General features: G+C 45.1%; 1 protein-coding gene and 1 pseudogene across 1 annotated transcript; one reads left to right on the forward strand and one right to left on the reverse strand.

Annotated features, from left to right (window-relative positions):
• Window positions 1–5,947: 5,947 nt before the first annotated feature.
• Window positions 5,948–74,760, reverse strand: LOC121575166 (arf-GAP with GTPase, ANK repeat and PH domain-containing protein 1-like). The gene is given in 20 exon segments (XM_041888076.2): window positions 5,948–6,567; window positions 6,569–6,715; window positions 8,998–9,349; window positions 9,656–9,878; window positions 14,180–14,270; window positions 14,436–14,587; window positions 16,185–16,253; window positions 16,646–16,783; window positions 16,988–17,107; window positions 26,259–26,424; window positions 27,682–27,786; window positions 28,029–28,115; window positions 28,395–28,559; window positions 28,814–28,935; window positions 29,133–29,267; window positions 29,567–29,708; window positions 29,918–30,003; window positions 33,289–33,376; window positions 33,803–33,861; window positions 72,006–74,760. Coding segments are annotated over 20 exon segments (3,714 nt in total). The 5' UTR covers window positions 73,186–74,760; the 3' UTR covers window positions 5,948–6,480.
• Window positions 74,761–126,169: 51,409 nt separating this feature from the next.
• Window positions 126,170–140,018, forward strand: LOC121576027 (annotated as a pseudogene).
• The last annotated feature ends 4,161 nt before the right edge of the window (window positions 140,019–144,179 follow it).

The following is a 144,179-nucleotide window of genomic DNA, read 5'->3' on the forward strand; positions in this document are numbered from 1 at the left end:
ATTTGCTCATTTACCACACACCGACACACACACACACACACACACACAACCTTGCATAGCAAAAAAACAATACATGTACAGAGACAGATCCATGCCGCAGCTTTATATATCCCTTCATGTCAATTCATTCAAATGACAAAATACCCAGAAAACAACATTTTTATTCTGTTGCTTTGTATGCTGTTTTCCCTTTTCTTACTTTTTTAAGCAGATAAAAGTTGCACATTAAAATATGAAATACTCCCAAATATATAAATAAAACCACAGGTTGGACAGTAATTGTATTGACAGCTAACTTGAATGAGCGATGAATCATATACATGAGTAGAAAAACACTGCAAAACAAAAGAGAAGCATACACAATTTACAGACAGTCATTGGAGATGTTCATTTTCAGTTAAAAAAAAGGTATGATCATACTACAGTAGATTTGTAAGTCCCAATATTCAAGCAACATGGTACTTGTGGTGTTATGATAATGGTCTCTAATGTGTCCACTGGCTAACTTTTCATTCTCAATACAAGGCCATTCATTTCCCTTACTAATAATCCTTTTGTACAGTTGGAATAATAATCGAGAACGACGCCTGAGTTTTGGTTTTGAACCCCTTTTTCTTTTGTGGGTGTGGCAGTGCACCAAAACATTCCCAATATTTGCAATACATTCAATCAAACTGAAGGCATTTAATTTGTTTCACATTACAATGGTGTTTGGCAGTAACACTGTTCAGCTAAAAAGGACATAGAGCAACTGCCCTAGTGGGTGGGTCTCTCTCTCTCTCATTTCTGCAACACGCATTATGCACACACATTACAAGTCTCCATCTTGTATCTGAAAGTGATGAAGTCTCCATCTTGAATCTCAAATAGATAGCTAGATAGCTGACTGCCAAATAAAATAAATCACGAAATCTGTAACTCCTGTGTGTATTACAAACAAGAACCTACCATACAAACTTCAGAACATACAATAACATTATTGAACATGAAGTACTTCTCAATATTGATAACTATCACAATTATAGTAATAATATCAATTTCATGTCTTTCTATACAATTATTATTTGTACCTAAATTCTTAAAATACAAATCCTATATCTGTTGGACAGTATTTCTTTAGAATTTGACCTCAGCTGAGCATTGTTCAGTAACTGACCATTTTGTTTGACCGTGGTACAGCGATACGGTTTAAAAGTGGTAATTATCGTTCCAACACTGGCCATTGCTGTTGGTCTTGACTCCACTGTTAAGTTTCTGTATGAGTAAGTACAATGTCATTCAGAGGATTCAATGAGCCCCCACATACTCCTTTTATCATCATATTGAAGCATCTTTATAGATTTATCTGCATTTTAAGTTAAGCTGCTCCACTTCACGTCAACCTAACCATCAAAGCACAGGAGAAATGTTCATAATGAATTTTAAACTGACATTCTCCGCTGTAGAGAGCGGAAACCATCTTCCCGTCTTCATATATAAGTCTTATCATGGGATTCCAAGCACCCAGAGGTACAGAAGGGCGAGAAAGACAAACCCATTGTCTCACACTGGTAATTCAATTATTGCAGTTCTGTACCTCTGGTTCGTTTTCTTCTCCCAACCATGTGGTTTGAGAGATGTGATTAGGCATGAACCCAAGTCAGCATACAGGACAGGCCATCAATTTGGCCCAAGTGCTTGGCATTACATTATCCCACTGTCTGTCTTTCTGTCTGTCTGTCTGTGTGTTAGTGAGGCTCAGGGTACGGGGTGGTGGTGAAGCAGTAGCACACCTTTTGGCAGGGGAAAGTTCCAACAGAGCAGTGGTGAGGTGAGCCTGGAAGAGTATATATCATCAGCTCATAGTGGGGACGAGATACCCCAGTCCCTCTCTCTCAAACGCACATGCACACACACAGAGCCAAGTTAGAGGGAGTTCTGCCTCCTGGCTTTACTGTGGTTAGTGATGCGTGGGTTGACTCATAACCCGCAGTCCCTGCGGTTTAGGGCAATTAAATATTGTGTGGATGGTTGGCGGTTGGGTTGAATAAAAAGAGAACAATGCATTAAAAATCCATAAATGTATAATTCTTGTGCAATTCATATCTGTAGGTTACATTTCGTTTTTAGTTATTTATTTTTTTATATGGCGCTAGTGTGTAGCCTAAGCTTTAGGGCCTAACTGTACTCTCTCTGAATACATGCCAATTGCCCAATGCTTTTGCAAACCTCTAAGGCAGTGCTAGCTGTGCCACTAGAGATCCTGATTTGAATCCAGGCTCTGTCGTAGCCGGCCGCGACCGGGAGACCCACGGGGCGGCGCACAATTCGTCCAGGGTAGGGGAGGAAATGACCAGCAGGGATGTAGCTCAGTTGGTAGAGCATGGCGTTTGCAACGCCAGGGTTGTGGGTTCGATTCCCACGGGGGGTATGAAAAAAAAAATAGACAAAAATGTAAATGTATAATGCCCTTTTAGTGTAAGAGCTGTTTGAAAAGACAGCTTGAAATTTCAGCCTGTTTTGGTGGGAGGGAGTTTTGGCCTTCAATGGTGACATAACCATGTGGTTAATTAGTTCATAAACCAATAAGAGAGTTCCAAACCTCTCTGCCAATAACAGCAAATGTTCTGTTTTCACCTCCCCACTCAAAACACTCACTCCCCACTCAAAACAAAAATTGTTCTTTGCTAAATTTTGTTTCTTTTTGACCATTTTAATTTAAAACAATCACAGTAAGGTACTTAATTGTGTGACACTCTGGCTCTATGGACTTTTATTTTGAGCCAGGGTTGTTATGTTTCTGTTGGGTGTATTTCTATGTTTGCTTTTCTGTTGGGTTGGTTTCTATGTTTGGTCATTGACTCCCAATCGGAGGTAACGAGTGTCAGCTGTCGGCTCGTTATCTCTGATTGGGAGCCATATTTAAACTGTTGTGTTTCACTGTGTGTTTGTGGGTTTTTGTTCCATGTTTCTGTCAGTGTTACAGAGGACTTCACTATCGTCATTTGTTGTTTTTCGTGGTTGCTTTAATAAATAAAGTCATCATGTTCACTCCACGCGCTGCGTATTGGTCCGCTTCTTCAGACGATCGTGACAGAAAAACCCACCATCAAAGGACCAAGCGGCGTGTCAAGCGGCAACAGTATCCACCTGTAAAGGATTCATGGACATGGGAGGAGATACTGGCTGGAGAGGGTCCTTGGGCACAACCGGGAGAATATCGCCGCCCTCGTGAAGAGCTGGAGGCAGCCAAAGCCGAGAGGAGGTGGTATGAGGAGGCAGCACGGAGGCGAGGCTGGAAGCCCGTGGACGAGAGGCAACCCCAAGAAATTTTTTGGGGGGCACATGACTTGGGCGGCTGGGCAGCAGGAGGCTGCCACAGGTAGACGTGGAGAGAAGGCTACCGGAGTACGGGAGCCATTGGCGAGTAGAGGGAGGGAAGTTGTTGTGGCACGGCGTGAGAGGCTGAAGTGTGTTACCAGTCCGGTCCGGCCCGTTCCTGAGCCCCGGTTAAGGCCAGTGGTGTGTGTTCCCAGTACGGACCGGCCTGTGTCTACTCCACGCGTCAAGCCCACGGTATGCGTCGCCAGCCCAGCCCGGCCTGTTCCTGCGCCACGTACGAAGCCTACGGTGTGCGTCGCCAGCCCAGCCCGGCCTGTCCCTGCGCCACGTAGGAAGCCTACGGTGTGCGTCGCCAGCCCAGCCCGGCCTGTTCCTGCGCCACGCACGAAGCCTACGGTGTGCGTCGCCAGCCCAGCCCGGCCTGTCCCTGCGTCACGTACGGAGCCTACGGTGTGCGTCGCCAGCCCGGCCCGGCCTGTTCCTGCCACTCGCACCAAACCAGGGGTGCGAGTCGCCAGCCTGGTCCAGCCCGTTCCGGCTATTCGCACCAAGCCTCCTGTGTGTCCCCAGAGTCCTGTGCGTCCTGTTGCTGCTCTCCGCACTAGGCTTAATGTGAGTCCCCAGGGTCCAGCATGCCCTGTTCCGGCTCTCCGCACTAGCCCTTATGTGCGTTCCCAGGGTCCAGCATGCCCTGTTGCTTCTCCCCGCACTAGCCCTGAGATGCGTGTCCTCAGCCCGGTACCTCCAGTTCCGGCACCACGCATCAGGCCTACGGTGCGTCCCCAGGGCCAAGCATGCCCTGTTGCTGCTTCCCGCACTAGCCCTGAGATGCGTGTCCTCAGCCCGGTACCTCCAGTTCCGGCACCACGCATCAGGCCAATGGTGCGTCCCCAGGGCCAAGCATGCCCTGTTGCTTCTCCCCGCACTAGCCCTGAGATGCGTGTCCTCAGCCCGGTACCTCCAGTTCCGGCACCACGCACCAGGCCTACGGTGCGCCTCAGACGGCCAGAGTCTGCCGTCTGCCCAACGGGGCCTGAACTGTCCGTCTGCCCAACGCCGTCTGAACTGCCCGTCTGCCCAACGGCGCCTGAACTGTCCGTCTGCCCAACGCCGTCTGAACTGCCCGTCTGCCCAACGGCGCCTGAACTGCCCGTCTGCCCAACGCCGTCTGAACTGTCCGTCTGCCCAACGCCGTCTGAACTGCCCGTCTGTACTGAGCCTGCAAAGCCGCCCGTCTGCCATGAGCCTTCAGAGCCGTCCGCCAGACCGGAGCCGCTAGAGCTCTCCGCCGGACAGGATCAGCCAGAGCCTTCCGCCAGACAGGATCAGCCAGAGCCTCCCGCCAGACAGGATCAGCCAGAGCCTTCCGCCAGACAGGAGCCAGAGCCGTCCGCCAGACAGGATCAGCCAGAGCCTTCCACCAGACAGGATCAGCCAGAGCCTTCCGCCAGACAGGATCAGCCAGAGCCTTCCGCCAGCCAGGATCCGCCAGAGCCGTCCAGCCGGGATCCGCCAGCCAGCCAGGATCCGCCAGAGCCAGCCAGCCAGGATCCGCCATTTAGTCCGGTACTGCCCCTTAGCCCGGTGCTGTCCCTTATCCTGGTGCTGCCCCTTATCCTGGTGCTGTCCCTTATCCTGGTGCTGCCCCTTAGTCCGGTGCTGCCCCTTAGTCCGGTGCTGCCCCTTAGTCCGGTGCTGCCCCTGAGTCCGGTACTGCCCCTTAGCCCGGTGCTGCCCCTTAGTCCGGTGCTGCCCCTGAGTCCGGTGCTGCCTCTTAGTCCAGTGCTGCCCCTTAATCCTGTGGGGTTTAGTTGGGGGGTGGTCATTTGGAGGAGGCTACGTAAGCAGGTAGTGACTATGGTGGGGTGGGGACCACGACCAGTGCCAGAGCCGCCACCATGGACAGACGCCCACCCAGACCCTCCCCTAGACTGTCTGCTGGTGCGCCCGGAGTTCGCACCTTTAGGGGGGGGTACTGTGACACTCTGGCTCTATGGACTTTTATTTTGAGCCAGGGTTGTTATGTTTCTGTTGGGTGTATTTCTATGTTTGCTTTTCTGTTGGGTTGGTTTCTATGTTTGGTCATTGACTCCCAATCGGAGGTAACGAGTGTCAGCTGTCGGCTCGTTATCTCTGATTGGGAGCCATATTTAAACTGTTGTGTTTCACTGTGTGTTTGTGGGTTTTTGTTCCATGTTTCTGTCAGTGTTACAGAGGACTTCACTATCGTCATTTGTTGTTTTTCGTGGTTGCTTTAATAAATAAAGTCATCATGTTCACTCCACGCGCTGCGTATTGGTCCGCTTCTTCAGACGATCGTGACAAATTGTTACCCAGAAATGATTTGAAATACAGATAAAAATGTCTGCACATAAAATATGCATCCAAGCTGAACTGAAATCTTATCAGAAACATGTTGGGTAGTTTTCACAGCTTTTAATTTCCTTAAAACCATTTTTTCCCCTGTACCCAAACGTCTTTACTGCGCGATTACGCGAGAGATGCAGAGATGAAAGAGAGAACTTTACCGATGTCAACTAGATTGAAGCGTCCAGCCTATCGATTTATGACATTATTCTGGTGAGAAAGGGTTTATTTAGTATTCTAGGGTAACAAGTAATGACAGAAAATAAGCTGCATGTATCTAATTATAGATGAGTTGACTAACAAATAACCTACCAAAATGTCAGAAATTATAAGCATAAGCATATGCCTATATAGCACATTTTCTATATTTGCGGGTTAGGCTCGGGCCTCAGATTTTCACTTTATCACAGATAGTCGGGCGGTTGCGGATGGGTTATTTACCAATTGTGGTCGGGTGTGGGTGAACAAACAGCTGACCTGTGCACCACTAAGGGTGGTGACAGTGTTAGCTGCTTGTCCATTCAGTCCTTCTGGTCTGTGACTACGTCCTGGTGTGACTTTATGGGTTCCTTTTAGAGGACACTGTGATGACACAGCCTCCCCCTTCAACTAGAGCTAACCTGGCATGCATATGGTTACAAACACACATGCACCACCCACACAACCTCACACACACACACACACACATCATTATTCTAACAAACACACACACACATCCACCCGACCACACATACCCACCCTCTTACACGTACACACACATGCACACTTACACTTTCACACAGAGTTCTCACATTAAGACACTGCTCTTCTGGAGCTGATGCTGCGGCTGAGGCTGGCGGCGCTGCTCTTGCGGGAAAGGCTGGGTGTCGTGGCGACAGAGGCTGGGCGTCGTGGCAACCGAGGGGGCCGGCTCGTTGGGGCAGCCGTACTGCAGGAGGATGTCGGCACACTCCTGACTGCCAGCGTAACGCGCCCACGTGAGGGCTGTCTGCCCCTGGGCGTCCCGACACCTCACATCACTGCCATACTGCGACCAGGGAGAGAGAGGGGGAGAATGAAAGAGGGCAATAAGATTCAGTTGAAATTCTTTGTGGATAAAAAAACACATGTGCAGCTATTTTTTGTAAAGTGTCACTTCTGTACGATTCCCACCACACTACTGCACCCAAGTTATAGACTGTTCGCTCTGCTATCGCACAGCAAGCGGTACCGATGCACCAAGTCTGGAACCAACTGGATCCTGAACAGCTTCTACCCCCAAGCCATAAGACTGCTAAATAGTTCGTCCGGGTAGCTATTGGTTAACTATTTAACTATCTGCATTGACTCTTTTTGCACTAACTCTTTTGACTCATCAAATACGCTGCTGTTACTGTTTTATCTATCCTGTTGCCTAGTCACGTTATCCTTACATACAGTGCATTCGGAAATGATTCAAACCCCTTCAATTTTTCCACATTTTGTTACATTATTCTAAAATGGATTAAATAAAACATTTTCTTCATCAATCTATACACAATACCCCATAATGACAAAGCGAAAACAGGTTTGTATAAATTTGTGCAAAATTACATAAGTATTCAGACCCTTTAATATGAGACTCGAAATTGAGCACAGGTGCATCCTGTTTCCATTGATCATCCTTGAGATGTTTCTAAAACTTAATTGGAGTCCACCTGTGGTAAATTCAATTGATGTGACATGGTTTGGAAAGGCACACACATGTCTATATTAGGTCCCACAGTTGACAGTGCATGTCAGAGCAAAAACCAAGCCATGAGGTAAAAGTAATTGTCTGTAGAGCTCCGAGACAGGATTGTGTGGAGGCACAGATCTGGGGAAGGGTCCCAAAAAATGTCTGCAGCATTCAAGGTCCCCAAGAATACAGTGGCCTCCATCATTCTTAAATGCAAGAAGTTTGGAACCACCAAGACTCTTTCTAGAGCTGGCCGCCGGGCCAAACTGAGCAATCGGGGGAGAAGGGCCTTGGTCAGGGAGGTGACTCTGACAGAGCTCCAGAGTTCCTCTGTGGAGTTGGGAGAACCTTCCAGAAGGACAACCATCTCTGCAGCACTCCACCAAAGGCCTTTATGGTAGAGTGGTCAGACGGAAGCCACTCCTCAGTAAAAGGCACATGACAGCCCACTTGGAGGTTGCCTAAAAGGCACCTAAAGGACTCTCAGATCATGAGAAACAAGATTCTCTGGTCTGATGAATCCAAGATTGAACTCTTTGGCCTGAATGCCAAGCGTCACGTCTGGAGGAAACCTGGCACCATCCCTACGGTGAAGCATGGTGTTGGCAGCATCATGCTGTGGGGATGTTTTTCAGCGGCAGGGACTGGGAGACTAGTCAGGATAGAGGGAAAGATGAACAGAGCAAAGTACAGAGAGATCCTTGATGAAAACCTGCTCCAGAGTGCTCAGGACCTCAGACTGGGGCAAAGGTTCACCTTCCAACAGGACAACGACCCTAAGCACACAGCCAAGACAACACAGAAGTGGCTTCGGGACAAGTCTCTGAATGTCGTTGAGTGGCCCATCCAGAGCCCGGACTTGAACCCGATCGAACATCTCTGGAGAGACCTGACAATAGCTGTGCAGCGACGCTCCCCATCCAACCTGACAGAGCTTGAGTGGATCAGCAGAGAAGAATGGGGAAAAACTCCCCAAATACAGGTGTGCCAAGCTTGTAGCGTCATACCCAAGAAGATTAGAGGCTGTAATCGCTGCCAAAGGTGCTTCAACAAAGTACTAAGTAAACGGTCTGAATACTTATGTAAATGTTATATTTCAGTTGAATTGTTTTCATACATTTGCTAACATTTCTAAAAGACTGTTTTTGCTTTGTCATTATGGGGTATTGTGTGTAGATTGATGAGGCTGTAATGTAACAAAATGTGGAAAAAGTCAAGGGGTCTGAATACTTTCCGAATACATTGTATATGAACATATATACCTCAACTACCTTGTACCCCTGCACATAGACTCGGTACTGGTACCTCGTGTATATAGCCAAGTTATCATTATTCATTGTGTATTTATTCTTTGTGTTATTATTTTTCTATGATTTCCCTATTGTATTTATTATAATAAATTGGTTTCTATTTTTATTTTTTTTAATCTCTGCATTCTTGGGAGGGGCTTGTAAGTAAGCATTTCACTGCTACACCTGTTGTTTACAAAGCAAGTAACAAATACAATTTCATTTGATATTTCTGCCATTCTTTGGCTGTAGTGTCATGAGTGGATGAAAGACAAAAAAATGGAAAAGCAGGATGAAGAGACTAGAGGAGGGACGTTCTCTCACCCAGACCAGCAGCTGGGTCATGATCACGTCGGCGAGCTGGCAGGCGGCGTGGAGCGCTGAGTGGGGCAGCAGTGGGGATCCCCCCATGGGAGAGCTGGGGGACGCAGCAGGGGGGTGAGGAGAGAGGTGACCCCCTGGGCGGAGGGGGGCGTTAATGTCGTCCTTGGTGCTGTGGGCTAGGAGGAGGAGCAGGCGGGGGAGGTCCCTCTCCATCACGGCCACCAGCAGACGGGCCGACAGCGTGTTGACTTCTGACCCCTGGCTGTGGGACATGGAGGGGGAGGGCGGGACCAGCGGAGCCACAAACAGCCTCTGCTCATACTTGGCCCGGATCCACGACTCCCGCTCCTCTCTGGGACCAGTCAGACACAGTTACAGACACACACACACACACACTATTACCAAGGGAACAAAGTGTGTGAACAGGCAGGTGTATGTAGTCAGACACCTTCACATCTCCTATTTCTACTACTACTAGCTCTAACATTTTTATCAATGCAACTGCCTTCTCTTCTACAACAACAACAACTAATACTGCAACTGCAGTCCAGCAAGCTTGCCACTTATTCACACTTTATTAAGTGTCCCTTTCCCCTGTCCTCTCTGCTCTGTTTCCCAGTGTCTCTCCCATGTCATCCAGTATCCCTAGTCCTCCTACCGGGTGGCGTCGGGTGTGGGTTTCCGGCGGCCCAGCGTGCGTCCCTCCCAGATGCTGTTGGCCAGGTGGTTGCCAATGGCACCCAGCACCAGGGTGAGTTCTCTGGGCAGGTCGTCCAGGTCCAGAGAGCGGACACGGGACAGGTGGGTGCCCAGGTTCCTGTGGATCCCTGAACACTCAATGCAGATCAGAGCCCCCAGGTTCAGACTGGCCCACGTTGGGTCTGAGAGAGGAGACACAGCAGGTCTGGGATCAGACTAAATAATAGACTAAAACGTGTACAGTTTTAGTCCGGCCTGAAATTGCATGCATAGGAAAAACAGAAAGGAAATACAGAGATGGGGTTAGAGTACCGGTATTCCAATAGATTTATATTCTGGGTTGCAACTACATGAGTAGGACTTACATGGGCGAAAGAGTGGAAGGATATGGTGAACAGGATTGGGGTCAATTCCATTTAAATTCCAGTCAATTCAAAAAGTGAACCAAACAGTAATTACAATTTCAATTGTTCCTAATTGAAAAGCATTGATGAGAATTGTAATGGATTGACTGGAATTGAAACGGAATTGACCCCAACCCTGATGAAGAACGGAGGTTCCACCCACACTGAAAACCAAGATCAATGAGATCACCCAGCTAGCACATTTGATTCCTTGGAAGTTGTGGGAATGTATGTTTTTGGTTTCACATTGGTTGTGGGAACAAAGCCATACGTTTCCTGACCAGTAAAACTGAAAGATTTTTAAACGTTCTGAGAACAGAAGTGAGAATTACGCCTGTTTTGGGAACATTTACTTTCAGGTTGCAGGGATGTTCTGAGAACGTTTTACTCTGGTTCCTTGAAAGTTTTCCTGGAAGGATTTATTAACCCCCTGAGAACTGAAATTATAGGTTATTTTGAGGTTTTTGAATAACTTCCTTAAAAATTAAACTGAATGTTTCAATAAGACTTTTAATAACACTGCTAGCTTATTTTGGGTTAACTTTTTTGAACTCCAAGCACAGATAGGACACATGGAAATTCATTTCCTTAGACATTAATAATGCAAACACATTTCTTTTTTATTGTGACACGGCATAATCTTCTGTTCTCTATCCACTGAATTAGTCCACAGCGTCACCAGGGTGGAGCTAGCATGCCATGTTGTTTTATGCATACAAAGCTGTGAATTTTAGTCTATTCAAACAGACCCCATTTAAAAAGAAACAAGCACCCATTAAGATCAAGTGTGGCCTATTAGTGGGCGCTTCCAACACACCTGAACACACTTAACAAGATAGAGGATAGAGTTTTGTTGATGCTAAGGATGGAATGTATATGCTTTTAAATAACATTCTTAGAAGGTTCTCTGAATGTTACTAAAGTTTTCTTGTGGTTTTTATGGAAAGTTTGCTTAACGTTCTTTGAACAATTTGAGAACATGACTAAATAGAACCAAGAGGAAACCTGTAGGAAACGTTATGCTGAAGTACTGAAATTCCCACAGAAGAATGTTGTTTCTAAACGTTCTTGGAACAATTTGAGAACATGACTAAATAAAACCAAGAGGAAACCTGTAGGAAATGTTATGCTGAAGTACTGAAATTTGAGAAAATTCCCAATGCCAAACCAGTTGGAGAACGTTCCTAGAACATTACCAAAATGTAAATTAAATGTAACCATGTGTCACACCCTGACTCAGGGGACACTTATATGTTGAGTCAGGGTGTGTATATTCCTTGTTGTGCTTGTTCTATGTTATAGGATCTAGTAGTTCTAGATCTATGTTGGCCGGTGTGGTTCCCAATCAGAGGCAGCTGTCGCTCGTTGTCTCTGATTGGGGACCATACATAGGCAGCCTATTGGGAACTCAATCGTACTCCTGAGTGGCGCAGTGGTCTAAGGCACTGCATCGCAGTGCTAACTGTGCCACTAGAGATCCTGGTTCGAATCCAGGCTCTGTCGCCGCCGGCCGCGACCGGGAGACTCATGGGCGGCGCACAATTGGCCCAGCGTCGTCCAGGGTAGGGGAGGGAATGGCCGGCAGGGATGTAGCTCAGTTGATAGAGCATGGCGTTTGCAACGCCAGGGTTGTGGGTTCGATTCCCACGGGGGGCCAGTATAAAAAAAATATGTATTCACTAACTGTAAGTCGCTCTGGATAAGAGCGTCTGCTAAATGACTAAAATGTAATGTAAATGTATTGGCACTAGTTAAGGTGTGGGATCTTGTTCCGTATAAGGTATGTTGTTTGTGTCTACCGTGGACTTCACGTTTCGTTTTGTCGAGTGTTTATTAAGTTTAAGTAAACATGTATGCATATCACGCTGCGCCTGGGTCCGTCCCGTCTATGAACGAACGACGACAGAAGATCCCACCAAACAAGGACCAAGCAGCGTGCCCAGAAGGAGCAAACGCCGGGGATTCAACGGGAGGTAACTTTAGTAGACGTCCTCCTCGGTTGGGGGAGAATTACTGAGGAGGAGGCCGTCCGTTATCGGGAGGCGATGAAGGTTGATGCCCAGGTAGGAGAGGAGAAACGGCGCCAACCGTGCCGACGACGGAGACCCGAGAGCCAACCCCAATAAAAAAATTTGGGGGGCACACGGGGTGGATGACGAGGCAGCAGGAGGCCGTGGAAGGGCGAATCTGCAGGTTAGGAGAGGAGGCCACCATGTTACGGGGGCTATTGGTTCAGAAGGAGCAGGAGTTATTCGGTCAGAGGGAGGCGCTACAGGAGGCTAAAAGGGAGAAGGAAAGTGTAGAGGCACGGCGAGAGGAGCTGGTTAGGCAGCAGAAGGAGCGGGGTTTAATAAAGGAACCCAGTCCCGCTCCTCGCACCAAGCAAGTGGTGCGTGTCGCCAGTCCGGTCCGGCCCGTTCCTGCTCCCCGCACTAAGCCAGTGGTGCGTGTTCCCAGTACGGCCTGACCCGTTCCTGCTCCTCACACCAAGCCAGTGGTGCGCGTCGCCAGCCCGGTCCGGCCTGTTCCTGCTCCTCGCACCCAGCCAGTGGTGCGCGTCGCCAGTCCGGCCCGGCCTGTTCCTGCACCTCGCACCAAGCCAGTGGTGCGCGTCGCCAGCCCGGCCCGGCCTGTTCCTGCACCTCGCACCAAGCCAGTGGTGCGCGTCGCCAGCCCGGCCCGGCCTGTTCCTGCTCCTCGCACCAAGCCAGTGGTGCGGGTCGCCAGCCCGGCCCGGCCTGTTCCTGCTCCTCGCACCAAACCAGTGATGCGCGTCGCCAGTCCGGTCCGGCCCGTACCTGCTCCTCGCACCAGACCAGTGGTGCGTTTGTCCAGTCCGGCACGGCCCGTGCCCGTTCCACCGGTGCCTGGTCCGGCACCGGTCAGCTGCTCCACTCCGGAGCCAGAGCAGTCCGCTCCACCGGTGCCTGATCCAGTTCCGGTCAGCTGTTCTACTCCGGAGCCAGAGCAGTCCGCTCCGCCGGTGCCTGATCCAGCTCCGGTCAGCTGCTCCACTCCGGAGCCAGAGCAGTCCGCTCCACCGGTGCCTGATCCAGCTCCGGTCAGCGGCTCCACTCCGGAGCCAGAGCAGTCCGCTCCACCGGTGTCTAGTCCAGCTCCGGTCAGCGGCTCCAGTCCAGACCATGGCGTCAGCCCCTCTCCAGGTTCGGGGTCTCCCACACCAGGGTCCAGACTGGGCCTGGCGTATCGTGGGAGGAAGGAGAGGGGAAGCAACGCGCCGAGGTCTAGACCAGACCAGGGGCGCAACAGGGAGGCGAAGAGTGAGAGGTCGTCACGCCCTGAGCCGGATCCGCCTCCGAGGCGGAATGCCCACCCGGCCCCTACCCTGTTATGTTGTGCGGTCGGAGTCCGCACCTTTGGGGGGGGGGGGGAGGGGTACTGTCACGCCCTGACTCAGGGGACGCTAATATGTTGAGTCAGGGTGTGTATATTCCTTGTTGTGCTTGTTCTATGTTATAGGATCTAGTAGTTCTAGATCTATGTTGGCCGGTGTGGTTCCCAATCAGAGGCAGCTGTCGCTCGTTGTCTCTGATTGGGGACCATACTTAGGCAGCCTATTGGCACTAGTTAAGGTGTGGGATCTTGTTCCGTTTAAGGTATGTTGTTTGTGTCTACCGTGGACTTCACGTTTTGTTTATTGTTTTGTCGAGTGTTTATTAAGTTTAAATAAACATGTATGCATATCACGCTGCGCCTTGGTCCGTCCCGTCTATGAACGAACGTGACACCATGTTTGAACTTTTAGGAAAAGTAATGAAAATAATGTTTTTTTTGTCAAGTTCCTTAAATGCGCTGAGACCGTTCCAAAGCCAAGCAACTATCCTGCACCATTCCCAGAAAATTGTGGGAAGGTTTTATGCAAAATAACCATTGGACAACCACCCTCTCGCCAAGCTCTAAGAAACATATGGTTTTCAGAACGTTATGTGCTAGCTGGGCAGTAAGATGGATGAGAAAGCAGAAAAAGCAGTAGAGCACGAAAGGAAAGAGAAATTGAATAAAGATAAAGAGAGCAGCAAAGAGAGATAAAACCAACAGTAATGAATGAGTTGACTAACTAGGTGCTTCACAGTCCACACAGAGGCTGTTGCCCTTGGCATTACGGATAGCCTGCAGCGCCACAGCTTCACTCTGGCTGTTCTTACGAGCCTGTGGAACACACAAACACACAATTAGTCTCTCCTTAGTAATAGCTGGTTTCCAAGACAAACACTTTGCCAGATGCAGATATTTTCTTGTAATGTGTGTGTGGGTATGTGTGCATGTGTGTGTGTGTCTGTGTGTACGTGTGTGTGTGTACGTCTGCATCCTTGCCTTATTCTTGCTGCTCTCACACAGCTGCAGGCTGGCCAGGATCTGGCTCTCGATGGCAGTCACCCAGGCGTCCCTTTCCTCCACACTCTGGGCCTCGAAGTGCCACGTCTGGCCCGTGCTCGACACGATAAGGAAGTCAAAGTTATCCTCGTCTGATAACAGAACATATACAATATATAGGCTTGTATTAGAGACAGGCAACACATGATAAATAGGGCCCTGAGTTGACTATATGACCTAGTCCAATTAGGCCTGAGGTCACATGGCCAGGTTAAACTCATGGCCCTAATGACAAAGTACCATACAGTGGGTTCAGAGGGTTTCTTACTCCATCACAATGATGATTGGTGGTGGATCGCCAAACAGCACTTATCTGTTAAGTAGACATCGGCATGCATTATTGCATTGCTGTGATGGTGGACAAATTAAGATGTATGAAGTATATGGAGAGAAGACTAGTACTGAATGCTTTATCTTAGAGACACTCAAGAGCAGTGTTAATTTCGTCAACAACTATGATGAAAAATACTAATCAACAGCCTATTTTTCCTGACTAAACTATGACGATAACGAGATGAGATGCCCTGTGAAAAAAACGATAACTATTACAAATTACTTTTGTAAAGACGAGAATTCCACCTGAGACTAATATACATTTAATTTGACATGAATCTCCTTTTCATCTGGTTTGTCCAATGCTACGCATGCATAATATTTAATGCAATCCTCTCATTGGCAGAATTGTCATCTTTCAGTTGTGCGGTCTGATTGAGCTAATCTGTCTGGCACTCCCACACAGCTCCCAGGCAGTCACTTCAATCACTCGGCAATCTTTTGAATTAATGCGAAGCCAGGACACTTGACTTGTAACTGACCTCCACTAGAAACAATGTTTACCCTCTCTCTTACATTCATGTAGGCTCTATTTTCCCATGTGCGCTGTTATTCATTCATCTGTGTTGCCGTTCTCGCGCCGCGGTCCGCAAATGCGAGTTGTGTTTGCTTTTTTCCTATGGGAAAAAAACGAATGCTATTTGTTGAATATTAGGAATCCAGTAATACTTCTGACATTTTTGTAAAGCACAAATTATTTTATTTTCAAGGAAACCACTGTTATTTACCCCCTTGACGGTTATGATGGGGAGAAAATCAGAGCTGTAGATTGTTTAACCTGTAGCCAAGGCTATATAGCCTGTATGGTTAATCATAGCTGTCATGGGTTACAATCTGCCACAATATCAGTGTTGCCAGGTATACGAGGGGATAGTAGGCCTAGTTGGACAAGGCTATCTGAATGGGCACATGATGGAAGTTAGAGGTAGCCTAAATATTGAGTATTTATTAGGAAAAAAATGCACTGACTATTATGTGACTAAAATGGCTGTGACTAAAACCAAACTAAAATTGTCCAGAGTTTTAGTCGACTGATAATAACTAAAACTAACGAATGATGAAATTACTAAAATGTGACTAAGACTAAAAGCTATTTTAAGACTAAAACTAAGACAAACTAAATCTAAAATAGCTGCCAAAATTAACACTGCTCAAAAGAGAACTCAATATGGTGGTAGTAGTATAGCATAAGATGCAGTAGCACTTAAAAGCAGAAACAGTGACAGACAAATTGACAAACAGAAAAGCGGACAGGCAGCAGGACAGACATACAAGATGGATGGACAGACAGACGGAAGGACAGACAGACAGGCAGACAGGATGAAAAGCAGGGCTGACAGACAGACAGAAACATACCCTCATTACCTGTCTTGTTTATGTTTCTTAAACTACCAAAACTTTTTAGTTTCCACATTTTGCGCTTTGCTACAGGGTAAGAGATTAGCAGATCAGACGTCCCAGGAAAGCAGAGAAGAGAGAGAATAAAGGAGCACAGGAGAAAAGGAGAAGGAGAGAGGAGAGAAAAGTGATAACGGCAGATATTTTGGAGAAAATAAGTAGATGAGACAAAGGTTTTTCTTTAGATGTCTGTTCAGTATTGACCTATTCCTGATTCACTCTCAAATTTAGTTTCAAGTTTATCCTCAAACAAAGTCTACACAAAGTCTAAAACTCCTCAATGTTCAGATAGAAATGTAATGTGTAGACAGATATGATTCATCTCACATACATTCTATTGAATCTCATACAGTTCTATCTGCAATGTTCTGAATGTTTCACCTAACTAAACCCTGAATACACTGCTGTTGGAAGCTTACGATCTGATTGGCCAATTGTTGTGTCTCCTTTCTGGTTCATGCTCTTCTTCCTGCGATGCTTCTTCCTGTCAACCATCGGGGAGGCGGGGCCTGTGTCTTTAGAGGAAGAGGGGCTGGACACACCCTCGATGGCAGTGTCTGCCACAGTCACACAAGCACAGGAAATACGTTTGTGTCATATGGTATAGCAGTACAAAAAACTCTCACGGGACATGTGAATCTAGTGGAGAATCATATCCACAACAACTCAAATAAGAGTACACAAGAGGAGCAAGCAAATTCAAAAGTGACAAAATAAATAAACATTATCAAGTCCACAGAGGACCAGGGGGGTGTACGTACCCACACTTTGGGCCTTGTAGGAGACAGTAGAGGGGCAGCGCTGCACCCCTCTGCACCCCTCTGACAACCCTCCTCCTGCCCCCTCCTCTACCGGCAGGAGGTTACTGCCACTACCAGGGACTATGGGGGAGAGAGAAATACATTTCAAAGAGATAATGCCTTTTACATAAAGACACTCATGACAATTCTGTGATTAAAGCAAAGAATGTAGATCACTCAATCACTATGGTATTTTTTATTAGTAAATGTACAAACATATATTATGATAAATAGATTTGAAACTTGTATCTCATTATGGTAAGTGGTGAAATAAGTATAGCCAGTTATAATTGTAATGTAATGGAAATATACTCCTCCCATGGGCAAAGAAACTCAAAAGGGGTGTTGATATTAATTAACAGTAATTTCGATCCGAATGTGCAAATTGTCCAAACAGATCCGCAAGGTAGATGGATGATTTTAAATATGTTATTGGACCATAAACAGATATGGCTCATTAAACTTTACGGACCAAATAATGATGATCCACACTTCTTTGACAATATATATAATACATTATCAACCCTGCAAGCAATACAAGACTCTATTATTATGGTGGGAGATTATAATACTGTTTTAAATAGCTAAATGGACCGTAAAGGAAATCACACTACAAACTATCACCCTCATGCTCTTAAGGAAATCATGAATGTCATGGATACATTAGAACTAGTAGATATATGGAGGCTTAAATATTCTGACCTAGTGAGATATTCATGGCGGAGACTCAATCAAGCTAGTCGTCTTGACTTCTTTCTTATGTCATTCTCGTTGGCACCAAATGTTTAAAAAGTGTTGATAGGGGACAGAATGCGGTCGAACCATCATATAATTGGCATATACATTACTCTTACTGAATTTCCACGTGGGCGAGGATATTGGAAATTTTATCAAAGCCTATTGGATGATAACTTGTTTTTAACTAGGACAGAGGAATTTATAACTGATCTTTTCCCGACATAACATAGGTATAGCAAATCCTCTTATTGTATGGGACACTTTTAAATGTGCCTTTAGAGGCCATGCAATTCAGTACTCATCTCGAAATCAAAAGCAATTTAGGTCAAAAGAGTCCATACTAACAAAGGAAATAGAAGGTCTAACAGAACAGATAGATAGCAATAAAAACTGTAACATAGAGGCTCAGAATAAATTAGAGGAAAAACAAAAAGAAATGGAGAAACTTATTCAAGAAATATCAAGTGTAATGTATTATAAAAAAATAAAGCAAACTGGATGGAATATGGGGAAAAATGCACCAAATTATTTTTAAATCTTCAACATAGAAATGCTACCAAAAAGGATTTACTGAAACTGGTTACAAATGACGGAGTCACCCATGATTCACCAAATTATATTTTGAAGGAGGAAGCAAAGTACTTTAAGCATATGTTTTTGTTTCAGTCGCCTCTAACTGAAGCTAATTGTAGGGATTTGTTTTCTATTGATAATGTAAAATTAACAGCCATACAGAAAGACTCATGTGAAGGTGAAATTACAGAGGAGGAACTTCTGGATGCAATTAAAGACTTTAATTCCGGGAAAACTCTAGGGTTGGATGGCATATCAGTCGAGGTACACCAAACCTTTTTTGATATACTCAGAGGACCGTTATTAGCATGTTTTAAATTATAGATTATCAGACACTCAAGAAGAAGGTCTGATTTAATTATTACTGAAACAGGATACAAGTGGAAATATAAAGATCCAGTCCATTAAAAAAATTGGAGGCCCCTTACACTTCAGTGTTGTGATGCAAAAATTCTAGCAAAATGTATAGCGCATAGAATTAAAAAGGTATTGTCGGACATTATTCATTCTATCAGACAGGTTTTTTACATGGACGATACATTGGAGATAATATAAGACAAGTACTGGAAACAATAGAACACTATGAAAAATCTGGAAAACCAGGCCTGCTATTCATAGCATACTTTGAAAAGGCATCTGATAAAGTACGACTGGAGTTTATATATAAATGCCTGGAGCATTTCAATTTTGGAGAATCTCTAATAAAATGGGTTACAATCATGTATAGTAACCCTAGGTGTAAAATAGTAAATATTGGCTATTTCTCCGAAAGTTTTAAACTGTCAAGAGGAGTAAAACAAGGTTGTTAACTATCGGCATATCTATTTATTATGGCTATCGAAATGTTAGCTATTAAAATCAGATGCAACAATAATATCAAGGGATTAGAAATCCAGGGCTTAAAAACAAAGGTGTCATTGTACGCTGATGATTAATGTTTTCTTTTAAATCCACAACTTGAATCCCTCCACAGCCTCATAGAGGATCTAGATACATTTTCTAACCTCTCTGGATTACAACCAAATTATGATAAATGTACTATATTACGTATTGGATCACTAAAAAATACAATTTTTACATTACCATGTAGTTTACCAATAAAATGGTCTGATGGTGATGTGGATATACTCAGAATACATATCCCAAATGAAATAAATGATCTCACTCCAATACATTTTAATAGAAAGTTAGCAAAAATAGATAAGATCTTGCTACCATGGAAAGGTAAATACCTGTCTATTTGTGGAAAAATCACCCTGATTAACTCTTTAGTATTATCCCAGTTTACCTATTTGCTTATGGTCTTGTCTACGCCTAGAGAACAGTTTTTAAAATTATGAGAAAAAAATATTCAATTTTATTTGGAACGGCAAGCTAGACAAAATTAAACGGGCCTATTTATATAATGTATATGAATTCGGAGGACAGAAATTATTAAATATTAAAGCATTAGACCTATCACTAAAAGCTTCAGTCATACAAAAGTTATACTTAAACCCGAACTGGTTCTCTAGCAAATTAGTAAGATTGTCTCATCCCATGTTCAAGAATGGCCCTTTATTCAGATTACAACCTCTCACTTTCAGTTATTTGAAAAGGAAATCATCTCCCAAATGTCACTATTTCTAAAACAAGCCATAGAAAGTTGGTTGCAAGTTTCAATTTAATCCTCCACAAACGACAGAACAAATAATGCAACAAATATTGTGGTTAAACTCAAATATGCTAATTGATAATAGAAAAACATTATTTTTTGAAAAAATATTTTAAAAAGGTATAATCTTCGTAAATGGATAGGACTGGTGGAGTTATGTCGCACATGCAGCTAACAAAAACATATGGAAATGTCTGCTCTACCCAAAATTACAACCAAATAATTGCAGCATTACCGCAAATATAGAAGAGGAAAGTGTACCAGTTTCATTTAAGGATCAAAGGATTGACAGCCGTCCCATATAGATTGTAAAATAGTTGGGAAGAAACTTTTGACGTACCGATTCCATGACATAGTGTTTATGAACTGATAAGCAAAACGACAGCGGATTAAAAACCTAGAATTGTTCAATTAAAATTATTATACAAAATTCTTACTACCAATAGAATGTTATTTATATGGGGGATACAATCTTCCCAGCTCTGCAGAATTTGCTGCGAAGAGACAAAATCATTAGATCATTTGTTTTGGTACTGTCGATGGCTGAAGGATTGCAATATTTACCTGGAGCTAACCCTGCAGATAGAACTACTGGGTGATCTGAAAAGTCATAGTCAAATCGATCAATAATATAATAATACTTTTAGCGAAAATGTTTATTTTCAATTTACAATCTGTAGAAACAATGGGATTTTGGCCCACTCCTCCATACAGACCTTCTCCAGATCCTTCAGGTTTCGGGGCTGTCGCTGGGCAATACAGACTTTCAGCTCCCTCCAAAGATTTTCTATTGGATTCAGTTCTGGAGACTGGCTAGGCCACTCCAGAACCTTGAGATGCTTCTTACGGAGCCACTCCTTAGTTGCCCTGGCTGTGTGTTTCGGGTCGTTGTCTTGCTGGAAGACCCAGCCACGATCCATCTTCAATGCTCTTACTGAGGGAAGGTTGTTGGCCAAGATCTCGCAATACATGGCCCCATCCATCCTCCCCTCAATACGGTGCAGTCGTCCTGTCCCCTTTGCAGAAAAGCATCCCCAAAGAATGATGTTTCCACCTCCAAGCTTCACGTTGGGATGGTGTTCTTGGGGTTGTATTCATCCTTCTTCTTCCTCCAAACACGGCGAGTGGAGTTTAGACCAAAAAGCTCTATTTTTGTCTCATCAGACCACATGATCTTCTCCCATTGCTCCTCTGGATCATCCAGATGGTCATTGGCAAACTTCAGACGGGCCTGGACATGCACTGGCTTGAGCAGGGGGACCTTGCGTGCGCTGCAGGATTTTAATCCATGACGGCGTAGTGTGTTACTAATGGTTTTCTTTGAGACTGTGGTCCCAGCTCTCTTCAGGTCATTGACCAGGTCCTGCCGTGAAGTTCTGGGCTGATCCCTCACCTTCCTCATGATCATTGATGCCCCACGAGGTAAGATATTGCATGAAGCCCCAGACCGAGGGTGATTGACCGTCATCTTGATCTTCTTCCATTTTCTAATAATTGCGCCAACAGTTGTTGCCTTCTCACCAAGCTGCTTGCCTATTGTCCTGTAGCCCAGCCTTGTGCAGGTCTACAATTTTATCCCTGATGTCCTTACACAGCTCTCTGGTCTTGGCCATGATTGATTCCGTCTCTCACAGTTGAAGTGTACCTATGATAAAAATTACAGACCTCTACATGCTTTGTAAGTAGGAAAACCTGCAAAATCGGCAGAGTATCAAATACTTGTTCTCCCCACTGTATATGTATGTATATGTATTTATATGTATGTATTTGTATATGTATGTGTATGTTTGTATACAGTGGGGAAAAAAGTATTTAGTCAGCCACCAATTGTGCAAGTTCTCCCACTTAAAAAGATGAGAGAGGCCTGTAATTTTCATCATAGGTACACGTCAACTAGACAGACAAATTGAGGGGAAAAAATCCAGAAGATCCCATTGTAGGATTTTTAATGAATTTATTTGCAAATTATGGTGGAAAATAACTATTTGGTCATCTACAAACAAGCAAGATTTCTGGCTCTCACAGACCTGTAACTTCTTCTTTAAGAGGCTCCTCTGTCCTCCACTCATTACCTGTATTAATGGCACCTGTTTGAACTTGTTATCAGTATAAAAGACACCTGTCCACAACCTCAAACAGTCACACTCCAAACTCCACTATGGCCAAGACCAAAGAGCTGTCAAAGGACACCAGAAACAAAATTGTAGACCTGCACCAGGCTGGGAAGACTGAATCTGCAATAGGTAAGCAGCTTGGTTTGAAGAAATCAACTGTGGGAGCAATTATTAGGAAATGGAAGACATACAAGACCACTGATAATCTCCCTCGATCTGGGGCTCCACGCAAGATCTCACCCCGTGGGGTCAAAATGATCACAAGAACGGTGAGCAGAAATCCCAGAACCACACGGGGGGACCTAGTGAATGACCTGCAGAGAGCTGGGACCAAAGTAACAAAGCCTACCATCAGTAACACACTACGCCGCCAGGGACTCAAATCCTGCAGTGCAAGACGTGTTCCCCTGCTTAAGCCAGTACATGTCCAAGCCCGTCTGAAGTTTGCTAGAGTGCATTTGGATGATCCAGAAGAGGATTGGGAGAATGTCATATGGTCAGATGAAACCAAAATAGAACTTTTTGGTAAAAACTAAACTCGTCATGTTTGGAGGACAAAGAATGTTGAGTTGCATCCAAAGAACACCATACCTACTGTGAATCATGGAGGTGGAAACATCATGCTTTGGGGCTGTTTTTCTGCAAAGGGACCAGGACGACTGATCTGTGTAAAGAAAAGAATGAATGGGGCCATGTATCGTGAGATTTTTAGTGAAAACCTCCTTCCATCAGCAAGGGCATTGAAGATGAAACGTGGCTGGGTCTTTCAGCATGACAACGATCCCAAACACACCGCCCGGGCAACGAAGGAGTGGCTTCGTAAGAAGCATTTCAAGGTCCTGGAGTGGCCTAGCCAGTCTCCAGATCTCAACCCCATAGAAAATCTTTGGAGGGAGTTGAAAGTCCATGTTGCCCAGCGACAGCCCCAAAACATCACTGCTTTAGAGGAGATCTGCATGGAGGAATGGGCCAAAATACCAGCAACAGTGTGTGAAAACCTTGTGAAGACTTACAGAAAACGTTTGACCTGTGTCATTGCCAACAAAGGGTATATAACAATGTATTGAGAAACTTTTGTTATTGACCAAATACTTATTTTCCACCATAATTTTCAAATAAATTCATTAAAAATCCTACAATGTTATTTTCTGGATTTTTTTTCCTCATTTTGTCTGTCATTGTTGACGTGTACCTATGATGAAAATTACAGGCCTCTCTCATCTTTTTAAGTGGGAGAACTTGCACAATTGGTGGCTGACTAAATACTTTTTTTCCCCACTGTATGTATATATGTATATATACAGTTGAAGTCGGAAGTTTACATACACCTTAGCCAAATACATGTAAACTCAGTTTTTCACAATTCCTGACATTTAATCCTAATAAAAATTCCATGTTTTAGGTCAGTTAGGATCACCACTTTATTTTAAGAATGTGAAATGTCAGAATAAGAGTAGAGAGAATTATTTATTTCAGCTTTTATTTCTTTCATCACATTCCCAGTGGGACAGAAGTTTACATACACTCAATTAGTATTTGGTAGCATTGCCTTTAAATTGTTTAACTTGGGTTAAATGTTTCGGGTAGCCTTCCACAAGCTTCCCACAATAAGTTGGGTGAATTTTGGCCCATTCCTCCTGACAGAGCTGGTGTAACTGAGTCAGGTTTGTAGGCGTCCTTGCTCGCACACGCTTTTTCAGTTCTGCCCACAAATTTTCTATAGGATTGAGGTCAGGGCTTTGTGATGGCCACTCCAATACCTTGACTTTTTTGTTCGTAAGCCATTTTGCCACAACTTTGGAAGTATACTTGGGGTCATTGTCCATTTGGAAGACCCATTTGCGACTAAGGTTTAATTTCCTGACTGATGTCTTGAGATGTTGCTTCAATATATCCACATAAAAAGTGAAATAATCTGTCTGTAAACAATTGTTGGAAAAATTACTTGTGTCATGCACAAAGTAGATGTCCTAACCGACTTGCCAAAACTATAGTTTGTTAACAAGAAATTTGTGGAGTGGTTGAAAAACGAGATTAAACTTCTGACTTCCACTGTCTATATACAGTTGGGAGAACAAGTATTTGATACACTGCCGATTTTGCAGGTTTTCCTACTTACAAAGCATGTAGAGGTCTGTAATTTTTATCATAGGTACACTTCAACTGTGAGAGACGGAACCTAAAACAAAAATCCAGAAAATCACATTGTATGATTTTTAAGTAATTAACTTGCATTTTATTGCATGACATAAGTATTTGATCACCTACCAACCAGTAAGAATTCTGGCTCTCACAGACCTGTTAGTTTTTCTTTAAGAAGCCCTCCTGTTCTCCATTCATTACCTGTATTAACTGCACCTGTTTGAACTCGTTACCTGTATAAAAGACACCTGTCCACACACTCAATCAAACAGACTCCAACCTCTCCACAATGGCCAAGACCAGAGAGCTGTGTAAGGACATCAGGGATAAAATTGTAGACCTGCACAAGGCTGGGATGGGCTACAGGACAATAGGCAAGCTCAAGATGTCGGTCAATCACCCTCGGTCTGGGGCTCCATGCAAGATCTCACCTCGTGGGGCATCAATGATCATGAGGAAGGTGAGGGATCAGCCCAGAACTACACGGCAGGACCTGGTCAATGACCTGAAGAGAGCTGGGACCACAGTCTCAAAGAAAACCATTAGTAACACACTACGCCGTCATGGATTAAAATCCTGCAGCGCACGCAAGGTCCCCCTGCTCAAGCCAGCGCATGTCCAGGCCCGTCTGAAGTTTGCCAATGACCATCTGGATGATCCAGAGGAGGAATTGGAGAAGATCATGTGGTCTGATGAGACAAAAATAGAGCTTTTTGGTCTAAACTCCACTCGCCGTGTTTGGAGGAAGAAGAAGGATGAATACAACCCCAAGAACACCATCCCAACGTGAAGCTTGGAGGTGGAAACATCATTCTTTGGGGATGCTTTTCTGCAAAGGGGACAGGACGACTGCACCGTATTGAGGGGAGGATGGATGGGGCCATGTATTGCGAGATCTTGGCCAACAACCTTCCCTCAGTAAGAGCATTGAAGATGGATCGTGGCTGGGTCTTCCAGCAAGACAACGACCCGAAACACACAGCCAGGGCAACTAAGGAGTGGCTCCGTAAGAAGCATCTCAAGGTTCTGGAGTGGCCTAGCCAGTCTCCAGAACTGAACCCAATAGAAAATCTTTGGAGGGAGCTGAAAGTCTGTATTGCCCAGCGACAGCCCCGAAACCTGAAGGATCTGGAGAAGGTCTGTATGGAGGAGTGGGCCAAAATCCCTGCTGCAGTGTGTGCAGGAAACGTATGATCTCTGTAATTGCAAACAAAGGTTTCTGTACCAAATATTAAGTTCTGCTTTTCTGATGTATCAAATACTTATGTCATGCAATAAAATGCAAATTAATTACTTAAAAACCATACAATGTGATTTTCTGGATTTTTGTTTTAGATTCCGTCTCTCACAGTTGAAGTGTACCTATGATAAAAATTACAGACCTCTACATGCTTTGTAAGTATGAAAACCTGCCAAATTGGCAGTGTATCAAATACTTGTTCTCCCCACTGTATATATATATATATATATATATTTGCGAGAAAATAAAACATATGGGGGATTGGAAGTGATGCAGTCAATTAAATTGATGGAAGTTACAATCTATCTGCAATATTAAAGCTGATCTACCCCTTTAAAAAAAAGAAGGAAAAAAGTTGTCAAGTGCTTATTTCTGTTCTATTACATAAGTGCAATGTTTTTTTACATCCCAAATTTGGTGAGAGAGATGGATGAAAGAAAGGTCTGAAGAAGAGTAAGTTACAGGGAGAATGATGGCAAAACAGTGAGACACATTTACATTTTAGTCATTTAGCAGACGCTCTTATCCAGAGCGACTTACAGTTAGTGAGCGCATACATTATTATTATTATTATTTATTTTTTTCATACTGGCCCCCCGTGGGAATCGAACCCACCACCCTGGCGTTGCAAACACCAAGATGGATAGAGAGAATATGCTCTAGATTAGGTTCAGAGAGAATATGCTCTAGATTAGGTTCAGCGAGAAGGAGAATGAAAGGGGAGAGAGAGTGATAGAGAGTGAGTGGCTGTCCTTTTGGGGCCCCTTTTACCTGCACTGGCCCCCTCAGGCCCCTGGACATCTTTGACCAGGCCGTTGAGGCCGGGCGGAGGGCCACAGGAAGGGACGGCACCAGCACGGGGCGGGCGTTTCCCTGGCACCTTCACCGTCACCCGCAGCATGTCCATTTCCTTCCCATGGGCATTCTGCATGTAGTCCTGCCAGGTCAGGGGGAAAGGTCGACCATTACAGAAGATATATAGGGGTATTGTAGCATGGTCCAATCCGTTCTGAGATTCAATAGTGTTCAGCAGGTTATACAAGGGTCGTTCCACCAATTGGCTGCCTTCTGAGCAGTGTAATTTGGTGGGGGGAAAAAAACACATTTTCTTTCACCTAATTTTAATATTCTGTCATAAAGAGCACATGTTCAACTTAATAAAAAAATATAAAAACATCTCAAGATGTTACATTTAAAAAATGAACTATATTAAGTGCCTATTAAGTGCAAAGTAAAGTTACAGGGTTGACCGTAACACGTTTGACGATTTCATCTTAAATCAGCCATAAATCCCCTTGTGACAAGGGGAATGAAAGCTTGCTGTGTGCAACAGGGACGGGCAATTGAATGCAAGCTTTAAAAAAATAAATTGTTAAAACATTTCTAGCCTGTCTATCTATGGGTAACAGGGTTGACGTGTTAAGCTCGACCCGCTCAGTTTTCCTCCACAAAACACCAGAAAATTGCCAAAAAGAGCAGAACCAGCTCACCTGTTTTTACACTAGGGTTTGACTATAAGTTGTTCAATGTTTATTTTGAAAAAGATTATAATAAAGGAATAGTTTGACCATATTAAAACGAGAGTTCAGTTCACCTAACATGGTTGACCTTAAAATGAAGGGGGGTTTACCTTAAAAATTAATCACTAATCACATTAAATAAATAATAATCGCCAGAAATGACTATGAAAGCAACATAATAACTAGGGCTTTACAATGATGGTAAAAACTTGGGGACATTTTGGGGTTAAGTGGGTTAACATCTTCCTAGAAGTCACAGAGGGTGCACATAGAGACATGTCAAAATGCTGTCTTTATTCATATAAAGAATCTGATTTATTGAATTTGACATGTGGTCTATATTAAATGGCAATTAATTTAATATAAAAGGCTTTTTAAATGAAATATTTGTACTTAAAATATCAATGGCACTCATTTAGTGGAACGACCCACAAACTATACCACTGTAGCCAACTGTGGGATTCAATATCCAACCATACTCCAAAGTCCCTGTCATAGAGCCCAGAGTTTTTCCTGTCAGGTCATGTGGTCAAATAGACAAACTCAATTTCTCAGTCTAGGAAGCTCTATCATAAATGCGTGTCCCTAATCAGCTATATGTGAGGTTATTAGGGATATGTCCATACAAACAGCTAGACTATAGTGTAGCACTGTGTGTCAGTGCATTGACTCACATTGACGCTTGAGTGATAGGAGAGCATGCCGTTGTTGGACAGCGTGACATATTTCTTCTTCCATTCCTTGTTGAGGGAGTTGCCACTGCGCTTCAGTAGGATACTCTGGTGGAGGGAGAGAGGGATGGAGAAGAGGAGACAAGGATAAGACACACATTCTTTATCTGTTCTTTGTTATCTTTCATCACCCTTATGCCAAAAGAGCCTAGCAGGAGCCTAGAAATTCTCAAAGGTAAGTTGAATCCCTCTCCTAGCTCCATGACGTGAGTTCATTGTCTGTGGTGAGCTCCTAAAGACTGCTGTGATTTCCTCTCTACACAGCTCCTACAGGATATACTGTCACCCACCTGTTTAATGGGGATGGAGCGTCCACTGCCCAGGTCTCCTATCTTACTGTCCGTACTCCTCCTCTCTGAGTCACTGCCCCTTCGGCCCTGCAGACAGGGCACAGGACAAACGACAACAATAAACAGGAGAAAACAGAGGGAGAGAGAGAGAGAGAGAGAGAGAAAAATACAGACAGAGAGTGAAGGAAAAGGCACAGGAGAGGGACTATAATCCATGAACAGAGCTAAAAAGAGTACATTTCAAAGAAAGCACAGGGCCCCTGAGAGGGTTATGGATGGGTCGATGAGGAAACTAAAGTCAGTAAATGTGAAAGTGTGTGTGTGGGTGGGCGCCTGCGTGTGTATACATGTTGGAGAGTATGTTACCGTGAAGCGGGAGCCAGTGCGTCGCCGGGGGGCGCTGCGGACAGACCCTGGGGTGGCACTGCCCAGCCTCTCCCCCCCTGCTGCCCCACCGATCTCCTTATGACTGATCACTGGGGTGGAGGGCAGGGAGGACGAGTAGTCACTGCTCTGACCACCGTTACTGGCCTGAGAGAGAGAGAGAGAGAGACAGAGAGAGAGACAGAAAGAGTGACAGACAGTAAACATTTGAAAAGAGAGAGAGAGAGATAACAGAGAATGATGTCTGAATATCTGAAAAAATATGGAAACAAAATCTTTATACAGTATCTGATTGGGCACTGATCTGGACAATACCAGTCCAACATTATTAACATCCTATTGATTTGGGCCAGTGCCTCATCTCCAGTATGGAGGACTAGAGGCCAGAGTTGCTGCTGTACCTGTCCAGGAAAGACTCCTGACACTGGGGTAGAGCCTCCAGAGTGACTGGGAGAGTTGGGCAGGGATTTACAGGAGGCCAGTAGAGCTGCCTGCTTCTTCACTGCCATGATCTTGTGGGCAGCTATGATAGGTAGAGAGAGAGGACAAATACAAACATTACTCTTGTCAGACAGTCATCTTTCTAGATGCTGCTTATATATGAATTTGAAATTAATTGAATTGGTTGATTCATTCAAATTCCCAGCTAAGCAGCAACATTGTACTGAAATAACTGAAAAGGAGCAGTGTGTGTGTGTGTGTGTGCGCGCGTGTCCTCACCCTCGGTGAAGACGCGGTTAACGTTGAGGCCGTAGGTAGCGCAGGTCTCGTAGTAGGTACAGCGCCTCACGTCTGAACACAGCTGTCTGGCCCTGGCGTCCTCTATCACCCGAGGGTTGGTGCTATTGATTTTATCTGGAGGAAGGAGGAACTACCTCAACACTACATTCCAACTTACATCAACACTACACCCCATTGGGAAACTACATCAACACTACACCCCATTGGGAAACTACATCAACACTACATCTCATTGGGAAACTCCAGCAACACTACATCTCATTGGGAAACTACATCAACACTACATCTAATTGGGAAACTACATAAACACTATCTCATTGGAAACCTTCATAAACCTTTATAAACCCATATAGACTCCACATGATGTTATCTTTAGAATAACATGGGTTGTTTGGGTATGGGTGGGGTCTTACCTTGGGTGCCCACGACTATGAAGGGGATCTCAGCGATGTTGCGGTGAGTGCCCAGCTCGCTGTAGTTCCTGTACACTTCCTGGAAACTGGCCTCGTTCTCCAGACTGAAGACCAGGATGACCCCGTCCACCCAGCTAGCCATCTGGAGGGGAGGGGGTGAGACGGCAGGGGAGGATAGGAGAGGGGAAAAGAGGTAAACAAATGGGGAGAGAAGGTGTGAGAGAACGTAAAGAGAACAGGTGAGAAGAGTAAAACAGTCCAACGTATTGGTTCATATCACTCTGTCAACTCCATGTGTTTTAAAGGAGACTCACTACTCATCAGTCTGTAGTCAGTAAAGCCTCCACCTACCTGTGCATCTGGGGGTCCTGTCTCCTCCCTGATCAGCAACATGTGACTGTTACCATCAACCAGCACCTCCTTCTTATACCTGCCCTCTGAGAGAGAGCGCGCGCAAGAGAGAGAGAGAGAGAGAGAGAGAGAGAGAGAGAGATGTTTCAAAATCACAGTCTACTTGAACAGAGCAATACTCAATCATAAGGCATCAAAGCCAAAGGAACTGAATAATATTAAGAAATGCTATAGATGGAAGGAACGTAGTTTCGAAACCTACCAAAAAACATTAGGCAACAACAAATTCAATCCATTCTAGACAACTTCCTGGACAAAACGTTCCACTGTAATAGTGAAGGTGTAAACTTGGCATTAGAAAACCTAAACAGTATATTTGACCTCAGCTTCCTTATCAAATCTAGAAATCTCTAACAGAAAACTGAAGAAAAGTAACAACAGTGATAAATGGTTTGATAAAGAATGCAAAAACCTAAGAAAGAAATTGAGAAACCTATCCAACCAAAAACATAGAGACCCAGAAAACCTGAGCCTACGCCTTCACTATGGTGAATCACTAAAACAATACAGAAATACACTACGGAAAAAGAAGGAACAGCATGTCAGAAATCAGCTCAATGTAATTGAAGAATTCATAGACTAACCACTTCTGGGAAAATTGGAAAACACTAAACAAACAACAACACGAAGAGCTATCTATCCAAAACGGAGATGTATGGGTAAACCACTTCTCCAATCTTTTTGGCCCTATAACAGAGAACAAACAGCAAAAAAATATACATGATCAAATGCAAATCTTAGAATCAACTATTAAAGACTACCAGAACCCACTGGATTCTCCAATTACATTGAATGAACTACAGGACAAAATACAAACCCTCCAACCCAAAAAGGCCTGTGGTGTTGATGGTATCCTCAATTAAATGATAAAATATACAGACCACAAATTCCAATTAGCTATACTTAAACTCGTTAACATCATCCTTAGCTCTGGCATCTTCCCCAATATTTGGAACCAAGGACTTATCACCCCAATCCACAAAAGTGGAGACAAATTTGACCCCAATAACTACCGTGGGATATGTGTCAACAGCAACCTTGGGAAAATCCTCTGCATTATCATTAACAGCAGACTAGTTCATTTCCTCAGTGAATACAATGTACTGAGCAAATGTCAAATTGGCTTTTTACCAAATTACCGTACAACAGACCACGTATTCACCCTGCACACCCTAATTGACAAACAAACAAACCAAAACAAAGGCAAAGTCTTCTCATGCTTTGTTGATTTCAAAAAAGCTTTTGACTCAATTTGGCATGAGGGTCTGCTATAGAAGTTGATGGAAAGTGGGGTTGGGGGAAAAACATACAACATTATAAAATCCATGTAGACAAACAACAAGTGTGCGGTTAAAATTGGCAAAAAACACACACATTTCTTTCCACAGGGCCGTGGGGTGAGACAGGGAGGCAGTTTAAGCCCCACCCTATTCAACATATATATCAACGAATTGGCGAGGGCACTAGAACAGTCTGCAGCACCCGGCCTCACCCTACTAGAATCTGAAGTCAAATGTCTACGGTTTGCTGATGATCTGGTGCTTCTGTCACCAACCAAGGAGCAGCAGCACCTAGATCTTCTGCACAGATTCTGTCAGACATGGGCCCTGACAATAAATCTCAGTAAGACAAAAATAATGGTGTTCCAAAAAAGGTCCAGTTGCCAGGACCACAAATACAAATTCCATCTAGACACCGTTGCCCTAGAGCACACAAAAAACTATACATACCTCGGCCTAAACGTCAGCGCCACAGGTAACTTCCACAAAGCTGTGAACGATCTGAGAGACATGGTAAGAAGGGCCTTCTATGCCATCAAAAGGAACATAAAATTTGACATACCAATTAGGATCTGGCTAAAAATACTTGAATCAGTTATAGAACCCATTGCCCTTTATGGTTGTGAGGTCTGGAGTTCGCTCACCAACCAAGAATTCACAAAATGGGACAAACACCAAAAATATCCTCAGTGTACAACGAAAAACACCAAATAATACATGCAGAGCAGAATTAGGCCAATACCCGCTAATTATTAAAATCCAGAAAAGAGACGTTAAATTCTATAACCACTTAAAAGGAAGCGATTCACAAACCTTCCATAACAAAGCCATCACCTACAGAGAGATGAACTTGGAGAAGAGTCCCCTAAGTAAGCTGGTCCTGGGGCTCTGTTCACAAACACAAACAGACCCCACAGAGCCCCAGGACAACAACAACAACAACAACAACAACAACAACAACAACACAATTAGACCCAACCAAATCATGAGAAAACAAAAAGAGAATTACTTGACACATTGGAAAGAACAAACAAAAAAACAGAGCAAACTAGAATGCTATTTGGCTCTAAACAGAGAATACACAGTGGCAGAATACCTGACCACTGTGACTGACCCAAACTTAAGGAAAGCTTTGACTATGTACAGACTCAGTGAGCATAGCCTTGCTATTGAGAAAGGCCGCCGTAGGCAGACCTGGCTCTCAAGAGAAGACAGGCTATGTGCACACTGCCCACAAAATGAGGTGGAAACTGAGCTGCACTTCCTAACCTCCTGCCAAATGTATGACCATATTAGAGACACATATTTCCCTCAGATTACAGAGATCCACAAAGAATTAGAAAACAAACCCAATTTTGATAAACTCCCTTATCTACTGGGTGAAAAACCACAGTGTGCCATCACAGCTGCAAGATTTGTGACCTGTTGCCACAAGAAAAGGGCAACCAGTGAAGAACAAACACCATTGTAAATACAACCCATATTTATGTTTATTTATTTTCCCATTTGTACTTTAACTATTTGCACATTGTTACAACACTGTATATATACACATAATATGACATTTGAAATGTCTTTATTCTTTTGGAACTTCTGAGTGTAATGTTTACTGTTAATATTTATTGTTTATTTCACTTTTGTTTACTATCTACTTCACTTGCTTTGGCAATGTTAACATACGTTTCCCATGCCAATAAAGCCCTTAAATTGAATTGAATTGAATTGAGAGAGAGCGAGCGAGAGAGAGAGCGAGAGAGCGAGAGAGAGGGAGAGACGGAGAGAGAGTGAGAGTGAGAGCGAGAGCGAGAGGGCAAGATCATTACAAGAAGCCCTTTGTGTTAGTAGTATTGTCAATACAGGAATCCATAGCTCTGTCTATGAATTTGAGAGTGGTTAAAGTTTTCCAAACCCATCCCTCAGCTATTTACCAAAACACTGGTGGGGTGACCGATTTGTTGTTGTTTGAACTGCCGATTGCCCCCTTTAAGCACACAGCACAGTATGTCTGTGTGGAGATGATGTCAAACTCACCATCTGGGTTCTCCAGGGGGAGGTAGCTCCCAGTCATGTGTCTGTGGACCAAGGCTGACTTTCCACTGCAGAGAGCTCCCAACACCCCCTGTGTACACACACACACACACACACATAAATACACAGAAGGATATGTTTACCCCACTCTCTCTATTAGAGTGACATGTTTACCCTACTCTTCTACAACTACTACAATTTACTACTATTATCATCAACATAGTATACAGTACATTATAATACACTGTTACTGTCGCTGTCTCTGTTGAAGCCAAGACTACACTTATTACTTATTCTACTGCAGGGTTCTTCAATTCCGGTCCTGGAGGGCCGAAACACCTCTGTTTTTCATCCTCTCCTTCTAATCAGGGGCTAATTCAGACCTGGGACACCAGGTGAGTGCAATTAACTACCAGGTAGAAATAAAAAACAGAAGTGTTTCGGCCCTCCAGGACCGGAATTGAAGAACCCTGTTCTACTGGAATGACTACAATAATGATAACAACACCGCTCTCACCAAACGGAGCTCTTGGACGGTTGGACTGAAGGTCCATTCTTGACTGTTAGTGCACGCCGCTGTATACAGAAAAAGAGAGAGAGAGAGAGAGAGAGAGAGAGAGAGAGAGAGAGAGAGAGAGAGAGAGACTGATTAATACATCATACGGTCAATGTCGTGATCACGTGTTCCCTCTCCCTGTTTGCCTCCTGCCTAAAGCCTGCATAGAGGAGGGGAAACTTTCAAAGTCACCGGCCGTCGCACATCACAGCACTCTGAAGCTGTGAGGCGTGCCACGCCGTTCCGAGTGGCCACTGCCGCCACTGCAGTGTGTGTGCCCCCATATGTGCCCTGTCGCAGGTCCAGATGGCACAGAATATAGAGTTAGGGGAGGAATGGAAGACGAAGAGAGGGAGCGAGAGAATGAGCTAGAGCTGCGAAGGAGGAGTGCAAATTAATTGCACAAGCTCAGTGGGGCTGCAGTGGTGAGGCTCAAGTTCATTAGCAGCTATTGTGGATGGAACCCAGAGCTAGCGTGCCTGTGTGTGTGTGTGTGTGTGTGTGTGGTGTGGTGTGGTGTGGTGTGTGTGTATGTGTGTGCCTGAGCGTGTATGCGAGATGATTAACAAACAACCTCCTTGTATTTTATTCATCCAAAATTCCAATTCAAGCCTCAGTTTTCACCTTAATTTTGATGCTGCGCAGAAAGCCAAAAAAATTGGGTGTACTGTAAAATGAAAACAAGGATCTCCCCCAAGCATCCTAATTACTGGGTACCTGTTATTTCACTGCATCACCCAGAGGTGTACAATAATACATGAGAAGCACAGACAGGGGTCTTCACAACAGGTGACTGCCAATGAGTAGATGATGGTAGTCAGTTATCTTTTCCTTTATAGACTTTTATCAAAGTCACATAATCTTCTATTTGTACACTACTGCAAAAGCCCTCGCACAGAAAAGAGTGAGATGGAGATCCATGGTGGACACCCTTTGTTACCAAAGGGTCCAAGAGGATTAAGTCAAGTCACACTACTGCATAGCAGAGAGGAAGAGGACTAGTAGGTACTGTCACATCCTTAAAGTAGCTGCCAATTTCATTCCTCATAGTGACATAGTCAATCAATAAGAGTGCATTTGTTCAGATGTGGACTTGAAGACTAATGGACATGCAGTAGAGTAGACATGTAGAATTAATGTGACAATCTTTTACATGGATTTGTGTGCATCTCAAATGGCACCCCTATTCCCTATGTAGTACACACATTTTAAAGCAGGACCCATAGGGTATAGGGAGCCAGTTGGGACGCAGACAAGGTTTTGAGATGGGTTGAGTGTCGTACATGTACCAGCGTACTCCAGGACGAGACTAGCTGCCTTTGTGCACTAGACACCCCAAGGCCAGACTGTCTACCAGAGTCCCAGGCTGCTTCCCAAATGGCACCCTGTTCAAAAGTAGTGCACTATACAGGGAATAGGGTGCCATTTGGGACGCAGCCCCACACAACACAGGCACTTAAACCAATGTATATATACAAAAGACTGGAGTGATGGATGGGAAATAAAAACATTAACAAGCATATTCTGCAGTGCACACACACACCATATATAACAGTCCCTCTATCCAGAAGACAGATTCCTGATTTGGGCAACAGGCAGCATCACACACACACACACACACACATCTACATATGGCCACACAAATGATGACACCGACTCAATCAAAAGGGTCTTTGGAGGTCTGAGTAAAGCAGTGTTGAAGCCAACCCAGTCAGACAGTGTAATCCCTCACACACAGAATCCTTTCTCTCTGGACACACCACCATTGAGGGAGTCTCCACAGGTACACATTATATACTGCCTGTGCTTTGCTGTGCGCACCGCCACACCTCAGTGACAATATGGTAACACAGCCACCACCACTTCCTTCCACTCTTGCTCTCAGGGGAGATGAAAATCCCTTACCCTCTCCCTGTCAGTCTGTCTATAGGTCTCTCCCTCTCTCCATTCCCCCCCTTCTCTCTCCAGCGTCACACCACCGACCAAACAGCATCTCCTCGCTTGCTGTTGCCATGGAAACCCTTCTTCCAGAAATTGCCTGGCTCTTCGCACAATAAATGCTATCATACATACAGCGGTGTGTGTGAATACATACAAACATAGGCTACACATACTAGAGCCCACATACAACACTGTGGTCCTCTGTAGCTCAATTGGTAGAGCATGGCGCTTGTAACGCCTGGGTAGTGGGTTCAATCCCCGGGACCACCCATAAGTAAAAATGTATGCACACATGACTGTGTCGCTTTGGATAAAAGCGTCTGCTAAATGGCATTTAATAAAATATATATTTTATTACATTTACATTACAAATATATATATATTTGACACTAACCAGGTTTCCATCCAACCTTTTTATGTGAGTAAAGTACATGTTGGATAAAAAAATGTAATGACAAGCCTGATGTCTCGGTAAACTTTCCAAATGTCGACAAAATAAAATACGCTAGAGAAGGTGTAATCGTTTTGTGTCATTAAAATGAATTATGTGAGAAATGTCGGTGGAAACACTTATGCGCAAATATTGATTTAATAACCATCATATTGAAGTAGACTTGGAGTCACGCGATGACATGTGTGGTCCTCCCACTACGACTCGTCGGGAAAGTATGCAGTTTATTAGACTACAGATGAAGTAAGTTATGAAGAACTTCACAGGGCGGTGAAAGTGCAAGGTGATGAACTTGATGCTCCTTTCTAATAAATATCGAGGGTCCTATTCTGGTGGCATGATCATCGCTGCTTCGCTGCCGTTTGACAAATACAAATAATCTCGCTCTTTTGTCCATAATAATCTCATCATGTAGGCTATACCCACACTGTTTCTGCGAGCTGTTGGCTAGAGCGCACCTGCCAATACCAGAGTGGGCCACACTCTCTATAAGGCAATTATACATTTTTCGGAGAAAAAAAACATCAGTAGAGTTAAAAATGCGATGGAAACTCATTCCACTTGTCATCTCGCACAGCCTTTTATCTGCAATAATTCAACCAGATGGAAACACATCTCTGGTGGGAAAATGCGCATATTGTTTTTACTGCAGATGTTAGATGGAAACCAAGCTAATGTTGAGGGCTGAAATGCTTGAACGTCAACAACATTTTTGTATATTTACTGAGTTAACAAAATATAATTTCAAAGTTGAAAATTGCCCAACATTTTTATTTTTCTGTTCATGAACGGAATTCATTTACCTCAACTATAATAATTGACACCATCTAAAATAAAATATGTTTGCAATCAAAGTGAAATGCCCCCAAAAAATGTAATGGATTTCAACTATTTTTCACCCAATTCCAATGTGGAGTCATTGAGTGAATGTGTTCCATTTGGCCTTTGATTAACTCCTCAAGCAGAGAAGGAAGTTACCCCTTCTGTCCTCTATCCCTCACCCCCTGCCCCCTCACTCCTCCCCCTATCCATCCCTCAGAAGAACACAGCTCTGTGTACTCCCATGCTTAATTATTAATGTGCCACTTACTCCTGACAAATTATTCAGCACTTACAACAACTTTTTTAAATAATTTTTTTAGGGGGTAGATCAGCTCAATATTGCAGATAGATTGTAACTTCCATCAATGTAATTGTCTGCATCACTTCCAATCCTCCATGTTTATATATATATATATATATATATATATATATATATATATATATATATATATATATACACATACACACACATATATATATATACATACACACACACACACACACACACACACACACACACACACACACACATACATATATACACACATACATACATGCATACACACACACATATACATACATAATATATATATATTTTTTGGGGGGTGGGGTGGGGTAAGGGGGGGTAGAAGGATTATTTTATCCTATCGCAGGTATTCCTTAAAGAGGTGGGGTTTCAAGTGTCTCCGGAAGGTGGTGAGTGACTCCGCTGTCCTGGCGTCGTGAGGGAGCTTGTTCTACCATTGGGGTGCCAGAGCAGCGAACAGTTTTGACAGGGCTGAGCGGGAACTGTGCTTCTGCAGAGGTAGGGGGGCCAGCAGGCCAGATGTGGATGAACGCAATGCCCTTGTTTGGGTGTAGGGACTGATCAGAGCCTGAAGGTACGGAGGTGCCGTTCCCCTCACAGCTCCGTAGGCAAGCACCATGGTCTTGTAGCAGATGCGAGCTTCAACTGGAAGCCAGTGGAGTGTGCGGAGGAGCGGGGTGACGTGAGAGAACTTGGGAAGGTTGAACACCAGACGGGCTGCGGCATTCTGGATGAGTTGTAGGGGTTTAATGGCACAGGCAGGGAGCCCAGCCAACAGCGAGTTGCAGTAATCCAGACGGGAGATGACAAGTGCCTGGATTAGGACCTGTGCCGCTTCCTGTGTAAGGCAGGGTCATACACTCCGAATGTTGTAGAGCATGAACCTACAGGATCGGGTCACCGCCTTGATGTTAGCGGAGAACGACAGGGTGTTGTCCAGGGTCACGCCAAGGCTCTTCGCACTCTGGGAGGAGGACACAACGGAGTTGTCAACCGTGATGGCGAGATCATGGAACGGGCAGTCCTTCCCCGGGAGGAAAAGCAGCTCCGTCTTGCCGAGGTTCAGCTTGAGGTGGTGATCCGTCATCCACACTGATATGTCTGCCAGACATGCAGAGATGTGATTCGCCACCTGGTTATCAGAAGGGGAAAGGAGAAGATTAGTTGTGTGTCGTCTGCGTAGCAATGATAGGAGAGGCCATGTGAGGATATGACAGAGCCAATTGACTTGGTGTATAGCGAGCATAGGAGAGGGCCTAGAACTGAGCCCTGGGGGACACCAGTGGTGAGACCACGTGGTGCGGAGACAGATTCTCGCCACGCCACTTGGTAGGAGATCCCGGTCAGGTAGGACGCAATCCAAGAGTGAGCCGCGCCGGAGATGCCCAACTCGGAGAGGGTGGAGAGGAGGATCTGATGGTTCACAGTATCAAAGGCAGCAGACAGGTCTAGAAGGACAAGAGCAGAGGCGAGAGAGTTAGCTTTAGCAGTGCGGAGAGCCTCCGTGACACAGAGAAGAGCAGACTCAGTTGAATGACCAGTCTTGAAACCTGACTGGTTTGGATCAAGAAGGTCATTCTGAGAGAGATAGCAAGAGAGTTGGCTAAAGACGGCACGCTCAAGAGTTTGAGAGAAAAGAAAGAAGGGATACTGGTCTGTAGTTGTTGACATCAGAGGGATCGAGTGTTGGTTTTTTGAGAAGGGGTGCAACTCTCGCTCTCTTGAAGATGGAAGGGACATTGCCAGCGGTCAAGGATGAGTTGATGAGCGAGGTAAGGGAGAAGGTCACCGGAGATGGTTTGGAGAAGAGAGGAGGGGATAGGGTCAAGCGGGCAGGTTGTTGGGCGGCCGGCCGTCACAAGTCGCAAGATTTCATCTGGAGAGAGAGGGGAGAAATAAGTCAAAGCATAGGGTAGGGCAGTGTGAGCAGGACCAGCATTGTCATTTGACTTAACAAACGAGGATCGGATGTCGTCAACCTTCTTTTCAAAATGGTTGACGAAGTCATCCACAGAGAGGGAGGAGGATTCAGGATTCAGCAGGGAGGAGAAGGTGGCAAAGAGCTTCCTAGGGTTAGAGGCAGATGCTTGGAATTTAGAGTGGTAGAAAGTGGCTTTAGCAGCAGAAACAGATGAAGAAAATGTAGAGAGGAGGGAGTGAAAAGATGCCAGGTCCTTAGGGAGTCTAGTTTTCCTCCATTTCCGCTCGGCTGCCCTGAGCCCTGTTCTGTGAGCTCGCAATGAGTCCTCAAGCCACGGAGCAGGAGGGGAGGACCGAGCTGGCCGGGAGGATAGGGGACATAGAGAGTCAAAGGATGCAGAAAGGGAGGAGAGGAGGTTTGAGGAGGCAGAATCAGGAGATTGGAGGGAGAAGGATTGAGCAGAGGGAAGAGATGATAGGATGGAAGAGGAGAGAGTAGCGGGAGAGAGAGAGCGAAGGTTGCGACGGCGCATTACCATCTGAGTAGGGGCAGAGTGAGTAGTGTTGGAGGAGAGCGAGAGAGAAAAGGATACAACGTAGTGGTCGGAGACATGGAGGGGAGTTGCAGTAAGATTAGTAGAAGAACAGCATCTAGTAAAGATGAGGTCAAGCGTATTGCCTGCCTTGTGAGTAGGGGGGGACGGTGAGAGGGTGAGGTCAAAAGAGGAGAGGAGTGGAAAGAAGGAGGCAGAGAGAAATGAGTCAAAGGTAGACGTAGGGAGGTTGAATTCACCCAGAACTGTGAGGGGTGATCCATCCTCGCGAAAGGAACTTATCAAGGCGTCAAGCTCATTGATGAACTCTCCAAGCGAATCTGGAGGGCGATAAATGACAAGGATGTTAAGCTTGAATGGGCTAGTGACTGTGACAGCATGGAATTCAAATGAGGGGATAGACAGATGGGTCAGGGGAAAAAGATAGAATGTCCACTTGGGAGAGATGAGGATTCCTGTGCCACCACCCCGCTGACCAGATGCTCTCGGGGTATGCGAGAACACATGGTCAGACGAGGAGAGAGCAGTAGGAGTAGCAGTGTTTTCAGTGGTAATCCATGTTTCCGTCAGCGCCAAGAAGTCGAGGGACTGGAGGGTAGCATAGGCTGAGATGAACTCTGCCTTGTTGGCCGCAGAACGGCAGTTCCAGAGGCTGCCGGAGACCTGGAACTCCACGTGGGTTGTGCGTGCAGGGACCACCAGGTTAGAGAGGCAGCAGCCACGCGGTGTGAGGCGTTTGTATAGCCTGTGCGGAGAGGAGAGAACAGGGATAAACAGAGGCATAATTGACAGGCTACAGAAAATGGCTACAATAATGCAAAGGAGATCGGAATGAAATGAACTAAACATCTGGGAAAGCGAGAGAGCGGGGCCTCCCTCACTTACGTTTCACTGAAACACCCAAATATAACTCTCCCAACTTCCACCTCAGAAACTATAATTGTTGTAAACTACAGCGGTTCAATGTTTTCTAGGAATAGACTAACTTAGTTTATTCAGCTAGCTAACCTGGTACAGTATTCTTCCGTGAAAACCGTCCAGGGCACCTAGTCATATGACGCCACAGCCAACTAGCATGCCGGACTCCAACAGCACGGTTTAGCACCAATACTCGGCCACAACAAACCACCAGTGTGTCAACACGCCAAGCAGATCATTCGTGTCCGTGTCGAACGTTGTGGGTTAGTCCCGACAGCTTGAGCGAGTCCGTCGTCAACTTATTCAGCCAGTTAGTTAGCTAGAATAGTTAGCATACTAGCTAGCCACTGCTTTCTGCCAACGAAGAAACCCCTCCTCCCACGGCACGAACACACAGAGAGAGCCAAGCTAACGTTAACTATATACAGTCTATGGACACAGTACATTTTACAATAATTATATTTTGTTTACTTACACCAATCTTACATACTCCTTAATCACACGTCTACAATAGCACATTCACAAAATATAGTGAAATCAGAATATGATATTACGTTGGGCTTTCTCACATTTTCTTGTGACTGCTTGGAGTTAGACAGAAATTTAGACCAAGTAGGTTTTCATTGGCAGAATCATCACTCTTGGGAGTAGGTGAAGCATATGCAGGTTGTCCTCTCCCTTATTCAACCTCTTTCATGCCTAACACCCAACAGGGCCTATGATTGGATGTGCTCATCATTCAAGTGATATCTTCTGTATTTTATACACTGAGTGTACAAAACATTAGGGACACCTGCTCTTTTCCATGTCATAGACTGACCAGGTGAATCCAGTTGAAAGCCATGATCCCTTATTGATGTCACTTATTAAATCCACTTCAATCAGTGTAGATGAAGGGGAGGAGACAGGTTAAAGAAGGATTTTTAAGCTTTGAGACATTTGAGACATGGATTTTGTGTGTGTGCGCCATTCAGAGGGTGAATGGGCAAGACAAAATATTTAAGTGTCTTTGAACGGGGTATGGTAGTAGGTTTGAGTGTGTTAAGAACTGCAACACTTCTGGGTTTTTCACGCTCAACAGTTTCCAGTGTGTATCAAGAGTGGTCCACCACCCAGCCAACAAGACACAACTGTGGGAAGCATAGGAGACAACATAGACCAGCATCCCTTTGGAACGCTTTCTACACCTTTTAGAGTCCATGCTAGAGGTCTTCACGGGTCCAAAAAGTTGTACCAGTTCCGAAATGGACCTGGGGCTTTCCCACCCGTACCCGATATGCATAAATTATTTTTGTAAATATAGAGACCCATTCCGAACGGACCCGATGACAACTAGACCCGTTCTGTATTGACCTGGTCGGATCCAGACCCGGTCCGATCAAGTAAGGGAAGCAGCAGAAAAGTAATTTTTAAGCTACTTTATTAACTGGAGCTGATAAAGCGCAGGAGGAGTGAGCGATAGCTGCCGCTCTAGCAGGCGGCGGAGGGGCCATACTGTGAGACAGTGACAATGGGAGAAGGGAGGGAGAGACGAGACAGCAACCAACCAACCAAGCCAACTCGCACTATAGTAGACTAATCGCTGCCATAGCTAGGTTATTTATCATCAAATATGATTACATAGTACCTGGCTTGACTGCATCAAACCAGGAGAAGTCAGTTAAGCTACGTAGCTAACGTTGTTAGCTAGCTAGGCTAATTGAGGCTGCAGTGAATGCGCTTTCTCATCCTACAGTTACACGTTACAATATAATTAAGTAGCAGCCTAACTGTTGGCTCTTGGTCGTTGTAGCCTATCCTTCTACTTTAACTTTTAATTCCGTCATTTTAATTTAATCTTCCATTGATTAGATATATCCTAACTTTTGTCACACACGGAGGATCTATGACTGTAGCCTATTGCCGCTTTGGTGACTTATGATTGGCCAACAACAAGCTACACGTGCCATGCTCCACTCTCGTGAAAAGGAAGAGCAGCAGAATAAATGATAACATTTCTCTCTCTCTCTCTCTCTCTCTCTCTACTGCAGCAGTCACGTTCGGATATGTACGGGCCCTTCCGGACAAGCCAGTTAAAATTACATATACCCAAGACCCGTGAAAATCAGATCCGATCCAGACCAGTGACATTATTTAGAATTCTGGATCCGGACCCGCGCAGGTCCCGGATCGAGTCTCGGGTATTCGGGTACAGGTGGATCCGTGAAGACCTCTAGTCCATGCCCCGACGAATTGAGCCTGTTTTAAGGGCAAAAGGGGGTGCAACTCAATATTAGGAAGGTGTTCCTAATGTTTTGTACACTCAGTGTATATATTTATTATAGGCTACGAACAGAAATTTCCAATGGCACACTGACTCGCACACTGACTCACCTAATGATGAAGATGAAGCCATAGGAGATCACGGTGATGGCCGATGCGCTCGTTGTGGCAATAGCCTATCTCAAGATGAGACAGTGCTTCTATTCCCTAAAACTTGTGAGTAGTTGCGGAAAATTTTTTATATTGGTTCTACAGACAGATTCTTCTTCTTTTTTCAGCAGTAGGCATTTGCTTTCTAATTTGTACCCCAGCCAACCCAACTAGGGTTTTATATGGGCTCCATGGGTTTCAACTGGGCAGTGGCTCTAAATGGTTATCTTATATACACTACCGTTCAAAAGTTTGGGGTCACCTAGAAATGTCCTTGTTTTCAAAAGAAAAGCAAATTTTTTGTCCATTAAAATAACATCAAATTGATCAGAAATACAGTGTAGACATTGTTAATGTTGTAAATGGCTATTGTAGCTGGAAACTGCTGATTTTTAATGGAATATCTACATAGGCGTACAGAGGCCCATTATCAGCAACCATCAGTCCTGTGTTCCAATGGCACGTTGTGTTTGCTAATCCAAGTTTATCATTTTAAAAAGCTAATTGATCATTAGAAAACCCTTTTGCAATTATGTTAGCACAGCTGAAAACTGTTGTGCTGATTAAAGAAGCAATAAAACCGGCCTAGTTGAGTATCTGGAGCATCAGCAATTGTGGGTTCGATTACAGGCTCAAAATGGCCAAAAACAAAGCTCTTTCTTCTGAAACTCGTCAGTCTATTCTTGTTCTGAGAAATGAAGGCTATTCTATGCGAGAAATTGGCAAGAAACTGAAGATCTCGTACAACGCTGTGTACTACTCCCTTCACAGAACAGCGCAAACTGGCTCTAACCAGAATAGAAAGAGGAGTGGGAGGCCCCGGTGCACAACTGAGCAAGAGGACAAATACATTAGAGTGTCTAGTTTGAGAAACAGGCGCCTCACAGGTCCTCAACTGGCAGCTTCATTAAATAGTACCCACAAAACACCAGTCTCAACGTCAACAGTGAAGAGGCGACTCCGGGATGCTCACCTTCTAGGCAGAGTTGCAAAGAGAATGCCATATCTCAGACTGGCCAATAAAAAGAAAAGATTAAGATGGGCAGTCTGAGATATGGCTTTTTCTTTGCAACTCTGCCTAGAAGGTCAGCATCCCGGAGTCGCCTCTTCACTGTTGACGTTGAGACTGGTGTTTTGTGGGTACTATTTAATGAAGCTGCCAGTTGAGGACCTGTGAGGCGCCTGTATATATATTAGGGGGTAGATCAGCTTTAATATTGCAGATAGATAGTGGCTTCCATCAATGTAACTGTCTGCATCATTTCCAGTCCCCATATTTTTTTGGTAAATATATCAATTATGTATATATTTCTTCATTTATTATTTTCCCCTAACCCTACCATCCCTCCCCTAATTGGAGTAAACTAATGGACAACAACACTTAGGCTTCTACTTCCAGCTTATACATACTATATACATTTTACAGACACAGTATATTTTGCAATAGTTATATTTTGTTTGTTTTTAGTCCCATCCTTCAGCTCCACTCAACTCCTCCCATCGATCTCTGAAAATCAATCAAATGTATTTATAAAGCCCTTTTTACATCAGCAGACGTCACAAAGTGCTATACAGAAACCCAGCCTAAAACCCGAAACAGCAAGCAATGCAGATGTAGAAGCTAGTAGCTAATATTAATATATTATTGATCGATTGAATATTACTTTTTAAATCACCCAGCAGTGCTATTTGCTAGCTCTAGGTAAATGTTGCAATTCTTCAGGCATTCCTGAACCTGCAACCAAAAACAAGCTACATATGGACAGTACCAAAACAAATGATCTAATGATTGTCTCTTCACAGCAAAATCTGCAGAGCTGGGATGGTTGTACAGTGCATTCGGAAAGTATTCAGACCCCTTCCCTTTTTCCACATTCTGTTACGTTACAGCCTTATTCGAAAATTGATTAAATAAAACAATTTCCTCATCTACACACAATACCCCATAATGACAAAGCGAAAACCGGATTTTAGACATTTTTGCTAATTTATTAAAAATAAAATACAGAAATACCTTTTTTAAATAAGTATTCAGACCCTTTGCTATGAGACTAGAAATTGAGCTCAGGTGAATCCTGTTTCCATTGATCATCCCTGAGATGGAAGGGTACAAAAACATTTCTGCAGCATTGAAGGTCCCCATGAACACAGTGGCCTCCATCATTCTTAAATGGAAGAAGTTTGGAACCACCAAGACTCTTGTCTGGCCACCCGGCCAAACTGAGGAATCGGGGGAGAAGGGCCATGGTCAGGGAGGTGACCAAGAACCCGATGGTCACTCTGACAGAGCTCTAGAGTTCCTCTGTGGAGATGAGAGAACCTTCCAGAAGGACAACCATCTCTGCAGCACTCCACCAATCAGGCCTTTATGGTAGAGGTCTAAGGCACTGCATCGCAGTGCTAACTGTGCCACTAGAGATCCTGGTTCGAATCCAGGCTCTGTGCCACTAGAGATCCTGGTTCGAATCCAGGCTCTGTCGCAGCCGGCCGCGACCAGGAGACTCATGGGCGGCACACAATTGGCCCAGCGTCGTCCAGGGTAGGGGAGGGAATGGCCGGCAGGGATGTAGCTCAGTTGATAGAGCATGGCGTTTGCAACGCCAGGGTTGTGGGTTCGATTCCCACGGGGGGCCAGTATAAAAAATATATATATATATATATATATATATATATATATATATATATATATATATATATATTCACTAACTGTAAGTCGCTTTGGATAAGAGCGTCTGCTAAATGACTAAAATGTAAAATGTAAAAAATGAGTGGCCAGACGGACACCACTCCTCAGTAAAAGGCACATGACAGCCCACTTGGAGTTTGCCAAAAGGCATCTAAAGGACTCTCAGACCATGAGAAACAAGATTCTCTGGTCTGATGAAACCAAGATTAAACTCTTTGGCCTGAATGCCAAGCGTCACGTCTGGAGGAAACCTGGCACCATCCCTACGGTGAAGCATGGTGGTGGCGGCATCATGCTGTGGGGATGTTTTTCAGCGGCAGGGACTGGGAGACTAATCAGGATCGAGGGAAAGATGAACGGAGCAAAGTACAGAGAGATCCTTGATGGAAACCTGCTCCAGAGTGCTCAGGACCTCAGACTGGGGCGAAGGTTCACCTTCCAACAGGACAACGACCCTAAGCACACAGCCAATACAATGCAGGAGTGGCTTCGGGACAAGTTTCTGAATGTCCTTGAGTGGCTCAGCCAGAGCCCGGACTTGAACCCGATCGAACATCTCTGGAGAGACCTGAAAATAGCTGTGCAGCGACGCTCCCCATCCAACCTGACAGAGCTTGAGAAGATCTGCAGAGAAGAATGGGAGAAACTCCCCAAAAACAGGTGTGCCAAGTTTGTAGCGTCATACCTAAGACTTGAGGCTGTAATCTCTGCCAAAGGTGCTTCAACAAAGTACTGAGTAAAGGGTCTGAATACTTATGTAAAATCCGTTTTTTATTTTTAATAAATGAGCAAAAATGTTTAAAAACCTGTTTTTGCTTTGTAATTATGGGGTATTGTGTGTAGATTGATGAGGGGGGGAAACGATTTAATCAATTTTACAATAAGGCTGTAACGTAACAAAATGTGGAAAAAGTCAAGGGGTTTGAATACTTTCCGAATGCACTGTATATATATATATAACATTTTATTGGTTGCAAGAATTTTGTATAATCAAATTAAATGTATTTATAAAGCCCTTTTTACATCAGCAGATGCTATACAGAAACCCAGCCTAAAACCCCAAACAGCAAGCAATGCAGATGTAGATAGAAATTAAAAAACTCGAAGTTTTGAGTCCAGCGTTGTTTTGTGTACCAGTTCATACAGTAGCTCAGTTGGTAGAGCATGGTGCTTGCAACGCCAGGGTTGTGGGTTCGATTCCCACGGGGGACCAGTATGAAAAATGTATGCACTCACTAACTGTAAATCGCTCTGGATAAGAGCGACTGCAAAATGACTAAAAATGTAAAAAATAATTCATGTGCCATGGAATTGGTACATTGAAAATCCTATTTGGCACAGTTGTCAATTTTTTGGTCCTGAAATGAAACTGGTATACTTTTTTATTCATCACAATTTTCTTTAGCCAACTTTGGTCTTTAATGCAGTGCCAACAGACACGTTCCTTACTTTCTCCCCTTTCCACTTGCCCCTTCCATTTTTGTGGTAATACTGCAATTAGTTGGTTGTAATTTTGAGTAGAGCAGACATTTCCATATATTTTTGTTAGCTGCATGTGTGACATAACTCCACCAGTCCTATTTATGATATAATTTTACAAAGATTATCCCTTTTATAAATATTTCTTCCAAAGATAGTTTTTTAAAAATCAATTAGTATATTTGAGTTTAACCATAATATGTGTTGTAATATTTGATCTGTCTTTTCCGGTGGTTAAACTGAAAATGCAACCAACTTTCTATGGCTTGTTTTAAAAATAGCGATATTCTGGAGATTATTTCATTTTCAAATAACCGAAAGTGAGAGGTTGTAATCTGAATAAAGGGGGGAAAGGCCATTATTGAACATGGGGTGAGACATTCTTACTAATTTTCTAGAGAACCAGTTCGGATTTAAGTACAACTTTTGTGAAGCCTTTAGTGAGAGGTCTAATGCTTTAATATTTAATAATTTCTGCCCTCCGAATTCATATTCATTATATAAATAGGCCCGTTTAATTTTGTCTGGCTTGCCGTTCCAAATAAAATTGAATATTTTTTGCTCATATAATTTTTTTAAACAAGTCGCTAGATGTAGGCAAGGCCATAAGCAAATAGGTAAACTGGGATATGACAAAATAGCTAATCAGGGTGATTTTTCCACAAATAGGTATTTTCCTTTACACAGTAGCAAGATCTTATCTATTTCTGCCAACTTTCTATTAAAATGTATTGTAGTGAGATAATGTCCACTTCACCATCATACCATTTTATTGGTAAACTACACAGTAATGTAAAAGTTATTTTTTTGTGATCCAATATGTAATATAATACAATTATCATAATTTGGTTGTAATCCAGAGAGGTTAGAAAAAGTATCTAGATCATCTTTGAGGCTGTGGAGGGATCCAAATTGTGGATTTAAAAGAAAACATGAATCCTCAGCGTACAGTCGTGGTCAAAAGTTTTGAGAATGACACAAGTATTGGTCTTCACAAAGTTTGCTGATTCTGTGGTTTTAGATATTTTTGTCAGATGTTACTATGGTATACTGAAGTATAATTACAAGCATTCCATAAGTGTCAAAGGACTTTATTGACAATTACATTACGTTTATGCAAAGAGTCAATATTTTCAGTGTTGACCCTTCTTTTTCAAGACCTCTGCAATCCACCCTGGCATGCTATCAATTAACTTCTGGGCCACATCCTGACTGATGGCAGCCCATTCTTGCATAATCAATGCTTGGAGTTTGTCAGAATTTGTGGGTTTTGTTTGTCCACCCGCCTCTTGAGGATTGACCACAAGTTCTCAATGGGATTAAGGTCTGGGGAGTTTCCTGGCCATGGACCCAAAATGTCGATGTTTTGTTCCCCGAGCCACTTAGTTATCACTTTTGCCTTATGGCAAGGTGCTCCATCATGCTGGCAAAGGCATTGTTCGTCACCAAACAGTTCCTGGATGGTTGGGAGAAGTTGCTCTCGGAGGATGTGTTGGTACCAATCTTTATTCATGGCTGTGTTTTTAGGCAAATTTGTGAGTGAGCCCAATCCCTTGGCTGAGAAGCAACCCCACACATGAATGGTTTCAGGATGCTTTACTGTTGGCATGACACAGGACTGATGGTAGCGCTCACCTTGTCTTCTCCGGACAAGCTTTTATCCGGATGCCCCAAACAATCGGAAAGGGGATTCATCAGAGAAAATGACTTTACCCCAGTACTCAGCAGTCCAATCCCTGTACCTTTTGCAGAATATCAGTCTGTCCCTGATGTTTTTCCTGGAGAGAAGTGGCTTCCTCACTGCCCTTCTTGACACCAGGCCATCCTCCAAAGGTCTTCGCCTCACTGTGCGTGCAGATGCACTCACACCTGCCTGCTGCCATTCCTGAGCAAGCTCTGCACTGGTGGTGCCCCGATCCCGCAGCTGAATCAACTTTAGGAGACGGTCCTGGCACTTGCTGGACTTTCTTGGGCGCCCTGAAGCCTTCTTCACAACAATTGAACCTCTCTATTTGAAGCTCTTGATGATCCGATAAATGGTTGATTTAGGTACAATCTTACTAGCAGCAATATCCTTGCATGTGAAGCCCTTTTTGTGCAAAGCAATGATGACGGCACGTGTTTCCTTGCAGGTAACCATGGTTAACAGAGGAAGAACAATGATTTCAAGCACTACCCTCCTTTTAAAGCTTCCATTTATTCTAACTCAATCAGTATGACAGAGTGATCTCCAGCCTTGTCCTCATCAACACTCTCAGCTGTGTTAACGAGAGAATCACTGACATGATGGCAGCTGGTCCTTTTGTGGCAGGGCTGAAATGCAGTGGATTTTTTTTTTGGGGGGGGGGATTAAGTTCATTTTCATGGCAAAGAGGGACTTTGCAATTAATCTGATCACTCTTTATAACATTCTGGAGTATATGCAAATTGCCATCATAAAAACTGAGGCAGCAGACTTTGTGAAAATAAATATTTGTGTCATTCTCAAAACGTTTGACCACGACTGTACAATGACACCTTTGTTTTAAAGCCCTGGATTTCCAGGCCCTTGATATTATTGCTGGATCTGTAGCATTTTGCTACAGCTGGCCATGCTTTCCATCTGGCTACCACTAACCCGGCCACCAACTCTGCACCCTCTGCTGCAACTTGCCCATGCCCCCCCCCGCTTCTCCTTCACACAAATTCAGACAGTTGATGTTTTGAAAGCGCTGCAAAATCTGGACCCCTACAAATCAGCTGGGCTAGACAATCTGGACCCTTTCTTCCTAAAACTAGCCGCCGAAATTGTCGCAACCCCTATTACTAGTCTGTTCAACCTCTCTTTCATAACGTCTGAGATCCCCAGAGATTGGAAAGCTGCCGCGGTCATCCCCCTCTTCAAAGGGGGTGACACTCTAGATCCAAACTGCTACAGACCTATATCCATCCTGCCCTGCCTTTCGAAAGTATTCGAAAGCCAAGTTAACAAACAGATCATCGACCATTTCGAATACCACCGTACCTTCTCCGCTATGCAATCCGGTTTCCGAGCTGGTCACGGGTGCACTTCAGCCACGCTCAAGGTCCTAAACGATATTATAACCGCGATTGATAATAGACAGTACTGTGCAGCCGTCTTCATCGACCTGGCCAAGGCTTTCGACTCTGTCAACCACCGCATTCTTATTGGCAGACTAAATAGCCTTGGTTTCTCAAATGACTGCCTCGCCTGGTTCACCAACTACTTCTCAGATAGAGTTCAGTGTGTCAAATCGGAGGGCCTGTTGTCTGGACCTATGGCAGTCTCTATGGGGGTGCCACAGGGTTCAATTCTTGGGCCGACACTTTTCTCCGTGTATATCAATGATGTCGCTCTTGCTGCTGGTGACTCTCAGATCCACCTCTACGCAGACGACACCATTTTGTATACATCTGGCCCTTCATTGGACACTGTGTTAACAAACCTCCAAACGAGCTTCAATGCCATACAACAATCCTTCAGTAGCCTTCAACTGCTCTTAAACACTAGTAAAACTAAATGCATGCTTTTCAATCGAACGCTGCTAGCACCCGCCCACCCGACTAGAATCACCACTCTCGACGGGTCTGACCTAGAGTATGTGGACAACTACAAATATCTAGGTGTCTGGTTAGACTGTAAACTCAACTTCCAGACTCACATAAAGAATCTCCAATCCAAAGTTAAATCTAGAATCGGCTTCCTATTTCGCAACAAAGCCTCCTTCACTCATGCTGCCAAACATGCCCTCGTAAAACTGACTATCCTACCGATCCTTGACTTCGGCGATGTCATTTACAAAATAGCCTCCAACACTCTACTCAGCAAATTGGATGTAGTCTATCACAGTGCCATCCGTTTTGTCTCCAAAGCCCCATACACTACCCACCACTGTGACCTGTACGCTCTTGTTGGCTGGTCCTCACTACATGTTCGTCGTCAAACCCACTGGCTCCAGGCCATCTATAAATCACTGCTAGGCAAATCCCCGCCCTATCTTAGCTCATTGGTCACCATAGCAGCACCCACCCGTAGTCTGCGCTCCAGCAGGTATATCTCACTGGTCATTCCCAAAGCCAACACCTCCTTTGGCCGCCATTCCTTCCAGTTCTCTGCTGCCAATGACTGGAACGAATTGCAAAAATCTCTGAAGCTGGAGACTCTTATCTCCCCCAATAACTTTAAGTATCAGTTGTCAGAGCACCTTACCGATCACTGCACCTGTACACAGCCCATCTGAAATTAGCCCACCCAACTACCTCATCCCTATATTGTTATTTAATTTGCTCTTTTGCACCCCAGTATCTCTATTTGCACATAATCTCTTGCACATCTAGCATTCCAGTGTTAATACTATTGTAATTATTCTGCACTATAGCCCATTTATTGCCTTACCTCCATAACTTGCTACATTTGCACACACTGTATATATATTTTCTGTTGTATTTTCTGACTTTATGTTTTTTTCTTTACCCCATATGTAACTCTGTGTTGTTTTTATTGCACTACTTTGCTTTATCTTGGCCAGGTCGCAGTTGTAAATGAGAACCTGTTCTCAACTGGCTTACCTGGTTAAATAAAGGTGAAATAAATAAAAAAATAAAAAAATATGCCGATAGTGGACAAGCTTGTTTTACTCCTCTTGACAGGTTGATACTTTCTGAGAAGTAGCCATTATTTACTATTTTACACCTAGCGTTACTATACATAACTTTAACCCATTGTATAAGAGATTCTCCAAAATTGAAATATTCCAGGCATTTATATATAAATTCCAGTCGTACTTTATCAAAAGCCTTTTCAAATTCAGCTATGAATACCAGGCCAGGTTTCCCAGATTTTTCAGTGTTCTATTGTTTCCAGTATTTGTCTTATATTATCTCCAATGTATCGTCCATATAAAAAACTGTCTGATTAGGATGAATAATATCCGACAATACCTTTTTAATTCTATGCGCTGTGCACTTTGCTAGAATTTTTGCATCACAACACTGAAGAATGTAACGTAACAAAATGTGGAAGAAGTCAAGGGGTCAATACTTTCCGAATGCACTGTATGTCTATGACCACAATGCAACAAGCTGTATATTTGGAATGCATGCTGCCCAAATTGCAGCCTTCCCGACTGTAGGCAACCGGTAACTGCCAAAATAAAGGAAACACTTAAGTGAACAAGGGATACAAAGTATATGTTGTTATGGTGTGGGGTACATTTTCCTGGCATGGTTTAGGTCCACTTGTAGAATCTATGCCAAGGCGCATTGAAGCTGTTCTGGCAGCTCGTAGTGGCTCAACAGCCTTTAAAGACACTTTATGTTGGTGTTTCCTTTATTTGGCTTACCATGCAAAAAAATTACTGCATAGACCAGCATAATTTTAAAACTGGTCCATGCTGGTCTATGCTGGTAAGTGCTTGTCGGATTCTGATTCTGCTGACTGACCAGCATGGTCTAGCTGGTTATGCTGGCAGACCAGCCTTCGTTGTGTTTTTGTTGGCAGACCAGTCTTGTTGTGTTTTTGCTGGCAGACTAGCCTTTGTTGTGTTTTCACTGGTGACCAGCCTTCATTGTGTTTTCACTGGTGACCAGCCTTCATTGTGTTTTTTGCTGGTGACCAGCCTTTGCTGTGTTTTGGACACCGGTGACCGGCATAAACTAAAGAAAAACCAGCATCAAGTCACATTATGCACATTATGTGGTCCTCTGTAGCTCAGCTGGTAGAGCACGGCGCTTGTAACGCCAAGGTAGTGGGTTCGATCCCCGGGACCACCCATACACAAAAATTTATGCACGCATGACTGTAAGTCGCTTTGGATAAAAGCGTCTGCTAAATGGCATATTATTATTATTATGCTGGTTTGCAAAGTGATGCTTAATTCAAGACAGGGTGGATTCCCTCAATCTGCATTCAGAATGACTGCCAGAGTTAGAAAATATAAATGAGACTACCTAAACCATCTAAACTGGAACAACCATTTCAGTAACAGGTGCAATAAATCCAACTAACAGATTGGATTAGTTTAGAAAAATGTATGTAATTTATCTTTGTGTAGCATAAGATAAATGAATTGATTAATTAATCAATCTACGTACATGCAAAAACACAGATATTGAAAAAAACTATTTTTAAAAATTTAACTGCAATAGAGCATGCTGGGAAATATGATAATGATGGGCGTGGTTTTTCAGACCAGCAAAATTTGGATTATTTGTGTCACGATCGTTATAAGAGACGGACCAAGGCGCAGCGTGATATGCGTACATCTTTTAATGAGTACTTTATAACAATGACAAAACAACAAAACGATACGTGAAGTCCTAAGGTTAACAAACACAAACCTCTCCGGAACAAGATCCCACAAATGACAAGTGCATAACAGGCTGCCTAAGTATTGATCCCAATCAGAGACAACGAGCCACAGCTGTCTCTAATTGGGAACCACCCTGGCCAACATAGAAATAAACGATCTAGAAAGAAACACATAGAAAACAAAACATAGACACTACACACACTGGCTCAACATTTAAGAGTCCCCAGAGCCAGGGCGTGACAGTACCCCCCCCCAAAGGCGCGGACTGCGACCGCGCCACACAAACTCAAGAGGGTAGGGGCTGGGTGGGCATTCCGCCTCGGAGGCGGATCCGGCTCCGGGCGTGACCACCACTCTCTAGCTACCCCCCCGTAGCGCCCCTGGTCTGGTCCCGCTGGCTGGAGCTGGACTGGACATCGGTGGAGCGGATTGCTTAGGCTCCGGTGTGGAGCAGCTGACCGGTACCTGACCAGGCACCGGTGGAACAGGCACGGGCTGTGCTGGACTGACGACGCGCACCACTGGCTTGGTGCGGGGAGCAGGAACAGGCCGGGCCGGGCTGGCGACGCGCACCACAGGCTTGGTGCGGGGAGCAGGAACCGGCCGGACCGGGCTGGCGACGCGCACCACTGGCTTGGTGCGGGGAGCAGGAACGGGCCGGACCGGGCTGACGACGCGCACCACAGGCTTAGTGCGAGGGGCAGGAACAGGCCGGGCCGGGCTGGTGACGCGCACCACTGGCTTGGTGCGAGGGGCAGGAACAGGCCGGGCCGGGCTGGCGACGCGCACCACAGGCTTGGTGCGAGGGGCAGGAACAGGCCGGGCCGGGCTGGCGACGCGCACCAAAGGCTTGGTGCGAGGGGCAGGAACAGGCCGGGCCGGGCTGGCGACGCGCACCACAGGCTTGGTGCGAGGGGCAGGAACAGGCCGGGCCGGGCTGGCGACGCGCACCACAGGCTTGGTGCGAGTGGCAGGAACAGGCCGGGCCGGCGACGCGCACCACTGGCTTGGTGCGAGGGGCAGGAACAGGCCGGGCTGGGCTGGCGACGCGCACCACTGGCTTGGTGCGAGGGGCAGGAACGGGTCGGGCCGGACTGGGAACACGCACCACTAACTTAGTGCTTGGGGCAGGAACGGGTCGGGCCGAACTGGGAACATGCACCACTAACTTAGTGCAGGGAGCAGGAACGGGTTGGGCTGTACTGGGAACACGCACCACTAACTTAGTGCGGGGAGCAGGAACGGGTCGGGCCGGACTGGGAACACGCACCACTAACTTAGTGCGGGGAGCAGGAACGGGTCGGGCCGGACTGGGAACACGCACCACTAACTTAGTGCGGGGAGCAGGAACGGGTTGGGCCGTACTGGGAACACGCACCACTAACTTAGTGCGGGGAGCAGGAACGGGCCTGACCGTACTGGGAACACACACCACTGGCCTTGTGCGGGAATCAGGAACGGGCCGGACCGGACTGGTGACACACACCACTTGCTTGGTGCGAGGAGCGGGACTGGGTTTCCTCATAAACCTCCGCTCCCTCTGCTGCCTACTCAGTTCCTCTCTCATCGCCCTCCGGTAGCGGACGGCCTCCTCCTCGGTGATCTTCCCCCAACCGAGGAGGACATCCACTTGCGTTACCTCCGGCGTTTGCTCCTGGACACGCTGCTTGGTCCTTATTTGGTGGGATCTTCTGTCACGATCGTTATAAGAGACGGACCAAGGCGCAGCATGATATGCGTACATCTTTTAATGAGTACTTTATAACAATGACAAAACAACAAAACGATACGTGAAGTCCCAAGGTTAACAAAACACAAACCTCTCCGGAACAAGATCCCACAAATGACAAGTGCAAAACTGGCTGCCTAAGTATGGTTCCCAATCAGAGACAACGAGCCACAGCTGTCTCTAATTGGGAACCACCCTGGCCAACATAGAAATAAACGATCTAGAAAGAAACACATAGAAACTACACACCCTGGCTCAACATTTAAGAGTCCCCAGAGCCAGGGCGTGACAATTTGGGAGTCAACCTCACTTGGGATTTGAACTCACAACCTCTTGGTTCCCAGCAACCTGAATTTCCTGCTACACCACTAGATCTGTGGGTTTGATAAAGATTGTTAAAACATTAGAACCAATAGACATTCTCATTTGTCCCTATGGGTAAACCCTTTTGGGTGCCACAAATAACCATTTGATTTGTCCCTGTAGGTAGGGAAACCCTTTTGAATCCCATTTAGAACCCTCACATGAAGAACCCTCTGGTTCCAGGTAGAACCAATGACAGGTTCTACAGTTATACTTATAGGAGACTTCAGATGTGCTTATGGCACACACTGTAAAAAATTACCTGTAATTTGACAGTAAGTTCTCGGCTACTGAGTTGCAGTAAAAATACAGAATTTTTCCAGTTGAATTAAGGTGTTATTGTTGTAAAATGACTTGTTGTTTTTTACCTTACACTTCAAAACATTTCAGGTAAAATTTAGTTTCTGTAACCGTTACTGAAAATGTTGTTGTAGTTAAGGATATCTTATGATATATCTCTGACTATCTCAGGAAATGGTCAGATGTCACAGATGCTAAACTACAGGACTGTTTTGCTAGCACAGAATGGAATATGTTCCGGGATTCGTCTGATGGCATTGAGGAGTACACCACATCAGTCACTGGCTTCATCAATAAGTGCATCGATGACGTCGTACCCGGAGTGACCGTACGTACATACCCCAAACAGAAGCCATGGATTACAGGCAACATCCGCACTGAGCTAAAGGGTAGAGCTGCCGCTTTTAAGGAGCGGGACTCGGGCGCTTATAAGAAATTCCGCTATGCCCTCCGGCGAACCCTCAAACAGGCAAAGCTTCAATACAGGACTAAAACCGGCTCCGACGCTCGTCGGATGTGGCAGGGCTTGCAAACTATTACAGACTACAAAGGGAAGCACAGCTGCGAGCTGCCCAGTGACACAAGCCTACCAGACAAGCTAAATCACTTCTATGCTCGCTTCGAGGCAAGCAACACTGAACCATGCCTGAGAGCATCAGCTGTTCCGGACGACTGTGTAATCACGCTCTCCGTAGCCGATGTGAGTAAGACCTTTAAACAGGTCAACATTCACAAGGCCGCAGGGCCAGACGGATTACCAGGACGTGTACTCCGAGCATGCGCTGACCAACTGGCAAGTGTCTTCACTGACATTTTCAAATGTCCCTGACTGAGTCTGTAATACCAACATGTTTCAAGCAGACCACCATAGTCCCTGTGCCCAAGAACACTAAGGTAACATGACTAAATGACTACAGACCCGTAGCACTCACGTCTGTAGCCATGAAGTGCTTTGAAAGGCTGGTCATGGCTCACATCAACACCATTATCCCAGAAACCCTAGACCCACTCCAATTTGCATACCGCCCCAACAGATCCACAGATGATGCAATCTCTATTCCACTCCACACAGCCCTTTTTCACCTGGACAAAAGGAACAGTATGTGAGAATGCTATTCATTGACTACAGCTCAGCGTTCAACACCATAGTGTCCCCAAAGCTCATCACTAAGCTAAGGACCCTGGGACTAAACACCTCCCTCTGCAACCGGATCCTGGACTTCCTGACGGGCCGCCCCCAGGTGGTAAGGGTAGGTAACAACACATCTGCCAAACTGATCCTCAACACGGGGGCCCCTCAGGGGTGCGTGCACAGTCCCCTCCTGTACTCCCTGTTCACCCATGACTGCATGGCCAGGCACGACTCCAACACCATCATTAGGTTTGCCGTTGACACAACAGTGGTAGGCCTGATCACCGACAACAATGAGACAGCCTATAGGTACCGCATGGCAAGCGGTACTGGAGCGCCAAGTCTAGGTCCAAAAGGCTTCTTAACAGCTTCTACCCCCAAGCCATAAGACTCCTGAACAGCTAATCAAATGGCTACCCAGACTATTTGCATTGTCCCCTCCCCCCACCCCCCCTTTTACACTGCTGCTACTCTCTGTTTATTATCTATGCATAGTCCCTTTAACTATACCTACATGTACATATTACCTCAATTACCTTGACTAACCGGTGCCCCCGCACATTGACTCTGTACCGGTACCTCCTGTATACAGCCTCGCTACTGTTATTTTTACTGTTATTTTACTGCAATTATTTTTTACTTATCTATTGTTTACTTAACACTTATTTTTCTTAAAACTGCATTGTTGGTTAAGGGCTTGTAAGTAAGCATTTCACTGTAAGGTCTACACCTGTTGTATTCGGCGCACGTGACAAATACAACTTGATTTGATTTGATTAGTGCCAATACAATTTGTATTTTCTTTTACCTTTATTTAACTAGGCAAGTCAGTTAAGAACAAATTCTTATTTACAATGACGGCCTACACCGGCCAAACCCGGACTCCGCTGGGTCAATTGTACACCGCCCTATGTGACTCTCAATCACGGCCGGTTGTGATACAGCCTGGAATCGAACCAGGGGGTCTGTAGTGATGCCTCAAGCACTGAGATGCAGTGCCTTAGACCACTGCACCACTCGGGAGCCTCGTTTTCCAATACTAAGTTATTCACGGTAACTTGGCCAGAGCAATGAAACACAGTACAATACAATAAAAGTAAGAAAATTATTTATACAGTATTTTACTGTACTTACAAGGGATTACAGCAAGCAAGTTGGTTGTATATATTTGCATATTAAGGAATATTAGGTGTTTTATATCACTTGCACTTCTAGAGGCCTAAACAAAGTCTTCCAAACTGGATGTGATTACAGGGCAAAACAGATCAAATGGACATGGGTAAATATTCAGCCAGCTGTTCCCTATATACATTTAATTATTAGGGAACTACTATCACATATCACTTAAATTGGTACAGTACTCTCTCTAATGGATGCAACAAATATAGCCACTTATAAGGTAAGCCTTAAAATATGTTAATGAGCCACTGATTCTCTCCTCCTGCAATATTTCTCAACAATGCACCATCATTTACAGTGTGCTGCAGTAAATACATAGCAAAATAGTAATTTATTATTTAATTGTTTTGAAAATAAAATCAGCAATTACTAATAATATTTAATTATATATTACACTTCACCACATCACTTAAATTGGTACAGCACTCTCACTAACGGGTGCAACAAATATAGCCTCTTAAAAGTGTTACGTTCCCCAGAAAGAAAACCAAAAATGTTTCTCAAACAGAAGCGGGAACTAACAAAGAGTCACTGACAATAACCAAAACGAAACAGGTGGGGGTTTTAGGAGGGGTTCTGAAAGACACTCATGGGGGTGTCCACTGAAAGTTGACTAACAACAACTACTGGAACCTAAAAGACGCCCACCATGAGTGCCCACTAAATTTGCCCAAGTAGAGGCAAATCAAAAGAAAAACCAACACTAAACTTAAATACAGGAACCAAACCAAAAAGGTGGCACAAAACAAAATCAGATAAAGGATTGTTTGTCTAAAAAAAGGGAGCGCCAACTAAAGGTGTTAACCCTCCGCATCTATCAAGACAACTGGAGCACTGAGCCAGTCACTCTTAAATAGTACCTGGGCCAGCACAGGTGAAACACCTTCCCACTAATGAGATGGCAACCAGCACAGGTGTAACACATACTGACTAATGAGGTGACGCCAATCGGTGTGCCCAAAGTGCTATATGTGCTACCAACCTCAAAACATAAATGGAAAAACCAAAGTCTGTAGCACCTTTCCTCTTAAGACAACAAATATATCCTATATTTTTGTTGGACAAGTTTGCTCACAACCAACAGAAAATAACTTACATTTCACACAACATGATCAACTTACAGTAAATGTGTCGCTACTTATAATGCATCGCCTCCAATATAAACATGGCAGCTACTGGCTTTCAACAATTAAAGATAAGACACAACACAAAAAATAATATACAGTTGAAGTCGGAAGTTTACATATACTTACGTTGGAGTCATTAAAACTAGTTTTTCAACCACTCCACACATTTCTTGTTAATAAACTATGTGGTACCCTTCCTGCAGGCTCATCCTGACATGACCCTCCAGCATGACAATGCCACCAGCCATACTGCTCGATCTGTGCGTGATTTCCTGCAAGACAGGAATGTCAGTGTTCTGCCATGGCCAGTGAAGAGCCCGGATCTCAATCCCATTGAGCACTTCTGGGACCTGTTGGATCGGAGGGTGAGGGCTAGGGCCATTCCCCCCAGAAATGTCAGGGAACTTGCAGGCGCCTTGGTGGAAGAGTGGGGTAACATCTCACAGCAAGAACTGGCAAATCTGGTGCAGTCCATGAGGAGGAGATGCACTGCAGTACTTAATGCAGCTGGTGGCCACACCAGATACTGACTATTACACATTATTCCATTTCTGTTAGTCACATGTCTGTGGAACTTGTTCATTTTATGTCTCAGTTGTTGAATCTTGTTATGTTCATACAAATATTTACACGTTAAGTTTGCTGAAAATAAATGCAGTTGACAGTGAGAGGACGTTTCTTTTTTTGCTGAGTTTATATATATATATATAAATATATATATATATATATATATATATATATATTATTATTATTATTATTTTTTTAAATATATTTTTAACATAGCTGCAGAAAACTCAGAAGTTTTGAAAAATTGGGTAAAATAAGGTATGTTTATATAACCTCCTCCCCTTGGAACGAGCGCAAACAAAACAATACTCATCTCTAAAACGGCAAAACGTGCAGTCAAAATAAATTGTGAGCCAGGGCAAAACACAAAACGTATTGCCTGCCCACCCTTGAAAGACAATCAGCAACCAAGTTGTCCTTACCACTGGTTTCAAGGGGAAACTCCTGCAATATCCGTAGTAACTTTCCTCTCGTGATTTTCCTCAGTAGAATTTGCTTGATTGGGGGAGAGTCCCCAATGTCAATGTCATGCTCTAGTACTTTTGTCTGGGCTGGCACATCTGAGAATAAACCCTGATATTCTAAAAACAGTGTAACAATGTCACCTTTTTCCTCCGGAGACAAGTGTGCCAAAAATACAAATATCTCGCAGCCATTTTAGGGATGTGGCAATCTGCTCAAACAGAGTAAAATATACATCCACCTTCTTTTCGTTAAAAGGCGGTTGTTCTAGTCGGTTGTTCTAACCAAGATCAAACTCTGTTGAGGGTGCAGGATGGCCTAACTGGATTCGGAGTACTTCCAGATCTATCTCCCTTTGACGTGCTTCCAGCTCCATCTCTTTTAATCGAATGACATGCGCACGTTCTTCTTGTTCTTGTTCTAGTCTGGCTGCACGTTCTCATTGTTGTTGTTTGGCTGCACGCTCATCTTTCCCTCTGCTCTAACTCTAATTTCTGTTGTTCAATCTCACATTTTTTCTTTTAACTCCCTTAGTTGCACATCTACCGGATGTACTCTAACACCCGTAGGACCCATTTCATCAACCTCCCTCTGCGGAAGGATTCCAAAACAGTACTGATCAACCCTTTGACTATTGCTTTTGGATCGCCAGATGCCACCTTGATGTCATAATGCTTTGCAATGACGAGCAGATTCACCTTTGTACATTTATCTAGCATCTCCCATGTAGGGTTTTCTACAAATGCTTGCATTTGTGCCAACCGTTATTGGAAGTATTGTACCAGTTTAAGTGTTTTTATCGTTCATTTTAAGGTTGACCTCATTTGTCCATTCCCTGTTCTACAATCTTTGTAGGAGATTGTGACAATCAATAGCTGCACTATTAAGAGGTTCCTGTGTATTTTCCAGTAACTTAATGACGGTTGGGCACCGGGAACTTACTGTCAGCTTTCTGTAAGTAGTTATAGTAAAAGTCACAGTAACTTACTGTGGCTTATCTCCGTCACGCTCACTGACCTGATGGTGTTGGAGGAAGGTCAGTTTGTTCCCAACCTTGAGGTTGAGACTAGGTGAGGCTGGTTCCCAAGTGTTCTCACCACAAAGAATGCTTAATAGCTTACTGACAGGTAGGTTGCCAGTTAAGCTGCCAATATGTTACTGGCAGTTACTGGCTATTAAGTTACTGTGAATTTTACAATAACTTACTGACAGCTGGTTGCCATTGCCAACTATGTACATATTGCCTCAATTGCCTCGACTGGCCGGTGCCCCCGCACATTGACACTGTGCTGGTGCCCCCTGTATATAGCCTCACTATTGTTATTTTACTATTGTTATTTTACTGCTGCTCTTTAATTATTTGTTACTTCTATTTATTATTTTTGTTAGGGTATTCTTTCTTAAAACTGCATTGTTGGTTAAGGGCTTGTAAGTAAGCATTTCACTGTAAGGTCTATCCTGTTGTATTCAGCGCATGTGACAAATACAATTTGATTTGATATGTAATGGGGAATTGATATACCCTAACAATCAAAAGCAAACAATTCACACAATGAAGTTATGAAACAATGAATGTGCACAAATTGGCGAGAGAGAGCGCATTCTGGAGAGAGAAGTGCATTGTGCATCTGGGCGCATGGTCAATCCGAAGTCTGCATTGGCCATGCAGCATTTACGGTGATATGGCCTCAGCAGAAGTCAGGGCATTCATACTTATTGCGCTTTGCGGAGGAGTGCAGAGCTGTTGTCAAGGAAGTACATTTGTGTTTATACAGGATGTACTGCCTCCACCTACCGTCAACCAATCATGTCAATGCGAAGCTATAAAAACCCCTCTGCATGCGGTACGGAGCTCGATTTGGCATCTGCATGCTTCTGGAGGACCCGCAATTGCGTCACACCCTCCATATGTAGCCTCCGACCACAATTTCAGATCAAGCATAAATTGGCTTTTAGTCTAAACCTCCACAATGGATTAGTTCACTGAGATTGGTGCAAATATATATATTTGTTACTGCTCGACTAAAACAAATCTCGGTCGACCAACAATCGACCATACAACTAATTGGGGTCAGCCCAAATTAGACCATGTCCCCAAATATGCTAAAGAGCCCCACCGGTACATTGCCTTACCCCCACCCACATTTCAAAGCGCTGTGATGATTGTACCTTATATTCAAAATCTTCTTTAGAAACATTTGCAATTATCCTAGATTATCCACACATGTACCCTAAAAGGAACCGACCAGTACCATGTGAGTTCCTATGTATATCACTTGTCACGCCCTGGCTCTGGGGACTATGTTATGTTGAGCCAGGGTGTGTAAGTCTATGTTTTGTATGTCTAGGTTGGCCTGAGTGACTCCCAATCAGAGGCAACGAGTGTCAGCTGGTTGTCTCTGATTGGGAGCCATATTTAACTATCGGTCTTTTCACTTTGTGTTGTGGTTTCTTGTTCCTTTTGGTTTGTGTGTATCGAAGGACTTCACGTTTCGTTCGTTGTTTTGATCGGGTGATCTGCTTAATAAATAATATGTACGCATTCAACGCTGCGCATTGGTCCTCCTCCTTAAGCGATCGTGACATCACTGAAGGTACATTGTGTACATTTGACACTTTTGTACACCAGGAAACAACACTGTACCCTAACCATACCGTAATTTTGAGTGTATGGATATACAGTGCATTCGGAAAGTATTCAAACTCTTGACTTTTTCCAAATTTTGTTACGTTACAGCCTTATTCTAAAATGGATTACATAGTTTTTCCCCTCTAATCAATCTACCAACAATACCCCATAAAGACAAAGCAAAAACCGTTTTATTTTTTACATTTCTTAAAAATAAAAAACGGAAATAATACATTTATATAAGTATTCAGACCCTTTACTCAGTACTTTGTTGAAGCACCTTTGGCAGCGATTACAACGAGTCTTCTTGGATATGACGCTACAAGCTTGGCACACCTGTATTTGGAGAGTTTCTCCCATTCTTCTCTGCAGATCCTCTCAAGCTCTGTCAGGTTGGATGGGGAGCGTCGCTGCACAGCTATTTTCAGGTCTCTCCAGAGATGTTCAATTGGGTTCAAGTCTGGGCTCTGGATGGGCCACTCAAGGACATTCAGAGACTTGTCCTGAAGCCACTCCTGTGTTGTCTTGGCTGTGTACTTAGGGTCGTTGCCCTGTTGGAAGGTGAACCTTCACCCCAGTCTGAGGTCCTGAGCGCTCTGGAGCAGGTTTTCATCAAGTATCTCGCTGTACTTTGCTCTGTTCATCATTCCATCGATCCTGACTAGTCTCCCACTCCCTGCCGCTGAAAAACATCTGCACAGCATGATGCTGCCACCACCATGCTTCACCGTTGGGATGGTGCAAGGTTTCCTCCAGATGTGACGCTTGGCATTCAGGCCAAACAGTTAAATCTTGGTTTCATCAGACCAGAGAATCTTGTTTCTCATGGTCTGAGAGTCCTTTAGGTGCCTTTTGGCAAACTCCAAGCGGTCTGTCATGTGCCTTTTACTGAGGAGTGGCTTCCGTCTGACCACTCTACCATAAAGCCCTGATTGGTGGAGTGCTGCAGAGATGGTTGTCCTTCTGGAAGGGTTGCATCTACACAGAGGAACTCTAGAGCTCTGTCAGAGTGACCATTGGGTTCTTGGTCACCTCCCTGACCATGGCCCTTCTTACCCGATTGCTCAGTTTGGCCGGGCGTCCAGCTCTAGGAAGAGTCTTGGTGGTTCCAAACTTCTTCCATTTAAGAATGATGGACAAAATAGTCCAAATTGGTTTTAAAAAATTCTAAAAAATAAATTACGGAAAAGTGGTGCGTGCATATGTATTCACCCCCTTTGCTTTGAAGCCCCTAAATAAGATCTGGTGCAACCAATTACTTTCAGAAGTCACATAATTAGTTAAATAAAGTCCACCTGATCTCAGTATATACACCTGTTCTGAAAGGCCCCAGAGTCTGCAACACCACTAAGCAAGGGGCACCACCAAGCAAGTGGCACCATAAAGACCAAGGAGGTCTCCAAACAGGTCAGGGACAAAGTTGTGGAGATGTACAGATGAGGGTTGGGTTATAAAAAAATATCAGAAACTTTGAACATCCCACGGTGCACCATTAAATCCATTATTCAAAAGTGGAAAGAATATGGCACCACAACAAACCTGCCAAGAGAGGGCCGCCCACCAAACCTCGCGGACCAGGCAAGGAGGGCATTAATCAGAGAGGCAACAAAGAGACCAAAGATAACCCTGAAGGGGCTGCAAAGCTCCACAGCGGAGATTGGAGTATCTGTCCATCGGACCACTTTAAGCCGTACACTCCTCAGAGCTGGGTTTTACAGAAGAGTGGCCAGAAAAAAGCAATTGCTTAAAGAAAAAAATAAGCAAACACGTTTGGTGTTCGCCAAAAGGCATGTGGAAGACTCCCCAAACATATGGAAGAAGGTACTCTGGTCAGATGAGACTAAAATTGAGCTTTTTGGCCATCAAGGAAAACGCAATGTCTGGCGCAAACCCAACACCTCTCCTCACTCCGAGAACACCATCCCCACAGTGAAGCATGGTGGTGGAACCATCATGCTGTGGGGATTTTTCATCGGCAGGGACTGGGAAACTGGTCAGAATTGAAAGAATGATGGATGGCGCTAAATACAGGGAAATTCTTGAGGGAAACCTGTTTCAGTCTTCCAGAGATTTGAGACTGGGATGGAGGTTCACCTTCCAGCAGGACAATGACCCTAAGCATACTGCTAAAGCTACACTTGAGTGGTCGAAGGGGAAACATTTAAATGTCTTGGAATGGCCTAGTCAAAGCCCAGACCTCAATCCAATTGAGAATCTGTGGTATGACTTAATGATTGCTGTACACCAGCGGAACCCATCCAACTTGAAGGAGCTGGAGCAGTTTTGCCTTGAAGAAATCCCAGTGGCTAGATGTGCCACGCTTATAGAGACATACCCCAAGAGACTTGCAGCTGTAATTGCTGCAAAAGGTGGCTCTACAAAGTATTGACTTTGGGGGGGTGAATAGTTCTGTTTTTTTGTCTTATTTCTTGTTTGTTTCACAAGAAAAAATATTTTGCATCTTCAAAGTGGTAGGCATGTTGTGTAAATCAAATGATACAAACCCCCCAAAAAATCCATTTTAATTCCAGGTTGTAAGGCAACAAAATAGGAAAAATGCCAAGGGGGGTGAATACTTTCGCAAGCCACTGTATCCTTGGACGCCGTCATCGCGATGGCCATCCGTCTGGATAACCTGCTTCGGGAGCGTCGGTACCCCCATCGCCTCTCTCCCTCCTCCGTTGATCGTTCTGAGTCAGAGCCTGAACCCATGGAGGTGGGGGCCACACGCCTCTCCGCGGCTGAGCAACGCTGTCGTAGACAGCTGGGGCTCTGTCCTTATTGCGGACAGGAGGGGCACCTGCTTCAACTGTGTTCGGTACGTTCGAACCAGGGATCCACAAGAGCAGAGGGACAGCCATGTGATCATCTGTCTCCTGGGTTAGGCGTGAATATTTCATCATCATCACTTTCCGGCAAACCTTTCCTAGTATCGATTTCACTGGCTGTCCTTCATGTTTTGTTTCTACAGCTCTAGTGGACTCCGGTGCCGCGAGGAATTTTATTGACCAGGCCCTCGCCTTCTCTCTTAACATGACCTCATACCCGCTCTCCTCTCCTTGTCCAGTTCAAGAGCTGGATAGTCAACCACTAGGATCCGGGACAATCACACACATCACAGCACCACTCACCCTCACCGTGGAATCCATACATCAAGAAAGCCTTCCCTTCCTCATCATCAGTGCACCCGTACACAAGATCATCCTCGGCCTTCCATTGCTTCAATGTCATAACCCCACCATCTCATTGCCGAGGTTGAAAATCACAGACTGGGCACCCAAACGCCGGAAGACCTGCTTTTCCTTTCCCTGTGGTTCCACGTCGGTTGAGAGTCCTTTGGTTGCCCTTTAGCCCAACATCCCGGAGGTATACCAGGATCTTTGGAGTTTTTTTCCAAGACCTGCGCCACCTGTCTCCCTCCTCATCGCCCCTGGGACTGTGCCATCGAACTGCTTGCAGGCTCTGCACGGCCGCATCTACCCTCTGTCGGTGGCTGAAACCAAGGCTATGGAGGAGTACATCCAGGAGGCGCTCCAGCAGAGTTTCATTCGCACGTTCACCTCCCCTGCGTCAGCAGGCTTCTTCTTCATGGCCAAGAAAGACGGAGGGTTGTGCCCGTGCATCGATGACAGAAATCTGAATTCCATCACCACTAAGTACCGCTACCCTCTCCTGTTGGTGCCGGCCGCAATCGAACAACTTCGCAGGGTCTGTTTTCTTTACCAAGTTGGGCCTGCGAAGTGCCTACAATTTGATCCACATCCGGGAGGGAGAGGAATGGAAGACAGCCTTCAGCGCGATGTCTGGTCACTACGAGTACTTGGTGATGCCTTTAGGATTAGCCAATGCCCCGGAAGTTGAGGTGGAAACATCCAGATCCTACGCTGCCCTTCGTGGTGGAGATGGACGCTTCAGAAATAGGTGTGGGGCCTGTCCTGTCCCAACGTCAAGGTAATCCACAGAAATTGCATCCATGTGCATATTACTCTAAGAAGCTGTCTCGATCGGGAGTTCCTGGCGGTGAATTTGGCATTAGAGGAGTGGAGAAACTGTCTGGAAGGCGCCCAAGACCCATTTCTCATCCTCACCGACCATTGGAACCTGGAGTACATACGGACAGCGAGGCGACTGAACCCGCACCAAGCCAGGTGGGCCCTTTTCTTCACCAGATTCGATTTCATGTTGATATATCGCCCAGATAAAAAAATAAACATCAAAGCCGATGCCCTGTCCCGTCACTACGATTCGGGAGAGGTTCCTGTCTTGAGTGCACCCATTATTCCGACCTCTCGAGTCATAGCCCACCGTGCTCTGGGACGAAGATGTGGACATTTGTCAGGCCCTGGAGAGGGAACCCGCACCTGCTACCTGTCCTCCTAAGCGCACCTACGTTCCCACGGGGATAACGGATCGGCTGTTGACCTGGGCGCACACAGCTGTCGTTGCTGGACATCCAGGTATCACCCACACCATTCAGTCCATCTCTGGAAAGTACTGGTGGCCCACCTTGGCGCAGGACGTCAATCGTTATGTCAATTCCTGTTCCGTATGTGCCCAATCCAAATCCCCCCGGAACGCTACAGCAGGGAAACTCCTTCCCCTTCCCGTGCCTCAGCGTCCCTGGTCTCATCTGTCCATTTTGGACAGATGATTTTGTCACTGATGGTTTTACCACCATTTTTGTGATAGTGGACAGATTATCTAAATCAGGGGTGTCAAACTCATTTTAGGTCAGGGGCCACATGGAGGAAAATCTATTCCCAAGTGGGCCGGACCGGAAAAATCATGGTATATATATAACTTAAAAACAACAACTTCAGATTGTTTTCTTTGTTTTAATACGATCAACATACAACATAAAGCTGGAGCCTGAGGACAGTGTGTCCAAAATAGTACAAGCACAACATCACTATTAATCATAAAACACCTCAAGTTATTTGAAAGTTCTGAGGACAAAGAACACAAACACACAATGCCTCAGTGATTCACAGAAGTATATCACAGAACTATATCAGGGTGTCATTTCTCAGGCAGAAATGTAGATAAAAATAATGAAATCCTGTTCCCCAAACAAGTGCAAGAACCAGAGTCAAGAATAGGTTAAATATACAAATAAAATCAATTAAAAACAATAGCACACCAACATAAAAACATAAATCTGAAAGCATTGCTCAAACTCCCGTAACAGTCCCGTTATTTTATCTTTGAACCGCTTCATGTCTGCCACATGTTGGGTCGCGCACACATTTTTCAGACAGGGGAAGTGAGCTGCATCACCACCGGCAAGTTGCGTCTCTCACAATGACAGCTTCAACTTGAAAGAACGTATGCTGTCATAATACTGCGTGACAACTTTGTTGCGCCCTTGCAGCTGTTTGTTCAAGTTATTCAGGTGCTCTGTAACATCCACCATAAATGCAAGGTCCTGCATCCATTCTGCGGAATGAAATTCTAACACTGGTTTGCCCTTTTCTTCCATGAACTGTTCAATTTCTTCTCGTAAATCAAAGAAACGCCTCAGCACAGCACCTCGGCTTAACCATCTTACCTCAGTGTGGTATGGCAGGCCATAGATGTGGTCTTTCTCTCTGAGAAGGCTGTCAAACTGACGGTGATTCAGGCTTCTGGATCGGATGAAATTAACAGTTTGGATGACCACCTTCATGACGTTATCCATCTTTAATGACTTGCAACACAAAGCCTCCTTGTGCAAAATACAGTGAAAAGTCCAAAAATCACGTCCTCCATTTGCAGATTGCACTTTCTCTCTGAACTTTGTCACAACGCCTGCTTTTTTCCCGATCATTGAGGGTGCACCATCTGTAGCCAGGCTGACAGCGCGGGACCAGTCCACTCCGTCCCTGTCCAGCGCGCCGACGAGTGCGGTAAAAATATCAGCTGCTGTCGTTGTATCTGTCATCGGCACCAATTCCACGAACTCCTCGGTGACGGTCAATGTGTCATCAACTCCGCGGATGAAAATGGCCAGTTGTGCAACATCTGTAATGTCCGTGCTTTCATCAATTGCAACCGAAAACGCAATAAATGACTTTACTTTTGCTTCAACTGGCTGTCCAAATCCACTGAAAGATCGGAAATCCTGTCTGCAACTGTGTTTCTTGTCAGGCTGATATTTGCAAAAGCCTGCCGCTTTTCAGGGCACACAATCTCCGCTGCCTTCATCATGCATGTTTTTACAAATTCACCCTCACTAAATGGTTTTGAAGCCACTGCGATTTCATTAGCAATGAGGTAGCTAGCTTTCACTGCAGCGTCACTGATGTCTCCGCTGTGAGTAAACACAGACTGCTGTTTCTTCAGACCCGCCAACAGTTCATTCACCTTCTCTCATCTCCGCTGTCCTTGAAAGTTGTCATATTTGTCGGCATGAAGACTCACATAGTGGCGACGAAGGTTATATTCTTTCAGCACTGCAACATGCTCTGAACACACCAAACATACAGCTTTCCCATTCAATTCCGTGAATAAATAGGATGACCATTTTTCTTGGGACACTCTGCACTCTGCGTCCACTTTTCTCTTTTTTGACAGAGACATATTGGGGCAATGAGGGTGCCAAAGCACATAATGTTAAAAGTAGAAGCCGTAATAAATATCGCGGGCAAAACAAAGTAGCTCATTGGCTGCACCTGCTTGACCTACTTGCTCTGCCCCGGTATAAACAGTTTGCTTACTTAACACAATTGCTATTGCGCCATCCAGTGGACGCAATTGGAACAGCAGTTTATTTTATTGAAAAATTGCAGCGCATTTTTATACTTTACAAAATTATTATTATTATTATTATTATTATTTTTATTTTTTCAAAATCATCTCGCGGGCCGGATTAAACCCGTTTGCGGGCCTGATCCGGCCCGCGGGCCGGACGTTTGACACCCCTGATCTAAATCATGCCATTTCATCCCTCTCTCTGGTCACCCTACCGCTATCCAGGTCGCTTAGGCACTGTTCCAGCAGATCTTCCGGCACTATGGCCTTCCGGAGGATATCTTCTCCGATCGTGGCCCCCAATTCACATCACGTGTATGGAAGGCCTTCATGGAGAAGCTAAGGTTCACAATCAGCCTCACTTCCAGGTACCCGCCTCAGTCTAACGGGCAGGTAGCGCGGATGAACCAGGAGCTGGGGAGGTTCCTGAGGAGCCACTACCAGGACCGATAGGGGGAGTGGGCCCCGATTCCTTCTCTGGACTGAATACGCCCAGAATTCATTGGGACACTCCTCCACCAGGCTGACTCCCTTCCAGTGTGTTCTGGGTTATCAGCCAGCCCTCGCTCCGTGGACTCCGAGCCAGACCAAAGCTCCTGCGGTGGACAAGTGGTTCAGGGGCGCAGAAGAGGTATGGAACGATGCCCACGTGAGACTCCAGCACGCCGTCCGCCGTCAGAAAGAGCAGGCAGATCACCACTGCAGTGAGACTCCTGTGTTCCACCCTGGTGATCGCATCTGGCTCTCCACCAGGAACCTTCCGCTCCGTCTGCCCTGTAAGAAGCTGAGTTTGTGGGGCCATTCAAGGTCAACTAGGTAATTTACAGATTACAACTCCCCACTAACTACCGGATCTCACCTTCTTTTCATGTTTCCCTCCTCAGGCCGGTGGTTCCTGGTCCCATGGCTGATGCCGTCCCCCATGACACCCCTCCGCCTCCCTTAGACATCGAGGGGAGCTACGCCTATGCCGTCAGATCCCTCCTGGACTCCCGACGTCGTGGGGGTCGGCTCCAGTACCTGGTGGACTGGGAGGGGTACGGTAGACAACATTCTAGATCCCAACATCATCCGAGATTTCCACCTTCGTCGTCCGGACCGGCCCGTTCCTCGCCATCGGGCCGGTGTCGTCCTGTGGCTGGAGCTGCACATCGGGGTGGGGGGTACTGGTCTACTAACCACCGGTCCTGGCAACCATCATTACATACACATGCGCCCTATCATCAGTCACACCTGGAGTTCATTACTACCTTCATTATTTACCATTTATGTAGCACTCGGTTTTGTCAGTCATCAGGTAGTATTGTTTGTGTTTCCATGTCAGACGCTTCTCTTGTTTTGTATCGTTCCATGTTCGTTATCATTAAACTCACTAACTGCACCTGCTTCCTGAATCCCTGCGTCTACGTTACAGTAACAAAATGTGGAAAAAGTCAAGGGGTCTGAATACTTTCCGAATGTACTGTATGTTCTTGGTAATAAAGATGTACATGTTAGTTTTTCACAACCCAAAAAATTGTTACACATATCACTCTAACCCCTGACAAAGAACACCTCAAGAACCTTTGTTTTTTAGAGTGTATGCTCGTCCAGCATGGTCTAGTTGGTCAAGCTGGTCTGCAAAACCACGGCCATCATTATTATAATTCCCATCATGCTCTATTGCAGTTTGATTTTTTCAATTGTTTGTTTCAATGTCTATGTTTTTGCATTACATTGATTGATTAATTAATCAATTAATTTATATTTTTCTACACATTTCTAAAAACACAACAAAGGCTGGTCACCAACGAAAACACAACGAAGACTGGCCACCAGCGAAAACACAACCAAGGCTGGTCACCAGCGAAAACACAACAAAGGTTGGTCACCAGCCTATGCTGGACTATGTTTTTTTTTCAGCAGGGTAGCCCAAGGCTATATACTGTAGAATAGCATCAATGCAATCGACATCGCTCTAGTGGGGAGCAGGGTATGGGGTTTAAATCTTATATTAACCAATGTTACAGGCTAAAAATAGTGTAAACCATTGGAGTAAGATGGTAGCCTGCAGCATCCAGTTGTGAAAAGTCTGAAATGGAATGGGAAGGGCAGCTAGACCTGGTTGGGGTGAACTATGGGGAGGTGGGTGTGGGCGATATCTTACCTTCCTCCTCACTAGAACCCCTCTGTATGGGTGTATAGATAGCGGGCGTTGTGTTGGAGCTGGGAGGCGCAGGTGTACTCTTAGTGAAGATCCCACTGATGAACTTGAGCATCTTGCGGTCGCGGGTGCGCTGGGTGGTTCCCCCCTGACCCTGGCACTTGCCATCCTTCCCCTTCTTCAGGTCCTCAGAGAGAGAGTGCAGGTCACTGTTGTCCAGGGTACGGCTCTTGCCCTTCCTTGCCGGCTTGGACACCTGAGTGGTGGGTTGGGCTGGCAGGGAGGTGGAGCCTGTCTTCAGCCTGTCCCCTCGGGGGCTTTCCCTGGTCACCACGCCTGTAAACCCTCCCCCCACGTTGACTCCCTGGTGACGGAGGGTGGTCCTGCCATCACTGTCTGCCCAGGACGCTCGGTAAGGCCCTAGGGCGGCCGCAGCACCTGTCATAGGCGACCGATCCCCTATACGGTTGTCTTTGCGGTCCAGACTCTTGGCGGATGGAGGCATACTTTGATTGGCTTCCCTCAACTCCCGCCGGCTTACAGCCCCACCCCCGGCATGTGACCTCATCAGGACCTCGGGTCGATGAGTGAGCCTGGGCGGGACAGTGATGGGCACGCTGCCCCGGCAGAGGGTGCTGCTTGGGTCGCCCATCCCCTCCTCGCCCATTGGAAACAGCATGGGGGGCTCCCTGTAGAGCTCTGTTTTAGGACGGGTTCCCTCTCTCCTCAGCCCTCCCTCTGAGGTGACACTTGACACCCCTGCAAGCCCCTTCACTTGGTCTTTCACGTTCTTCGGTAAGATGGGAGACTCCTTGTTCTTAATCACCAACGTGATATCTTTCGAGAAGCCTGGACCACGAATCTCTTTCTCCCTCATCTCAGGCTTCCCCCTCTCCTGAACAGCCCCCTCAAAGCTGACATCTTCCTGCTGCTCTTCCTCCATTTCTGTGTGCCCCTCTCCCTCCCCCACGGCACACGAGTGTCCTCCCTCATCCTCAGTGGTCCTACTCAGCTCCTCATCCTCCTCATACCCAGGGCCCCCCACACCTCCTCTCGCCAGGGCAAGGGCCAGCTGTGGCTGGGGCCTGATGACCCCTCCATCACCCCCTACCGCTTCGACCTTGACCAGGGTGAGGGAGATGAGGTAGGTGGTGCGTCTCGGTAGGGTGCCTGCGTGGCTCATGGGGGCGGCAGGCTGGCAGACAGGGAGGCAGACCGACCTCAGCGCAGCGGCAGAGCCCTCACTCTGACCCAGACAGACCCGCAGGGTACAGGCATTGCAACCCACAGCTGGAGGCTTCACCACAGAGACAACAGCCAGACCAGAAAACAGTCAGACGGTACTGTCAAACTAACTGGCGTAGGGATACGTCTGACATGGGTGAATGGTAACTTTGTCAAGAGGTGGTTGGAGTCTTGCTGGCTTGCTTCTTCAGGCTTCTGAACCCATGATGCGAAAACTCAAGTCAGCACAAGCGAGACAGAGAATCACTCTAAGGTACCTGGAATTAGTGGAGCATATTTAACAAGGCTGAGTTACTGAATTAAGTCTAGAGTGTACTTTTTATTTTAATACTTCCTGTAATCCTCTCTTCACCTTCTCTTTGCTGATCACTGGTCTCCTCCACGGGTTCATTCACAATCCTCTCTTTCTCTTCCCCTCTCTCTCTCTCTCAATATGCAAGATTCATTCTACAGCCCGAAGCCAGGGATCTGAGATTGCTTTCCTCGATCTTGATGTTTGAGACTGGGTAGTCTGGAATTATGCAAGAGTCAACAAATGTGCCTGGTCCATTTCTCCACCAAGATTGTACCACGTAGTTCCCCACTCCACAAAATCCCACAAGATGAAATGCCTCAAGCCAGTCTCTGTCTTCAGCCTGTAAGCTTCTCTTCAAGTAATTTCTTCATTTCCATTGAAGGATATCCATTGTATGCTTCAGAATCTTCATATTCTCCTATTCCCATTACATTTGATTGGTTGACAAATAATGTTTCTATTTTTATGTCGCACAGTCACAGACACCAAAGGGTATGTATCGTGGCAACTACAAACCAGACAACACAGCAAACAACAGCTTAAGCTTACCCAGCAGAGAAAAACCGGTTTGAATGTAAATACAAGAAACAAAATTGATATGGAAATCATTCACGTGATGTAAAGCATGTGGTGGCGAGAGTCTCCTTCCGACTGCATGCGAGGCAAAGACACACTAATGTCATGCATGAATCACGTATGCACGTTGTGTGGATCAATGAAAGGCAGGCTGCAAACATCTGTTGTAATTCCCCCAGCAAAGAGAAGCAGAGATGGTGGCCAGATAGGCTGAATGCAGTCACTGTTCCTCTGCCTGTAATCCTCCTCTGTACAGTAGGTTCCTTCCCTCCCTTCAGTCACTGCATCCTCTCCTCTGAGTGTCTTAGGCAATTAGCAAGTCAATAAAATGTGTCTGTGAGGCAGAGAGCGAGCCCACCGGCTCAGCTTAGCCCCTCCTCCTCCTCTCATCAGAGCCACTGTGCCTGCTAGCCTTTCTGTTAGCCTGTCGCTAGCCCAGCTCCAGCCCCAGCTCCAGGCAGGCGAGGGTGATGTGTCCAGTGAGAGATGCCGGTCCTCGGTCAAGCAAACACGTTCTGTGGCTCGTGTTGGATCAGACAGAACAAAGAGGAGAAAAACCTCTGCCTCCTCCTAACCATCACTTGCTCTCTCTCGCTCTGTTCTTCATAAGGCAATCTCCTGGCAGTTCCCGCTCTCTCTCTCCCTCCCTCTCCTGCTCCCTCTCTCTCTCTCCCGCTCTCTCTCCCCCTCGCTCTCTCCCTCTCTCTCCCGCTCCCTCTCTCTCTCTCCCCCGCTCCCTCTCCCTCTCTCTCTCTCCCGTTCTCTCCCTCTCTCCCCCTCTCTCTCCCTCTCTCCCTCCCTCTCTCCCTCTCTCCCTCCCTCCCTCTCTCCCTCTCTCCCTCCCTCTCTCTCCCTCTCTCTCCCTCTCTCTCCCCCTCCCCTTCTGCCTCTCAGGAAAGAGGGAGCAAGCGATGATGCAATGGAGAAAAAAAGTGATGAAAAAATCCACAGACGTCACACTGATGAATGAAAGGAGAGAGCGAGGGAGGAAAGGGATAGTGAGAGGGAGAGAGAGAGGAGGAAATGAGAAAAATGAACAGGAGAGTGTGTGTGAGGGGGAGGGTATAACCGTCAAATTAAAGAAGGTGGTTTGAAAACAAACTGAATGGGTGATGATAAATCTTGGGGCACAGAAAAGGGAGGGGATGTGAGGAGGAGGGAGGGGATGTGAGGAGGAGAGAGGGGAACAGAAAGGAGGGTAGCTAAAGGTAGAAGAGAGGAGAGGAATGCAGGAGAGAAGGGATGGGAAAAAGGAGATGAAAAAGGTGGAAGAGACAAAGAAGGCTCTATCTATCCTCTCCCTTTTCTCTCTCCTTGGCAGTCACAATAGCTTCATCTCCCTCCAGAACGGCTCCACTCATCCACCTTTTAAATCAGTAAGGACTGGGGTAGCAACAGCTTATTCACCACCTTCCTCCTTCCTCCCTCATCTCTTCCGCTCTAAGCTGCTGATACCGTGTCTGTCCCTGAGTGTGCGTGTGTGTATTTTTGGTTTTACTATCCTTGTGGGGACCATAAGTCCTCACAAGGATAGTAAAACAAGGAAAATTCTGACAAGTGGGGACATTTCGCTAAACAAGGAAAAATACTATTTTAGGCTTATGGGTTAGGTTTAGGGTTAGAATTAGGGTTAGAATTAGGGTTAGGGAAAATAGGATTTTTAATGGAAATCAATTGTTTGGTCCCCACAATGATAGTAAAACAAACGTGTGTATGTGTGTGTCATGGACATTGAATTAAAGGAAAGGTGCCATGAGGAGAGAGAGGTTATGCTCACTCGATCTTCATCATTAGTTCATTATTGACTCACACAATAAAAATAAACCATGGGGTCCAATATTAGAAACTGTAACACATTATCATAATTGGCCCATAATTTAATTGCATGACTTAATGATACATGCCACGTGATTTTCAGCATGTGTGTGTAAATGTATGTGGCTGTATGTTGTGTGTGCTCACAATGGGGGGGGAGGGGCTTCAGTGTGTGTATATATATATATATATATACAGTGAGGGAAAAAAGTATTTGATCCCCTGCTGATTTTGTACGTTTGCCCACTGACAAAGAAATGATCAGTCTATAATTTTAATGGTAGGTTTATTTGAACAGTGAGAGACAGAATAACAACAAAAAAATCCAGAAAAACACATGTCAAAAATGTTATAAATTGATTTGCATTTTAATGAGGGAAATAAGTATTTGACCCCTCTGCAAAACATGACTTAGTACTTGGTGGCAAAACCCTTGTTGGCAATCACAGAGGTCAGACGTTTCTTGTAGTTGGCCACCAGGTTTGCACACAGCTCAGGAGGGATTTTGTTCCACTCCTCTTTGCAGATCTTCTCCAAGTCATTAAGGTTTTGAGGCTGACGTTTGGCAACTCGAACCTTCAGCTCCCTCCACAGATTTTCTATGGGATTAAGGTCTGCAAGGAGATTTAAGGAGACTGGCTAGGGCACTCCAGGACCTTATTGTGCCTCTTCTTGAGCCACTCCTTTGTTGCCTTGGCCGTGTGTTTTGGGTCATTGTCATGCTGGAATACCCATCCACTACCCATTTTCAATGCCATGGCTGAGGGAAGGAGGTTCTCACCCAAGATTTGACGGTACATGGCCCCGTCCATCGTCCCTTTGATGCGGTGAAGTTGTCCTGTCCCCTTAGCAGAAAAACACCCCCAAAGCATAATGTTTCCACCTCCATGTTTGACGGTGGGGATGGTGTTCTTGGGGTCATAGGCAGCATTCCTCCTCCTCCAAACACGGCGAGTTGATTTGATGCCAAAGAGCTCGATTTGGTCTCATCTGACCACAACACTTTCACCCAGTTCTCCTCTGAATCATTCAGATGTTCATTGGTAAACTTCAGACGGGCATGTATATGTGCTTTCTTGAGCAGGGGGACCTTGCGGGCGCTGCAGGATTTCAGTCCTTCACGGCGTAGTGTGTTACCAATTGTTTTCTTGGTGACTATGGTCCCAGCTGCCTTGAGATCATTGACAAGATCCTCCTGTGTAGTTCTGGGCTGATTCCTCACCGTTCTCATCTCTCACGAGGTGAGATCTTGCATGGAGCCCCAGGCCGAGGGAGATTGACAGGTATTTTGTGTTTCTTCCATTTGCGAATAATCACAACAACTGTTATCACCTTCTCACCAAGCTGCTTGGCGATGGTCTTGTAGCCCATTCCAGCCTTGTGTAGGTCTACAATCTTGTCCTTGACATCCTTGGAGAGCTCTCTGGTCTTGGCCATGGTGGAAAGTTTGGAATCTGATTGATTGATTGCTTCTGTGGACAGGTGTTTTTTATACAGGTAACGAGCTGAGATTAGGAGCACTCCCTTTAAGAGTGTGCTCCTAATCTCAGCTCGTTACCTGTATAAAAGACACCTGTCCACAGAAGCAATCAATCAATCAGATTCCAAACTCTCCACCATGGCCAAGACCAAAGAGCTTTCCAAGTATGTCAGGGACAAGATTGTAGACCTACACAAGGCTGGAATGGGCTACAAGAACATCGCCAAGCAGCTTGGTGAGAAGGTGACAACAGTTGGTCCGATTATTCGCAAATGGAAGAAACACAAAAGAACTCTCAATCTCCCTCTGCCTGGGGCTCCATGCAAGATTTCACCTCGTGGGGTTGCAATGATCATGAGAACGGTGAGGAATCAGCCCAGAACTACACGGGATGATCTTGTCAATGATCTCAAGGCAGCTGGGACCATAGTCCCCAAGAAAACAATTGGTAACACACTATGCCGTAAAGGACTGAAATCCTGCAGCCCCCGCAAGGTCCCCATGCTCAAGAAAGCACATATACAGGCCCATCTGAAGTTTGCCAATGAACATCTGAATGATTCAGAGGAGAACTGGGTGAAAGTGTTGTGGTCAGATGAGACCAAAATTGAGCTCTTTGGCGTCAACTCAACTCGCCGTGTTTGGAGGAGGAGGAATGCTTACTATGACCCCAAGAACACCATCCCCACCGTCAAACATGGAGGTGGAAACATTATGCTTTGGGGGTGTTTTTCTGCTAAGGGGACTGGACAACTTCACAGCATCAAAGGGACGATGGACAGGGCCATGTACCGTCAAATCTTTGGTGAGAACCTCCTTCCCTCAGCCAGGGCATTGAAAATGGGTCATGGATGGCTATTCCAGCATGACAATGACCCAAAACATACGGCCAAGGCAACAAAGGAGTGGCTCAAGAAGAAGCACATTAAGGTCCTGGAGTGGCCTAGCCAGTCTCCAGACCTTAATCCCATAGAAAATCTGTGGAGGGAGCTGAAGGTTCGAGTTGCCAAACGTCAGCCTCGAAACCTTAATGACTTGGAGAAGATCTGCAAAGAGGAGTGGGACAAAATCCCTCCTGAGATGTGTGCAAACCTGGTGGCCAACTACAAGAAACGTCTGACCTCTGTGATTGCCAACAAGGGTTTTGCCACTAAGTACTAAGTCATGTTTTGCAGAGGGGTCAAATACTTATTTCCCTCATTAAAATGCAAATCAATTTATAACATTTTTGACATGCATTTTTCTGGATTTTTTTGTTGTTATTCTGTCTCTCACTGTTCAAATAAACCTACCATTAAAATGATAGACTGATCATTTCTTTGTCAGTGGGCAAACGTACAAAATCAGCAGGGGATCAAATACTTTTTTCCCTCACTGTATATATATATATATATATATATGTGGCTGTGTGTTACCCACCTGTGTCTCTTCTTTAATTGGCTGAAATCTGTGAAGGAAGGACACCCACAGAGTATGATGAATCATGTCCCCTCTAAACTGAAATTACAATGTGTCACTCACTGTGACACATACACAGACAGTTGCTGATAGATACATACACACAGATGCCCCCCCCCACACACACACACACACACACAAACACACCTCAGATACTATCTGCACCTTAGAGATTATTTGCACTGACTACCCACACAACCAACCCTTACACACAAATTTACCCACAAACTCTCTCACACACACACAGTCAAAGTTGCTGTTCTATTATATACCATTTATTCCACTGCGTGACCAAGTAACTACCCACTTTATATTTGTAAATACAATGTAATACAGTCCATTATTGCGATGCATACTTATTACTTGTTATTTTTGACTTGACTCTTTTTCAGGGCTCTAAAGTGTCCACATGGTACAAAACATGTTGCTGTCCGACCAGTACATTTATTTTGGAAGCACTGCGCAACAAAAAATAATCTAATAAAAAACATTTTGTCGCAAAACTCTTTTCTTCAGTGCTCAAACCACACAGGCTGATAAATAGTTTACAAATCATAACCAACTTTCCCTCAGAACTGTTCCCGACGCTTTCTGTCAGCTAAGTAATGGCATTAGCTAGCAAGAACAGCAACAATGAAATGCAGCAAAATATAAGCTTTCTTTAACAAAAACACAAATGATAAAATGATCAACCACAACCAGAAGATGATAATGAGGACAATGTTGAAGATGCTGCTACCGATCCACTTCCTCAGAAAAATTAAAATATCTACATGTTTGGAGAGGGATTGCTTCGCAATTTCAAGTGGCTAAGGAGGGACTAGCCCTATATGTACCCTTAAGGAGCATAACGTTAATGTCACGTCTACTCCCGCTCCCCCTCTCCCTCTCCGGCACTCGACGTCGCCGGTCTATTAACCACCGGTCCTGGCAAAAAATCATTACGCACACCTGGCAACCTTCATTACGCACACCTGCACCTCATCATTAGGCACACCTGGACTTCATCACTTTCCTGATTACTCCCCCTTTATCTAGCACTCCATTGTTATCACCCATCAGGCAGTATTGTTTCTGTGGTCATGTTCAGACGCTACGGTTGTTCGTTTATTCACTCTATGTTTGTTCTCATTAAACTCACCGACTGCACCGGCTTCCTGACTCCCTGCGTCTTCGTTACAGAATACTGCCTCACAAAATGGAAGCAGCAGCCAACCAAGACATCTCCCAGATGGTCGGCGAACAGGGAGACCTACTATGCCAACACCATGACCAGCTGGCCCAACTGGGGATGGCTATGGATGAGGTCCTGCGCGGTCTTCAACGTCTAGATCAGGGGTGTCAAACGTACGGCCCACGGGCCGGATCAGGCCCGCAAACGGGTTTAATCCGGCCCGCGAGATGATTTTGAAAAAAATAAAATAATACTAATAATTTTTAAGTATAAAAATGCGCTGCAATTTTTCAATAAAATAAACTGCTGTTCCAATTGCGTCCACTGGATGGCGCAATAGCAATTGTGTTAAGCAAACAAACTGTTTATACTGGGGCAGAGCAAGTAGGTCAAGCACGTGCAGCCAATGAGCTACTTTGTTTTGCCCGCGATATTTATTACGGCTTCTACTTTTAACATTATGTGCTTTGGCACCCTCATTGCCCCAATATGTCTCTGTCAAAAAAGAGAAAAGTGGACGCAGAGTGCAGAGTGTTCCAAGAAAAATGGTCATCCTATTTAATCACGGAATTGAATGGGAAAGCTGTATGTTTGGTGTGTTCAGAGCATGTTGCAGTGCTGAAAGAATATAACCTTCGTCGCCACTATGTGAGTCTTCATGCCGACAAATATGACAACTTTCAAGGACAGCGGAGATGAGAGAAGGTGAATGAACTGTTGGCGGGTCTGAAGAAACAGCAGTCTGTGTTTACTCACAGCGGAGACATCAGTGACGCTGCAGTGAAAGCTAGCTACCTCATTGCTAATGAAATCGCAGTGGCTTCAAAACCATTTAGTGAGGGTGAATTTGTAAAAACATGCATGATGAAGGCAGCGGAGATTGTGTGCCCTGAAAAGCGGCAGGCTTTTGCAAATATCAGCCTTACAAGAAACACAGTTGCAGACAGGATTTCCGATCTTTCAGTGGATTTGGACAGCCAGTTGAAGCAAAAAGTAAAGTCATTTATTGCGTTTTCGGTTGCAATTGATGAAAGCACGGACATTACAGATGTTGCACAACTGGCCATTTTTTTCATCCACGGAGTTGATGACACATTGACCGTCACCGAGGAGTTCGTGGAGTTGGTGCCGATGACAGATACAACGACAGCAGCTGATATTTTTACCGCACTCGTCGTGGCGCTGGACAGGGTCGGAGTGGACTGGTCCCGCGCTGTCAGCCTGGCTACAGATGGTGCGCCCTCAATGATCGGGAAAAAAGCAGGCGTTGTGACAAAGTTCAGAGAGAAAGTGCAATCTGCAAATGGAGGATGTGATTTTTTGACTTTTCACTGTATTTTGCACCAGGAGGCTTTGTGTTGCAAGTCATTAAAGATGGATAACGTCATGAAGGTGGTCATCCAAACTGTTAATTTCATCCGATCCAGAAGCCTGAATCACCGTCAGTTTGACAGCCTTCTCAGAGAGAAAGACCACATCTATGGCCTGCCATACCACACTGAGGTAAGATGGTTAAGCCGAGGTGCTGTGCTGAGGCGTTTCTTTGATTTACGAGAAGAAATTGAACAGTTCATGGAAGAAAAGGGCAAACCAGTGTTAGAATTTCATTCCGCAGAATGGATGCCGGACCTTGCATTTATGGTGGATGTTACAGAGCACCTGAATAACTTGAACAAACAGCTGCAAGGGCGCAACAAAGTTGTCACGCAGTATTATGACAGCATACGTTCTTTCAAGTTGAAGCTGTCATTGTGGGAGACGCAACTTGCCGGTGGTGATGCAGCTCACTTCCCCTGTCTGAAAAATGTGTGCGCGACCCAACATGTGGCAGACATGAAGCGGTTCAAAGATAAAATAACTGGACTGTTATGGGAGTTTGAGCAACGCTTTCAGATTTATGTTTTTATGTTGATGTGCTATTGTTTTTAATTGATTTTATTTTATTTGTATATTTAACCTATTCTTGACTCTGTGGTTCTTGCACTTGTTTGGGGAACAGGATTTCATTATTTTTATCTACATTTCTGCCTGAGAAATGACACCCTGATATAGTTCTGTGATCTGTGAAACAGTTCTGTTAATCACTGAGGCATTGTTTGTTTGTGTGTTCTTTTTCTTTAGAATTTTCAAATAAACTTGACGTGTTTTATGATTAATAGTGATGTTGTGCTTGTACTATTTTGGACACACTGTCCTCAGGCTCCAGCTTTATGTTGTATGTTGATCGTATTAAAACAAAGAAAACAATCTGAAGTTGTTGTTTTTAAGTTATATATACCATGATTTTTCCGGTCCGGCCCACTTGGGAATAGATTTTCCTCCATGTGGCCCCTGAGCTAAAATGAGTTTGACACCCCTGGTCTAGATCTTCCTTAAGGGGCATCCCCCAATGAGCGGAGGATCCTCTACCATGAGTCGACCCAGCGATCCAGCACCCCAGCCCATTCAATAGTCTGCCTAGATATGGCCGTGTGGGAACACTAACCCTTACCCTATAAAGGTGTGTATCAGATTAACGTTTAAAATAAATAGTTTCTCGCTGATATGGACCGGGACCACCCATACGTAAAAATGTATGCACACATACAGCAGACGCTTTGGATAAAAGCGTCTACTAAATGGCATATTATTTTTTTATTATTTTATATGGACGATAAGGTTCTTATGCATCCAAAACCGTACCGCAAGCGTTGTGTGTTAATGTTTAGACTGAGCATCGGGGCTCTTAACAAAGCTCCCCGGTATAGAAGATACCTTTGTCCAATGACTCTTACATGTGATGGCATGGAATTGAGAGTCATGATCAAGGGCTAAGGATGAACAAAACTAGCAGCACAATATTATGTAAGAACTGTCGAAAGTGTTGAGTAATAGCAGCACGGAAGAGTTATTTTGCTACTGGGTCCAGCAACCTAAAACACGAGTCGTTGCTAAAACATAACTTAAGCCAAAAGGTCAAGTGCATCGGGCAGGGGCTGGAGCAACATCACTATGTCTACTACCAGGTAGCCGTACTTGACAGGCAACAGGTGGCAGCCCAAGCCGGTCAACAGGCAGAACTAACTGAGCTAGAGATGAAATGTAACACCGCTTACTGCATTGCCAAAGAGGAGATGGCTTTTACCAAATTCGGACCCGTGTTACTCACCCAGAAAAATCAACCCAACATAAGGAAACGAGGCATCCTGCGCAAACATTATTGGCACCATCTTGGATACTATCCGGGAAGAGGGTTAGTGCTATCTAGAATCCTTGGGACGTACCTATCCTTAACCCTAAAAGCAAGTTGATTTATTAGCTAGATTCTACATCAAATAAATGGATTAGTTATTATTATAACATTTTCATTATCCAAGTATCAGTTCATTGTCAGCATGTTGCCTTGATACAACATTAATATTATTAGCTACATAATTTTGTATTATCTGTTAGCTGAATGCAGTAATGAATAACAGTTTACACATTGCAGTTGCACTTTTAAATACAATAAAGGTTGTTTTAATCACCTACAGTGCCTTCAGAAAGTATTCATACCCCTTGACTTATTCCACATTTTGTTGCGTTACAGCCTGAATTCGAAATGGATAAAACATTTACCTTGACATTTTAGTCATTTTAGCAGACGCTCTTATCTTATTTATTTTTTATTATTTTTTTCACACCACCACTGTCCTTTTGCTAATCTGACCATCTAAACACAATGCCCCATAATGACAAAGTGAACATATGTTTTTGCTAATTTATTGAAAATTAAATACAGAAATTGAATTTACATAAGAGTCAATACATGCTTGAATCACCTTTGGCAGCGATTACAGCTGTGAGTCTTTCTGGGTAAGTCTCTAAGAGCTTTGTACACCTGGATTGTATAACAATTATTCAAGCACTGTCAAGTTGGTTGTTTGTCATTGCTAGACAGCCATTTTCAAGTCTTGCCATAGATTTTCAAGCCGATTTACTGTAAGTCCAAACTGTAACTAGGCCACTCAGGAACATTCAATGTCGTCTTGGTAAGCAACTCCAGTATAGATTTGGCCTTGGGTTTTAGGTTAAGGTGAATTTGTCTCCCAGTGTCAGTTGGAAAGCAGACTGAACTAGATTTTCCTGTGCTTAGCTCTATTCCGTTTCTTTTTATCCTAAAAAACCTAGTCCTTGCTGATGACAAGCATACCCATAACATTTACATTTACGTCATTTAGCAGACGCTCTTATCACATGATGCATCCACCACCATGCTTGAAAATATGAAAAGTGGTACTCAGTGATGTGTTGTGTTGGATTTGCCCCAAACATAACTCTTTGTATTCAGGACAAAGTTAATTTCTTTGCCACATATTTTTTGCAGTTTTACTTTCGTGCATACTTGCAAACAGGATCCATGTTTTGGAATATTTGCATTCTGTACAGGCTTCCTTCTTTTCACGCTTTCATTTAGGTTAGTATTGTGGAGTAACTACAATGTTGTTGATCCTTCCTCAGTTTTCTCCTATCACAGCCATTAAACTCTGTAACTTTTTTTTAAAGACACCATTGGCCTCATCGTGAAATCCCTAAACGGTTTCCTTCCTCTCCGGCAACTGAGTTAGGAAGGATGCCTGTATTTTTGTAGTGACATGGGGTATTGATAGACCAACCAAAGTGTAATTAATAACTTCACCATGCTCAAAGGGATATTCAACGTCTGCTTTTTACATTCTTACCCATCTATCAATAGGTGCCCTTCTTTGCGATGCATTGGAAAACCTCCCTGGTCTTTGCGGTTGAATCTGTGTTTGAAATGCACTGCTTGACTGAGGGACCTTACAGATAATTGTATGTTTGGGGTACAGAGATGAGGTAGTCATTCAAAAATAATGTTAAACACTATTACTGCACACAGAGTAAGTCTATTTTGTGACTTGTTAAGCAAATGTTTACTCCTGAATGTATTTTGGCTGTCATAACAAAGAGGTTGAATACTTATTGACTCAAGACATTTCAGCTTTTCATTTCTAATGAATTTGTAAAAAATTCTAAAAACATAATTCCACTTTGACATTATGGGGTGTAGGCCAGTGACACAAATTCAGGCTGTAACACAACAAAATGTAGAAAAAGTCAAGTATGTTATTTGTCCAAAACTATTCACCTATGTAAATATGTTTGCAGTTGCAGTTTTGAATACAATTATTAAAAGTTATTTTTATTCTAATGTCTTGCCCACTCCAGTGATGTGTTATACATAATCAAGGTAACAACAGTCATTTGCAGTAAAACAAAATCATAAATGTTGTCTGGTGATCCTTTCTTTTTGAAGTTAGGAGCACCAGTGCTACCAATTAAAAAAGTTTGTTATTATTGTTATTGACTGATGTACTGCATTGTTGCGGCAGCTAGCACATAAGCATTTCTCTGCACATTTTATACCTGCTGTAAACTGTGTATGTGACAATTTAATTTCATACACACACACAGTGGTTCTGTTGAGTGTAAGGCACTTGAATGGTAAAGCATGCAAAAAAAGAATTGTTAACTAAATAGATACAAAAATCCATTGAACACAACAATCAAGTGCCAACTGCACATCAAAGTTCAAAGATCGCACGAGACAAACAATCCAAACATTCCAGTGGAGGGGTGACAAAGCCATTTTTCAAGGCTACCATACTGTGTAAAGAAAGACTGCATTCCCTTTCCACGGGGGACCACGGCCCTGTGCGTTCCAACACACCATCTGCATTACTAAAACGCTGCTCTGGAGAGCCACACCACCACTGTCCTTTTGCTAATCTGACAGTTGACACACACTGTGCTTTCCGATGTAATCGCCGGCATCAGGGTACATTAAATTTGTCCTCCTGAGGTGTGACCTCTTTCTTAAAGGGATACATTTACATTTATCCAGTTCTGGGAGGGAGGCTAGGCCCTTTTGTGTGACAAGGGCATTATGTGATACTTCCATAGAGGAACATTTAGCTTCCCCGGCCACATCGTAATGCCGATTAACATCCTCCTGCCATGAAGGGTGTGTGCAGTGTGTGTATGCAATGTTAAGTAGGCGTGGGGTTGGGAAAGGATGAAATGGGGTGGGAAACGGGGGACTTAGGAGACCCCTACGCAGGCAATCAGAAATTGGGCACACACACAGAACTAATGACCCTTGACTCGTCCGCAATGCAAATGGAATGATGGAAAGTACACATAAATGAGTGTGTAGGAATTATGTGTGTACACGCCTTACACACAGACACTGCAGAATGAAACACACACACACACACACACACATAAGGTGAGTGGGTTCAGAAATCTAATCAGAGCTCTTGAGAAAAGATCTGGGGTGTTTCGAATTGGCCTAATTGCCGAGTAACTGCAAAATATGACATCCGCAATAACACAAAGAGAGCAACTAGACGAGTCTGACAAGTCTGCATCTGAGTGATTAGGACTGGAGATTAGGATATCAGAAAAATAATCGTCTAACTGCCACACCAGTGGAGAGAAGCCAGGTGGTGTGTTACAGTGAGCTGTGGTCTCTCCTGTCTCTTCCTCTGTGTCTCTCATAGAGATGGTATTGAAGGTGAATAGTGTCTGTGACATTTGGACAGGTATCATAACAAGGAGTGAAACCTGCTGTGAGGAAAGGCTAAATGACAACACAAGGTGGAGGGACAGAAAAGAGAGGAGATAGGATAGAGGTAAGACGGGGGGCGGGAGAGCATTCTTGGGGTGCTTGATTTAGGTTAAGTCCAGGGGGTGGTACTTACATTTACATTTTAGTCATTTAGCAGACGCTCTTATCCAGAGCGACTTACAGTTAGTGAGTGCATACATTATTTTTTTCATACTGGCCCCCCATGGGAATCGAACCCACAACCCTGGCATTGCAAACGCCATCCCTGCCGGCCAAACCCTCCCCTACCTTGGACGACGCTGGGCCAATTGTGCGCCGCCCCATGTCTACTTGAGGAGATACTGTAAAAGTGTGTAATTAAACAAACATTATGGGGGAGGGAAGGCACATTTTTTGATTTGTGAATTAAGTAGAGTACAGGGGAGGGAGGAAGCTGTACCAAGACATACTCTGCCTGTCTCCTTGAGGCAGGAAGTGGCTTTGCAGACAGACAGACAGACAGAGGAACTAGGGCCAACGATGATGAGTCCCACTGCCATGAAAACGTCTTAAGGGGCATGCTATCGGTAACCACAATGTGCATAAATGCACAATAAACCTGAATGCTCATTTTATTTTGTCACGATTGTTAGTTCAGGGCATGGAAGTATGTTTGATGTTAGATTCAGATACAATGTTTGAATAGTAAATCCAACAACATCCTCTACCTCATTTACAGCTTTACTGTTAGTAGAATTAAAGCAAACATGCGACTGGTAAATGAGATCAGTATTTAATCTACAAGACTTTTACCACAAAGAGGAAGTGGCTTAATTTGCAATGCTGTACGGGTGTAAGGATAAGACAAGGCAATTTTTCAAAACCAAAACAGCACCAAAAAGATGATGCTTCATACAGATCATACACATTGGGAGCCACTGGGTTAAATAGGGAAGGCGTGATTACAATAATGGGCAACAGGTGTGTGACAATAGACAACAGGTGCAACATAGAACATAGATCGGCAGCAGCTAGTATTCCGGTGACGACGAACTCCGAAGCCTGCCCGAGCAAGGAGGAGGGGCAGCCTCAGCAGAATCCGTGCGTCGACACCGGCCTCGGGGACGGCCAGGAGGACACGGCGCGGGGCGAGTCGGGTGATTACGGTGGAAATCCCTCAACATGGAGGGATCGAGGATGTCCCTCCTAGGGACCCAGCACCGCTCCTCCGGACCGTACCCCTCCCACTCCACGAGATACTGCAGGCCTCCCACCCGACGCCTCGAATCTAAGATGGAACGGACCGAGTACGCCGGTGCCCCCTCGATGTCCAGTGGGGGCGGAGGAACCTCCCTTATCTCAGACTCCTGGAGTGGACCAGCTACCACCGGCATGAGGAGAGACACATGGAACGAAGGGTTAATACGATACTCAGGAGGAAGCTGTAACCTATAACATACCTAGTTCAATCTCCTCAGGACTTTGAATGGCCCCACAAACCGCCGACCCAGTTTCCTGCAGGCCAGGCGAAGGGGCAGGTTTCGGGTCGAGAGCCAGACCCGGTCCCCCGGTGCATACACCGGAGCCTCACTGCGGTGGCGGTCGGTGCTCGCCTTCTGCCGCCCGATGTCCCGCTGCAGGCGCACATGGGCAGCGTTCCAGGGCTCCTGCGAGCGCCGAAACCATTCATCCACCGCAGGTGCTTCGATCTGGCTCTGATGCTAAGGTGCCAGAACCGTCTGATAACCTAATACACACTGAAATGGAGAAAGGTTAGTGGAGGAGTGGCGGAGGGAGTTTTGGGCCATCTCTGCCCAGGGGAGGAAAACCGACCACTCCCCCCGCCGGTCCTGGAAATACGACCTCAGAAACCTACCCACCTCCTGGTTGACTCTCTCCACATGCCCTCGGAAGCGAGAGCCGAATCCCACTGGGTCCAGGCAGCGAAGGGGTGGACTGTGGTATTGGTGGTAGAGTGGTTGGAGGAGGTGTGGGAAGGCCACCTCTCTCCCAACGGTCCATAGTATTCATCACCCTCTCCATTGCAGTGCCGAGAGCCTGGATGATACTCTCCTGTCGTTGAAATCGTTCCTCCATCGATTCGGACTGACTGGCTGTACCTGCTGACTCCATAATGGTGCGTGGTTCTGTCACAAGTGTCAGTGTAATGCGGTGGGTCGAAGTCAGGCGCAGGACACAGAACTCGAAGAAACTTACTTTACTGAGAAATGAGTAAAGAATACAATACAGAAATCTCTCCACACAGGGAGGAACTAACCTGCTCACAAACGACACACGAAACGAAAACAACCACGCACAAAACACATTGGGAGCCACTGGGTTAAATAGGGAAGGCGTGATTACAATAATGGGCAACAGGTGTGTGACAATAGACAACAGGTGCAACATAGAACATAGATCATAGATCGGCAGCAGCTAGTATTCCGGTGACGACGAACGCCGAAGCCTGCCCGAGCAAGGAGGAGGGGCAGCCTCGGCAGAATCTGTGACAACACTGCTCAAACAAGACAGGCTGCCTCACGTGGCTGCTTGCTTCCAGTTCCGGGGCCACACACACCAAGCAGCGTCACTCAAGCAGGCAGCACACAGTTCCTCCACGCTGTTTATTCTCTTAGCATGCTGTCAATTCATGCACTCAACAAGAAACAAGAACAATACTGTTTTCCACGTTGCTTCTAAATATGAATCCACGTTTTCTCTATTATACTATTAGTTTGTGTATCTTGCTCTCTGCAAAGCAAGTTAGTTAGTTTAAGGAAGTTGGCATTCCTAAAATAATGCTAATCGCTAACTAGCTAGCTGGCTAGCTAAATGCCATCACGCTAAATGCACTAGCTAGGGCAAAGCAAACATTCGCTCTAATACAGGTTGGTACCAGTGGTGATATAGATCAGAATGTTGCTTGTACATCGACATGTTCTGAATCAGATAGCCTATAGGGCTCCGACGGGCCACGCCCCTCTTTCCGCGGTTAAGGTTAAGGAACTGACACACCCACAAATTTTTTGCATACAAATTTCAACAACATGCTGGTCGCGTGGTTCCAAACATTGAATACGTACAAAAATCTCTGGAGTTAAACCATTAATTCAAAAGATAAGAAATTGCGTTTTTTTTAAACTGATATTTGAAAGAAAATGTAAGGGTACAAGACTGTACATACCAGGGTTAGTTGGCAAACAAACTACTCAAATCAACATTTATTTTTCACATGCTTCGTAAACAGGTGTAGACTAACAGTGAAATGCTTACTTACGGGCCCTTCCGAACAATGCAGATATTGCTTTTTTATATATAAAAAACAGACCCGGGTTCAATCCCGGGATGTATCACAACCGGCCGTGACCGGGAGTTCGATAGGGCGGCGCACAATTGGCACAGCGTTGTCCGGGTTACGGGGAGGGTTTGGCCGGGGGTGCTTTACTTGGCTCATCACGCTCTAGCGACTCCTTGTAGCGGGCCGGGTGCCTTGAGGCTGACCTTGGTCATCAGTTGAACGGTGTTTCCTCCGACACATTTGTGCGACTGGCTTCCGGGTTAAGCGGGCGGTGTTAAGAAGCGCGGTTTGGCTTGTTGTGTTTCGGAGGACGCATGACTCGACCTTTGCCTCCCGAGCCCCTTGACTTTTTCCACATTTTGTAACGTTACAGCCTTATTCTAAAATACACACAATACCACATAATAACAAAGCAAAAACAGGTTTTTAGAAATGTTTGCAAATGTATTAACAATAAAAACAGATACCTTACTTACATACAGTGAGGGAAAAAAGTAATTGATCCCCTGCTGATTTTGTACGTTTGCCCACTGACAAAGACATGATCAGTCAATAATTTTAATGGTAGGTTTATTTGAACAGTGAGAGACAGAATAACAACAACAAAATCCAGAAAAACGCATGTCAAAAATGTTATGAATTGATTTGCATTTTAATGAGGGAAATAAGTATTTGACCCCTCTGCAAAAAACGTAGTACTTGGTGGCAAAACCCTTGTTGGCAATCACAGAGGTCAGACGTTTCTTGTAGTTGGCCCCCAGGTTTGCACACATCTCAGGAGGGATTTTGTCCCACTCCTCTTTGCAGATCTTCTCCAAGTCATTAAGGTTTCGAGGCTGACGTTTGGCAACTCGAACCTTCAGCTCCCTCCACAGATTTTCTATGGGGGGACCTTGCGGGCGCTGCAGGATTTCAGTCCTTCACGGCGTAGTGTGTTACCAATTGTTTTCTTGATGACTATGGTCCCAGATGCCTTGAGATCATTGACAAGATCCTCCCGTGTAGTTCTGGGTTGATTCCTCACCGTTCTCATGATCATTGCAACTCCACGAGGTGAGATCTTGCATGGAGCCCCAGGCCAAGGGAGATTGACAGTTCTTTTGTGTTTCTTCCATTTGCGAATAATCGCACCAACTGTTGTCACCTTCTCACCAAGCTGCTTGGCGATGGTCTTGTAGCCCATTCCAGCCTTGTCTAGGTCTACAATCTTGTCCCTGACATCCTTGGAGAGCTCGTTGGTCTTGGCCATGGTGGAGAGTTTGGAATATGATTGATTGATTGCTTCTGTGGACAGGTGTCTTTTATACAGGTAACAAGCTGAGATTAGGAGCACTCCCTTTAAGAGTGTGCTCCTAATCTAAGTTCGTTACCTGTATAAAAGACACCTGGGGTCAAATACTTATTTCCCTCATTAAAATGCTAATCAATTTATAACATTTTTGACATGCGTTTTTCTGGATTTTTTTGTTTTTATTCTGTCTCTCACTGTTCAAATAAACCTACCATTAAAATTATAGACTGATCATTTCTTTGTCAGTGGGCAAATGTACAAAATCAGCAGGGGATCAAATACTTTTTTCCCTCACTGTAGGTATTCAGACCCTTTGCTATGAGACTCGAAATTGAGCTCAGGGGCATTCTGTTTCCATTGATCAGCCTTGAGATGCTTCTACAACTTGATTGGAGTCCACCTGTGGTAAATTCAATTGATTGGACATGATTTGGAAAGGCACACACCTATCTACAGTTGAAGTCGGAAGTTTACATACACTTTAGCCAAATACATTTAAACTCAGTTTTTCACAATTCCTGACATTTAATCCTAGTTAGAATTCCCTGTCTTAGGTCAGTTAGGATCACCACTTTATTTTAAGTATGTGAAATGTCAGAATAATAGTAGAGAGCATGATTTATTTCAGCTTTTATTTCTTTCATCACATTCCCAGTGGGTCAGAAGTTTACATACACTCAATTAGTATTTGGTAGCATTGCCTTTAAATTGTTTAACTTGGGTCAAACGTTTCGGATAGCCTTCCACAAGCTTCCCACAGTAAGTTGGGTGAATTTTGGCCCATTCCTCCTGACAGAGCTGGAGTAACTGAGTCAGGTTTGTAGGCCTCCTTGCTCGCACACGCTTTTTCAGTTATGCCCACACATTTTCTATAGGATTAAGGTCAGGGCTTTGTGATGGCCACTCCAATACCTTGACTTTGTTGTCCTTAAGCCATTTTGCCACAACTTTGGAAGTATGATTGGGGTCATTCTCCATTTGGAAGACCCATTTGTGACCAAGCTTTAACTTTCTAACTGATGTCTTGAGATGTTGCTTCAATATATCCATATAATTTTCCTTCCCTTCCTCGTGATGCCATCTATTTTGTGAAGTGCACCAGTCCCTCCTGCAGCAAAGCACCCCCACATCATGATGCTGCCACCCCCGTGCTTCACGGTAGGGATGGTGTTCTTCGGCTTGCAAGCTGCCCCCTTTTTCCTCCAAACATAACGATGGTCATTATGGCCAAACAGTTCTATTAATGTTTCATCAGACCAGAGGACATTTCTCCAAAAAGTACGATCTTTGTCCCCATGTGCAGTTGCAAACCGTAGTCTGGCTTTTTTATGGCGGTTTTGGAGCAGTGGCTTCTTCCTTGCTGAGCGGCCTTTCAGGTTATGTCGATATAGGACTCGTTTTACTGTGGATATAGATACCTTTGTACCTGTTTCCTCCAGCATCTTCACAAGGTCCTTTGCTGTTGTTCTGGGATTGATTTACACTTTTCGCACCAAAGTACATTCATCTCTAGGAGACAGAACGCGTCTCCTTCCTGAGCGGTATGATGGCTGCGTGGTCCCATGCTGTTTATACTTGCGTACTATTGTTTGTACAGATGAACGTGGTACCTTCAGCTGTTTGGAAATTGCTCCCAAGGATGAACCAGATTTGTGGAGGTCTACAATTTATTTTCTGAGGTCCCCATAATGTAAAGCAAAGAGGCACTGAGTTTGAAGGTAGGCCTTGAAATAATCTGTCTGTAAACAATTGTTGGAAAATGTACTTCTGTCATTCACAAAGTAGATGTCCTAACCGACTTGCCAAAACTATAGTATGTTAACAAGAAATGTGTGGAGTGGTTGAAAAACAGGTTTGAATGACTCCATGATAAGTGTATGTAAACTTCCGACTTCAACTGTATATTAGGTCCCACAGTTGACAGTGCATGTCAGAGCAAAAACCAAGCTATGAGGTCGAACGGATTGTCCATAGAGCTCCGAGACAGGATTGTGTCGAGGCACATATCTGGGGAAGGGTACCAAAACATTTCTGCAGCATTGAAGGTCCCCAAGAACATAGTGGCCTCCATCATTCTTAAATGGAAGAAGTTTGGAACCACCAAGACTCTTCCTAGGGCTGTCCACCCGGCCAAACTGAGCAATCGGCGGAGAAGGGCCTTGGTCAGGGAGGTGACCAAGAACCCGATGGTCACTCTGACAGAGCTCCAGAGTTCCTCTGTGGAGATGAGAGAACCTTCCAGAAGGACAACCATCTCTGCAGCCCTCCACCAATCAGGCCTTTATGGTAGAGTGGCCAGACGGAAGCCACTCCTCAGTAAAAGGCACATGACAGCCGCTTGGAGTTTGCCAAAAGGCACCTAAAAGACTCAGACCATGAGAAACAAGATTCTCTGGTCTGATGAAACCAAGATTGAACTCTTTGGCCTGAATGCCAAGCGTCATATCTGGAGGAAACCTGGCACCATCCCTACGGTGAAGCATGGTGGTGGCAGCATCATGCTGTGCAGATGTTTTTCAGCGGCAGGGACTGGGAGACTAGTCTGGATCAAGGGAAAGATGAACGGAGCAAAGTACAGAGAGATCCTTGATGAAAACCTGCTCCAGAGCGCTCATTACCTCAGACTGGGGTGAAGGTTCACCTTCCAAAAGGACAACGCCCTAAGCACACAGCCAAGACAATGCAGGAGTGGCTTCGGGACAAGTCACTGAATGTCCTTGAGTGGCCCAGCCAGAGCCTGGACTTGAACCCAATCAAACATCTCTGGAGAGACCATGAAGACTCGAGGCTGTAATCGCTGCCAAAGGTGCTTCAACAAAGTACTGAGTAAAGGGTCTGAATACTTATGTAAATGTGATATTTCAGTTGTAATTTTTTTATACATTTGCAAAAATTTATAAAAACCAGTTTTTGCTTTGTCATTATGCGGTATTGTGTGTAGATTGAAAAAACAATTGAATAATTTTTAGAATAAGGCTGTAATGTAACAAAATGTGGAAAAAGTCAAGGGGTCTGAATACTTTCAGAATGCAGTGTATATATAACAGAATTGGTCAGGAGCCCGTAAAACAGCGGCATCTTTCATCCCATACAGCATTGCGGTCTGTATTGTCCAATCACAGAGCAGATACAAATCACGTGGTCTGTTAGCGAACACATGATGGCAATCGATAGCTGCTGTATCGTCCAATCACAGAGCAGATACAGGTCACGTGACTTGTATCTGCTCTGTGATTGGATGATACAGAGCGCGAGGCTCATGGTTAGTGTAGGTTTTGGTGCTCGATTTCTCAACACAAAAGGTTGAAAAATTCATAACCGATGGGCACTACATCAACATAGAATTGTTTTGCAATCTCGGTCTACGTTGCACAGTAATATTGCAATCGCTAATATTTGAAATCACCACGGGTTTCGAGGATTGAGAATCCACGTCCAGAACCCCTGGTTGCAGTCCTATTCTAAATTCTTTGTCTGAATGTAACATATTCAAATGTGATTATGGTCCCCTGGGAAACACTGACCAACACTTTGGTTCTTATCCTGTCATAACTCCTACCTGACTTTTTAATGTGTTGAATTAGAATAATCATTATATTTCTATGATTCCAACAGTTCACCCAAGTGTTGATCTATATCGCAAGTCAAATCGCAATATTTGGTTGAAAAATTGTAATTCGATTTTTGGCCCATATCGTGCAGCCCTACTAACCTGGTAACTTTACCAGTATATGCTAACATTTGGTGGCATAGAAAGAAAGGAAAAGTTATATATTATTCAGGAGATGTGTTTCAAAAGTAAGTTGAATTCATATAGGCCCAATGTAGGCTACATCTCAATCAATTTAAAATCAATTTTTCAGTGCTACCAATGAAAAAAATGTTAATTTAGAGCCCTGCATACAGAAGTTAGCAATATAAGTGGCAAAGACATGAATATCTGTCAACACAGCATGGTCACACTGATACATCAAAGTGTCTCTCTATTCCTACTGTCTGTTAGTAGTCATGTCTCACTTTCTAGCTGTAGCGTAGTAGGATGACTGACACGAGGCCTGACACACGCCTGGTTAGAACGTCACCCCCCTCCTCCGCACACTCCACTGGCTTCCAGTTGAAGCTCGCATCCGCTACAAGACCATGGTGCTTGCCTATGGAGCAGTGAGGGGAACGGCACCTCTGTACCTTCAGGCTCTGATCAGTCCCTACACCCAAACGAGGGCATTGCGTTCATCCACCTCTGGCCTGCTGGCTCCCCTTCCTCTGCGGAAGCATAGCTCCCGCTCAGCCCAGTCAAAACTGTTCGCTGCTCTGGCACCCCAATGGTGGAACAAGCTCCCTCACGACGCCAGGACAGCGGAGTCACTCACCACCTTCCGGAGACATTTGAAACCCCACCTCTTTAAGGAATACCTGGGATAGGATAAAGTATTCCTTCTAACCCCCCAAATTGTAAAGTGGTTATCCCACTGGCTATAGGGTGAACGCACCAATTTGTGAGTCGCTCTGGCTAAGAGCGTCTGCTAAATGACGTTAATGTGCCCTTGAGCAAGGCACTTAACCCTAATTGCTCCTGTAAGTCGCTCTGGATAAGAGCGTCTGCTAAATGACTAAAATGTAAATGTAAATGTAAACTGAGTCTGCGTCCCATTGTCAAATGTAGTACACTATAAAGGGAATATGGTGTCATTTGGGATGTACAATGAGTCTAAAATGAGGGCTTTGGGGTGAAGTGTGGGTTCATTTGTCACTTTGACCTCTGCAAATAGCATTACATCTCTCTCTCTCAATCAGTTTGCTCTCAAGTTAGTCCGATAAAAGGAAGGCTAGTATGTATTGCTCTAGGACTACTGGGTGTGCACAGGAGCAAAGGCAGTTACACAAACATTTTGGGTGAAGGTCAGCTAAGCAGTGAGCTGTGATACAGGAATTACACTCTCTCAGCTGAAGTGAGGATACAATGAGATAAAGAGAGAATCAGTGCTCAGACAAGCCTTGGGTCCTTCGATCTCTCAGTCAAAATAGCATCCCTCAAGGATGAACTATAAATAGACCGTATCATATTTAGTTGTTTCTCTGAAGCTGCGCTTCGGAGAAAACAGTCTAGACATCACTTCGAGTTCCTAACAGATATTGATAAAGTATAACACAGCAACAACACGTCTCAATGCTTCATATTTATGATATACAGTGCCTTCGGAAAGTATTCAGACCCCTTGACTTTTTCCACATTTTGTTACGTTACAGCCTTATTCTAAAATTGATTAAATTAATTTTTTTCCCTCATCAATCTACACACAATACCCTATAATGACAAAGCAAAAACAGGTTTTTAGACATTTTTGCTAATATATATATATATATATATTAATTAATTAAATATTACATTTACATATGTATTCAGACCCTTTACTCAGTACTTTGTTGAAGCACCTTTGACAGGGATTACAGCCTTGAGTCTGCTTGGGTATGACGCTACAAGCTTGGCACACCTGTATTTCGGGAGTTTCTCCCATTCTTCTCTGCAGATCCTCTCAAGCTCTGTCAGGTTGGAGGGGAACGTTGCTGCACAGCTATTTTCAGGTCTCTCCAAAGATGTTCGATCAGGTAGAATGCACAATTTTGAAATTGGGTAGTGCATCATCAGTTCCTCTTGTCATGTTAGTCATTACATACCTAGTCATTGCATAACATACTCTGTTTCACGGAATCATGGCTCTCTCCGGATATACTGTTCCCGTCCATACAGCCAGCTAGGTTCTCAGTATATTGCGCAGACAGGAATAAAGAACTCTCTGGGAAGAAGAAAGGCGGTGGTGTATGTTTCATGATTAACTACTCATGGTGTGATTGTGATAACGTACAGGAACTCAAGTCCTTTTGTTCACCCGGCCTAGAATACCTCACAAACCAATGCCGACCGTATAACCTCCCAAGAGAATTATCTTCGGTTACAGTCACAGACATGTATATTCCCCCTCAAGCCGATACCGCGACGGCCCTCAAGGAACTACACTGAACTTTACGCAAACTGGAAACCACATATCCTGAGGCCGCATTTATTGTAGCTGGGGTTTTTAACAAAGCAAATTTGAGGAAAACGATACCAAATTTCTATCAACACATTGCCTGTTGTACTCGCGCTTCAAAAACTCTTGACCATTATTACTCCCCCTTCCGGGATGGCTACAAGGCCTTCCCCCGCCCTCCCTTCGGCAAATCAGATCACGACTCCATTCTACTCCTCCCTTCCTATAGGCAGAAACTCAAACAGGAAGTACCCGTACTAAGGTCTATTCAACGCTGGTCTGAGCAATCGGAATCCATGCTTCAAGATTGTTTTGATCACGCGTACTGGAATATGTCCCGGGTTGCCTCTGAGAATAACATTGACGTATACACGGACACGGTGACTGAGTTCATCAGGAAGTGTTTAGGGGATGTTGTTCCCATTGTGACTATGAAAACCTACCCAAACCAAAAAACCATGGACAGATGGTAGCATTCGCGCAAAACTGAAAACGCGAACCACCGCATTTAACCACGGCAAGGTGACTGGGAATATGGATGAATACAAACAGTGCAGTTATTCCCTCCATAAGGCAATCAAACAGGCAAAACGTCAGTACAGAGACAAAGTGGAGTCGCAATTCAACGGATCAGACACGACGTATGTGGCAGGGTCTACAGACAATCACAGATTACAAAGGGAAAACCAGCCACGTCGCGGACACTGACGTCTTGCTCCCGGGCAACCTAAAAACCTTGTTTGTGTGCTTTGAGGATGACACAGTGCCACCGACGTGACCCGCTCCCAAGGACTGTGGACTCTCGTTCTCCATGGCCGATGTGAGTAAGACATGTAAACGTGTTAACCCTCGCAAGGCTGCCAGCCCAGACGGCATCCTTAGCCACGTCCTCAGAACATGCGCAGACCAGCTGGCTGGAGTGTTTACGGACACATTCAATCTCTTCCTATCCCAGTCTGCTGTCCCCACTTGCTTCAAGATGTCCACCATTGTTCTTGTACCCAATAAAGCAAAGATCACTGAACTAAACGACTATTGCCCAGGAGCACTCACATCTGTCATTATGAAGTGCTTTGAGAGGCTAGTTAAGGATCATATCACCTCCACCTTACCTGACACCCTAGACCCACTTCAATTTGCATACCGCCCCAATAGATCCACAGATGATGCAATTGCCATCGCACTGCACACTGCCCTAATCCATCTGGACAAGAAGAATACCTACGTAAGAATGCTGTTCATTGACTATAGCTCAGCCTTCAACACCATAGTACCCTCCAAGCTCACCATTAAGCTCGGGGCCCTGGCTCTGAACCCTGCCCTGTGCAACTGCGTCAAGCACTTCCTGACGGGCCACCCCCAGGTGGTGAAGGTAGGAAACAACACCTCCACTACGCTGATCCTCAACACAGGGGCCCCATAAGGGTGCGTGCTCAGCCCCCTCCTGTACTCCCTGTTCACCCACGACTGCGTGGCTACGCACGCCTCCAACTCAATTATCAAGTTTGCAGATGACACGACAGTAGTTGCACCCCTTCTCAAAAAACCAACACTCGATCCCTCTGATGTCAACAACTACAGACCAGTATCCCTTCTTTCTTTTCTTTCAAACTCTTGAGCGTGCCGTCTCTAGTCAACTCTCTTGCTATCTCTCTCAGAATGACCTTCTTGATCCAAACCAGTCAGGTTTCAAGACTGGTCATTCAACTGAGACTGCTCTTCTCTGTGTCACGGAGGCTCTCCGCACTGCTAAAGCTAACTCTCTCTCCTCTGCTCTTGTCCTTCTAGACCTGTCTGCTGCCTTTGATACTGTGAACCATCAGATCCTCCTCTCCACCCTCTCCGAGTTGGGCATCTCCGGCGCGGCTCACTCTTGGATTGCGTCCTACCTGACCGGTCGCTCCTACCAAGTGGTGTGGCGAGAATCTGTCTCCGCACCACGTATTCTCACCACTGGTGTCCCCCAGGGCTCAGTTCTAGGCACTCTCCTATTCTCGCTATACACCAAGTCACTTGGCTCTGTCATATCCTCACATGGCCTCTCCTATCATTGCTACGCAGACGACACACAACTAATCTTCTCCTTTCCCCCTTCTGATAACCAGGTGGCGAATCGCATATCTGCATGTCTGGCAGACATATCAGTGTGGATGACGGATCACCACCTCAAGCTGAACCTCGGCAAGACGGAGCTGCTCTTCCTCCCGGGGAAGGACTGCCCGTTCCATGATCTCGCCATCACGGTTGACAACTCCGTTGTGTCCTCCTCCCAGAGTGCGAAGAGCCTTGGCGTGACCCTGGACAACACCCTGTCGTTCTCCGCTAACATCAAGGCGGTGATCCGATCCTGTAGGTTCATGCTCTACAACATTCGGAGAGTACGACCCTGCCTTACACAGGAAGCGGCACAGGTCCTAATCCAGGCACTTGTCATCTCCCATCTGGATTACTGCAACTCACTGTTGGCTGGGCTCCCTGCCTGTGCCATTAAACCCCTACAACTCATCCAGAATGCCGCAGCCCGTCTGGTGTTCAACCTTCCCAAGTTCTCTCACGTCACCCCGCTCCTCCGCACACTCCACTGGCTTCCAGTTGAAGCTCGCATCTGCTACAAGACCATGGTGCTTGTCTACGGAGCTGTGAGGGGAACGGCACCTCTGTACCTTCAGGCTCTGATCAGTCCCTACACCCAAACGAGGGCATTGCGTTCATCCACATCTAGCCTGCTGGCCCCCCTACCTCTACGGAAGCACAGTTCCCACTCAGCCCAGTCTAAACTGTTCGCTGCTCTGGCACCCCAATGGTGGAACAAGCTCCCTCACGACGCTAGGACAGCGGAGTCACTCACCACCTTCCGGAGACACTTGAAACCCCACCTCTTTAAGGAATACCTGGGATAGGATAAAGTAATCTTTCTATCCCCCCTTACCCCACCCCCCCAAAAAAAAAAAAAAAAAAAACATTGTAAAGTGGTTATCCCACTGGCTATAAGGTGAATGCACCAATTTGTAAGTCGCTCTGGATAAGAGCGTCTGCTAAATGACGTAAATGTAAATGTAAATGTAGTAGGCCCGATTACCAACAATGACAAGACAACCTACAGGGAGGAGGTGAGGGCCCTCGCGGAGTGGTGCCAAGAAAATAACCTCTCCCTCAACGTCAACAAAATGAAGGAGCTGATCATGGACTTCAGGAGACAGCAGAGGGAGCACGCCCCTATCCACATCGATGGGACCGCAGTGGAGATGGTGAAAAGCTTAAAGTTCCTCGGTGTAAACATCACTGACAATCTGAAATGGTTCACCACTGAAGAAATGTGTCTTGGCCCCTAAGAACCTCACAAACTTTTACAGATGCACAATTGAGAGCATCCGGTCGGGCTGTATCACCGCCTGGTATGGCAACTGCACCGCCCGCAACCGCAGGGCTCTCCAGAGGGTGGTGTGGTCTGCCGAACGCATCACAGGGGCACACTGCCTGGCCTCCAGAACACCTACAGCACCCGATGTCACAGGAAGGCCAAAAAGATCATCAAGGACATTAACCACCTGAGCCTGTTCACCCCGCTATCATCCAGAAGGCAAGGTCAGTACAGGTGCATCAAAGCTGGGACAGAGAAACTGAAAAACAGCTTCTATCTAAAGGCCATCAGACTGTTAAATAGCCATCACTAGCCGGCTACCACCCGGTTACTCAACCCTGCACCTTAGAGGCTGCAGCCCTATGTACATAGACATGGACTCACTGGTCACTTTAATAATGTTTACATACTGCTTTACTGATTTAATATGTATATACTGTATTCTACTGTATTTCAGTCAATGCCACTCCGACATTATTCGTCCTAATGTTTATATATTTCTTAATTATATTATTTTACTTTTAGATTTGTGTGTATTGTTGTGAATTGTTAGATACTACTGCACTGTTGGAGCAAGGAACACAAGCATTTCGCTACACCCGCAATAACCTCAGCTAAATATGTGTATGTGACCAACAAAATTTGATTTGATACCTTAGAGAGCTATTTATAACTTGTCAGAAATGTCCAGATCAACTAGCCCATGTCAGCTAACAAAAAAAATAAAGCTATTTTAGCTCATAGATATTGTTGTAATTTTTAGTCACTCAAATATCTCATGAATACACATTAGACATGGCAAAATGTATAGAATTGCAAGAACATTTGCTTTTAAACTGCAAAATGTTCTTTGCACCCCATGACAAAATGTGTAGAATTGCAGGAAATACCGTTGAAGTCGAAAGTTTACATAAACCTTAGCCAAATACATTTAAACTCAGTTTTTCACAATTCCTGACATTTAATCCTAGTTAGAATTCCTTGTCTTAGGTCAGTTAGGATCACCACTTTATTTTAAGAATGTGAAATGTCAGAATAATAGTAGAGAGAATGATTTATTTCAGCTTTTATTTCTTTCATCACATTCCCAGTGGGTCAGAAGTTTACATACCCTCATTTAGTATTTGGTAGCATTGCCTTTAAATTGTTTAACTTGGTCAAACGTTTCGGGTAGCCTTCAACAAGCTTCCCACAGTAAGTTGGGTGAATTTTGGCCCATTCCTCCTGACAGAGCTGGTGTAATTGAGTCAGGTTTGTAGGCCTCCTTGCTCGCACACGCTTTTTCAGTTTTGGCCATACATTTTCTATAGGATTGAGGTCAGGGCTTTGTGATGGCCACTCCAATACCTTGACTTTGTTGTCCTTAAGCCATTTTTCCACAACTTTGGAAGTATGCTTGGGGTCATTGTCCATTTGGAAGACCCATTTGCGACCAAGCTTTAACTTCCTGACTGATGTCTTGAGATGTTGCTTCAATATATCCACATAATTTATCAGAGACAGAGCAAGCCTTTGCTGACATTGAGATAGGAAGACAAGGCACAGAGCTAAACTTCAAACTAGACACTGGTGTACAAGTAAACATTATTCCTCTGAATAAGTACAGAAGCTTGACATCTGAGTGCGAGCTACAGCCCACCACGCGCAGACTGACTGGTTATGGTGGTGAACAGCTCCCAGTAAAAGGCACATGCACTTTCAAATGCAAATACAAGGAAAGGGACATGATGTTGGACTTTTACGTTGTTGACACTCGAGCACCTGCAGTGCTAGGTCTTAAAGCATGTTTAGACATGGACCTTATCAAGCTAGTTTTATCAGTGACAGCTCCAGTAGAGATAGAGAATGTCATGGAGGAGTTTGCTGATGTTTTTACAGGAATAGGACTATTCCCAGGAGAATGTACCATTCACCTTGACCCAGACGCAACCCCTGTGGTCTACCCACCGAGAAAGATTCCACTTGCTCTCCGCGCCCGTCTGAAGAAAGAGTTGGAGAGCATGGAGCAATCTGACATCGTCACCAAGGTTACAGAACCGATGGATTGGGTCAACGCGTTAGTGGTGGTGGAGAAACCACGCACAGGCAAGCTCAGAGTATGTCTCGACCCAAGAGACTTGAACAAGGCTATCAAACGCCCCCATTACCCCTTACCGACGCTAGATGGCATCACACACAAGCTAGCGGGCGCACGCTACTTCAGTGTCATGGACGCCAGATCAGGCTACTGGGCTATCAAGCTCACAAGAGTCATCTAAGCTCACAACGTTCAACACACCGTTTGGACGCTACAGGTTCCGTCGCCTGCCTTTTGGGATTATCTCAGCCCAAGACGAGTTTCAGCGAAAGATCGAGGTGTACGAAGGCCTCGACGGAGTCGTGGCAATTGTGGACGACATCCTTGTCTATGGTCGAACCAAAGAGGAACACGACAGAAACCTCAGCGCGATGCTACAAAGGTCCCGCGAGAGAGGAGTCCGGCTCAACCCCGAGAAGAGCACAGTCGGCGCTACAGAGGTCAGCTACTTCGGACATCTTCTCACAGCGAATGGAATCAAGCCAGATCCGCAGAAGATCTCAGCCATAAAGGAAATGGAGCCACCAAAGAACCGCGCAGAGCTGGAAACAGTGCTTGGCATGGTCAACTACTTAGCCAAGTTCGCACCCAGCCTCTCCAATGCTAATGCACCCCTGCGTCAGCTGCTAAAGCAGTCCAGTGAGTTCCTCTGGGACAAGCAACACAACATCGCTTTCCAGAAAGTGAAAGACTTGATCACGAGAGAACCAGGACCAATCCTTGCCTACTACGACCCCAACAAAGAGCTCAGACTCCAGGTGGACGTGTCGAAGTATGGACTAGGGGCAGTGCTACTGCAAGGAGGAAAACCCATCGGCTACGCTTCCAAATCTCTCACAGACTGTGAAATGAATCACGCTCAAATCGAAAAGGAACTGTACGCCATTCTGTTCGGATGTAAGCGTTTCCATCAGTATGTCTATGGACGACAAGTCATTGTGGAATCAGACCACAAGCCCCTCGAGTCAATCATGAGGAAACCGTTAGCCGCAGCCCCTCCAAGGCTACAGAGAATGATCCTTCAACTACAAAAATACGACTTCACAATCACTCACCATCCAGGCAAAGACATCCAGGCAAAGACATCTCTGATGCCGCCCTTTGATTAGCAGTGCCCACTTTGTCAAAGGCAGGGGCGCTAAATATTTTGCTTGTCCATTCCCAGCGTGCCTCTCCAGGGTGCTGTTGGAGAGACGCATCTCTGCAGCGCTCTACCAACGTTCTGTCCAAAAAAGTATCTAACATATGTAATGAGATGGACACTTTTTACATCATGCAGGTTTCTCCGATCAAATAGCCTAACCTAAATGGCGCTAAATCTAATAATAAATTAGCTGTCATGTTAACAGACAACATATCCTAAAAGCAGGCCAGAGGTCAAAGAAAAATTGACAATATTGAATGGACAATCACAACTGTTGTCCAGGAGTTTCACCCCATTGTCATGATCAGTTGTTTCAAGTTTGTATCCATCCATTTTTGACAAGCTGATCATAGCAAAAAAGAAAATACTTATGCATTTCCCGCTGTTTAAACACATTGCAAATAGGCTCACGATAACTCCTGATAAAGTTGGGTAGCTGATATTCAGAGCTTAAATAGCCAAATTGATTAGTCACAGGAATCAGGACTAATAAAGCCAATGCAATGGCCTGTTTTACAAACGGTGGGCCTACCACATGGATGGGCATTAATAAAATTCCATTGGAACCAACATGGTACGCTATACCCAAGTAAGCACGAGCCAACGTCTTTTTTTGGTCCTGTCCGGACGCCGTTTTTGTATGTTTTACAAACAGTAGGCTTACCACATAGATGGGCATTCATAAAATTCAATTTCAGACAACACTGTAGGCTACACCTCAGTAAGCAAGGACCGATGCCTATACCTTTTGGGCGTAATTATTTGGTGCAGTTCCGGACCGGCCTTGATTTCCACATCCACGGACATTGGTTTTTGTTCCGGTCTGGACCAAATCTGAACCAATCATAGACGTCTATGTTTGGTTCAGATTTTGACCGGTCTGGACCAGCCTAGATTTGGCCCAAACATAGACGTCTATAAATTACTTATTTTCAACTTTCATTCAGAACCAAAAATGAGCCTGATTTCAACATCAGGAAAATACATATTTTCCATGTCTGTAAAATACGTATTTTCAACATCAGGAAAATAAGTATTTTCAACTTTCAATGTACCTGATTTCAAAGTCTGGAAAATAAGTACTTTTCAACTTCTGGAAAATATGCCTTTTCAAAGTATTTTAAACATACAGAAAATACCTTTTCACCTTTCATTTAGAACCTAAATTGAACCTAACTTAAACGTCTGGAAAATACGTGTTTTAGAAGTCTTTTCAATGTAGTTTTGCTTTCTGGACTATTCTAGTTTTGCTGGGGGCAGCATTTTTTCCATAGAGCCTATGGCGGAAGAACCGGGCCTGTTGTGCCCATAGAAATATACGTGGCGCGTGCTCTTCTCCAATGCTGGAAGGGGGGCGGAGTAAAAAAGTTTGGGAACCCCTGGGCTAGGCTAAAGGAACAGATATAGCCTATCAAGTTGCCAGCACTTTGAAATTACGTTTTAAAGTGTTTTATTTTAATTACAGGTAAGCTATAATTTGATTTTAATAAAAATTTGCCCACTATTTTAGCAGGTTGTCAGGACAACTCATTGCATGATAAAGTGGGTTGGGAGCCAATGGCAAGCCATGGGGCTAGGCCTATTGAATTGCTTACCTTGGATGCTGTGAAGGTAAACGTTTAAATCAGCGCGAAGCTGTAGGTCGTCAACCCTCTCGATCTGCTTAAAAAGTTTGGCGAAGCGCTAACTTGTTGCTGCTGTTCATCTTGACACCTGTCTCTGGTGATTACATACGCGAGATTAACATTCGTTATCCATCTGCACGCGCTTCTCCAAACAGTTAAACCAAAGCTAATCGAACCTATACATTTAGTTTAAGAGCATTTGTCTACAAAGGAGCCTACATCATCAATCAAAATGTACTTTATTAATTTGAGCAAATGTTCTGTTGCATGTTGAAATATCTCAGTTTGTGCCTTACAACGTCTGCTTCCTTGTTTTAAAGCACTGCAAGAAGAATGCTGATGATTCTGATGAGTCCTCTGAAAAATATGACACCTGAAGGAGACAGTGTGTTCCACTGGGCACAGTCGTCAGTTCAATGTCTAGTTTTAATTTATATTTGGTTGGGTTGTGAATTAAACGTGAAATCAAACAATTCACCATGTCATTGGATTTAGATTAAAAGCTGGGTGAAAAAAAGACGAAATGCCTTTATGTTGATGACTTTTTGCCAATCCAATCTGTTTTCCACGTTGATTCAACGTCATCACATAGAGTTTTTTGGTTGAAATTATGTGGAAACAACTTTTATTCAACCAGTTTTTGCCCAGTGGGTTGTGTGTGTATGTGGCTTTGTAGCAATACATGTGAAGTACGCCCTACATTTATTTGGACAGTGAAGCTAACACGTTTAATTTGGCTCAATACATTATTTACCATTAATTCCTATTGGGCGCAACATAATCCGAAACACAACCAAAACAAACTGCAAATGCAGCCAGAAAGTTTGTAGAGTCACAAGCTTGATGTAGTCATTGCGTGTGTAACAGTTTTGCTTCCGTCCCTCTCCTCGCCCCTACCTGGGCTTGAACCAGGGACCCTCTGCACACATCGACAACAGTCACCCTCGAAGCACCGTTACCTGTCGCTCCACAAAAGCCGCGGCCCTTGCAGAGCAAGGGAAACAACTACTTCAAGGTCTCAGAGCGAGTGACGTCGCCGATTGAAATGCTACTAGTGCACACCACTAACTAGCTAGCCATTTCACACCGGTTACACGTGCTAGGAATATGGGACCAAAAACGTTTAACCAAATTGAACACACGGTAAGTGAATTTGTCCAAATACTTATACCTTCAAATGGGGGGACTAGATACATAAAGTGCTTTTATTTCTAAACGGTAAAGCAGCAGTGGTGTAAAGTACTTAAGTAAAAATACTTGAAAGTACTCCTTAAGTCGTTTTTTTTTGGTATCTATACTTTACTCTACTATTTATATTTTTGACAACTTTTACTTTTACTTCACTACATTCCTAAAGAAAATGATGTACTTTTTACTCCATACATTTGGCCTGACACCCAAAAGTACTCGTTACATTTTGAATGCTTATCAAGAGAACATCCCTGGTCATCCCTACTGCCTCTGATCTGGCAGACTCACTAAACACATGCTTCGTTTGTAAATTATGTCTGAGTGTTGGAGCGTGCCCCTAGCTATCCGTAAATAAATAAAAAACAAGAAAATGGTGCCATCTGGTTTGCTTAATATAAGGAATTTGAAATGATTTATACTTTTACTTTTGATACTTAAGTATATTTTAGCAATAACATTTACTTTTGATACTTAAGTATATTTAAAACCAAATACTTTTAGACTTTTACTCAAGTAGGATTTTACTGGGTGACTTTCACTTTTACTTGAGTCATTTTCAATTAAGGCATCTTTACTTTTACTCAAGTACGACAATTGGGTACTTTTCCCACCACTGTAAAGCAGATATGAAAATACCCTCAAATAAAAGGTGACATTGTACTGTCGCCTCATATAAAACATTTGATCTCAAATCCAAAATTCTGGAGTATAGAGCCAAATTTAAAGGTTTAGCTTCACTGTCCAAATAAATACGTAGGGGAGTGTATATGGCATATCTAGGGCCCTTTTTCATTGTGCGGAAATGGAGGCACTGCGCTTTTACCATATTTCCAGCATTATCCACTAGTGTTGCTGCATGTAGAAAATCCTAGGATATGTTCTGTAATTGACACAAGCTGTCTCCATTTTAAATTACATTACATTTTAGTAATTTAGCAGACACTGGCTTTATTGGCAAAAGATCCGATCTGATTGAGCAAAAGACTAGAATTGGGCTGCCTGTGTAAACGTAGCCATACTTATCCAGAGCGACTTACAGTTGTTGTAGTGCAATCAATCAATGTCTGGTTGTGTGTGTGTGTGTGTGTTTGGTGGGGGGATCGCCTGAGCCAGGGGAGAGTCAATGAAATCAACCATGGAAGGATATTGTAGAGAATTTGGGGGGGTAGACCAGATAGGGTCTCGAACCCAGGTCCAGCGACTGTCAAACCAACATCTTAAGTCTTATAACAAAATCTGAAATCTTGGCGTAACGGTTAAGGTGTTGGCTTGACAGTTGCTGGACCTGGTTTCGAGCCCTGATCGGGTCCACCCCACGAAATCGCTATAATATACTTCCATGGTTGGTTTCATTGACTCTCACCTTAGTTGCTACATCAATTTTTTTACTTATACATTAATTATATATACCAATTGATTCTTGAAGAATATAACTTAGAAATGCTTCATGAGCTTCGTTCGATTGTCGTACCTAATCAGAACCCAAAATATAAGCTTGTTTTACTTTAATGTTTGTAAGCAATGTAAATGTAAACAAATCACTGTATAGCCTCAAAACATGGTTAAAACTAATTTTGATATCATGGATGGTCAGTCTTTGCATACATACAGTGCATTCGGAAAGTATTCAGACCCCTTGACTTTTTCCACATTGTGTTACGTTACAGCCTTATTCGAAAATTGATTACATTTTTATTTCCCTCATCAATCTACACCCAATAACCCATAATGACAAAGCAAAAACAGTTTAGAAAAATGTGCAAATATATAAAAAACAGATACCTTATTTACATAATTATTCAGACTCTTTGCTATGAGACTCGAAATTGAGCTCAGGTGCATCCTGTTTCCATTGATCATCCTTGATGTTTCAACAACTTGATTGGAATCCACCTGTGGTAAATTCAATTGATTGGACATGATTTGGAAAGGCACACACCTGTCTATATAAAGTCCCACAGTTGACAGTGCATGTCAGAGCAACAACCAAGCCATGAGGTCGAAGGAATTGTCCGTAGAGCTCCGGTACCAAAACATTTCTGGAGCATTGAAGGTCCCCAAGAACACAGTGGTCTCCATCATTCTTAAATGGAAGAAGTTTGAAACCACCAAGACTCTACCTAGAGCTGGCCGCCCAGCCAAACTGAGCAATCAGGGGAGACGGGCCTTGGTCAGGGAGGTGACCAAGAACCCGATGGTCACTCTGACAGAGCTTCAGAGTTCCTCTGTGGAGATGGGAGAAACTTCCAGAAGGACAACCATCTCTGCAGCACTACACCAATCACGCCTTTATGGTAGAGTTGCCAGACGGAAGCCGCTCCTCAGTAAAAGGCAAATGACAGCCCGCTTGGAGTTTGCCAAAAGGCACTGAAAGGACTCAGACCATGAGAAACAAGATTCTCTGATCTGATGAAACCAAGATGGAACTCTTTGGCCTGAATGCCAAGCGTCACGTCTGGAGGAAACCTGGCACCATCTCTACAATGAAGCATGGTGGTGGCAGCATCATGCTGTGGGGATGTTTTTCAGTGGCAGGGACTGGGAGACTAGTCAGGATCGAGGGAAAGATGAACGGAGCAAAGTACAGAGAGATCCTTGATGAAAACCTGCTCCAGAGCACTCAGGACCTCAGACTGGGGCGACGGTTCACCTTCCAACAAGACAACGACCCTAAACACACAGCCATGACAACGCAGGAGTGGCATCGGGACAAGTCTCTGAATATCCTTGAGTGGCCCAGCCAGAGCCCGGATTTGAACCCTATCGAACATCTCTGGACAGACCTGAAAATAGCTGTGCAGCGACGCTCCCCATCCAACCTGACAGAGCTTGAGAGGATCTGCAGAGAAGAATGGGAGAAACTCCCCAAATACAGGTGTGCCAAGCTTGTAGCATCATACCCAAGAAGACTCAAGGCTGTAATCGCTGCCAAAGGTGCTTCAACAAAGTACTGAATAAAGGGTCTGAACACTTACAATACCAGTCAAAAGTATGGACACATCTACTCCTTAAAGGGTTTTTCTTTATTTTTACTATTTTCTACATTGTATCAAAACTAGGAAATAACACATATGGAATCATGTAGTAACCAAGAAAGTGTAAAACAAATCAAAATATTTTATTTTTGAGATTCTTTAAAGTAGCCACCCTTTGCCTTGATGACAGCTTTGCACACTCTTGGCATTCTCTCAACCAGCTTCACCTGGAAAGCTTTTCCAACAGTCTTGAAGGAGTTCCCACATATGCTGAGCACTTGTTGGCTGCTTTTCCTTCACTCTGCGGCCCAACTCATTCCAAAACATCCCAATTGGGTTGAGGTCGGGGGATTGTGGAGGCCAGGTCATCTGATTCAGCACTCTATCATTCTCCTTCTTGGTCAAATAGCCCTTACACAGCCTGGAGGTGTGTTGGGTCATTGTGCTGTTGAAAAACAAATGATAGTCCCACTAAGCGCAGACCAGATGGGATGGCGTATCACTGCAGAATGCTGTGGTAGCCATGCTGGTTAAGTGTGCCTTGAATTAAAAATAAATCACTGATGTCACCAGCAAAGCACCCCCACACCATCACACCTCCTCCTCCATGCTTCACGGTGGGAACCACACATGCAGAGATCATCCGTTCACCTACGCTGCGTCTGACAAATACACAGCAGTTGGAACCAAAAATCTCAAATTTGGACCAAAGGACAGATTTCCACCAGTCTAATTTCCATTGCTCGTGTTTCTTGGCCCAAGCAAGTCTCTTCTTATTATTGGTGTCCTTTTAGTAGTGGTTTCTTTGCAGCAATTCGACCATGAAGGCCTGATTCATGTAGTCTCCTCTGAACAGTTGATGTTGAGATGTGTCTGTTACTTGAAAAAGTATTTAGTCAGCCACCAATTGTGCAAGTTCTCCCACTTAAAAAGATGAGAGGCCTGTAATTTTCATCATAGGTACACGTCAACTATGACAGACAAATTGAGAGAGAAAAAATCCAGAAAATCACATTGTAGGATTTTTTATGAATTTATTTGCAAATTATGGTGGAAAATAAGTATTTGGTCACCTACAAACAAGCAAGATTTCTGGCTCTCACAGACCTGTAACTTCTTCTTTAAGAGGCTCCTCTGTCCTCCACTCGTTACCTGTATTAATGGCACCTGTTTGAACTTGTTATTAGTATAAAAGACACCTGTCCACAACCTCAAACAGTCACACTCCAAACTCCACTATGGCCAAGACCAAAGAGCTGCCAAAGGACACCAGAAACAAAATTGTAGACCAGCACCAGGCTGGGAAGACTGAATCTGCAATAGGTAAGCAGCTTGGTTTGAAGAAATCAACTGTGGGAGCAATTATTAGGAAATGGAAGACATACAAGACCACTGATAATCTCCCTCGATCTGGGGCTCCACGCAAGATCTCACCCGTGGGGTCAAAATGATCACAAGAACGGTGAGCAAAAATCCCAGAACCACACGGGGGGACCTAGTGAATGACCTGCAGAGAGCTGGGACCAAAGTAACAAAGCCTACCATCAGTAACACACTACGCCGCCAGGGACTCAAATCCTGCAGTGCCAGACGTGTCCCCCTGCTTAAGCCAGTACATGTCCAGGCCCGTCTGAAGTTTGCTAGAGTGCATCCAGAAGAGGATTGGGAGAATGTCATATGGTCAGATGAAACCAAAATAGAACCTTTTGGTAAAAACTCAACTTGTCGTGTTTGGAGGACAAAGAATGCTGAGTTGCATCCAAAGAACACCATACCTACTGTGAAGCATGGGGGTGGAAACATCATGCTCTGGGGCTGTTTTTCTGCAAAGGGACCAGGACGACTGATCCGTGTAAAGGAAAGAATGAATGGGGCCATGTATCGTGAGATTTTGAGTGAAAACCTCCTTCCATCAGCAAGGGCATTGAAGATGAAACGTGGCTGGGTCTTTCAGCATGACAATGATCCCAAACACACCGCCCGGGCAGCGAAGGAGTGGCTTCGTAAGAAGCATTTCAAGGTCCTGGAGTGGCCTAGCCAGTCTCCAGATCTCAACCCCATAGAAAATCTTTGGAGGGAGTTGAAAGTCCGTGTTCCCCAGCGACAGCCCCAAAACATCACTGCTCTAGAGGAGATCTGCATGGAGGAATGGGCCAAAATACCAGCAACAGTGTATGAAAACCTTGTGAAGACTTACAGTAAACGTTTGACCTGTGTCATTGCCAACAAAGGGTATATAACAAAGTATTTAGAAACTTTTGTTATTGACCAAATACTTATTTTCCACCATAATTTGCAAATAAATTCATTAAAAATCCTACAATGTGATTTTCTGGATTTTTTTTCTCATTTTGTCTGTCATAGTTGACGTGTACCTATGATGAAAATTACAGGCCTCTCTCATCTTTTTAAGTGGGAGAACTTGCACAATTGGTGGCTGACTAAATACTTTTATTCCCCACTGTATGTGGGCTGCAATTTCTGAGGTTGGTAACTCTAATGAACTTATCCTCTGCAGCAGAGGTGACTCTGGGTCTTCCTTTCCTGTGGCGGTCCTCATGAGAGCCAGTTTCATCATAGTTCTTGATGGTTTTTGCGACTGCACTTGAAGAAACTTTCAAAGTTCTTGAAATGTTCCGTATTGACTGACCTTCATGTCTTAAAGGAATGATGGACTGTCGTTTCTCTTTGCTTATTTGAGCTGTTCTTGCCATAATATGGACTTGGTCTTTTACCAAATAGGGCTATCTTCTGTATACCAACCCTACCTTGTCACAACACAACTGATTGGCTCAAAGGAGGAAAGAAATTCCACAAATTAACTTTGAACAAGGCACACCTGTTAATTGAAATGCATTCCAGGTGACTACCTCATGAAGCTGGTTGAGAGAATGCCAAGAGTGTGTGGATTTTATTATCCATTTTAGAATAAGGCTGTAACGTAACAAAATGTGGAAAAGTCAAGGGATCTGAATACTTTCCGAATGCACTGTATCTATGAATTATTTCTCCAGGCCCATTTCTCAGCTTTTTACCAAAACAGAGGTGGGGGGATCCTTTTTTATTGTTCCAATTAAGTATTCTTGTCACGATCGTTTACTGATGAGACGGACCAAGGCGCAGCGTGATAAGCGTACATTTTATTACGTACTTAACACGACACAAAACAACAAACAAACGATACATGAAGTCCTAGGTTACACAAAACAAACCTTTGCGGAACAAGATCCCACCCAGACTGGTGCCAAACGGCTGCCTAAGTATGGTCCCCAATCAGAGACAACGAGCTACAGCTGCCTCTGACTGGGAACCACCCTGGCCAACATAGATCTACACGATCTAGAAAACACAACATAGAAAATATGACATAGAAACTCCACACCCTGGCTCAACATTTAAGAGTCCCCAGAGCCAGGGCGTGACAGTACCCCCCAAAGGCGCGGACTGCGACCGCGCCACACAAACACAACAGGGTAGGGGCCGGGTGGGCATTCCGCCTCGGAGGTGGATCCGGCTCCGGGCGTGACCACCACTTTCTCTCCACCTCCCCGTTGCGCCCCTGGTCTGGTCTGGCACCGCTGACTGGAGCTGGACCCGACGACGGTGGATCGATCTGCACAGGCTCCGGACTGGAGCCGCTGGCCGGAGCTGGACTGGACACCGGTGGAGCGGATTGCTCTGGCTCCGGAGTGGATCCACTGACTGGAGTTGGACCGGACCCCGGTGGAGCGGATTACTCTGGCTCCGGAGTGGAGCAGCTGACCGGTGCCGGACCAGGCACCGGTGGAACAGGCACGGGCCGTGCCGGACTGGACACACGCACCACTGGCTTGGTGCGGGGAGCAGGAGCGGGCCGGACCGGGCTGACGACGCGCACCACTGGCTTGGTGCGGGGAGCAGGAGCGGGCCGGACCGGGCTGACGACGCGCACCACTGGCTTGGTGCGGGGAGCAGGAACGGGCCGCACCGGGCTGACGACGCGCACCACTGGCTTGGTGCGGGCAGTAGGAACGGGCCGGACTGGGCTGACGACGCGCACCACTGGCTTGGTGCGGGAGCAGGAAGGGGCCGGACCGGGCTGACAACGCGCACCACTGGCTTGGTGCGGGGAGCAGGAACGGGCCGGACCGGGCTGACGACGCGCACCACTGGCTTGGTGCGGGGAGCAGGAACGGGCCGGACCGGCTGACGACGCGCACCACTGGCTAGGTGCGGGGAGCAGGAACGGGCCGGACCGGGCTGGCGACGCACACCACTGGCTTGGTGCGGGGAGCAGGAACGGGCCGGACCGGGCTGGCGACGCGCACCACTGGCTTGGCGCGAGGGACAGGAACAGGCCGGACCGGGCTGGCAACGCGCACCACTGGCTTGGTGCGAGGAGCAGGAACGGGCCGGACCGGGCTGGCGACGTGCACCACTGGCTTGGCGCGAGGGACAGGAACAGGCCGGACCGGGCTGGCAACGCGCACCACTGGCTTGGTGCGAGGGGCAGGAACAGACCGGGCTGGCGACGCGCACCACTGGCTTGGTGCGAGGGACAGGAACAGGCCGGGCTGGACTGGGAACACGCACCACTGGCTTGGTGCGGGGAGCAGGAACAGGCCGGGCTGGACTGGGAACACGCACCACTGGCTTGGTGCGGGGAGCCGGAACGGGCCGGGCCGGACTGTGGAGGCGGACTGGAGGTCTGGAGCGAAGAGCTGACACACCCCGTCCTGGCTGAATGCCCATCTTTGCACGACACGTGCGTGGTGCTAGCACAGGACGTACAGGACTGTGCCGGAACACTCGCGGCACAGTACGTGGCTCCGCATAACACGAAGCCTGCCCAGTCACACGCTTCCTAGCCTGAGTACGGGGAGTTGGCTCTGCTCTAACCCTAGGCTCCGCCAACCACCCTTTTAGCCTCCCCAAAATATTTTATTGGGGCTGTCTCTCTGGCTTCCTCCTCGGCCGGTACCCTCTGCGTTGCCGCTGCTCCTCTCTATAGCGCGCCTCCACAGTCTCCTCCCAAGGACGGCGATCCATTCCGGCCTGAATCTCCTCCCAAGTCCAGGATCCCTTCCCGTCCAGGATCTCCTCCCAGGTCCAGGCTGTCTGTTCCTGGACACGCTGCTTGGTCCTCTTTTGGTGGGATCTTCTGTCACGATCGTTTACTGATGAGACGGACCAAGGTGCAGCGTGATAAGCGTACATTTTATTACGTACTTAACACGACACAAAACAACAAACAAACGATACGTGAAGTCCTAGGTTACACAAAACAAACCTTTGCGGAACAAGATCCCACCCAGACTGGTGCCAAACGGCTGCCTAAGTATGGGCCCCAATCAGAGACAACGAGCTACAGCTGCCTCTGATTGGGAACCACCCTGGCCAACATAGATCTACACGATCTAGAAAACACAACATAGAAAATATGACATAGAAACTCCACACCCTGGCTCAACATTTAAGAGTCCCCAGAGCCAGGGCGTGACAATTCTAGCTTTAACTGCTGCTAATTTACATTTTTTGATGCTGTGTTCATAACATGGGATGGTGGTATTTACCACATACGACTGGGAAAAATCCAGTTGAATGGAACTACAACATAATTACTAGTGGACAACTCAGAAACTCAGAATCTTCGAGTAAAAATGTGCATACGTTTTTTACGTAAAGCTTCCTATTGGTTGATTCTGAGTGGGAAACTAGGCCCTCACCTTTCTACCACGAGTTTCCAAGTCAAACATTTCTGAGTTTCCGAGTTCCGAGTTGTTCTGAACACGACCTAAACACCAACTTTTCCCACATGCTGAACTCTGAGGAAAATACGTCGATAACAGCATTTTTGGCACTTAAATGCAACAACAAAACATTATTCATATTCATGTTTTTTTAAACACTATAATTTGTTTACAAGCTTGATAGCTGTACTTTAAGTTTATTGCAGCGTTCACGTGCTGAATTATCGGAAACTCCTAGTTCCCAGTGGTAAATTTCACTTGAAAGACCCTCCAAGTAGAAATTACAAGTGGGAAACTCAGAGAAAATGTTGTTACCTGACTTGCCGAGCTGTGACGTTTCACCACCGACCTTTTACCTTTTCAGCCAAAAGAACAACAAATCAGTTTGACTATTACAACTGTATGAATATCAAATCAAATTTTATTCCAATCAAATCAAATGTTATTCGTCACATGCTTCATAAACAACAGGTGTGGACTAACAGTGCAATGCTTACTTACGGGCCCTTCCCAACAATGCAGAGAGCAAGAAAATAGAGAAATAATAGAATAATAATAGATACAATGAGTAACGATAACTTGGCTATATAAAAGGAGTACCAGTACCTAGTTGATGTGCAGGGGTACGAGGTAAGAGGTAGATATGTACATATACTGTAACTAAGAATAAAGTGACAGATAGTAAACAGTAGCAGCAGCGTATGTGATGAGTAAAAACAGTTAGTGCAAAAGGGGGTCAATGCATATAGTCTGGGTAGCTATTTGGTTAACTATTTAATTAACTATTTAGCAGTCTTATGGCTTGGGGGTAGAAACTGTTCAGGGTCCTGTTGGTTCCAGATTTGGTGCATCAGTACCGCTTGCTGTGCGGTAGCAGAGATAACAGTCTATGACTTGGGTGGCTGGAGTCTTTGACAATTTTTAGGGCCTTCCTCTGACACCGCCTGGTATAGAGGTCCTGGATGGCAAGGAGCTCAGCCCCAGTGATGTACTGGGCCTTACGCATTACCCTCTGTAGCGCCTTGCAATCGGATGCCAAGCAGTTGCCATACCAAGCGGTGATGCAGCCAGTCAAGATGCTCTCAATGGTGCAGCTGTAATACTTCTTGACAATCTGAGGACCCATGCCAATTATTTTCAGCCTCCTGAGGGGGAACAGGCATTGGCATGCCCTCTTCACAACTGTGTTGGTGTGTTTGGACCATGATAGATCCTTAGTGATGTGGACACTGAGGAACTTGAAGCTCTCGACTCGCTCTACTACAGCCCCGTGGATGTGAATGGGGTCGTGCTTGGCCCTCCGTTTCTTGTAGTCCACGATCAGCTCATTTGTCTTGCTGATGTTGAGGGAGAGGTTGTTGTCTCTGTCCTCCTCCCTATAGGCAGTCTCATCGTCGTCTGTGATCAGGCCTACCACCGTCGTGTCGTCTGCAAACTTAATGATGGTGTTGGAGTCGTGCGCAGCCATGCAGTCGTGGGTGAACAGGGAGTACAGGAGGGAAATAAGCACGCACCCTTGAGGGGCCCCCATGTTGAGGGTCAGTGTGGCGGATTTGTTGTTGCCTACCCTCACCACCTGGGGGCGTCCCGTCAGGAAGTCCAGGATCCAGTTGCAGAGGGAGGTGTTCAGTCCCAGGGTCCTTAGCTTAGTGATGAGCTTGGAGGGCACTGTGGTGTTGAACGCTGAGCTATAGTCAATGAACACCATTCTCACATAGATGTTTATTTTGTCCAAGTGGGAAAGGGCAGTGTGGAGTGCAATAGAGATTGCGTCATCTGTGGATCTGTTGGGGCGGTATACGAATTGGAGTGGCTCCAGGCTGTCTGGGATGATGGTGTGGATGTGAGCCATGACCAGGCTTTCAAAGCATTTCAAGGCTATAGATGTGAGTGCTACGGGGCGATAGTCATTTAGACACGTTACATTGGCGTTCTTGGGCACAGGGACTATGGTGGTCTGCTTGAAGCATTAAGGTATTACAGACTGGTTCAGGGAGAGGTTGAAAATGTAAGTGAAGACACTTGCCAGCTGGTCAGCGCATGCTCCAAGTACGCGTACTGGTGATGCTTCTGGCCCTGCGGCCTTTTGAATGTTAACCTGTTTAAAGGTCTTACCCACATCGGCTACATAAAGAGTGATCACACAGTCATCTGGAACAGCTGATGCTCTCACGCATGGTTCAGTGTTGCTTGCCTCGAGGCGAGCATAGAAGGCATTTGGCTTGTGTGTTAGGCCCGCATCACTGGGCAGCTCGCGGTTTGGTTTCCCTTTGTATTCCGTGATAGTTTGTAAGCCCTGCCACATCCGATGACCGTCAGAGCTGGTGTAGTAGGATTCGATCTTAGTTCTGTATTGATGCTTTGAATGTTTGATGGTTCATCGATGCACTTATTAATGAAGCCAGTGACTGATGTGGTAAACTCCTCAATGCCATCAGATGAATCCCGGAACATATTCCTGTCTGTGCTAGCAAAACAGTCTTGTAGCTTAGCATCCGCTTCATCGGACCACTTCCATGTTAAATGTGTCACTGGTACTTCCTGTTTGAGTTTTTGCTTGTAAGCAGGAATCAGGAGGATAGTTATGGTCAGATTTTTCAAATGGAGGTTGAGGGAGAGCTTTGTATGTGTCTGTAGTAAAGGTGATCTAGAGTTTTTTTAAACTTAAAAATCATACAATGTGATTTTCTGGATTTTTGTTTTAGATTCCGTCTCTCACAGTTGAAGTGTACCTATGATAAAAATTACAGACCTCTACATGCTTTGTAAGTAGGAAAACCTGCAAAATCGGCAGTGTATCAAATACTTGTTCTCCCCACTGTATGTAACTATTTAAAAATATATCTATTCAAATATCTTGCATATCTTATTTTCCATCATTATCAATTAATATGCATAATAATGTCGGCAGTTCATGCGTAGGATTTTAACATATAACCCGGATTGCCATTGTATTACATTTAATTTATTGACAAGCAATTATTACCCTAGCAAACAATTACCGCGGTCCATCCCATACTCCCCCCAACATCCCCACCCCCCCACAACAGATGCGGGACAAACACACACGCACATACTCACATACTCCAACACACTCAACCCCTTTCCTCCACAATCAACCATAAAATCAGATGCTCAACGGTTGTTACATCCCAGAGCCCAACTCAAGAAAGGACCTGATTTACGAGTGCACATACAGTTACAGCTGATTGAGAAAGCATGCAAGATGGAGCAGAAATTGACAACAATGTGAGATTTGATTAATTTATTTAATCTATGTCAAGTCCTAGGTGATGGAGATCAGATCCACCCTCTTCACCTGAGACACAAACACTCTGGTCCCCCGTTGTAACCATTTTTCCCAAGCATCTCCGTGCAGTCAGACCTTTGATTATTTTGTGCCACAATGATAAACCCCCTCTCTTATTGTCCGAGTGTGACCCCCTCCCCATGGGTTACTGCAGCCAGTGTTGCCAGCACTGCCACTACCTGGTTGGGGGTACCCCACCGGAATCCCCACCGGCTAGGTACAAGGTCTTCAAGGTTCTCATTAGCAGCTTTGAGAATTTCCTTGTATATAATGCTCTACCATCAGGGAGCTCTGGCTTTGTAGGACCAACCCTGCCAGGCAGGCTCAGAATCTTGAGGGGGCGGTGCTGCTCAAGTAGGTCTCTGACCACATTTATTTCTCTGTTTAGGCTGCATAATCACTGATCTACAAATCATATTTCCTGCCAAATAATAGGTTTTGTGCAATTAAGATTTGCAGAGCTACGGCTCCCCTGGCTCAGGCAATCCCCCAGCCAAGCACACGCACAACCAGACATTTATTCATTGATTGGAGACAGCTTGTGTCAATTACAGAACATTTCTTAGGTTTTTCTACCTGCAGCAACACTAGGGGTAATGATGGAAAACAGTAAATGCACAGTGCCTCCATTTCCGCACCAAAAAGCAGGGCCTTATGATATGTGAGTCAGTTAAAAGGCCCAATGCAGCCATTTTTATCTCAATATCAAATCATTTCCAGATAACAATGAAGTACCTTACTGTGATTGTTTTAAAGCAGGGTTTCCCAACCCTGTTCCTGGAGTGCTACCCTCCAGTAGGTTTTCGCTCCAACCCCAGGTGTTACTAACCTGATTCATCTTATCAACCTGCTAATTATTAGCCACCCATACACAAAAAATGTATGCACGCATGACTGTAAGTCGCTTTGGATAAAAGCGTCTGCTAAATGGCATATTATTATTATTATTATTATTATTAGAATCAGGTGTGCTAGATTACGGTTGGAGCAAAAACCTACAGGACGGTAGCTCTCCAGGAACAGGGTTGGGCAGTCCTGTTTTAAAGAAACAAAAATACCTTCTTAGCAAAGAGCCATTTCTTAAGCAATAATTTTGCTAGGACTGTCTGGGAGTGGTTTGAGTGTGGAGGGGAATACTAGCCGTTATAGAGTACCAGAGTAAGAGTCATAATACCCATCAAACCTAGCGGTCAAACAAGGAAATGGTTCCAATCGTTTTCAACCATTCATTTTTCCCATAGGGGATTTAAAATAAGGGCTGTGTTTCGTGTAGGCTTACCCTGGCGTGACGTTTTGATAACTTGTGTAAATCTCTCTAGGACAAGGTGACTTTTATCAATATATTCGCCTGTATTTACCACCTCAAAATAAAATGCTAATGTGGCTATCATAAAGAACTACAAATGCCATGATGTTCTGGACGAGACTGCCGAAACGAGGCAAAAGTAAGAATCTCTGGATTAACTATCTAATGTTAGTAATTCATAAATTGTCAACATTTCTTTAAATTGACAATTCTGTGAACTGTCTTGTGCAAGTTTTAAATTGACACAATACCTGTTAGCAAAGGTGTCAGCTAGAGATGATGTGCAGGAGCTTGCAGGGATTTGTAGTCTTGCATGATGTCTACTTTGCATTTTTGAATCTGAGAGTAAATAGAGCCGAATATATTGATAAAAGTCACCTTGTCCAAGAGAGATTTACATGGTTATCAAAACGTCACGCGAGGGTAAGCCTACACTAAACACAGACCTTATTTTAAGTGTTTCTAAAATTCCCTATGGGAAGAAAACTATTGGAAACATTTCCCTGTTTGACCGCTAGGTTTTATGGGTATTATGACACCTCCACTGTGGGGCTCTATAGGCAGAGATGTTTGGAACTCTCTTTTGTATTGGTCTATTACCTAATTTATCACCTGGTGTTGTCACCGGGCAGGCCAAAAATCCTTCCCACCAAAACAGGCTAAAATTTCAGGCGGCCTTTTCAAACAGCTCTTACACTAAAAGGGCATTATAAGTTTCACAATATTATTCCAACATCATAGTGTGGAAGTATATACACTGAGTGTACAACATATTAAGAACACCTTCCTACTATTGAGTTCCACAGGGATGCTGGCCCATGTTGACTCCAATGCTTCCCACAGTTGTGTCAAGTTGGCTGGATGTCCTTTGGGTGGTGGACCATTCTTGATACACACGGGAAACTGTTGAGTGTGAAAAACCCAAAGAGCGTGAAAAACCCAGCAGCGTTGCAGTTCTTGACACAAACCTGGGCGACTGGCACCTACTACCATACCCCGTTCAAAGGCACTTAAATATTTTGTCTTGCCCATTTACCCTCTGAATGGTACACATACACAATCCATGTCTCAAGGCTTTAAAATCCTTATTTAACCTGTCTCCTCCCCTTCATCTACACTGATTGAAGTAGTTTTAACAAGTGACATCAATAAGGGATTATAGCTTTCACCTGGATTTATCCGGTCAGTCTACAGTGCATTCGGAAAGTATTCAGACCCCTTAACTTTTTCCACATTTGGTTACCTTACTGCCTTATTCTAAAATGGATTAAATTGTTTTTTCCCCCCCATCAATCTACACACAATACCCCATAATTACAAAGCAAAAATAGGTTTTTACAAATTTGTGCACATTTATTACAAATACAAAAACTGAAATATCACATTTACATAAGTATTCAGACCTTTTACACAGTACTTTGTTGAAGCACCTTTGGCAGCGATTACAGCCTCAAGTCTTCTTGGCTATGACACTACAAGCTTGGCACACCTGTATTTGGGGAGTTTCTCCCATTCTTCTCTGCAGATCCTCTCAAGCTCTGTCAGGTTGGATGGGGAGCATCGCTGTAGAGCTATTTTCAGGTCTCTCCAGAGATGTTCGATCGGGTTCAAGTCCGGGCTCTGTCTGGGCCACTCAAGGACATTCAGAGACAAGGACATTCAGAGACTTGTCCCGAAGTCTCTCCTGCATTGTCTTGGCTGTGTGTTTAGGGTTGTTGTCCTGTTGGAAGGTGAACCTTCGCTCAGTCTGAGGTCCTGAGCTCTCTGGAGCAGGTTTTTTTTCATCAAGGATCTCTCTGTACTTTGCTCCGTTCATCTTTCCCTCGATCCTGATTAGTCTCCCAGTTCCTGCCGCTGAAAAACATCCCCACAGCATGATGCTGCCACCACCATGCTTCACCGTAGGGATGGTGCCAGGTTTCCTCCAGACGTGACGCTTGGCATTCAGGCCAAATAGTTCAATCTTGGTTTCATCAGACCAGAGAATCTTTTTTCTCACGGTCTGAGAGTCCTTTAGGTGCCTTTTGGCAAACTCCAAGCGGGCTGTCATGTGCCTTTTACTGAGGAGCGGCTTCCGTCTGGCCACTCTACCATAAAGGCCTGATTGGTGGAGCGCTGCAGAGATGGTTGTCCTTCTGGAAGTTTCTCCCGTCTCCACAGAGGAACTCTGAAGCTCTGTCAGAGTGACCATCGGGTTCTTGGTCACCTCCCTGACCAAGGCCCTTCTCCCCCGGTTGCTCAGTTTGGCTGGGCAGCCAGCTCTAGAAAGAGTCTTGGTGGTTTTAAACTTCTTCCATTTAAGAATGATGGAGACCAATGTGTTCTTGGGGATCTTCAATGCTGCAGACATTTCTTGGTACCCTTCCCCAGATCTGTGCCTCGACACAATCCTGTCTCTGAGCTCTACGGACAATTCCTTCGACCTCATGGGTTGGTTTTTGCCCTGACATGCACTGTCAACTGTGGGACCTTATATAGACAGGTGTGTGGGTTTCCAAATCATGTCCAATCAATTGAATTTACAACAGGTGGACTCCAATCAAGTTGTAGAAACATCTCAAGGATGATAATAATAAAATAATAATAATATGCCATTTAGCAGACGCTTTTATCCAAAGCGACTTACAGTCATGCGTGCATAATTTTTTTTGTGTATGGGTGGTCCCGGGGATCGAACCCACTACCTTGGCGTTACAAGCGCCGTGCTCTACCAGCTGAGCTACAGAGGACCACATCAATGGAAACAGGATGCACCTGAGCTCAATTTCGAGTCTCATAGCAAAGGGTCTGAATACTTACAGTGAGGGAAAAAAGTAATTGATCCCCTGCTGATTTTGTACGTTTGCCCACTGACAAAGAAATGATCAGTAATTTAAATGGTAGGTTTATTTGAACAGTGAGAGACAGAATTACAACAAAAAAATCCAGAAAAATGCATGTCAAAAATATTATGAATTGATTTGCATTTTATTGAGGGAAATAAGTATTTGACCCCTCTGCAAAACATGACTTAGTACTTGGTGGCAAAACCCTTGTTGGCAATCACAGAGGTCAGACGTTTCTTGTAGTTGGCCACCAGGTTTGCACACATCTCAGGAGGGATTTTGTCCCACTCCTCTTTGCAGATCTTCTCCAAGTCATTAAGGTTTCGAGGCTGACGTTTGGCAACTCGAACCTTCAGCTCCCTCCACAGATTTTGTATGGGATTAAGGTCTGGAGACTGGCTAGGCCACTCCAGGACCTTAATGTGCTTCTTCTTGAGCCACTCCTTTGTTGCCTTGGCCATGTGTTTTGGGTCATTGTCATGCTGGAATACCCATCCAAAACCCATTTTCAATGCCCTGGCTGAGGGAAGAAGGTTCTCACCCAAGATTTGACGGTACATGGCCCCGTCCATCGTCCCTTTGATGCGGTGAAGTTGTCCTGTCCCCTTAGCAGAAAAACACCCCCAAAGCATAATGTTTCCACCTCCATGTTTGACGGTGGGGATGGTGTTCTTGGGGTCATAGGCAGCATTCCTCCTCCTCCAAACACAGCGAGTTGAGTTGATGCCAAAGAGCTCAATTTTGGTCTCATCTGACCACAACACTTTCACCCAGTTCTCCTCTGAATCATTCAGATGTTCATTGGCAAACTTCAGACGGGCATGTATATGTGCTTTCTTGTGCAGGGGGACTGATATAGGAATTAAAATATATAGGTTAAAAGTAATGACTAAATGTTCCACCCTTAAATATAGTTGTGAAATGTTCTTGTTTTAAGTATGATTAGTACTTTCTTAGTAGTGACTAATTATTACACTCTGAAATTGTGTGAGATGTGTTAGAATCTACTACCTGGTAATGTGTGAGTGTAGGACCAGTAAAGATTATGACATTGTGCTACTATTTAGCAATGTGAGTAAGAGTTAGGCCAGACAACAAAGGACAAGGAGAACTGTCTACAGGCAACTGAGAAACCAAGATAACTGAGGAATTTAGGGAGGAGAGAGACTATGATAAGAAAATGTATGTGTGTAAATGTGTATATGTGTGTGCATATGTGTGTGTATGCATGTGTGTGTGTATGTACAGTGAGGGAAAAAAGTATTTGATCCCCTGCTGATTTTGTACGTTTGCCCACTGACAAAACATGATCAGTCTATAATTTGAATGGTAGGTTTATTTGAACAGTGAGAGACAGAATAACAACAAAAAAATCAAGAAAAACGCATGTCAAAAATGTTATAAATTGATTTGCATTTTAATGAGGGAAATAAGTATTTGACCCCTCTGCAAAACATGACTTAGTACTTGGTGGCAAAACCCTTGTTGGCAATCACAGAGGTCAGACGTTTCTTGTAGTTGGCCACCAAGTTTGCACACATCTCAGGAGGGATTTTGTCCCACTCCTCTTTGCAGATCTTCTCCAAGTCATTAAGGTTTCAAGGCTGACGTTTGGCAACTCGAACCTTCAGCTCCCTCCACAGATTTTGTATGGGATTAAGGTCTGGAGACTGGCTAGGCCACTCCAGGACCTTCATGTGCCTCTTCTTGAGCCACTCCTTTGTTGCCTTGGCCGTGTGTTTTGGGTCATTGTCATGCTGGAATACCCATCCACGACCCATTTTCAATGCCCTGGCTGAGGGAAGGAGGTTCTCACCCAAGATTTGACGGTACATGGCCCCGTCCATCGTCCCTTTGATGTGGTGAAGTTGTCCTGTCCCCTTAGCAGAAAAACACCCCCAAAGCATAATGTTTCCACCTCCATGTTTGACGGTGGGGATGGTGTTCTTGGGGTCATAGGCAGCATTCCTCCTCCTCCAAACACGGCGAGTTGAGTTGATGCCAAAGAGCTCCATTTTGGTCTCATCTGACCACAACACTTTCACCCAGTTCTCCTCTGAATCATTCAGATGTTCATTGGCAAAGTTCAGACGGGCCTGTATATGTGCTTTCTTGAGCAGGGGGAACTTGTGGGCGCTGCAGGATTTCAGTCCTTCACGGCGTAGTGTGTTACCAATTGTTTTCTTGGTGACTATGGTCCCAGCTGCCTTGAGATCATTGACAAGATCCTCCCGTGTAGTTCTGGGCTGATTCCTCACCGTTCTCATGATCATTGCAACTCCACGAGGTGAGATCTTGCATGGAGCCCCAGGCCGAGGGAGATTGACAGTTATTTTGTGTTTCTTCCATTTGCGAATAATCGCGTCAACTGTTGTCACCTTCTCACCAAGCTGCTTGGCGATGGTCTTGTAGCCCATTCCAGTCTTGTGTAGGTCTACAATCTTGTCCCTGACATCCTTGGAGAGCTCTTTGGTCTTGGCCATGGTGGAGAGTTTGGAATCTGATTGATTGATTGCTTCTGTGGACAGGTGTCTTTTATACAGGTAACAAGCTGAGATTAGGAGCACTCCCTTTAAGAGTGTGCTCCTAATCTCAGCTCGTTACCTGTATAAAAGACACCTGGGAGCCAGAAATCTTTCTGATTGAGAGGGGGTCAAATACTTATTTCCCTCATTAAAATGCAAATCATTTTTTTTTTTTGTTATTCTGTCTCTCACTGTTCAAATAAACCTACCATTACAATTATAGACTGATCATTTCTTTGTCAGTGGGCAAACTAAATAAGGTATCTGTTTTTATTTTTAATGAATTTGCCAACATTTCTACAAACCGGTTTTCACTTTGTGATTATGGGGTATTGTGTGTAGATTGATGAGGAAAAAAGTTGATTTAATTCATTTTAGAATAAGGCTGTAACGTATCAAAATGTGGAAAAAGTCAAGGGGTCTAAATACTTTCCGAATGCACTGTACACTATGAACACTATAAGCGGCATGTAGCCTAGTGGTTAAGAGCGTTGGGCCAGTAACCGAAAGGTCACTAGTTCGAATCAGAAGCCGACTGTGAAAATGTGTCTGTGCCCTTGAGCGAGGCACTTTTGTCTACTAAAATCTAAACAAATGAGCTAAATTATGCATATAAGAGATGTGCAGAGAGTGCAATGTGCAGTTCTGGGATGATAGTGCAGCATGCATAGTCTGTGGATGAATAGTGCAAAATCCATGGATCAGAGGACCAGGTGGAAGGTTGGTGAGGGCCATGCCACGGGGGAAGAAACGGTTCAGTTGGTGGGAGGTTTTGGTCGTGATTGACCTGAAGAGGGGGCTGAAGGGGTCGGCGATTATCTTTCCTGCATGCTTCCTTGCTCGGAAGTCATGCAGGACCTCGATGGAGGCCAGGTGGCAGCCAATTACCTTCTCAGCAGACACGACAATCCGTTGCAGTGAGGATGGACTTGATGATGGTCGTTTAGAACTGAATCAGTACACACAGCATTCAAAGGAAGACTGAGGACAAAACAACACCATGCATTCACCAAACATTGCACTGAGGAAAACAGATTTGTTTTATAGTAATTGTCTGATTGGGAACAGCCGTCGTCTATCAATTACAGAATCCCAAATTATTTACATTTGGCATTTAAAGTTTTATTTAATAGTCAGTAATAGAGGAGTCAAATCACATAGGGAGTCTCATCAGATCAGATGTTATCAGCAAGCCATCTGTGGAAAGAGCACAAGTAGAACAAAGATATAAGTGCAAACAGAATACATGTATCATTCAACATAAGATTCCACCTAAAACAATGACATGAGCTCTATCCCAATTAATATCTGCTCCTCACTTCCGCTCTACTCGCATCCTCAAAACCCATTGGAGGAGGTCGGAGGCGAGGAACCTTGGGTCGTCTCCTCCAATGGAGTTTTAGAAGAAAGCACAATGGTCAGTCCTTGCATCCATAGCTGTCTATTAATTTGATAGTTGTTACATTTCTCCAGCCCCATCCCTCAGCTTTTTACGAAACGGGTGGGGAGAAAGCCTTATTGTTTCAACTGCTGATTGCCGCTTTAAGAAACACATAAATGAGCATACAAGTATATTTAAGCATACATGACTGTAGATGAAGTTGCGGCAGATGTCTTGACCACTCTCTGGCTGTTCTCTAGACAGCGGGAGCACTGGAAAGTGTCCCAGGCACTGTTTGTGGCCACGTCATCTCCCTCAGAACCAGTGAAGATCTCCAGGTTCTTACAGTGGGGCATCAACATAATCTATAGAGAGGGCAGGTGGAATTAGATTTAGTATGAAGTCCAAATCCCAATTTAATATCCTTGTACAACCCATAGACATTGGTAAAAAGGTCAACAAAAGTATGGCACTGGAGTTTGAGGAAGGTGGAACGATACATGTGCCGAGTTGTGTAAGGCATAAGATTAGTTGGTGGCTAACTGGTCCAAACTTGATGTCTCTGCCTTATTGGTGTAGTGGTCCAGGGCGATGAAGTACAAGCCTGACTCTACCTGGTCAAATGTGTTCTCTCTACACACACTGACCTGTCTCCTGAGAACAACTGGATTGAGAGAGAGAGAGAGAGAGAGAGAGAGAGGAAAATAAGATGTCAGAAAATGTCACAGACAGAGTTCAATTGGAGTTTAAATGTTTTGACATCTTAATGTTGAATTCAAGGTAGCAGTCCATTTTAAGACTGCTGTGTCAAAAGAGGTCCTGGATGGCAGGAAACTTGGCCCCAGTGATGTACTGGGCCGTACGCACTAACCTCTGTAGTGCCTTGCGGTCGGAGGCCGAGCAGTTGCCATACCAGGCGGTGATGCAACCAGTCAGGATGCTCTCGATGGTGCAGCTGTATAACTTTTTGAGGATCTGAGGACCCATGCCAAATCTTTTCAGTCTCCTGAGGGGGAAAAGGTGTTGTCATGCCCTATTCACGACTGTCTTGGTGTGTTTGGACCATGATAGTTTGTTGGTGATGTGGACACAAAAGAACTTGAAGCTCTCAACCTGTTCCACTACAGCCCCGTCGATGAGAATGGGGGCGTGCTCAGTCCTCTTTTTTTCCCTGTAGTCCACAATCCTCTCCTTTGTCTTGATCACGTTGAGGGAGAGGTTGTTGTCCTGGCACCACACGGCCAGGTCTCTGACCTCCTCCCTATAGGCTGTCTCGTCATTGTCGGTGATCAGGCCTACCACTGTTGTGTCGTCGGCAAACTTAATGATGGTGTTGGAGTCGTGCCTGGCCATGCAGTCATGGGTGAACAGGGTGTACAGGAGGGGACTGAGCATGCACCCCTGAGGGGCCCCCATGTTGAGGATCAGTTTGGCAGATGTGTTGTTACCTACCCTTACCATCTGGAGGCGGCCCGTCAGGAAGTCCAGGATCCAGTTGCAGAGGGAGGTGTTTAGTCCCAGGGTTCTTAGCTTAGTGATGAGCTTTGAGGGCACTATGGTGTTGAACGCTGAGCTGTAGTCAATGAATAGCATTCTCACGTAGGTGTTCATCTTGTCCAGGTGGGAAAGGGCAGTGTGGAGTGCAATAGAGATTGCATCATCTGTGGATCTGTTGGGGCAGTATGCAAATTGGAGTGGGTCTAAGGTTTCTGGGATAATGGTGTTGATGTGAGCCATGACCAGCCTTTCAAAGCACTTCATGGCTACAGATGTGAGTGCTACGGGTCGGTGGTTATTTAGGCAGGTTATCTTAGTGTTCTTGGGCACAGGGACTATGATGGTCTGCTTGAAACCTGTTGGTATTACAGACTCAGTCAGGGACATGTGGAAAATGTCAGTGAAGACACTTGCCAGATGGTCAGCGCATGCTCGGAGTACACATCCTGGTAATCCGTCTGGCCCTGCGGCCTTGTGAATGTTGACCTGTTTAGAAGTCTTACTCACATCGGCTACGGAGAGCGTGATCACATAGTCATCCGGAACAGCTGATGCTCTAATGCATGCTTCAGTGTTGCTTGCCTTGAAGTGAGCATAGAAGTGATTTAGCCCGTCTGGTAGGTTTGTGTCACTGGGCAGCTCGTGACTGTGCTTCCCTTTGTAGTTTGTAATAGTTTTCAAGCCCTGCCACATCAGACGAGCATCAGAGCAGGTGTAGTACGATTCAATCTTAGTCCTGTATTGACTCTTTGCCTGTTTGATGGTTCGTCGGAGGGCATAGTGGGATTTCTTATAAGCGTCTGGGTTAGAGTCCCGCTCCTTGAAAGCGGCAGCTCTACCCTTTAGCTCAGTGCGGATGTTGCCGGTAATCCATGGCTTCTGGTTGGGGTATGTACGTATGGTCACTGTGGGGACGACGTCATCGATACACTTATTGATGAAGCCAGTGACTGATGTGGTGTACTCCTCAATGCTATTGGAAGAATCCCAGAACATATTCCAGTCTGTGCTAGCAAAACAGTCCTGTAGCTTAGCATCTGCATCATCTGACCACTTCCTTATTAACCAAGTCACTGGTGCTTCCTGCTTTAGTTTTTGCTTATAAGCAGGAATCAGGAGGATAGAATTATGGTCAGATTTGCCAAATGAAGGGCGAGGGAGAGCTTTGTGTGGAGCTTTGTGTGGAGTAAAGGTGGTCTAGAGTTTTTTTCCCTCTGGTTGCACATTTAACATGCTGGTAGAAATGAGGTAGAACGGATTTAAGTTTCCCTGCATTAAAATCCCTGGCCACTAGGTGCGCTGCCTCTGGATGAGCATTTTCCTGTTTGCTTATGGCCTTATACAGCTCATTGAGTGCAATCTTAGTGCCAGCATCGGTTTGTGGTGGTAAATAGACAGCTACGAAAAATATAGAAAACTCTCTTGGTAAATAGTGTGGTCTACAGCTTATCATGAGATACTCTACCTCAGGCGAGCAAAACCTAAAGACTTCCTTAGTATTAGATTTCGTACACCAGCTGTTGTTTACAAATATACACAGACCGCCACCCCTTGTCTTACCGGAGTCAGCCGTTCTATCCTGCCGATGCAGCGTATATCCCGCCAGCTGTATGTTATCCATGTCGTTGTTCAGCCACGACTCGGTGAAACATAAGATATTACAGTTTTTAATGTCCCGTTGGTAGGATATCCTTGATCTTAGGTTGTCCATTTTGTTTTCCAATGATTGTACGTTGGCTAATAGTACTGATGGAAGAGGCAGATTACTTGCTCGCCGTCGGATCCTTACAAGGCACCCCGACCTATACCCATGATATCTCTGTCTCTTTCTCATGTGGCGCAGCGGTCTAAGGCACTGCATCTCAGTGCTTGAGGCGTCATTACAGACCCCCTGGTTCGATTCCAGGCTGTATCACAACCGGCCGTGATTGGGAGTCCCATAGGGCGGCGCACAATTGGCCCAGCATCGTCCGGGTTGGCCGGTGTAGGCCGTCATTGTAAATAAGAATTTGTTCCTAACTGACTTGCCTAGTTAAATAAAGGTAAAATAAAAAATGATGGGGATTTGGGCCTTGTTGGGTGTCTGTAGAATGTCCGACTCTTTGAAGAAAAAATATTCGTCCAATACGAGGTGAGTAATTGCTGTCCTAATATCCAGAAGCTCTTTTTGGTCATATGAGACGGTGGCAGAAACATTATGTACAGAATAAATTACAAATAATGTGAAAAAACACACAATAGCACAATTGGTTAGGGGGCCATAAAACGGCAGCCATCTCCTCCGGCGCCATCTTCCTCTGATGATTGACTTGATGATTGACTTGAATTGTGTGAGTGTCAGGTATAAACATGGCAAAAGGGTAGCTAGCTACGTTACGCTAATGAACATTTGATTGTATTTTTACCTATTCACAAAGGGCATCAGATATGGCCTCGCTTTATACTTTCAGAGGACATAGCTGATTCTGTTGACAGGTAACTAGCTATGTCTCAGCCCTTGTGAATCAGTAAACATAGGCAACAGAATTGTCTCTGTAATGTCAACCACATACCTATAACAACTAGAAATAGACTGTGCGTGTGTCATTTGAGGTGTGAAGCTCTCCAGAGTGGGGGAAAGGCTACGGCATCGTGTTCAGCATCCACATCATCGGCGAGGCCATCGCTGTGGGCATCTTCCTACTGCTCAGTTCCATCGTGGGCCTCATCGGAGCCCTCAACCACCACCAAGTCATGCTCTACTTGGTATCCTTTTATTTAAAGTGCATTTAAAATCGCAACACACTTTACAATAAAACAATACAATAATGTAGTTAAAAAATATATTCACTGTCAGCCCTATTCATACCAGTATGGGCAGAGATGGTGTGTAATGTTCCAACAGGCTTTGGTATGGGTCACTGTGAGAGGTTCGTTTTACTTGACTGAATATGGGTCATTAGTAAAAATGCATTCTCTGTCTGTGTGTGCAGCCTTTGAGTGTTGGTCTGGTTCCTTGACTGCTCCTATCTCAGTACATGGTCATTCTATTCCTGGTGATCCTCTTTCAGTTTGGCGTGTCCTGCTCCTGCCTGGCCATTGACCAGGGACAGCAGGTCTGTGTGTGTTCTATCACTTTACCTCTGAGTCAATGTGCTTGTCATTTTGCTTTCTCCCAGCTCCTGTTTTCTATACTGAACAAAAATATAAACGCAATATGCAACAATTGCTAAGATTTTGCTGAGTTACAGTTCATATAAGGAAATCAGTCAATTGACATGCATTTAGTCCCTAATCTATGGATTTCTGATGACTGGGAATACAGATATGCATCTGTTGGTAACAGATACCTTAAAAAAAGGTAGGGGCATGGATCAGAAAACCAGTCAGTATCTGGTGTAACCACCATTTGCCTCATGCAGTGTGACATCTCCTTCACATAAAGTTGATCAGGCTGTTGATTGTGGCCTGTGTGATGTTGTCCCACTCCTCTTCAATGGCTGTGCGAAGTTGCTGGATATTGGCGGGAACTGGAACACTCTGTCGTACACGTCGATCCAGAGCATCCCAAACATGGCGGCGGATGAATGGCACGACAATGGGTCTTAGGGTCTTGTCAAGGTATCTCTGTGCATTCAATTTGCAATCAATAAAATGCATTTGTGTTAATTGTCTGTAGCTTATGCCTGCCCATACCATAACCCCACCACTACCATGGGGCACAACGTTAACATCAGCAAACCGCTCGCCCACACAACGGTTGTGAGGCCGGTTGGACATACTGCCAAATTCTCTAAAATGACGTTGGAGGTGGCTAATGGTAGAGAAATAAACATTCAATTCTCTGGCAACCGCTCTGGTGGACATTCCTGCAGTCAGCCTGCCAATTGCACGCTCCCTCAAAACTTGAGGCATCTGTGGTATTATGTTGTGAGACAGAATAGCACATTTTATAGTGGCCTTTCATTGTCCCCAGCACAAGGTGCACCTGTGTAATGATCATGCGGCTTAATCAGCTTCTTGATATGCCACACCTGTCAGGTGGATGGATTATCTTGGCAAAGGAGAAATGCTCACTAACAGGGATGTAAACAAATGTGTACACAACATTTGAGAGAAATACACTTTTTGTGCGTATGGAAGATCTCTGGGATCTTTTATTTCAGCTCATGAAACATGGGACAAACACTTTACATGTTGCGTTTATATTTTTGTTCAGTGTATCTTATGGCCACTTTTTTTTTAAATCTTTGTCTTTTCTTATTGGACACTTCTCTCCATATATAGTTTATTAGGTACACCATTCTAGTACTGGGTCAGACCCCCCTTTGCCTCCAGAACAGCCTGAATTCTTTGGGGCATGGAATCATTGCTCAATTGGTATCAAGGGACCTAACGTGTGGCAGGAAAACATTCCCCACACCACCGCCACCAGCCTGTACCCTTGACACCAGGCAGGATGGGGCCGTGGACTCATGGGGCTGCTTATGACAAATTCTGATTCTGCCATCAGCCTGACGCAACAGGAACCGGGATTCGTCGGACCAGGCAATGTTTTTCCACTTCTCAATTGTCCAGTGTTGGTGATCGTGTGCCAACTGGAGCTGCTTCTTCTTGTTTTCAGCTGATTGAAATGGAACCCAGTGTGGTTGTTTGCTGCAATAGCCCATCCATGACAAGGACAGACGAGTTGTGCATTCCGAGATGTCGTTCTGCACACCACTGCGCCGTTATTTGCCTGTTTGTGGCCCGTCAGTTAGCGTGCCCGATTCTTGCCATTCTCCTTCGACCTCTCATCAACAAGCTGTTTTCACCCACAGGAGTGCTGTTGACTGGATATTTTTTGTTTGCCGTACCATTTTTGGTAAACCCTAGACACTGTCATCTGTGAAAAGCCAAGAGGCCGGCCGTTTCTGAGATAATGGAACCGGCTTGCCTGGCACCGACAATCATACCACGCTCAAAGTCTCTTACGTCACTTGTTTTGCCCATTCTAACGTTCAATCAAACAGTAATTGAATGCCACAATGCCTGTCTGCCTGCTTTATATAACAAGCCACGGCCACATGACTCACTGTCTGTAGGAGCGAACCATTTTTGTGAACGGGGTAGTGTACCTAATAAACTGAATGGCTGTGTGGTCTTCTCTTGCCTTGTGTTTTGCTGTCTCTGCCATTCTGCAGCATTCCTGTCCCTGTCCTCAACTGTGTATGTGTTTGTTTAGTCTACAACCCAGGTGAAGCTGTTGAACGCTACCTGGAGGTTGATGAGCAATGACCCGCGGCAGGAGGTGGACGAAGCTGAACTGCTGTGGGATGCTGAACACCACCCAGAGCCAGGAGCAGTTCCAACAAGGATGTGAAGCTCTGCCAAGCGGTGAGGGAGACACACAGATACCAGTGTGTGTCACTCACCTCGTGTTTAATGGTCTTGGTCCAGGGAACAGTTCCATCTCTTCTAGGCAGTGTGTACATACCAGCAGATTTCCTGTATTAAAAAATAAAATACTTTGTTCATTTGCAAAGTCCATTAAGAAAGCATGTGTGGTTTCTGACCCCAAAATGTCCCCTGCTCTCTCTGCTCTTAGCCTTTTTAAAGTCATTTTTCTCTGCATGTGGTTTTAGCCAATCTGGTTAGTCTCTGCCCTCAACAACTCTCCCCACCCATCTTAACCTTAACCATTATGGGTCAAAGAGCAAAACCAGCACTGGACTGCCTGCCATGGGTAGAAAGAAAGTAGATTTCAATATCTCTTTGTATGTAATGTAGACTGTAATCTTATGGTTGGCCTTTTGCTCATTATGCAATTGCAGTTGTATGCGTGGTCTTCCTGGCTTTATGTTATTATAGTCTTTATTGAAGGCTTTCTCTCCCTCTGTGAGTGTGTGTGTGGTCCTGTAACTTGACCGGGTTTCACCTGTGGGGACATGATGCTACAACACGCTGCGGAGGCCCTGAAGATCCTGGGTGGAGTGGGACTCTTCTTCAGCTTCACAGAGGTCAGGAAATACCCAGACTCACTACAAGCAAATACACACAACACTCACTCATTCATCCATAAATGCACATATACACTACCGGTCAAAAGTTTTAGAACACCTACTCATTCAAGGGGTTTTCTTTATTTTGTGCTATTTTCTACATTGTAGAATAGTGAAGATGTCAAAACTATTAAATAACATGTACGGAATCATGTAGTAACTAAAAAAGCAAATCAAAATATATTTTATATTTGAGATTCTTCAAATAGCCACCCTTTGCCTTGATGACAGCTTTGCACACTCTTGGCATTCTCTGAACCAGCTTCACCTGGAATGCTTTTCCAACAGTCTTGAAGGAGTTCCCACATATGCTGAGCACTTGGGAGGGACAACCTGAACTTTCCCAATAGGAAAGAGTTGTTTTTATTTTCTGTTGCAAAAATGTTTTGCTACTATGGGTACTAATGAACACGACCCTGTACTTGTTGATCCCTGGGACCAAACCGGTTGAGAACCACCCCGGTCGGAGCCCCCTAGCCCTCTGTCTGTCTGATGTGGGTAGATCAGACACAGAACCCTGAGCACCAACTACCCGCATTGCACTGTGTGTGGTGACATGCAGATAATCTTTTTTTCACCAAAATCTTTTAGAATTTTAGGTTTTGTCTATGCCACAGAAAGTGTTGCAGTTGTGCTGATTTTATATAAACTTCTGTGTATCTTTTGTTGCTTAACCTCTTAAGGATCGGACCCTTTTTTTCAATTTTCGCCTAAAATGACATACCCAAATCTAACTGCATGTAGCTGTCACGATCGTCTAAAGGAGGAGACCAATGCGCAGCGTTGCGAGTGAACATGATGACTTTATTAACTTAAAGCAACCACGAAGAAAACAACAAATGACGAAACGTGAAGTTCAAATACTGAAACACACTAACAGCAACACAGAAACAATAACCCACAAAACAAAGGAGAAAACACACAGAATATATATGGCTCCCAATCAGAGATAACGAGCCGACAGCTGACACTCGTTACCTCCGATTGGGAGTCATCGACCAATCACCACATGACACAAACAAAATGAAACTCACCCATCCCCAACACCACCAAATGAAATACACCCAAACTCAAGAAAAGGAACAACCCTGGCTCAATATAAACGTCCATAGAGCCAGAGTGTTACAGTACCCCCCCCTAAAGGTGCGAACTCCGGGCGCACCAACATCAGGACTAGGGGAGGGTCTGGGTGGGCGTCTGTCCATGGTGGCGGCTCTGGCCCCGGTCGTGATCCCCACCCCACCACAGTCACAACCTGCTTCGGTAGCCTCCTCCCAATGACCACCCTCCACCTAACCCCACCTGGACTAAGGGGCAACCCCGGACTAAGGGGCAGCATCGGCCTAAGGGGCAGCACCGGGATAAGGGGCAGCACCGGGATAAGGGGCAGCACCGGGCTAAGGGACAGCACCGGACTAAGGGGCAGCACCGGACTACGGGGCAGTACCGGACTAAAGGGCAGTACAGGACTAAGGGGCAGCACCGGGCTAAGGGGCAGTACCGGACTACGGGGCAGCACCGGGCTAAGGGGCGGCACCGGACTCAGGGGCAGCACCGGACTAAGGGGCAGCACCGGACTAAGGGGCAGCACCGGACTAAGGGGCAGCACCGGGCTAAAGGGCAGCACCGGACTAAGGGGCAGCACCGGACTAAGGGGCAGTACCGGACTAAGGGGCAGTACCAGGCTGAATGGCGGATACTGGCTGGACGGCTCTGGCGGCTCCCGGCTGGTCGGCTCTGGCGGATCCCGGCTGGACGGCTCTGGCGGATCCCGGCTGGACGGCTCTGGCGGATCCCGGCTGGACGGCTCTGGCGGATCCCGGCTGGGACGGCTCTGGCGGATCCCGGCTGGACGGCTCTGGCGGATCCCGGCTGGACGGCTCTGGCGGATCCCGGCTGGACGGCTCTGGCGGATCCCGGCTGGACGGCTCTGACGGATCCCGGCTGGACGGCTCTGGCGGATCCCGGCTGGACGGCTCTGGCGGATCCCGGCTGGACGGCTCTGGCGGATCCCGGCTGGACGGCTCTGGCGGATCCCGGCTGGACGGCTCTGGCGGATCCCGGCTGGACGGCTCTGGCGGATCCTGGCTGGCTGGCGGATCCTGGCTGGACAGCTCTGGCAGATCCTGGCTGGACGGCTCTGACGGATCCTGGCTGGACGGCTCTGGCGGATCCTGGCTGGTCGGCTCTGGCGGATCCTGGCTGGTCGGCTCTGGCGGATCCCGGCTGGACGGCTCTGACGGATCCTGGCTGGACGGCTCTGGCGGATCCTGGCTGGTCGGCTCTGGCGGATCCCGGCTGGACGGCTCTGGCGGATCCTGTCTGGCGGAAGGCTCTGGCTGATCCTGTCTGGCGGAAGGCTCTGGCTGATCCTGTCTGGCGGAAGGCTCTGGCTGATCCTGTCTGGCGGAAGGCTCTGGCTGATCCTGTCTGGCGGAAGGCTCTGGCTGATCCTGTCTGGCGGAAGGCTCTGGCTGATCCTGTCTGGACGGCTCTGGCGGATCCTGGCTCGACGGCTCTGGCGAATCCTGGCTGGATGACGGATCTGGCTGCTCATGGCTGGCTGACGGATCTGGCTGCTCATGGCTGGCTGACGGATCTGGCTGCTCATGGCTGGCTGACGGATCTGGCTGCTCATGGCTGGCTGACGGATCTGGCTGCTCATGGCTGGCTGACGGATCTGGCTGCTCATGGCTGGCTGACGGATCTGGCTGCTCATGGCTGGCTGACGGATCTGGCTGCTCATGGCTGGCTGACGGATCTGGCTGCTCATGGCTGGCTGACGGATCTGGCTGCTCATGGCTGGCTGACGGATCTGGCTGCCCATGGTTGGCTGACGGATCTGGCTGCTCATGGCTGGCTGACGGATCTGGCTGCTCATGGTTGGCTGACGGATCTGGCTGCTCATGGCTGGCTGACGGATCTGGCTGCTCATGGCTGGCTGACGGATCTGGCTGCTCATGGCTGGCTGACGGTGCTGGCTGGGCGGCTGGCGGTGGAGGCGGACCCCAGCCTCGGAGAGTGGTCATCACCTCCAGCAGGGCGGCTCCCATCCGCATGAGCCGCTCCTGCCCGTCACGAACCCGAGCCTCCAGTCCAGCATAGGCTGCGTCGGCTCCTGCTGATTCCATAGCAGGTGTATGATTCTGTCTGGCGGACGGCTCTGAAGGCTCATGGCAGACGGACGGCTTTGCAGGCTCAGTACAGACGGGCGGCTTATGCAGCGCTTGGCAGACGGGCAGTTCAGACGCCCTAGGGCAGACGGCAGACTCTGGCCGGCTGGCGACGCACATCGTGGACCTGGTGCGTGAGTAGGAACAGACCGGTCCGTACCGGGAACACCCACCACTGGCCTTAACTGGGGATCAAGAACGGACCGGACCAGACTGGGAACACACTTCAGTCTCTCATGCCGTGCCACAACAACTTCCCTCCCTCTACTCGCCAATGGCTCCCGTAATCCGATAGCCTTCTCTCCAGCTCTACCTGTGGCAGCCTCCTGCTGCCCAGGCGCCAAGCCATGTGCCCCCCAAAAAATTTTTTTGGGGAGTAACCACGGGCTTCCAGCCTCGACTCCGCGCTTCCTCTTCATACCACCTCCTCTCGGCTGCAGCTGCCTCCAGCTCTTCACGAGGGCGGTGATATTCCTCCTCATACCACCTCCTCTCGGCTGCAGCTGCCTCCAGCTCTTCACGAGGGCAGTGATATTCCTCCGGTTGTGCCCAAGGACCCTTTCCAGCCCGAATCTCCTCCCATGTCCAAAAATCCTTAGGAGGCGTCCATAAATCCTGCGTAGGTAGGTCCTGTTGCCGCTTGTTACGCCGCTTGGTCCTCTTGGGGTGGGTTATTCTGTCACGATCGTCTAAAGGAGGAGACCAATGCGCAGCGTTGCGAGTGAACATGATGACTTTATTAACTTAAAGCAACCACGAAGAAAACAACAAATGACGAAACGTGAAGTTCAAATACTGAAACACACTAACAGCAACACAGAAACAATAACCCACAAAACAAAGGAGAAAACACACAGAATATATATGGCTCCCAATCAGAGATAACGAGCCGACAGCTGACACTCGTTACCTCCGATTGGGAGTCATCGACCAATCACCACATGACACAAACAAAATGAAACTCACCCATCCCCAACACCACCAAATGAAATACACCCAAACTCAAGAAAAGGAACAACCCTGGCTCAATATAAACGTCCATAGAGCCAGAGTGTTACAGTAGCTCAGGACCTGAAGCAAGGATATGCATATTCTTGATACCATTTCAAAGGAAACACTGAAGTTTGTGGAAATGTGAAATTAATGTAGAATATAACACATTAGATCTGGTAAAAAATAATACATAACAAAAAAACATGCATATTTTTTTTTTTTTGGTCATCTTTGAAATGCAAGAGAAAGGCCACAATATAATATTGCAGTTTAGGTGCAATTTAGATTTTGGCCACTAGATGGCAGCAGTGAAAGTTTCAGATTGCTCCAGTGAAGCATTGCAATACTGGACTATTTTGTATCAAGTCTGCCCAAATGTGCGGAATTGGTCAATTGATACATTTTAAAGTACATAACTATAGAGAACATACAAAAATGATATGGTAATACAAAATGTAAGTTTACACACTCCCAGGAATGTCATACATGATGGATCATTAGCTTATACACTAACTTTCACACATCTAGATGGCCGGGCGGGGTGGGTGTGGAGCCAGAGACAGCAGGGGTTCAAACTGTAGAACTCAGTTCCTACATTTGAATATAAAAATTGATTTTATCAAACAAAACTATGCTAAATTTTATCTCTGGGACCCTTAGGATGAAAAATCAGAGCAAGATTACTGAATATAAGTACATTATTTACCTTCAGAGGTGAATGTATCAAACCAGTTGCCGTTATACGTTTTTTGTTGTTGTGCACCTCAAACAATAGCATGGTATTTTTTCACTGTAATAGCTACTGTAAATTGGACAGTGCAAGAATTTAAGCTTTCTGCCCATATAAATCATGTCTTTGTCCTGGAAAGTTTGCTGTTACTTACAACAGTCATGCTAATCACATTAGCGCACGTTAGCTCAACCGTCCCGTATACGGGACACCGATCCCGTAGAGGTTTAAAAAAAGGTATTTGTGTGTGGTTTGTGGCCATCAATATTTATTTACAAAGAAAGGGGTGGCATATAGATAATGTCAAGTTAATGCCTTGGGTGGGAAGTATATTTTGTGACAAACTATTGATTAAGAGGTAATACTGAATTGGGAAAGTCTATAGCGGCATTTCTCTCCTTTTGCACTAAAACACCATTAAGCGATTTAATGAAGGGAGGTAAAGGGGCAATCCGCAGTTAAAACAAAGTGCCACTCCGCCTCTGTTTTTGTAAAAATCTGAGGGATGGGCCTGGAGAAATTGTATTACTCTTAAATTCATAGATATAGCTATTGATGCAAGGTCTGACCATCCAAGATATCAAAATGACATGCATATTTTGGGGCTATATAGTGTTTGTTTACATTTATTTGTTTTTATTGCAGCAGTATAGACACTAAAGGAGGGCTTTGACACTGAATGAAAGTGGTCACTAAACAATTCATCCCAACCACCAGAGTAAATCAGTACTTGGGATAATGCCTTTGTGGAGATACTCTGGGAAAAGCAACAAGTCTTTCTCCAATCTCACCTTACCATGTCCTCATATGCACACTCGCCTCAATTCTTTCTCTAGACATAGAGCTAGGTCATTTTTTACATATTTCTTGTGTTCATTCATTGTGTTCTGTTCGCCAGCGTTGATAGTTGTCACACATTCCTTAATTTAAGTAAGAGGGTTTGGGCCGCCTCCAACAGTGCCAGTGTGGTATCACAGCCTGGAAAAGGGGGATGATTGAGAGCGAGTGGTTGGCAGGAAGCCTACAGGGATGCCTCAGACAACAAGCTTCTTGTATATTCATGTTGATGACCAAGAAATGCCAAGAGAGTAGTTATTGTTTTTGACATGATAAGAATTGCAGCCAGTCAGGTAGTCTCTCAAAAGTAGACAGACTGTAATCTGGATAATTAAAATGAACTTGAAGCTTTGAATGGAATTGATTAGTAATGTATAATGAAGGGGAAATTGAGAATTACAATACACAGCAACGTTTTTGGATGATCTAGCTTGGTTAAAGTGGTGTTCCACTACCTGCCTTCAAATAAATTGACACTGATAACCATTTCAAACATTGTGGAAAAATGTTTACTCACTTATGATCCTTCAATCTGTGCAAAAACCTGAGGTGAATTCTGTATTTATCATGTTTCCAACAATTTTATTTCCTTTGTTGTGTGTAATTGTTTTGTAATTAACCTGAAAGTGTTTTTCTAGCGGCACTCTTTTTTTTATTACCTTATTTATTTGCCTGTCATTGGAGGAAATAATTTGCTAATGGTTTAATTCCAATGGTGTAAAGTACTTAAGTAAAACATACTTGAAAATACTATTTAAGTAGTTTTTTTATGGGTATCTGTACTTTACTATTTATATTTTAGAAACTTTTACTTCACTACATTCCTTAAGAAAATAATGTACTTTTTACTCCATACATTTTCCCTGACACCCAAAAGTACTCATAACATTTTGAATGGTAAGCAGGAAAGGAAAATTGTCAAATTCACACACTTATCAAGAGAACATCCCTGGTCATCCCTACTGCCTCTGATCTGGCTAAACACAAGCTTTATTTGTATTATGTCCAAGTGTTGGAGAGTGCCCCTGGCTATCCGCAAATTAAAAAAACAAGAATGGTGCGCCTGGTTTTGTTTAATATAAGGAATTTGAAATTATTTATACTTTTGATACTTAAAGTATATTTTAGCAATTACATTTACTTTTGATACTTAAGTATATTTAAAACCAAATACTTCGACTTTTACTCAAGTAGTATTTTACTGGGTGACTTTCACTTCTACTTCAGCCATTTTCTATTAAGGTATCTTTACTTTTACTTAAGTATGACAATTGGGTACTTTTTCCACCACTGTCTATTTCAGCCTTTCTTAAAGATATGGGTCAGGACATGTAAAAAATAAATAACAATAATAAAGGCACTCACTCAGATATATTAACATGGCTTACATCATGGCAAAATGGGTAGAACTGCAGGAAATTAACTTTAACACTTAACATTTCTCTCCACTGTCAAGAGCGGTGCCACTAAAATGTTTTGCCCGCAGTGGGGAGGGCCTCCTAACCAAATCTCGCTTAGGACCCCCAAATGAGGCATATTTTCATGAGCTTGGGTCCCAGGAAAACACTGAATTTCTCATTTGGGTCCCAGGCTGAAAAGTTTTAAGAACCCCTGGTCTAATTGACCCTATCTAGGGATATGGCTTTTAACCACCTGTCTAAATACTTAGCATACCGGTGACTAGTCACTTTTTTAGAGCAACGAGTTCCATTCAGTATTAAGTACTGCACTTGATGGTAACCCTGCTAAAAGCCCTTGGTTGCACAGTACCTCTGCACAGCAGTGGGTTGGAGTTAGTATGTTCAGACAGTCCCCTAGCTGTCACTTAGGCTGCGTTTTCACAGGCAGCCCAATTCTGATTTTTTCTTTCTCCACTATTTGGTCTTTTGACAAATCACATCAGATCTTTTTCAGAGCTAATCTGATTGGTCAACAGACCAATGAGTGAAAATCAGAATTGGGCTGCCTGTCTAAACGCAGTCTAAGAATCAGTGACGCTGAGCTTCCAAAGGCTCCGAGACTGCTGCCACTTCTCATTCTCGGACTCAACGCTCTCACTTCATTTGTTTTGACCCTAAACATTTGAAAGGTCTTACTTCCCCTGAAGTGTAACCATGATTGACAGAATGACTCACATCTGTCCTGACGAGGGCGGGCTCAGCCCTGGCATTGACTTCCTGTTCTGGATTGCGGCAATGTCTCAGCTTCTTGTTGCCTATCTCTGTCTATGTGACCCAAATGGCACCCTATTCCCTATATAGTGTACTACTTTTGACCAGGGCCCGGTTTCCCAAACACATCTTATTGCTAAATTCATCGTTAAATCTCCTTGCCGTTTCCCAATGTCGTATCGAGTGAGTGGTGGCAATTATTGCTGATGAACAAAAGGAGTCTGCTCATACGGAACGTTGATCATAAGGTTTATTCAGATCACAAGCTTCAGCATGAGTGACAGACTCGCGAGGTCTGGAGAGCAGTGTCCTACAATTCTAATGGCTGCTCTGCCCTCTCTTCTTCGTGTACCCCTATTTATAAACAATGCAACAAGATGGGCTCCCTCTTCTGGCCAATCACCAGTTTACAACACACTTCCTGTCTATTGTATGTGAACATTGTCTTTTGATACTAACATAACCAACATTCCATTTCTTCATGAAAAACATTTAACAAAGACATAATCTTAATACACTACACCAAAACCATCGTTATTAACATTGCACTTGAAAACGAGTGAAATCTAACGCCTGCCTCAGACCATTTGTAGAACAGTTAAATGCGCCGTTAGATTATTTTTTTGCCCTCCCGCGTCACTTTATACACAGAAGATCTCTGCTAAACATAGAACCACATGGTTTATAAGTCGCTCTGGATAAGAGCGTCTGAAAATGTAAATGTAAAATGTTTATCCGTACCTCTGTGACCGCTGATAACTTCAGAACAAAGTCGACTATAAAGTCGGCAATTACTTTGCAATTGATACAAACAAGCAACGTATAAAATGCTTCAAATGAAAACCGAGGTGACTGCATTAAAATAAACAGTAGGCCTATTGCAATCATATTGAAATACGTTCATGTTCAATCGAGGCTGTCTATAATTTGTCTCATTATATTTCATGCGTAGCCTAACACGAGCAATGATGTTCCAAATCAGTGATTTAATACATTTTTAAATCAGGAAAGAATTAGAATAAGCCCGCCCCAATGTGTCAATATATCTCTCTAGGAGTTGATCCGTCGTCAGTATTGTGAAATCATGTTATGGAAATATTTGAATGTAGAAAGCTGATCTGAGCGCAGTGCTCCCTTTCTTTCGATCCTATCAGTATTGACACATGCTCCAATGACATTCTCTGTGTGGTGTTTTGGAAAATGCATGTTACATCTTCGGCTGTTGTAGGAAAGATGCATCGTTAAAACACTCAAAGCCTAATGCCCCGTTTACATCTTCACGCAGTCTTGCCTTGCTACTGAACGGACAAGTGTAATGTTTGTAACACAAGATTGCTAAATATTACCTTTTCATTCAAGACAGAATAAATATATTGTTTCAGGTGATAATTAACATGTTTTTGTTTAGTTCTTTTCCTCAACTTGTTTCTCAAATTTTATAGCAAGTCAAGCTAGCTAGGCTAGGTTGAAGATATCATTGTAGCTAGCGACCTCCATCAAATATATATATATATTTTTTTTTTTAAAACGTCATTACCGTCACAAATTTAAACGGGAGGCAACAGTCATAATATAAATTGGCTTAGCAGCCAATGTGTATTATTTAACAAGGGGGTGTTGCGTTTCCACTCCGTTGTGGACGTACCCACTGAAATGCATGACATCTGGGGCAACGTAGCGGAGTGCTTATGGGTAATGCGAAGAGGCTTTTGAATCGCAACGCCCTCTTGCAGTTGAAGGCTCCGTTATGCCGTCTTTCCACTAGCCAGTCCATCGAAGAACAGGAAGTTACCAAACCACAGAAGATGAAAATGTGTTTTTTGGTGATGGCTTTATGGGATTGCTAGCAACTTGTAAACAATTACCCATTCCGATAAGTGAGTACTATTTTAATAGTAATGTTAAATACACATTGGCTGTTAAGCAAATTATATTATAGGACTGTTGCCTCCCATTTAAGTTTATTGTGATGGTAATGACGTTTGTTTTTTATGATAATAATTAGGTGGAGGTCGCTAGCTACAGTGGTATTTTCAACCTAGCCTAGCTAGCTGCTC

Source organism: Coregonus clupeaformis, chromosome 10, assembly GCF_020615455.1.
Source record: "Coregonus clupeaformis isolate EN_2021a chromosome 10, ASM2061545v1, whole genome shotgun sequence".
NCBI classification, from domain to species: domain Eukaryota; kingdom Metazoa; phylum Chordata; class Actinopteri; order Salmoniformes; family Salmonidae; genus Coregonus; species Coregonus clupeaformis.